The 144,179-nt window shown below is 39.3% G+C and overlaps 1 protein-coding gene and 2 pseudogenes across 1 annotated transcript; all 3 read right to left on the reverse strand.

The window, feature by feature from the left end:
* Positions 1-17,786: 17,786 nt before the first annotated feature.
* Positions 17,787-106,049, reverse strand: C14H1orf87 (chromosome 14 C1orf87 homolog). Its single transcript, XM_059377088.1, is given in 11 exon segments — positions 17,787-17,947; positions 24,418-24,687; positions 37,787-37,839; positions 51,003-51,100; positions 53,339-53,402; positions 58,143-58,306; positions 64,056-64,229; positions 84,301-84,515; positions 84,518-84,537; positions 104,372-104,432; positions 105,917-106,049. Coding segments are annotated over 11 exon segments (1,413 nt in total).
* On the reverse strand, positions 84,933-85,005 carry LOC132002407 (small nucleolar RNA U3; annotated as a pseudogene).
* Positions 100,671-102,114, reverse strand: LOC132001817 (SWI/SNF-related matrix-associated actin-dependent regulator of chromatin subfamily E member 1-like; annotated as a pseudogene).
* Positions 106,050-144,179: the final 38,130 nt, after the last annotated feature.

A 144,179-nucleotide genomic window follows, 5' to 3' on the forward strand; every position in this document is an offset into this window, starting at 1 on the left:
CCTGGCACAGAGGATGAGAAATGATTTGCCCAATGACCCCCCCTGAGAGTTTTTGGTAGAGAAAGGAATGGTTGCTTGATTTACTGGGCAAAACTTCCCATATAACATTTGTGTAAAGCAGGAGAGTGGGACCAGTGGTGGGTATTTCCACAACCCTGAGAGTTAACCTGAGGAGCTCTCCGACCTCAGCTTGCTCTTAATTATTCCCCGTCACTGCCTCAGATATGGCCTTCCTCAATCCATTTCTCTTACTGTGTTGCTGTTGGTTGGAAATGCTCTCAGGAGCTTCCCAGACATAATGCGAAGCCAGGCCCCTCTACGAGGAACACAGGGAGAGATGGAGCCCAGAGGCACACCACTCCAGGTTGGTAGGTGGACATTTTAATAAGCAAAGGGAACCTACCCATGAGGCTTGCCTGGGGCGGGAGCAAGAGGAATGGACCCTTGCCCCCACCCACCCACCAAACCTTAAAAGATTATAAAAAGGTCTTAACTGGGTGAAGTCACGAATGTTGGGCAGGTGTTCTCAGTACCCCGTTACTGTTTCAAGGCTGTATCCTTGCAGCAGCTCCTGAGGGCAGGAAAGGATGCTGAACCTATATTCCAAGGACAGGGGAGGTGGGAAGGAGTCTCCAAATGCCCCCAGACTAACTCACTGCTCAGGCAATGGGCATATTTTTTGGATGACCTTCTCACACAGTTGTCTCCTTGGCCCTACGGGGCAGAGGTGAGAAGGTGTCTCTACTTCAGATACTTGGGACTAGGCATGGCTACATATTCTTGTCCTTACGTCCTTAGCATGGCTGAAGAATGCTAGAGATGGGGGTTTAAATGAGATTTTTACCAAAGGAATGAGGTGGTGGTGGGGGGGTGGGATGGGGCTAGGCTTCCCTTCTCCGGCATAGACTGACGTCATCAGGGGTCAGGTTTGCCTACAGATCCCTGCAGGGTAATCTCCCACCTCCCAACAACCTGGTAGGGCATTCAAGCTAGAAACACAAATTTACAGCAGCTGTGGGGGTGGATTGGGTCAACCGCCTTTTTCTTTCTTATTTCTCTGATTTTTTTCTTTTTCTTTATTTTTTTTTTATTAACATATAATGTATTATTTGCTTCGGGGGTACAGGTCTGTGAATCATCAGGCTTACACAATTCACAGCTCTTAAACAGAGACAACCCCCATTCTTCCTCTTCCCCCTCTGTCCCGTGTTTATTTCCTGCGATGTCTCTCCCTCTACACAAGAGGGCGCTGGAGCCCACGGTACCGCGCGCTTGGCTTGGACGCGAGCATGGGGAAAGGCTGAAACGCGGCTTGGGTGTGTTCCAATTGATGGCACCAGCCCTGCCAGCTCGAGGATGCAGGTACTCAGTGTGTACCCCGATGCAGAGACTCAAAGTGAGCATATCAGCCCCGGCTGGCTTCCAGGAGCGTGGGATCTGGGCCCACCTGGGAGAGAGGCATTGGCCAGCTAGCTTGCAGGGAATCCTGCCCGGGGCTCCAGGCAGGAAGGGGCTCTGTGAGAAGCCACCGAGCCGCGCAGGGCCTGTCCGTCCGGGGAAAAGGAGACTGGGGTGATGAGATCTGGCTCTGAGGTTTTGAAGGGCTTTGTCTGGGAGAGAGCCTAGGCTCCAGCAGCAGAACTGGGACTTAGGAATGATATGGGTCAAGGAGGAGGTTTCCCTTGAACACAGGGAGAACTTTGTAGGGCTGGGAGGCAGCGTGGCTCCGGCTGTAGGTGTGGGCTGTGGAGGAGGCCCTGTGCTCCCCTGGCCTGCCATTGCTAGCTCTGTGACTTGGACGAGTCACTTCACCACTCAGCCTCAGTCCTCTCCTCGGTAGAACGGAGATAATGATGCCTGTCTTGCAGGTTGTGAGAATCAATCATTTGGAGAAAGAATTCAGCATAGCGCCTAGCATTCCTCCCTCCCTCCCTCCCTCCCTCCCTCTTTCTCTCCCTTCCTTCCTTTTTCTTTCTTAGCTCAGTTTTTTTTCACAAAAGATCACAGTAGCTAACCTTGAATGCTTATTCCGGGAAAGGCATTGAGACGTCTCCCACGCATGATCTCCGAGTCCTCCAACGACCCGATGAGGCGAGCGTCTATGCCCTTATTTTACAAAAGAGACAAGTGGGGTTTGGAGACGAGAGGAGATTGGCCCCTGGTCTCAAGCCCGCGAAGTTGCCACTTCAGAGGCTGAACTCCTCAGCCAGCTCTGTCTTCCGAGCTGCGCTCCTGCCAGGACACCACGCTGCCTGCCTGTGTCAATGTGGGGTCTTCACCCAGAGGGCCCCCGGGTCTGGCGAGGTGTTGGCGGGTTTATCTATCACACACAATGACGCAGGGGCACATATGTTGTTCTGGCAAAGGCGAGGCGCATTTTCCAATGTCGGTCGAAGCAGCGGATGAATAATACAGGGAGAGGGATCAACAGAAGGGGCAAGAGGAGGCCAGAGCCGCATCAATTCCCCTGCCCCCAACAGGGGCAGCAGAAGGTGCAGCTGGCGGGGCCCCGGAGTGGAGCCGCCAGCCCAATCATCTTGCCGCTGGGTTTTGCCCAGCTTTCCCTCTCCATTCTTTCTCGTTTTTGACACTTGTGATTATTACCGATCCTGGTGGCGCTGACGCCCGGGAGTGCAATGGTTACCATGGCATGCTTAATAGCGAGAGCAGATGTTTGGCAGGCTGGCTCCGTGCCTTCTAAACACACAAGGCGAAAGTCGGTGGAGGGCGTAATTGATTTGCTGGCTGCAGTGGGAAGCCCGCCCGTGCCCGCGCTGGGCCAGGACACCGTATCCTCCAACATCGCACACAGCCTCATCACGAGCTGACCCTTGCAGGCCTCTCTGGCCTCACATGTTCTCAGCTCCCACCTGCTCTCTCCTTTTTGGCCGTGCTCGACACCTGCAGCCCCCTACACAAGCTCTGGTCCATTTCCTGCCTGGGCCTTCAAAACAAATGGTTGCCTCCATCCAGGACCCCATCCTTCGCCACGTGGGCAATGCCCACCAGCCCCTCCTCACTCTCTGGCATGCCTTCAGGAGGTCCCACTTGGTAGGATCACCCCGTTCCAACCCTCTCCTAGGACTTACTGCTGGGTTGAAATTGCTCATTTGTTTACCTTCTCTTTAGAAGGCAGGTATCTTGAGTGCAGAAACCATATTTACAGGAATGATTTTGACTATAATTCATAAAAAATGCATGGAATGAAGACCTCCATCCTTTATCATTCAGTATCATTCAGTATCACATTTCTTGCAAAATACATGACGGTTGGGTCATGAGAGCAGGTGCCCGTGTCTTCCCCCCAGACAGGATTATTGTTCTCTGCACACAAAGTACACTCTCTACCTCTGAGCCTCTGTCGGCGGCATCGCCTCCATCCAGAATCCTGGTGTCCTTCTCTCACTCATCTGTGCCTTTTCAAATCCTGTTCCTCAATCAAGACAGCTTTCAACTCCTGTTTCTTCTTCTCCAATATGCCCTCCCCCAAGCACATGTGATCGCTTCTCAACCACTTTCCAGGACCCCCACTTCCACTGCACACTAACCCCACAGCAGACTGTGTGCCCCTCTTTCAGTATCCCTGGCTTTCCAGGATTCGGTCAAGGGCCGTGGAGAGCACAGACTCTGGCCTCAGGCTCAAGTTCCCGTCCTGAGCCTGCCATTGACTTGTTACGTCTAACTTTGGACATGTTGAATGACCTCCCAGCTTCATTGTTAAAATGCATATAATCCCGCCTATTTCACAGGGTAGGCGTGTGGGTTAAATGAGATACTGAAGAGAAAGTAAGTAGCTCAGTGTGTGGAACACAGTAAGAACTCATGAAATGGGGGGTGCCTGGGTGTTTCAGTAGGTTAAGCATCCAACTCTTGATTTCAGTTCAGGTCAAGATCTCAGTGTCCTAACATCGAGCCCTGTGTAGGGCTCTGTATTGAGCCTGGAGCCTGCTTACGATTCTCTCGCTCCCTCTGCCCCTCCCCCATGCCACTCTTGTGTTTGACCTCCCTCTCTCTCTTAAAAAACAAACAAACAAACAAACAACCTCACTAAATGGTTGCTATTATTAATTCACTATTTACATATTTGCTGGGTCAGGTGCTCTAATACCTCTGCACCTTGCAGCATGATCCAAGCTCATGGCTGGGGGAGTGGAGGAAACTTCCCCACCCTGCTGGGCTCTACTTTCCTTGTCTGTAAATTGGGGTTATGAGATCAGCAGCAGCATTACATATCTGAATCCCTTTTAAACTGTAAAGCTCAAAAGCAATTTGAGTCTACTTAAAAGAGTTGTCTGAGAGGAAATGTGTGGAGCAAAGGCATACTGAATTTCGACTTCACTTTGAAGATGCTGGGGCTGGGGCTAGTTTGTAGCTGATTATTCCCCTGGTGACACAGGTGTTTTGCGTTCACCTCGCCTAACCAATTCTGAATCCAGTAAGGAAGAGGCAGAGAAAGGAGGTGTGTGTGTGTGTGTGTATTTATGTTTGGGGGAGGGGAAATGGCCGGGAGAGAGAAGGTTTTCTGGGGACAGAACCACTGAGAATTTGCCTGGAGGAAAAAAAGACACTTTTATCTGAACATTATTTTCCAATAAGGTAAAGGAACTACCAGCTTTAGGATAGTGACTCAAATATCAGATTACTAAGGAAGAGTCAAAAAGCTTTTCTGAATGGCTTAGTGTAGGGTATTGACAAAAGTGAACATTGCTGATCCGGCCCCCAGCGCGGTGGTAGAATGGGGAGGTTTGGGTCATTTCTGCTATACCAAAGTGTTTACAGCCTCCTCCGCACCCCACCCTTTTAATAAAAATTCCGTGACTTTTTAAAAACTGCTTTGAGGGGCTCCTGGGTGGCTCAGTGGGTTAAGCCTCTGCCTTCGGCTCAGGTCATGATCTCAGGGTCCTGGGATCGAGCCCCACATTGGGCTCTCTGCTCGGCAGGGAGCCTGCTTCCTCCCCTCTCTGCCTGCTGCTCTACCTACATGTAATCTCTCTCTCTGTTAAACAAATTAAATCTTTAAAAAAAAAAAATAAAAAAATAAAAACTGCCTCGAAAGAAGCCTGGCTCATATTTCTCAAATTACAAAGTAGATTTTTTTATGTCATGGTTTCACCCGTTGGAATTTCGACCTGTTTTGGAAAGTTTACAGGGGGCACATAGTCCTTCCCCACCAACCCAGTGTTCTCTCGGGTCTGTGCCTTTGTGCATGGACCTCAGGTGTTTCTGAGCACAGTGTGGCCTAGAGGGAGCTCATTCCGACTGCCTCACTTCATGTGATAGCTGCTAAGAAGCCTCTGGATTATTGTCTGTCTATACTTTAGAGCCTTCTCTGGCTCCCACCGTGGGATGATCGGTCCACACAACTCTGAGGTCTGGAGAGCTGGATTCTAAATCTGGATTTGTCAGATCTGTCACACCAGATTTGTTACACTGAGAATGTATTTTTTCCACCCTGGGCTTTAGTTTCTCATCTGGAGAACACCGGGTGATCATATGGTTTTTCTTCATTAGTCCGTTGATATGGTGGTTGCTGGACCAGCCTTACATTCCCAGGGTAAATCTTATTTGGCATTAAACTTTTCATGTATTGTTGGACTTCATTTGCTAATATTTTGTTCAGGATTTTTGAGCCTATGGTGGTGAAGGATATTGGTCTATAGATTTCTTTGCTTGTAATGTCTTTGGTTTGGTATCTGGGTAATCTGAAAAATGAATTGGACAGTGTTCTCTCCTCTTCTATATTCTGGAAGAGTTCAGATGGAACTGGTATTCTTTCTTCCTCAAATGTTTGGTGGAATGGCACAGACCCGAGGCAAGACTCCATCACTTGGAAGCTTGTTCATGTTCTAGGAGGCTGCAGGATAAGTGAGGGTGCTTCCTGGGGTAGTTTTGGAGGGGTGGCCCTCCTCAAGCCCTTTAGAAGCTCCTTTGAAAAGAGGAATCCCTTTCCTCTTCTCCAATCACTTCTGGGGCTATCTCACCAACCTGTAGGCCGCCATCTTCCCAGAATGATTTTGAGTCTTTGGGAGACAGCATGGTATGTTAGAAAAAGCTCAAATCCTTGGCCCTGTTATGTGCCAATCATGTGACTGCCTGGACCTCTCAGAGTCTCAGTTCCTGCATTTATAACAGGGCATGGCACATTTTAGCTGACCAAACTTTTGTGAAGATTGAAGGAGATTATACTTAAAAACATTTGACATTGTAGATTTTCAGTGAGTGTTAACCTCCAACTGAGGAAATAAGTGTTTACTTATTTTACCCTGTCCCATTTTACTCAGGCCATGGGACCCATCTGGATAAAAATCCTGTTTACTCATCTCTGAATCTGGGAAAGAGTTTTTTTTGTTTTTTTTTTTTTTTAAGGGTCTCAGAAATGCAAAGATAGACCTTTATTTATTTATTTTTTGCCATCTGTTCAACAAGACGAATGAGTTTACCTTGAAAATAGTCACATTACAAAGTGATTGCTGGATGGGAACAATTTGTTATATGCTCCAATTCCACTGCTTCTTTCCCAGTGGGGAGAATGCCCTCTTCAGTTACTGAGGCTCCGGAGCATTGCTTCCGAATGGGAACTGGAGCTATTCAAATTCTAACTAGAGCCTAGAAGGATGGTTCCTTTTGATTGGAGGAAAAAAAAAAAAAAAGAAAAAAAGTCATGAGTCAGCTGCTTAGGAAAATGCCTCACTGATGATATTAGTACATAGAAGCAATTTCATCAGTCTGGGAAGAGCATTTTCAAGAGGCAAGATTGGCAGGGCAGAAAGGACAGAATATTAATGAAGTTGTCAGAGGGGACCATGGTGCTGTTTCAGTTCTGAGCAGCAGAGGGAGCTGTTGTTTCCTGATCCTGAAATAACGGTCCGCAGGAAGGTGACCATCATGGAGTTTTTGGGAGAATCTTGCCCTGTCCTTGTTGGCTGTCGTAGAGTTCCACAATTTACTTAGGAAGATTGCATTTGGATAGCTCTTAGACCTCACTAGAAAGATCCAGAGGGCAAAGTATGATTAGTTGCAATATTAGCTAACTCTCTGCATAAAATTTGCTACATGTCAGGCACTGTTCTAAGTACGTCATGTATATTAACTCATTAAATTCTCACAACAGCAGTATGAGGAAAGTAATAATATTATGAAGCCCATTTGTGGATGTGGAGGTTGAGGCAGAGGGAGGTTAAGTGACTTCTCCAAGGTTATACAGCTAATAATTGTTTGTACTCTTAGTCATTAATAACAAGTTGCATTTGCACTTTTGATTTTATTCGATCTTACAGGCAGCTGTTTGAGATAAGTACATTTTATTATCATTATTTCATGAGTGGAGAATCTGAGACCAAGAGAGAGATGGAATAAAGGAGGATGAACTTTGCCGACCTTGGGCTTGGAGTGTTCAACAGATACGGTGCAAGTCTTCCAGGCTTCCTATAATTGGTCAGTAACACAGAAGAAGAGTCAGAGAGCAGGACTTGGTTCCAAGACTGACTCCAAGTTCACTGCTTCTTGCTGCTACCCTGTTTCCCACCCACCTCCCTTCTCTGTGCTGAGCTTTATGGATGTGAAGGGTCAAGAAATGCCGAAGCCTCGTTTCTGAGCTGCAAGTGCCCTGGGCTACATTGACCTTTCCCCTGCTTGAGTTTCTTAGCCACTGGATCTGGAAACATGGGGTGTAATTTTAGCTCTCTCAGTTGGTAGCCTGGTGACTTTGACCTTGGGTTTCTCTGATCAATCTGGGCATGTGTGTTTTTATGAGGTAAGACTGAAAGATAGAAGAAACAGAATTACCATTTCCGTTACTACATGAGAGAGGGAGAAGGGAAGTTCTTGCCCCTCTGAGGTTTACTTCCAGTAAAACGGGTATTTGTATGGCACAATGGTGACTCTTAGGGTCGAAAGTCTCTTTTAGGACTGCCATTCTATGAAACCACAAGTTTATGTAAAGCCTGAAGTATATTATTAAATCTTCATATGATGGCAGGAGACCTCAAACCAAAGGAATGAGTCCAATGCAAGATTCTTCACCTTGGCACTATTGATGTTTTGGGCTGGATAATACCTCATTGTGGGGGGTGTCCTGTGTATTACAACATCCCTGGCCCTGTCCACGGGATGCCAATAGCTCCACAACCTCCTTGAGTTGAGTTGGTTGTACCACCACCAAATTCAACCCCTAGTAGTGGGAATTTACACACTGTGGTAGACCAGGAGGACAGATGCTTTAGGTTGGTGATGACGGTGAATAACTCTTTTGCTCTGGCCACTATGTCCCAGGCCCTGTTTTACACAGTCACACTTGTAGTCATGGCCTCTTTTCATCTTTATGACCTCCCAATGAGTTTTGTGTTGTTCTGTTAGAAGAGGAAACTGAGATACAGTAAGATTAAATAATTTGATAAAGATCACATAAAGCTGGTAAGTAGTCTGCTGAGACTGTCTACGCCAGTGCTTATACCATCCACTTTCCTGGAGGTAGTCTAGACGGCAAAACTCAGTGTGTGGGCCACAGGCTGGTGTTGGCCAATAGACTGTTTGCCTAAATCATCTGCATCACTAAGCACCCCATTTAGTTTAACTGATGTCTTTTTGTAACCAGACTTTCTCAGTGAAGGAAGGATTGCCTGGATGTATCCGCCGACACAAACTCCTGATCTTGTTGCGGGCCAACATTTTGTTGCAAGCAGGCACAGAAATGAAAATGCCATCTAATACTTGCACTGAATTTAACCATTGACAAATTGTCCTCCCTTTTGTAAGCTTACATGCTCCTTCTAGGTGTGCCTTTCCACATACTCTGGGGTTCCCTGAAGAGGCAACATAGGGTAGATTCACTTTACCGTTGAGGAGACTGAGGCTGAGGTATTAAGTGATTTGTCTTGGCTATAAAGATAAGTCAGGGATCCAAAATAGGAGTCCAAGTTTTCTAACTCATAGTTCACTGGTGTAAGTTCTAAGATCGAGCTGTATTCTGACTGTATCAATACGTGAATGTCTTCCTCTGTCCGGCTCCATGTTATTGTAAGGGCCTAAAAATGGATTATCTTTCCTTTACTGGATACTCTTCTATTATAATATGACATGGTTATCCAAAGAAACAACATCATAATTTTTTGGTCAATGTACTTTCCATTCAAAAAGCACAGTGCTCCCCTGAATCCCTGGCGTTACGGAAAGAGTCTGAGTTGGGGACTCAGTTCCAGTTCCCTTATTTACATAGTATCTGATTTTAGGCACTTTTTAAAGCCCTGCAGACCCTCAGTTCCCTCATGTGTCAGATGGACGTAATCACATTTACCTGTTGAGCTGTTGCAATGGTCAAATTACGCGGGTGCCCCGCATACAGTGCCTATAAGGTCAAGTGCATGGTGGGAGTGAGGTCAATGTGACTTTTCTCTCCTTCCTTTTATCTAGCATGCTTCTGGTCCACTTCCAGATCTCTAAAACTGTCTCCTAACATAGTAACTAATAACGGGGGAAATGAATCTTCATCATTAATGTACGATCCATCTGGGAGAAAACCATTCCTTCTTAAATCAGGACTAATCAACGGGGCCTCAAGATCCAGCTCCGTCCTACCACGAGCTCGTAGGAACAGATGGAAAATGGGCTGGGCAGATGGAAAAACTCCATTTTCCAACAGGAATTATTTATTTGTGAAGTTGGAACCACTTGGAATGGATATTTTGAATTAGGAGGATGAAATATTGTAAGATTCACAACAGGGCCATGAAATTAACTAATGCACTGTGACTACCAGCGTCACTGTGAGGCAGGGAGTAGGAATAATAATGGGCCTTCAAAAAATGGCTCAAACACATAAATTATTTACTTGTGTGTGTGCGTCCGTGTCAATGACTCCCTTGAAGCGGCTCTGCTGACGGCATTATCCTTCGTGCCTTTCCTAAGAAAGGCTGTTCTTACGGCAAGGTCCTTCGTCTTTGTGATCAGGTTATTCTAGAACATGAATATTATAAAACACGTAGCTACCACTCTATGAGACCTGTTTAGTGTTAGGCACTGTGCGTGTTTTCCACACCTTATATCCAGTCTTTATAATGATTCTGGTAAATCGGTACTTTAAATCCTACTGTTTTACTGATGAAGAATCTCAGATTCAGTGATGTTCAGTGACTTACCCAAGTCACACAAATCGTATGTAAGAGGTTTTCCTGCCTCTCGTCTTGCATCTCAGAGCTTCCCCCCAAATGGCCCCTGAGCGATCAAAACATTCATCTGATCATACCACAGCCCTTTCTGCTTTGCATGGAGTCTTGGCTGGGCATCAAGGGCCTTCAAGACCTGATTCTACCATCTCCAGCTTTGCCTCCTCCACTTTCTCCTGGAGCATCATGCTTGAAGTGTAGGTAACCACAGCTCATGGTTCCCAGAACAGAGGGTAGATTCATGTCTCAAGGGTTTTGTTCATCATCTTTGGCCTACCTGGAGAACTCCACCCTGCCACCCAAGCATGCCAATGCCATCCCCGTTTTGGCCAGTTGCTTCTCCTTTGCCAGAACTTGGCTCAGTCCTAAACACTCTAGGAAGCCTTCCCTGACAACAGCCACGCTGTGGTCACTGGGCTGAGCTGTGTGCCTTTCCGTTGTGGCCGGGTACTCCTGGCTTCTCTCTTGCACAGCTCTTAGACTCTGTTGGACTTGACATCTCTAGTGTCTGCCTTTGCTTCCAGACTGTGAGTCTTGCCTCATTCATCTCCGTATGCCTGGTATCTAAGCACAGTGGGGTGTTTTTTTGCTGCTGTTGTTGAACTGATGAATGAATGGATGGATGGGTGGATAGGAATGACAGATGCTTCCTGCTGAAGGATCTGTGTGGTATATCTGTGGTTTCCATATGGCCTCAGACCAACAAATAACTAAGTTATCCATGTAGGAATAAGTCACTCATGCCTCATCGAGACCCCAGAGAGGGCCCAGGGAAACCATAGTGTTGGCTGAGTGGTGTTCACAGAGTGAGAAGGATTAAGTGAGGAGAGAGATAAATGGGAGTAGGCTTGCATTTTCTGATCCAAAAAGAGCCAGGGAGAGAAGCTACCAACACTCCAATTCCAGACAGAGGTCAGTATTAGAAGGAAGGAAGTCCAAGTCGGTCAGCAGGGTTTGGGCAAAAGCATTTTTTCTGGGAAGTTTAGAACTATTTTGGGAAATGCACACAAACTGTTTACTGAGGCCTGACCATAGTAGGTGCTCAGTAAATACTTGTTAAATAAAAAAGAGAGAACTGTACAGGTCTGAGTTCCTCTTTTCTCTCCCTAGACACAAATGATCCGAGGTTATTAGAAGCCCCAGAAGGAAGCAGCACCAGGTCATTTCTGCCCCCATAGACAACCCAGGGTGGGGGTCATCACAGGATTTGGAGCTGGGAAGGTCTGTGTTAAATCATGTCCCTACCGCTCTTTTGCAGAACCTCTAAGCCTCAGCTCTTCATTTGTGACGTGGGAATAATTCCCATTTCTGAAGGCTGTCATGAGTATTAGGGGAAATTATAGTACTGGGCCCACAGCATGTGTGTAATACTGAGAGCTCCCTTCCCCTTCCCTTGGGTTCAGGGAACCTTGGCATGAGGCAGCAGGACACAGATCCCAAGGCGTCCAGTGTGTGGGAACACAGTTTCTTGCACTCTGCCAATCTGGCTCTTGGAGTGGGCAGACGTACTGCTTGCGGCTAGAAAACAAGCCAGGAGGGAGTGGGACTGGCAGGACTGGCGAGGAATGCCCCTAAGGGCGGTGTGAGGGAAGGAGAGTTCTCATCTGTTTCCAGCTCCTCCCTCACCTTCAGCAAAGCCACAGAATTTCTTGGAGGCTCATTATATTTACCTGCAAAATGCCCACCATTCTTGCATTTCACTCCACTCCCAGCCGGTTCTTGCGCTTTTTGTCTTCCCTCAGGATAGAGGGTTTACCTGGAAACATGCCCTAGATACTGCACAGGACATCACAGCTGACTTGGTCAGAAATCAATTCCTTCAGGAGGTGGGGGAATAATGATCCCCAAATGGGTCTTCCAAAGGCAGGGTGTAGATTCGATCTCAGGCTCTGCAAGCTCCCATTGTGTAGAGTTCTTTGTTTTGGGTCTGCCTGAGAAAGAGCCAGGGCCTGACTAGACTTAATGCAAGAAAATACTGATTTAATTACAAGTGTGATGATGGTTACATAAGAGCAGAGGAGACTAAGCCTGTCTAAGGATAGCGGTACCTTTTCTCTCCTTCTCTGTCATTGGGTGAAGGTGTCCAAGACCTGGCAAGCTATCTGATGCTTCATAACCCAAATATTCCATCATTTGTGTTATCCTGTACTTGGAAGGACCTGCTCATCGTTCCCATCCCTGATGAATTTTTATCCATCTCAAGTGCTTCTGGTGGACAGAAAGCTACTGACCTTAGGGAGTGGCCCGCTTTATTGTTTACCAGTTCTGATTGCTAGCATGTCTTCTCTCTGGTTGAATCAAAATCCATCTACCTATCCAGTCCTTCCTCCACTCATGGACCCAAAGGGGAGTGCCTCTCATACCTGCCTTTCTGCTTCATGCTCTCTGTCACACGCTGGATGCAAGGGCATGTGGTGCCATGGTTGAGTAAGGAGTAAGTAGTGTTGCTAACCAAGGGAAGGGGTGGGGGTATTCTGAGGCTGAGATGACTTATTTGGGATGGGCTTCTTATTCAGAGGTACATACATAGGAAGGTGGAAATGGAGAGTGTAGGTCATGGTATGGATTATGGAAAGTTTTATACAGTAAGGGCCCCTTCCTTAGCACCCTCCCCAACTGGAGTCAGTTCTAGAAGAGAGAAACAAAGTTTTCTTTCTTTTTTCTTTCTTTCTTTTTTTTTTTTTTTTTTTTGGTTGTTGCTTTTGTTGGTGTTGGTGGTGGCGATGTTTTGTTTTTAACTCCCTGATGCCTGGAAGGGCCAGACACAAGGTTAGTACAGTTGCTGTTGCCATGATTTCTTGATGAAACTTTACATACTCTTTGGCCACAATGGAGAGTAGAAAGGAGATTAAGATAGAGACCAATTGCAAAAGAACAAATTGGAGCTGTCTGGAGAAGGACTTGTCTTAGAGATGGCAAGTAATGAGGTCCACATCCCTGGAGGTGTTCAAACATAGGGAGTCTGGAGGAAACTCTACTTAGAGACAATATGAGACTGTTGAAAATGGTTCTGCTGGTTGGAATCTCCCAGGGACTGGCTTGTTGAACAGTATTTGGGAATTCCAGTGAGACAGAACCCAGTAGAAGTCCCTTCGTGGAACTGTTGAAGAGTGTATTGGAGAGCTGTGTTTTGAGCAAGGCTTGGTGCAAGGCACCAATTGCTTGCTTTCCACCAGCTAAGTCTTCGTCAGAGCTCAATCTGCTTGCGAATTTGTCTGGAATCCATTCCTAGCAGCACCATCTGTTTGTGATTGCCCTTCCATCTGACCATTTACTCTCTGTCAACTCCCTTCCTCTGGACTCTCCCACTGCCAGCTAGAGTCTACCCATTGTCCAAGCTACATAAACTGAGTCTGAGGAGAGACTGTGCAGCAGAGAGGGGAGGAGAAGGGAGACCTTCCAGTGTGTTGGCACACAGGGCCATGACGTGTCTGGAAAGTCCCCACCAGGACTTCACATAGAACCTGGGGAGAGAGCATGTGGCTGAGCCAGAGCCATATTGTGTCCCAGGCAGTCTGATGGCTCCACAAATAATATTGATGCCTTTTGTTTGGAAACTTTTCTTGGAGGCTTCCCATTTCCCAACAAGCCACGCTAAGTGCGGGGCCTCCCCCAAGCCACTGCCTTTTGCATGGTCCTGAAGCTAACTGTGCAGGCAGATGAAGGGCCCTGAATGCTAATGAGAGGGATGGCTGGCATTCCTGAGGCACCCCAGCTCGGGGACCCCCGCCTTTGTTGCTAGGGAGCATTGGAACTGTAGCTGAAAGGCTCTAACAAGGAGGGGAGAGGAGAGAAAGAGAAGAAAGGCCAGCGTTTGTTTGTAGAGCTTCACAGTTCTCTGGCCTGCTCCGAAGCTGTCCAGTTGCTGATCCCAATTAGAATATCAAACCCTGTATTCTTTCTCTTAATGATCTTGGGAAATTCCTCTGAAGAGTCAGGGAGCACTTAGCAAACTCTTTGGACTGCGTGATCTATACAGTTGTGTTTCTGCTTGTGTGAACACACAATGCCAAGAGTTCTGAAAACACCTTTCCTTCAAGTCCCCACAAGGCAGTGATCTAGCTGGGAGAGCCGGGAGAGGGCAGAAGGCTGTGGGGCTTCCAAAGTTTCATGCGGGGGCTCCATTCAACAGGTGTTTTCCAGGTGCCTACTTGGGGGTGAATCTGTGCTCTGTGTTGGAGACAAAGCTGGGAAAGACACCAGCCCTTACTGGGGAGAGAGACCATGCATCCTAGAGAGAATTTTGCAGGTTCTTTGCTCTGTGACCTGTAAGTCGCTGTTGGACTTGAAGTGGTGCCGTGGGTTCTAATCCTGCTTCAGTCATTCAATAGCTATTAGCCCTTACGCAAGTACCTTGATCACCCTGAGCTTCTGATCTGAGTTTCTGATCTGTACAATGGGCATAGTAGTAATGTCACCTGAGCTGGGTTACTGGGAGGAGTCAGAGCAAGTGAGAGAATGGAGAACAGTAATGTGGGGGGCTGGATCTCTGTCCTCCAGGACCACATGATCATTGAGCCGCCTATTAGCTGGGAAGGGGTCTGTACTTGGAAAAGGCATCAGTGATTTGGTTCACTGAATGGGGTAAATGGAGATACTGTATAAGAATAAAATAGAAAGCCAGTTTCCCTTAATGGAGTATGTCTATGTGAGAGGTATAGTACTGGGCAGTTTGTCCCATTATCTCCTTCAATATGAATGATTCTGTGAGATAGATCATGAATTGCTCATGGTTATATATCTGGGAAGGAGTCTGCCCAGCTGTTGGGATTCACAGCCTCTACCATGTCTTCAGTGATCCATCTTTAGGGGCTGAGGCTTTCAGACAGTTAGGGCAGACACAGTTGACCCTGAGTCTCTCCAGGGCATACTGGAGTTTGAACAGTCCACTGTACACAGATACCTATGTAGAAAGGTTCTGCTAGAGAAACCTGTTCAAGACCACAGACACCAGACTTTCTCTCCCCAGTATTAGAAAATCCCAGTGATACCGTTACAGGGAGTGTACAAAACAACACTGATCTGAGGGAAAAAGAGAGAGAGAGAGAGAAAGGTAACAGATTTTCCATAAGCAAATCATGGAGAAGTCCTGGGATACAGGTCAAACCAGATTCTAAAGCATAATGACCTCATAGCATTTTCCTTTCTCTGTCCAGTGGTTTGTCTCAAGGTAAGACCTCATCCAAAATCTGCTATCACATTGTCACCTTGGTATCCTAGATTTATCAATGACTTAAGTTGAATTTTGGTTCTTTTAATGTTTACTCAGAGAAAAGCTAATGAGCATTTACTTTTGCAAAGTTGAAGTCTTGCAAAGGCCCTCACGTGCACATTTGTGTGCACACACACATGAAGACACTTACACACACATACACGCACACCCCTTGGGGTAAAATAGTGGACAATTCCAGACAGAAGATGATCCAAAAACAATTGTCTCTCGGTTCTAGAAGACAGATGAACCTCAAAATTTGTTTTAGCTATGGGGTAGCCTTATGTCCCTATGTCATTTCAGGGACTATCGTTCAAATGTCCTAATGTTCGGCAGCTGAGGGAAAGGGCCCAAGAAAGGTCCATCTCCAGAAAGTTCTGTACAAGAACTTTCCAAACGGCATGACTCTCAGTGTTTAAAACACTCCTGTGAAACTCTAAGTATTTATATTATTCCTCTTTTACAGTTGAAGGAACTGAAGTTCAGAGAGCTTAAACACTTGCCAAGGCTACCACCTACAAGTGCCAGAGCTGGATTTTGGCTGGTTACAAAGCCTTTTCTTTTTTCTGCTCTCTGTTGAAGGGTAGGTAGTAGTGGTGGGGTGACTGTGGATCCAGATATGGCCATGCACTTGCAGAAGCATTCATTTAGTCAGCCAGCTCTGTAGGAGGTTGTGGTGTGCGTGACCTCTAGTCGCATAGCTCTGGGGCATCTTTCATGTTGTGTTGTATGTCAACAGAGTTTCCTCTAATTGTGTGAGTTGGTGAGTGCTGAGGCTATCTAGATGTTGCACACAAAGAATTGGGTAAGGTAAGGTTATAGCTTCCAGAATCTCATGATTGAGTCTGATAACCCTGGCTTCATGTTGAGGGCCTCCCATCATCCAACCCTCTTTCCAGTCTACTTCCCCACAGAGATGTAGGGTGGACAGGACATTCTTAGGTGTGTGACCAATGATCTCCAGAAGGCTCTATCCCCCTGGCCAGTTATCAATAGGAACAGCCCAACAGTTTTTCTACCCTTTACTTCTTTGAGCCTCTCTTTCCTCAACAGTGTTGAGTACCATTTACTCAATATGGTAAAACACACCACACTGAATTGTCAGAGTTGGATGAAACAAAGTATGTCCAGTTCCCAGCACATGTTAGTTGCCCAATGTATGCTTATTTGTCTGATCTAATGTTCTAATTTTCTAATATTCTAATATTCTAATTTTCCTCATTTGACATTTCGGTAGCATGAGAAAGGCCATATTTGTTTGCTTACTTCTCTGACCTAAAAGGCAGCTATCAGGTGCAAGGGTTCTAGAATGTTAGAGAGATGGTCAGCTGGCCTCAGGAGGCCTTTTTCTGGGTTACTCAGGGATTATTAAAATTGAAGCAGGTCAGACTTGGAGCCCTTGGAGATCTTCAATGTTTGTGGATCAAAATTATTTTGTTCTTAAGGTTTTGTTTATAAGATTTTATGAGACCCCCCCCTCCATAAAAATGGATAAAAAGGGATGCTCAGAGAGCTTTTTAATTTCCCCCTTGACCTAACTCCCTTTGTCCTGTCTCCCACACAAATTTGAAAACCAGAATCCAGGTCACTCAGCATTAATGATGGTTCTGGGAACACATTTTTCTCTGAAGTCCTGGGTCAGTATTCCTTTGGTGAGCTCATACTATCTGTGTGGTGTGATGTGCGTGTGAGTACGAGTTCTGTGGGAGATGCAAAGTTGGATAGAAGAACTATGGGAACCTGTGGAAAGTTTTGCTTGATTTTCCTGCCAGAGAGAGCAAAGCTGTTACCTACTTCCAGAACCCTTTGTCCGATATGTCAATCATTAAAACTTCCAAGTTTTAGATATATTTGGGAAAATATCTTTGGGGACAGTGTAGCGTCATCTAGTTTTGTATTATAGAAAATATCTCACTTATTCAGAGAACTCTCTGGGAATTCTTTATTTTTCTTATGATGTAAATTCTTCCTAGAATAGTAAGTATAGGAAAAGTCTAGTTTACTCATCCAAAAATGGTGTGTCAAGGTCTCTTATGTGACAGGCATTTTGGGGGGTTGACAACAATATCTAGCATATTTTTTACTCTATGGAGTTGCAGGGTTTGCAAAAACAAAGTTTCATCAGGAATATAGAAAAAAATAATGTAATGTTAATAAGGAGCTTTGTTAGAATAGACGGGGACTTAAAGAAATTGGGCTCTTGCTATCTTGGCAGAGGAATCCTGTTTTTTTTTTGGGGGGGGGTTACTCTGAGCTGCTTATGAGGGAGCATTATAGCCAGAATAAAAGTCCAAGTCCAGAGCATCTCCAGATCTCCAGTCACCGTATCAGCCTCACTGAGGCCAGGGAGAAACACGTGTCTGGGTAAAAAGGAAGATAAAAGAAACATCTGTTCTCACAATATGGGCTTGTTATCATAGCTCCTTTAAGTACCGAAGGGCTGGCTCCGAGAGCAGATTTTCTCCCGCACGGAATTACCTCAAGGCTTGGTCAATTTTCTGAGGGCTCAGGGACAGGTTGTAAATGAGATTGTAGTTGTGAATGAGGCATCTGGCCTATTCCTTCTCCAGGACTCCTGCAATTGGTTTGGGTGGGTGGGAAGTTTTGAAAAGCCTGTGGAGAAACCAAAAAAGAGAGAGAGAAAAAAAAATCTATATTAGCTTGAATGACTTCTGAGTAAAAACAAAATGCTAATATTTTTGTCACTTTCAGCTTCCTAAAGCAATTTAAGCTTCTTCTTTGTGGTTATAAAACTTTAAAGGCCAATTTTTAAAACAAGGGGGTGCCTGCTAAAATAAATTTCTAATTTTTCTGGTTTATTATTATTTTTTTCTTACTGAAGTCGCCAAACACGTTCCTAAACATGCAGGATTCAAACAGCTCATTTTATTCATTTCATTTATTCATGCATTTACTGTGACTCCCTCCTGCTTGCTGTGTGATCACAGGTACATCCTCTCGTTTCTCATGGCTCAGAGTCTGAATCTGTGTAATTGGGCTGGTAGTGTGTATCACCACAGGATGTTCTTTTGTACCCGTCCGTTATATGCATCAATGCCAAGGTCCCTTCCAAGTTAAGGGTAGGTGGACTTGGGGAGTTGTGGAGAGGAGCTTTAAGTGGGGAGCATGGCATCAGCAAAGATGAATAACTCATTCTTAAGCCCCTAATTGTGAGCTCATATATGTCAGATACTATGCTTAAGAATATAGAAGATTTAAAGAAGGTACCTTTTACCTCAGGAAGCTCCCCAACCTTTAAGATGGTAAGATATGAAGAAAATTAGCTAGAGTATCACAATAGTGACTGATATTTACACATGTATATAACATTTACTATATTTCAGTTATGCCTCCAAACATTTTACCAGTAGTGATATATTTAATGCTCACAAAAACCCATTTTATAGAGGGAGAAACTGAGGCATAGACATGGTAAGTCATTTGTCCAAGATTGCTTGAATTCATGCATTTAACCACTACACTCCATCACAGAATAAGGGGGAAGAGATTGTTGCAAGTAAGGCTCAGATCGTTTCCTAAAGATGTTCTTTGAATTGTGGAGATCTATACTACAGGTGTCAAGAAAAGCTTTCAGTATCTTTTATAGGAATTGAAGATGCATCCCTTGCAGTTTGTTCTTTTATCATCCTGTACTTGTACAGGCTGTAACAATGATAGTGAATTTCTTTCTCAAAGAGGCCAGATGCGGTCCTCCTGTCATTTCATTTACAAAATGAAACACCACAACCAGTCTATTAGAGTTAGAGTTTGGACACCTATTAACTCTGTTTAAGTGGCCAAATATTGTTCATATTTAAATGAGCAAGGACTGTTGGGCATGGTGCTCCCTTCTGAACCTCTTTGTGATGGGTGTTCCTAACAGTGGGCTGCAGATAGCTGGGGCCCTAATGTGATGTATTCTATCCAGTTCTAATTCATTTCTATCCTGTCCCATTCCATCCCACCCCATCCCATCTCTGCTTATCTTCTGTTCTGTGTAGGGTTGTTTATGTCTCTCTTCTATTAGAATGTTGATCCTTTCCTCTGCAGAGATCTTTCTGTGAGTTGGTCAATAACATCTTTGCAATTTTCTCCACTGGATGTCTACTGTTGGTCTGGTCTAGGTTGGATCCCTCAAGATATTTCCTCATATTCTGCCTCTGGAAATATAAGGTATGGGCTTTGGAGTAAGGGTCTGACTGAGGAAGACACTTGAACTTTCTAAGCCTCAGTTTCCTCAACTTTAAAATAGGAATAATTAAACAATATGAAAATCAATAAAATAACAAATCTTAACACAGTGTTCAGAACTATTAAGCACCCATAATACAAGCATTCTTATAGGACGATTATAATAGTTGTAGCAACAATATTAGTCAAAATAAATAAGAATGTGTCTTAATAGGAAGAAATTTTAAAAATGTATAAAATTGAGTTTATATTTAATTAAAAATTAAAAGTAGTGTTAAAAAATACATGTAGGAATCACCACTGGTGTGGGTAGGGGCATTTTCTACTATTTTCTAAGTTTTACTATTGGTAGAGGAATCCTAGTGTCAAACAAAAGTCCATTGGCTGAAATTTGTATCTAATTTACTGTCATTTGGGGCTGCCCAGGAAAGCTGCATAAAATAACCCTTACAATCTATTTTAGTGCTGAAAAGCCTGTTCTTGTCCCACCAGAGCCAAAATGAAAGGCATAAGAAGAAGAAACTCCGTAACATCCACTTCATTCTATAGTTTGCAAGGAAACTCTCAAATCTCGTGTGATCCTCTCTCCATGTGGGAGGTATGTTTTATTATTATCAGTCTTATTTTATAGATGAGAAAATAGGCTTGGAGAACCTAAATAACTGGTCTTCAGGGCTCAGCAATTAGTCTAGTCTGGACTTGCATCTAAGTCTCCCAGTAAAAACAAAGAAACAACCAACAAAGCAACAAGCAAAACCTCATGTTCTTTCTGTTATGCCATGGGAGTTTAGTGTAGGAGAAGTCCAACAGAACTGGGTTTGAATTATGCCTCCACTTCCCACTGGCTAGTCTTTTGCCACTTTGAGCTTGGCTTTTTCCTCCTTAAATAAGGCCATTAATCCCTTCAGCATGTGGTTTATGTGAGGAGTTAGTGATTCGCTGTGTGCAAAGGCCAGACTCATGCAAAGAATGTCCTTGAGGGTTCTCATTGCATTCGGCCTCCTTGAACTGGAAAACGTTTTCTATCTAGCCTTCAGTTCATTGGGAAAATTCCAAATCTACCATTCACCCAAGCATTTATCCCAACCCCCTTCTTTCTTTAGAAAACATGACCAGTTACTAACAGTCATTTCTTATTCTTTCTCCTCAAGGATATTTTCTTGACAACCCCTGTTAGAACATAAGCACAGAGTAGGTTCCCAGAAACACTAATTTGATGATGGATGGTCTGTCTTCACCCTGAATGAAGAACACTCTGGCCTACATATTTCCTTGCACATAATAGAGAACACTGATTCATCAATAGGCAAAGAAGGTATCATCTGCTCAGTGTCTCGAATGAAGCTGTGGTGGTCAGCTAAATACTGTGGTTAATAAACCAACTAAATGACCTCAGTTAATCCTCTTTCCTCATTAAAGATAGTTATAGATCAGGCTGACACATTCCCTGGCTGACAAGGAGCTAATGAATTTCATAGAAACAGAGAAAACAAGCATAAATAGTGAAGAGGCCATGAGAGAGGCATTTCAAATCTGCCGGAATCTGCCTCCAAAGTCAACAAAACTCTGTTTTTCCTTAGAACAGTTCAGAAGTATGAGAAAGGTCCCAGTCTTTGGGGAGTCTCTTAGCAACTAAGTTTATGATCCATCATCCTTCACTGCCACTCAGCACTTCTTTCTTTAGGAATGTCTTCCCTTTCCACCTGAATTTTTTTTGTATTTGTTTGTAACCCCGTCACCACTCTAATGGTATAAATACCTAGACTCATGATTTATTTTTTAATTTAAATTCCATTAGCCAATATATAGAACATCACTCATTTCAGAGGTGGAGTTCAGTAGTCCATCAGGTGATGTAACACCCAGTGCTCATCACATCAGGTGCCTTCCCTAATGCCTGTCACTCCATCCTCGTGATTATTTCGGTAACCTTTTGATGATTTCCTTTTCTCCAGTATCTTCCCTAAATTATCCGTCTCTTCTTTTATGGTGCTCTCCTCTGATCGAAACTTTGGTGAACATTGGGTAGAGGATTAAGCCTCAGCCTAGCACTTGAGAGTTACAGTAGGGTCTCAACTTTACTATCTAATCTAGCACAAACCTTCTAAGCTTTGCAGGAGATGGTTTCATTCAACTCAGAATGCCTTCTCCAGCTATCCAAAGTCAACCTCAGCCTTTCCTGCAGTCTCACTCAAGCTCTCTTTCCATGGAACCTTTTCGGAAAACTCAATTCATATTTGTTTCTTCAGTTATAATACTTTGCTATATGTTGCCCTTGAGAATGTTTGTTTTTTAGCATTTAACTATTATCTATCTTGGCGTCTTACCTAAAAGGTCCTTGACGTTTTTTTTTTTTTTTTAAAGATTTTTTATTTATTTGACAGAGTTAGAGCACAAGCATGGGGAGTGGCAGGTAGAGCGAGAATGAAAAGCAGGCTCCCCACAGAATAGAGAGCCTGATGTGGGGCTCAATCCCAGGACCCTGAGATCATGACCTGAGCTGAAGGCGGACACATAACCGACCCCTTTGGTGTCTTACCAAATGTCCCTGAGGCCAGAGATCATGTCTCATTCTTTTGTTTTTCCTTCTGGTCCAGCCTCTAGCACAGTGCTGGGCTCTGTGTTTAACAAGTTTAAACACTTAAAAGTTCATGTTTAAGAAGTTTAATAAACTAGATGAATTTTTTATTTAAAATTTTCATCTCCTCCTCTCTTTGGTAAAGTGATTATTAGAAGTCCTGAGGTATTGTATGGTAGTTATACTTTATGTGGTCTAGAGTACAAAACAAAATGAAACAGAAAATGCATTGCTACTGTTATGTGATTACTTCTAGAGAGTGCTAATGTATCCCCTATTTTTTTGCTGAGATATAATTGACACATACCATATTATAAGTTCAAGGTGTACAATGTGATGATTTGATACATGTATATATTGGGAAATGTTTAACACAATAAAGTTGGTTAAAATATCCTTTATCAGATGTAATTACCACTTTATTGTGGTTGTGTTATGGTGGTGAGTACATTAAAGCTCTACTGTCATAGCAACTTTCAAGTATACAATATAGCATCGTTAACTAGAATCATCATGCTGTATGTTAAATTCTTGGAACTTGTTCATTTTCTAACTGAAAGTTTGTGCCTTTTGAACAACAGCTCCCATTTTTTCCAGCAACCACCATTCTAGTCGCCACTTTTGTGGGTTCCATGTTTTTAGGCTCCACATGTAACACACTAAGTCACCATAACTACAGAATGTAATTAAGTACCACCATTTCAGGGCGCCTGGGTGGCTCAGTGGGTTAAGCCTCAGCCTTCGGCTCAAGTCATGATCTCAGGGTCCTGGGATTGAGGCCCAAATCAGGCTCTCGGCTCAGCAGGGAGCCTGCTTCCCACCCACCCTCTGCCTGCCTCTCTGCCTACTTGTGATTTTTCTCTCTTTGTCAAATAAATAAATAAAATCTAAAAAAAAAAAAAAAAAGTACCACCATTTTAGTCCATGTCCTTTTGTATCTGCTCCCTCTTCTCCAGGTTTCTGACCTTGTTCTGGACTTCATTTTCACTTGGACATTGCAAATCCTTACCCCTTTCCCTACTTTCTCTTTCTCCTTCCATCTGCACATAGCCATCAAGGATCTTTCTGAAATACAACTTCATCATAACCCTTCCTTTCTTAGAAATGCTCAATGCTACTTACTCTTTTGCAACTAAACTTGAATTCCTTGATCTGGCATCTAAGATCTTTCTATATCTGGAGTCTTACATTTCTACCCTTATCATTTAACATTCTTCTTAATAACCCTTATATTATTTCCAATCAAAACTTCTTGCACTGAGCTTCACACATAACAATTTTCTTGGCTAATGCACACCTTTGCCAGAAAGATCTATTTCATTTCTTTATATATAAACTGCACTTTATCCTTAATGGTTAATTTTACACTGAGATAACCTTCCCTGACCGCCTCACTAGGAAGGAATACTCCTTTCTCTGAATGTCCACATTGCACACTGTAATGGTATCTATTACCTTTCTTCTTGGATTTATTTATGTGTTTACATTCATTCCTTTCTTCTTTCCCTCAAAAAAAAAAAAAAAAGTTGAACAGAACTGTGCAAGGTGCAAGCGTGGGAAAAGGAATATAGCCTACTGGTGAGATTGTAGTAAGTCTCCAAATGAAAAAGATATTTATCAAATATGGTAATAGTTGTTACAGAACTCTAGGAGGACAGATAAAGGTTAGCCTAGATCTGTCTGGGGAAATTTGGGGAGTTTCAGAGGAGTAGAGCCTGAGTTCTAACCTGAAACATGTTTAGGCATGAGCTAGCCAAGTGGACAAGATAGGGAGTTGGTGGGGGTGGGGTAGGAAGAAGAAAAGCAGACAACTCAAATGGAGAGCATAGGGTGAGAAAAGGAGCAGCCACAGGTATGTTTGAGGAAGGCAGGTTATCCATTATGATAGGGTAGGAGATACTGGGAGAATACCCACTGAAGAAAAAGAGACTGGTTAGGTGGACAGAGCTAGCTTTTGCCTTGCTAGGGAGTTTGGAGTTCAGCCTATCAGTGGGCACACTGAAGATTTCAGTTGGGAGTTACAAGACTGGATTGTAGGTTAGACTCCAGGAGTTGAATGGAGGAGGATCAAAGACACAAAGAGACTGTGAGTAACTTGGTGGGGGATTCAGGTCTTCCTCTGATTCGTCTCTGTATTTCCCAATTGTGCTCCCAGTGCCAGTGCACATGGTTTATGGACAAACTGTGTTTGTTAAGAAGTGAAAGAAAAGGAGGTGTCCACTTCCAGACTAGAACACACATGGAAAGTCCTAACAGCTCTAAGCTTCTCACTTTACCTGTATTACTCCAATCACACTGCTAGAGGGCATTTTCCAGCTTCTTGAACCTGTCAATCCATGTCTCGTATTCTTCAGACGGGTTCTTCATGGTTGGACTTAAAAAAGGCTGTGAGACTGGCCTGAACTTCAGAGCATTCAGGGGATCTTAGGTGGCTGAAATCTCAGCAGGAAGGTTTTTTGGTTGTGGTTCTTCTTCTGGAGTTTTCCACCAAAATAACACAAGCATCTTACTGGCAATACATATACTGCACAGAGCTCCTCCGGTCTCTTGGCCAAAGATGAGGCCACACAGCCAGCAATATTTATTGTAAGGTCTGGTTTTGTAAAGTTAGAGGATGTGTTTCAAATCCTCAGTGCCATAGGACCATATCTGCCAATTCTTGCTGTATATAAATAGTATTTTTTTTTTAAGGGAAGGGTGGAATCATGACTTTATTCAGTTTAAACTTATGATTTACACAAAACAAAGGTTTTTGTAACAGACTTTTCATGATATTCTACTTTTTTTTATACTAGTGGGATACACAAGGGATAGGCTTCAGGCAATGCTTATAATTTCTTGATGGGAAAATGCATCATGAGTGTGAGATTCTTGACAAAAGGTGATTGAAACAGTATTGATATTATCTTAGGCTCATGGGTTCATTCTAACAAACCATAAAGCCCCTCTGTGGTCTGGCAATCCTACTCCTTTAACAGAGGATGCTGCAGCCCAGGGAGTGGAAGTGATTTACTAAGATCACAAGTCAATGGTAGACCCAAAACTAGAAGGAGGGTATAGAGGTTACATCCAGCTCATTTTGATATTCTAACTAAGTGTCCAGCACAAAATGAGATGCTTTTAGCACAAATAGATGAGTTCCCACTGCACCATGTAAGACATCCTATCATCCACTGTGAAGAGAGACAGTGGCATCACCTGTTCGATCTGCCGAACCCTGCTGCTCCAGGAATTTCCCATCCTCCCTATCACCATGGCTATGGAAAGAATTGGTATGTACATGGTGCAGGCCTGGGCATCAAATGCAAAATGGGCCAATGAACAGTATGTTTGTTGTCCAGTGGTTTTGGAACTATTTGTGAGTGATAATGACAGAAAGATAGAAAAACAGGCCATTCTCTGTGAGATGTAGGAACTCTAGCCGGTTTTCCTCTTTGTATTGGAAATGAGAAAAAGATGGTCTACTGAGGCAGACAGACAGACAGATGGAAAAATAGGTAGATAGAGGTTATGAAGCCGACAGAAGAGAGAAGAGGAAAAGATACAGGAATTCATGATGTTGGCCAAGATCCTGATCTTAGTTCATTGTTACGGGTCTGTCCTTAGGTTGTATTAAATTGGTAGAGTTGGTTCTGTTCACCTTGATGCAAATAATCTTAACTAATTTGCCATAGAATTATGTCTCTAACTTCTGTAAATCTGTGCTTTCCCCAATTTTCAAATATCCGAATTTCTCATTTTGTACCTTTGTCTCAAACTTCTCACATACAAGCTGTGAAAATCCCACAGGCCTGAAGAATGGAAACTGCAATAAGACCCCAAGTTTTGAGTTTGTTAACAAACACTCATTAGGCTGCTGTGGGGAATGGGAAGCACTGTTTTATCTGAAAGAGTAGAATGCTATATGAAATTATAACTATATGGATGACCAACAGCCAGAAAATTGTCAAGAGATTAATATAAAAGAATTCTACTTTGATAAAATCAATTTTGAGAAAGAGCTGAAGGTTTTCACAAAGTAAATAAATAGGATTATTATACTTTTTAGAGCTTTGGACCACTTTAGAAATCTGAAGAATACTTGGATAATCTACTTAGCTAAATGCACATTGGCATAGATTTTGGTGGATGATTTTAGAGAATTCAGAGAGGTCCTTGGATCTGAGAAACTGTTTTTAAATAAATTTTTGTATTCTTTCAGATAGTTCAACATTCTCTTTGACCACTAAAGGCAGTGGGGGGTGGTTGTATGGACCTCAATTAGGCTTAACTAAATGAGTAAGTAGTAAGGAAATAAGTAACATGCCCTATACTCTTTTGGTTCCACTGTATCAGGATAAAGTCCAAATTCCTTACTTGGCACATAAGACCATTCAAGTTATCATTATTGCTTCTCTTCTTTTAGTTGTATGTATGTATCTTTTTCTCTCATCTTTTTCCAGGAAAAAAAATGAAGCTGTATGATGTCTTTATGCTTTATACATGCCATTCCCTCTGTCATGAGACCCCTTCTTACCACTCCTGTCTTCATTGGTTGGGCTTCTATTCATCCTTCAAGACTCAACTCATATTTCACCTCTTGTGGGGGACCCTTCCCCAAAGCTCCAGGTGGTGTGAGGGGTGATTCCTTATAGACCCCTTTGTCCATCACAGCATGTATTAGAGGATATTGTGACCTGAAGTTAGAGTATCTGTCTCCTCTACCAGAGATCTAGAGACAGGGCCTCTGAGGTAGGCATCCATGGACCTTCAAGGTCTGGTTAGTGGCCAGCACATAGTTGGTTCTAAAGACATGTTTACTGAATGAATAAGGGAATGAATAAATGATTTTCTCTGGGAAAAGAGGAAATGTGCTTTACCAAACTTCTGCTTCAATTTCACTCTCTAAAAGTGGGGCAATGAATGCTACTCATAGAGGAATGTGAGAAGAATCAATTACTGCAGAGATGCAGTAAAATCCTCAAACAAGAGGCAAAATAAAAGAGCAAAGTATATTTTTTATAATCTTATTCACAACAGACTTAACACTCAAGGAGAAAAGCATTTGCTGTTGTTTCTTGCGTGGCAAGAGGCTTGCCAAAATGGATACTATTTTCTAAAATATTTCAAAGTGTGAAGTGCGTGAAGAGGCCTCCCGTCATTTTAAGATGAATTATGTTCTAATCCGGGCATTTAAAAAACAACAACAACAGAAAAACTCAGGCTGTTTTTCAATTCCGTCTGCATCTTCTTTTGGCTAAGTGCTGGGAATATTAATACGGATTTTAACTGCTTGCCAGATTTTTTTTTTTTTTTTAAATCAAAGAGCCCATTACATTTTAAAATGTGATGTCTGGGGAAAAGGTCACCCTCAGTTTCTGGAAGCTGGGCTTTCGATGTTAAAATAGGTCTCATAACCATCTTTTATTTTGATGGCAGTTGGTGGATTGGTCACGGGCTTTGGAAGGACACCTGTATACAAGCTACAAGTCCAGTTTCTTGGGGCAGACAGTAGGCCCATCACTGTGTGATTTCTGCATGCATATCAGCAAGGACAGGAACCAATCCACAGACTCTCAGAGTTCTGCCTCCCTTCTCTGTTGCAGCAGAGTCTCAAGGTCAAAGGGAGCCTGACATCAAGGTGCTGGGTGGAAACCAAAAACCCAGAAGGGAGGGCCCATCCCAGCCCCAGAGAATACAAGGCAAAAAATGGGCCAAGCCCCTCCTCCAGCTCTGTAGAGCCAGGTGCACACCACATGTTTTGTTTTGCCTGGAGACATCTCCGGGACTTTAGCCTGTGTTGCCAGAGGTTTTCTTTAAGTTCTTCCCTAGACAAGCAAGAAAAAATTGGAAGGGTTTAGTTTGTTCTCCTTATGTTAACATCTACATGTATGCACCCAGGCCAAGAGAATGTGGAGGCTCTGTTAGGTGGCGGACATTGTGTTAGGTGATAGGGATACATTGGTAGATTGGGGCTTTAGTACCTGTCTTGTTGGAGCTCACAGAGGGCAAGTTGATGCTAAATTACTACTCAAAATTTTTATTGGGTTATAAACTACTATAAACACAACCAAGGAAAAGGTGAAAATATTTACACTTATTTTGAGATGGGGCAGGAGTTGGGGAGGATCGGAGAAGGCTTGCTGGAGGAGTGACACTTAAACTGGGGGCCCCTGAGGGATGAATAGGAGTTTCCAGGTCAGAGTGATGCTGGCAATGCCTCCTGTGTGAAAGATTGTTCCAGATAAGCAGAGACAATAGCCTATAGCATCGCCTTGAATCAGGAGGACTTCTAGAGTTTGGCAAGCAGCAGCAAGGGGCCTCTTTCCATAGTTCAGCTTCTTTCCCCAAAGCACGAACTTCTGCCTCTCACTCCATGCAGGAGTGTGCCTCAAGGATCAGGTAAAAACTTTGTCTTCCCCCTTCCTTACTCCTGTCAGTGTTCAGAAGTTTGAACATTATTCCTAACCTGGAGGATTCTACCGTCCAGGTACTACTTGCTCAGGCTGTTGCCTTATGAATAGAAATTTCCTTAGGATCCAGGAAAAGACATGCAGATCTTCTGCTCAGGTGTTTTCAGTCTTATGGTGGGTATCATTCATTCATCACTAGCACCTTTGTTGACTTACTCATTTATTTTACAAATCCAAGCAACTACCACACCGTAACGATTTCTGGGAGCTTTGATTTCTGTATTTGGTGCATAATTCAAGTATGCCATTAACAAATGTATATGGTTTCTCACCGCTTTCGATAAAGATGGTTCAATTACTAAGTTTTTTTCTTTTTTTCAAAAGGTGGAGAGTGGCAGTGTAACATTGTGGTAGAGAGTGGAGGCTCTGAAGCCAGATGCCCTAGGATTGAGTCCGTCCTGGCTCCTTTCTCTATGACCTGTGTGACCTTGGGCAAGTTACTTGTCTTCTTTGTGTCTCATTCTCCATTTCTGCAAAAGGAGGCTAATACCACCCATAGTTTATTACGGATAAATGGGCTAGAAGCTGTAAAGCAAACACCTGGAAATAGCAAGTGTTCAGTAAATGTGAACTAATAGTGTCATCTGTGTAAGGACGTTCATGTAAATTAACGTACGTATCAGATTAAAAAAGCTTTTGCTGCCCCTTTAATATTGCACCTGTTATTCATTATCAATCCCCTACCCTCAGTCTCCTGATAATGTGAATGTCCACAACCCGGGCACTGAGCAGTAGAATAAGTACTCAGTCCATGTTTGTAGATGAAATGAATGACCATGTGCCCTGATAGGAAGTTGAGAAATTAAAGCTGCTGAGTAGATAGTTGTATTTCTCCCAGTTCCTTTTCAGACCGGATGGGAGGAGGATTTTTTCTCTGCATTTCTTTATCTGCCCATCCCTAACCCAGATGCTAGATAGAGGACAACTTAATAGATGCTTCATGAGAATCCTGATAGCCAGCTAAGGCAGATCTGTTTTAATTGCTGCAAATTTGTCATAGGAACCCATCATCATCAGGCAGCCCGGGGCCCTGCTCTTCTCACCCTGTATATGAGAGAAAAGCCTTCTGGTTGCTGCCAGTGAAGAAAAGTTCTAATTACTCTGAATTACCAAGGCTGAGAGTTAAGAGGATTCTAGAAGCAGTATAGAGCATATAAGATAAACTCGGTGTCAAACCTGAATGCTAAACCTGATTCTCGCTTTTACTAGCTGCAGCTTTTCAGATCTTAATTTTGTCTGTTGTGAAAAGTGGACCAGCAGTTTGCAGGAAGATTGTGGAGATTAAAAAAAAAAAAAAAAAAGTTACCAACTAAAAATACTTAACACAGGAAGATGCTCAGTGGTCTTAAACAAACCTGGCTTCCCCAGAAGAGAGGACTTAACATTAATTATCATGTGCCAGGCAGTTTTCTGGGCACTGTTCCTGTATAGTATCCCTTTTAGCCTAAGATCTAGAACCTAGTCTTTGTCCCAGGCCAGTTTCTTTCTGCGGTCTGCACTTCTTGAAGTTACATTAGCAGAAAATAAATGCTGGTCTTCCTGATCTCACTTAAGCTTCCCTTTCTCCCTTCTAATATCTAGGAGCATATAAAAAGGTAATGGTTTGCACATGTAAAAATGGTTTGAGAAACCCGAGGCAGAGCTAATTTTTTTTTTCTTTCTAACACAGCAGGAAGGATAAATAATAACCATCTGTCTAGTCTGCCAGTTGATGATTTGTACTGGAGGAAATAAGCCAAGCTGGCTTCTAGAGATTTCCAGGTGTTGGAAGGGCCAGGTTTTACAGGGCTTCCAGTGGATTCTGACAGTCACACAGCCGGCCCTCCCCTCCCCCGCTCCCCACTAATGACTTTGAATCAGTGGTCTTCAGCACTGGCTGCTAATGTGCTCCCACCTGGGGAGCTTTAAAAATTACCAGTGCCTGGGCGGCACACCAGACCAATTAAATCAGAATTTCGAAGGGTGAGAACCCAGCTCAGGACTTCTAAAGAACTCCCTAGGTAATTCTAAAGTGAAGCCACGGGAGAAAACAGATTTGAATAAAGGCTTCTGGCCTCATTGGACCTAGTGAATGAAACTTTTATGAGAAGGAAGCATAAATATATGTTAAATATCTATATATGCCAGACATTTCTCACAGGTTTTTTTACTCAACCTAAAGAATAACCCTGTGAGGTAGAAATTACCTCCATTTTACAAATGAGGGGACTGAGGCAACACCAGGTTTGGTTTCTTGCTTAAGACAACAGAGGTAGGGACGCTTGGGTGGCTCAGTGGGTTAAAGCTTCTGCCTTTGGCTTAGGTCATGATCTCAGGGTCTTGGGATCAAGTCCTGCATTGGGCTCTTTGCTCGGCAGGGAGCCTGCTTCCTTCTCTCTCTCTGCCTGCTTGTGATCTCTGTCTGTCAAATAAATAAATAAAATCTAAAAAAAAAAAAAAAGACAACAGAGGTAGGGTTAGGTCTAGATTCTAATTCATTCACTCATTCAACAAACATTCGTTAAATGCTAACAGTGATACAACAATGAACAAGACAGAATCTTCCCATGGAGTGTGTGCATTACAGTGGTGAGGGCAAAAGCTATGTAAAGTAATGGCAAGTAGTGATAAGGGCTAGACACATAGCTAAAGCCATTTATGGGGGTAGAATGCCTTGACAGTTGTTATTTTATTTTATTTTATATAATTTTAGTTTATTTATTTGTCAGAGAGTGAGAAAGAACATAAGCAGGCAGTGTGGCAGGGAAAGGCAGAGGGAGAAGCAGGCTCCCAGCTGAGCAAGGAGCTGGATGTGGGACTCCATCCCAGGATGCTGGGATCATGACCTGAGCTGAAGGCAGCCACTTAGCCGACTGAGCTACCCAGGTGTCCCAGTGGCAGTTGCTATTTTAGGGAGGGAATTCACCAAAGGCCTCTCCAAGTGACATTCAAATAGAGCCCTGAGAAACATGGGAGAAAGGCATGCAAATGTCTGCAGAAAGAGCATTTCAGGGAAAAGCTATCATAAAGGCAAAGGTCCAAGGGAGGGAGAAGTGTTTGGTACATTCAGGCAATTGCTTAGAGGACAGCTTAGCCGAAGTGGGATGAAAGGGGAAGAGAAGTTTAACTATTCACAGAACTGAATGGCTCATGGGCCATGCATGTGACTGGAATTGATTTTCTTTTTCTTCCATCATTCATTTCTTCTCTGGCAATTGTCCTCTTCATTACCCCCTTCTGGTGATAGCAACTATATTTTACTTTGTGCCCCCCCCCCCCCCCCCCCCGCCCAGTGCTGTGGTTTGGTAAGAACGACACCAAGTTCCAGCTCTGAGGTTGGTCTCTGATTAGTTGAAGACCATCATGGTGTTCTAATCACAGTCTTGGTTCTAGGGTGGATATAAAACTCAGTCTAAGCCTCTGAGATGAGAGGAGACACCTGCTACAGTTTCTCAACTCATAAAAATTCTCTTCTTCTGGGCAGGGCTGGCCAAAAGAGAGTGCTGTCAAGATATGATGACCTTGGCTACCATAGCTATTTTGTTATTCAAGTGTCTGGAGAAGTTGAGGCACTACCATGTAGAGCCTAAAGTTGATGCCAGCACCATATACAGCAGAGCAGAGAGCCAGAAAGAAACCAGATCCCAGATTTTGACTTTTTTTTTTTTTTAAAGATTTCATCTATTTGACAGAGATCACAAGTAGGCAGAGAGGGGGAGGAAGGGAAGCAGGCTCCCCGCTGAGCAGAGAGCCCAATGCGGGGCTCGATCCTCGGACCCCGAGATCACGACCTGAGCCGAAGGCAGAGGCTTTAACCCACTGAGCCACCCAGGTGCCCCCCAGATTTTGACATTTTTAATGACTACATCAAACCAGCCTATGGCTCTTACTGCCACCAGACTTTTTATTTACATAAACCAAAACTCTTTATTGTCTAAACCAACTGAGTTAGCTTTTCTGTCCTGTCAAGAGAAACCGTTCTAAGTAGGAATTACTTTTTCTCCTTAATAAAAGGGAGTTTAAACTCTTAGTCATTTTTTTTTAGTGGTTATTCTTCCTTGTTTTATTTTCTTTTTTTTTTTTTAATTTTTTCAGTTTATTTATTTTCAGAAAAACAGTATTCATTATTTTTTCACCACACCCAGTGCTCCATGCAATCCGTGCCCTCTATAATACCCACCACCTGGTACCCCAACCTCCCACACCCCCGCCACTTCAAACCCCTCAGATTGTTTTTCAGAGTCCATAGTCTCTCATGGTTCACCTCCCCTTCCAATTTACCCCAACTCCCTTCACCTCTCTAACTCCCCATGTCTTCCATGCTATTTGTTATGCTTCACAAATAAGTGAAACCATATGATAATTGACTCTCTCTGCTTGACTTATTTCACTCAGCATAATCTCTTCCAGTCCCATCCATGTTGCTACAAAAGTTGGGTATTCATCCTTTCTGATGAAGGCATAATACTCCATAGTGTATATGGACTACATCTTCCTTATCCATTCATCCGTTGAAGGGCATCTTGGTTCTTTCCATAGTTTGGCGACCGTGGCCATTGCTGCTATAAACATTGGGGTACAGATGCCCCTTCTTTTCACGTCTTAGTCATTTTCCTGTGTTGTCTTGAGTGATAGGTCTTCAAGAGATGTTTGAGGGATCAATGAGACTCTGAAATTATGATTATTCCTTCCAATTTCCCTCCATTAGCAGCCTTGCTATAACCCTGCTCTGTGCTTCCTGCTTTTTCTTCCTCTTCCTCACTCACAGGCTCTACAACAAAGAGATTTAAAGTTGGAGCCATACTTCATTTTCGTGAAATACTATTTTAGACCTCAGACAATAGCATATCTGGAGGGGTCTAAGCTCTTTTTTATTTGTCTCCATGGGAGTTCATAACACTTCTTGGATCTGTGGCTTGAGGTCTTTTATCACTTTTGGAAATTTCTTCATCATAATTGCTTCAAATACTGCTTTAGCTCTATTTTCTTCCTCCTATCTTTCTTTAGATGTATACTGAATATTCTTGCCATTTCCTTTATGTCTCATATACTTTTTTTGGTATGTTCTATCCTCATTGTTCCTTCATGCTTCAATCTGGATATTTCCTAATGAACTATATTTCAGTTCACAAATCCTCTCTTCAGCTACACTCAACCTACTGTTCAACTCATCTAGTGAGTTTTTAAAAACTAATTTTTATGTTTTTCTGTTCTAGATATTCTTTATAAATTCAAATGACTTACTTAAATTCTCCATCTTATCCATTCTCTTAAACATATTAATTACAGTTATTTGAAAATCCATGTCCTGTCTTGTATCGTTCCTGATTATTTGAAATTGAATGCTGGACATTTTGTATAAATAAGTCTCAAGGTTTTATATGATGTTAACTTCTTCCAGAGGGTTTTTTCCTCTTTTTTTTTTTTCCTGGTATTCAGTTTGAATTCCAAATAATAGCTTTAAAAAAGATGTTGTTTTATATTTTATCTAGTCTTCTAGTTGGTCTTGCCAACTGTAAACTAGTGCATTCTAGACCTTAGCCCAAGTCACAGATATTAAGTATTTATATGATTATCATGTATGCATTAAAAAAGAATTTAATAGGATTCTTGGGAGTCCCAGTGAGATAAATTTGTTATATAAGGCAGTACCTATAAAAAGGAGTCATTTTAATAGGTCATTATAGAATTTTTGAGTGAAATGAGGCTCCAGGAATGAAAAAAAAAATCACAATTCTTCACACCCAAAAGGAGTAGCTGCCTTTAGTTTCTTATAATGTATTTTCTTTCAAGAAAACAGGCAAGTAAGATGTACCTCCCTCAGTGCCTAGAAGCACTTAACCATCACAGCTCCAGCAACACAGAAATGGGAAGAGATTAAGGCATTAAATTTCTCAATAAGCTATGGGCTATCACAACAACAGTGCAATAGAAGTTTCACCAAAGTCAAAGTCCTATGCTCTGTGGAGTGCAATATTGCCTAAAAAACTTTTTCATAGCAATAGAGCAGGTATTTTTTTTCCTACTTTGGGTTCATTTTAAAGATGAGAAAAATGAGTCCAAGAGAAGTAAAATAAGTGTTCCAATAGAAGATGGTTATTTAGTTGCAAAGGTGAGACTTTGGCTCATCTTTTTGTACACTTTTCTATGTCATCCATTATGGGTTGAATTCTGCGCCCCCCTCAAATACATGGTGAGGTCCTCACCCTTAGTACCTCAGAATGTGACTGTATTTGGAGACAGGCTGTTTAAAGAGGTGATTCAGTTCAACTGAACTCATTAAAATGAAGACACTTGTCTGACCGGTATTCTTATAAGACCAAAAATTTGGATACACAAAGAGACACCAGGGATGTGCCTGCACTGAGAAAAGACCATGTAAGGACAGTGAGAAAGAGGCCATCTGCAAGGCAAGGGGAGAAAGGCTTCTTTCTTTCTCTTTTTAAAAAATTTTATTTTATTTTTGCAGTGTTCCAAGATTCATTGTTTATGCACCACACTCAGTGCTCCATGCAATACGTGCCCTCCTTAATACCCACCACCAGACTTACCTAACCCCCTACTTTCCTCCCCTCCAAAGCCCTCAGTTTATTTCTCAGAATCAACTGTCTCTCATGGTTTGTCTCTCTCTCTGATTTCTCCCAATTCACTTTTCCTCTCCTTCTCCAAATATTCTCCATGTTATTCCTTATGCTCCACAAGTAAGTGAAACCGTATGATAATTGACTCTCTCTGCTTGACTTTTTTCACTCAGCATCATCTCCTCTAGTCCTGTTCATATTGATATACAAGTTGGGTATTCATTCTTTCTGATGGAGGCATAATACTCCATTGTATATATGGACCATATCTTCTTTATCCATTCATCTGTTGAAGGGCATGTTGGCTCTTTCCACAGTTTGGTGACTGTGGCCATTGCTGCTATGAACACTTGAGTACAGATGGCCCTTCTTTTCACTACACTTTCAAACGTGCTGACACTGGGACTTTAAACTTTTAGTCTCCAGAACTCTGAGAAAGTAAACATCTATTGTGTAAGCGACTCTAGCAAACAAATGCATCAAGTGACCTGGATTTATATTAGAGCGAGAAAGAGAAAGCATTTGGTTTAAACGTTTGTTGTGATCACCTTTGAATGTCTTTGTTTTGTTTTTTCAACAAAACTGAGTTCTCTGAAGTTATAGATGACATCGTGAAAAATGAACCCTCACTTGCTATTACCTTATTGTCTTCTAGCACATCCCTTCTATCTTTTTTCTATAATGCTGGGATGGGGATCTACAAGTATATTTCCCTGGCCTACTGGCTTCAGGCTAAATTCCAGAAAGGGGAGATGCTTGGAGGGAGATTAAACTGTGGGGAGAGTAGAGTAGAAGTATTTTCTTCTTGTTTTTGGAGTTTGTTAGTATCTGTCCATCATCAGGGGAGAGCCACTGCTGTTGCTAAGATTGAGCTGTCAGAGAAGCCTCCTGAACCTCATTCTTGCGTCTGAAGGAGACTTCTGAAGTGTTTTTCAACATTTTGAGCAAAAGTCATATGTGAAAATTCAAAATCTAGATGAATAGCGACAGGACATCCCATTCAGTAGGTCCAGCATTCACCACATTGTGTTCTGTCAGAAATCCAAGCACCAGCCCTATTTGTGAAACACTGAGTTTCAAACTACATGGTGTAACCAGCTGTGTGGCACCTCCTTCAAAATTCTTTCTCTAGCTGCTTGGCCTATTCTTGGAGATCCTAGAATCAGCGATGTAGTAGCACTTGCCAAGATTCTGCTAACAGTACACCTTTCACTATGTTCCTTCAGCACTAAAGATGAGAGCTGGTTTCCACAACTCCTAAGCTCTGGGTTACCTCAACTGTCATGGGTTGAATTGTGTACTACCGCTAGTACCTGTTAATGTGACCTTATTTGGAAGCAGGCTCATTTTATATGTAATCAAGTTAAGATGATGTCATTTTGGGTTTGGGAGAGCTCTAAATCCAATGAACAGTGGTGGCTTTATATGAAAAAGGAGATACAGAGACACCAAAGAGAGAGAGGGAAGAAGGTCATGTGAAGGTGCAGGCAGACAGTGGAATTAAGCAACCATAAGCCAAGCCAAGAAATGCCTGGAGCCACCAGAGGCTAGAAGAGGTAAGGAAGAATGTTTTCCTAGAGACTTCAGAATGAGCATGGCCTGCTGACATCTTGCTTTCAGGACAGGCCTCTGGTCTCCAGAGCTGTGAGACAATAGATTTCTGTTATTTTAAGCCACCCAGTTTGTCGAACTTTGTTATGGTGGCCCTAAGGAAATGAATACACACACTATCCTCTTTTTGCTTGTTTAAAGCTTGTGCAACCTGTCCCCTAATCCTCTGTTTTAAGTTCCCTGTTTGAAATACCCAGGAAGGTTATTGTTCTGCTGGAATGTAAACTGAGACACCACCACTCCCCTCAAACTTTTGGTACCTTGTGTTTTGATCCAAAAGGTAATCACTAAATGGTTGATGAATGTAGTAAACAGAAATTGCAACAGCAGATTAATATCAATGCATATTTTTTCACCTGTCACATTTAAAACTTGCTAATTGCTAAATATTTTGCCCAAATTAATCTTTATAATTTCACTTAATAATATGTCTTGGAAATCTTCCTGTATCAAGGCCAGCTATGTTATTTTACAGCTGCATAACTTTATCAGTTGGATATACCGTAATTTAATTAAATTGTCCCTGAAGGATTTCTTATTGTTTCCATTCTTATTTTTAACTTAAAATATTTTTTACTTCTGTTTTTACAGGCATTTACCAAAAAATGATACACTGAACATTTATTTTATTTTATTTTACTCTAATTTTATTTTTTTGAGATGCCAGTAGGGTAATTACCTAGCTGTGGCATTCCTAGATCTAAGGGACTGTGCAACTGAAGTTCTAATAAATCATGTCCACTTCTTCTCTAAGAGCTGCATTCATCTGAAAGGGCGCTCACTAGAGAATGTTTCATGATATAATACAACTTGGAGAATTATGCCTTTTATGATCCCCCTGGTCTAAAAGAATAGCCAGTGAGGCAATCCTGAGTCTTATTTTTCCTGCACTGCTGTGCCATTTACATTTCTGAGAGCAATAAGATGAAACCCAACTAGAAAACTACTGGAGCAAAGCAGCAGAGTCAACAGTGGCTCTGAGAACTGGGATGTCTCTCAAGGAACTAAACCGCCAAACTCACCTGTGGGCAAATCAGAGGAAGCTTTGTTCAACAATTCAACAAAATTCTGCCATCTGTACAAGAGAAGTAAACATGACATTGGTACTCAATGTAGAAATCTCTGAAAGAATGTGCAATAAGGTCAATGTTTATATTGATAGTGATATTGAAGGAGCTTTTTGATACCTGTATCATTCAAGGTATAATTCAGGAAACAAACTATTTTAGGGGTCTCTACTAGAACAGGGCTTTGATATAGGAAATTTGGTGCCTACAGAATTATTTCAGGGGTTAGTAGAATGGAGGTTGGCATCTGCTGCTAGGCTCAGAATTAGGCCTCACAGTTCTAGAGACCAGTGAACTGCAGAAATTTTTGACAAATGTCTCAGTTGTCCCTGACTGCGAGGTTGGTGACTAGGCAGTACAAAATGCATTTTGGCCAAGGCAAAAACTGTTGCCTGCCAGGGTCTGGAGTTGCTACTACTTTGGGAAAATAAGTAAATACTTAAAATGTCTCTGGCCCCACCCCCGCCACTTCTGCCTTTCAAATCTCACCCAGTTGCATTTCACTGATGGAACTTAAATCAATTCCAGAACCTTGGTGTCAAGGGAGTTAGAAATGTTATTTGTAGTCTTCCCAAGAATGGGAACTATTGTGATACAGGAAAAAACACAAGAGCGGATAGAAAGGAGTTCTGAGTTCAAATAGATAACATTTAGTGAAATCTCCAAGCAGGAAGAGCATTAAGCATATATTTACGTGTGACGGTCATTGAAGGTTTATAAGTACTTTAGGAAAATGTTGGTCATGAAAATTACCTGTTTTTGCTTGCCTGGCATCCATCCTCCATTTATATACAAATATGGTCTTCTCTGGGATGATGGACTATAATCAATATCCCTACCCGGGCCAGTGTTGTGACTCACCTTGTCTAATTAATCACTATCTATTTATCACTTTCTCCACATACCCTTCCCTACCTTCCTCCTTCTCTCCCATTCCCTGTCTCTGTATCTCTCATTAACTTTTGGCTCTGGTTCCTCCCAAAGTTTTATTTTCCCCCAGTTTTGTGTATAACTCCATATCTTTTCAAAATATTTCTTTTTATTTAGCTTAACAAAAGGCAGTTTCTGTTGCTAGCCACCAAACTGCGACTGGTAAGAATTGTTATCTCCTCCTTGCCCATCAGTAGTTAAGGAAATATAAAGCCCAAGTTGTGAGATATAGAAGCCCTGGATTTTCTAGAAGAGTTTTAATATCATGTGATTTTACTCTTTAAATAAAAACGATTCATTGTTTTGCTTATACCTCATAGGACTTTTCCCATACATGACATTTCAAGTCAGAGTAGTTCTTTTTTTTGGTATGGAAATCTGGCCTCTGGAGATTCATTTCAGTTTGGGCACAAGAATAGATAAGGTGGAGGTATGCAGAAATCATAAGCCTGATAAGATGATGACTCTATCAGCTGCTGAAGGGATACACAGGGAAAGAATGTTGGAAAAGCAGCACTGTTGGGAAATATCAATGATCATACAAAGGTCTGATATTAGCACAGATCTGAAGTGAGCTACAAGGGAAGCAACTCCTGACTTCGATGCTTGCTGCAATTCTGTCCTCCTAGGAGGGCCAGGTTTAGGCCTACAGCATCTTCTGACCCTTAGAAAAACAGCCACAACAATGTGACAATAAAAATCTAGATCATCGATGTTTCCATATTGCATAACCTTTGTTTTTTTCAGAGCTGTTAGGAGTTATCAAATATGGGACAAGTCATCTGGACCAACAGCACCAGAAACTCTTCTGCCCCTTCTTGAATAGTGCTGATAGTAGGGGGAGGAGACTGTGAGAAAAGTTTATTAAGTATTGAGACTGGACACTGCCTGATTCAAGTGTATAGGATTTATGTGATCAACGAAATCCTTGAGACCCTTCTAATTAAATTTTCCTTGCTTCTGTATTCTTTACATTACCCTAGGAACTTCAAAGAGCCATTGACAATTTAAATGGGAGAATGGTGGGTATTATAGAGGGCACGGATTGCATGGAGCACTGGGTGTGGTGAAAAAATAATGAATACTGTTTTTCTGAAAATAAATAAATTGAAAAAATTTAAACAAAACAAAACAAAAAGAATAATAAGAATGAGAAGGAAATAAACAAATACACAGATTAATGAGCAAAATAAATAAATAAATAAATAAATAAATAAATGGGATAATGGGTTCCAGTTACCATAACAGGCACTATAAATCTAATCACAGAAGCAGGTGCCAAACTTCCAATGCAGAGTCACAGAGTTCAGGACTGGAGGACAAGGTCTATGAGCCTGATTTTATATTCAGGCAAATCTGAGCTCAAATTCTAAATTCCACTAGGTTATTAAGTTAAAATGGCCTTTAGTAAGTATTCTGAGTACTTTGTGTGCATTATCTCATTTAATTGAGATAGCCATCCTATGAAACGTGTAAAAGAGTTGCCCAAGGACCCACGTTTTCAATGAGGTAGCCAGAATTTAAACTCTGGCCGTTTGACTCCAAATCTTGCATGCTCAACCATTGAATTATATAGCCTTCCACGTGAATGTAATATAATTTTATTTCAGTTACATTTTTTTTCTCCTGAACACAGCTCCAGTGTCTTCTGGTATTCTTTATTGCAGAAGTTTGAGGTCAATCTGATTTGGGTTCATTTAAAATTAATGTTTTCCTTCCTTTGCTTTGGTTTAGTTTTATTTTGGTTTTGGTCTGCCTCCTTAAGTAATTTTCTTGTCTCTGTAAACACAAAACTTTTGTTAGGATAGACATGGATGTATTTTTCCCTTCATTTATCTTAGTCATACTGAGTCCTTTTGATCTGTACACAGAGGTTTTTTTCTTTTTTCCCATCTCTGCAAAGTTTTTTTTCAGTTGTAGGTTTTGTTGCTAGTTCTTGTTCCATTTTTCTAGTTTCTTCTTCCACAATGCCAAGGCCTCTTAGGTTCAATTTCTATTTTTTCTCTTCTATGTCTACTATCTTCTCTCATTTTCTTCTCTGTTTTTTGTTTCTAAATTTTGTGGAAAACTTTCAAGTTTGATATTCTTAATAGATTTTACCTAGTATCACTTTTACTTTTTTTTTGATCCCTGGTTACCTCTTTTATTTTAGTAAATAGTATTTTATTGGAGGGTGACTGGGTTGCTCAGTTGGATGAGCATCCAACTCTAAGTTTTTGCTCAGGTCAATATCTCAGGGTTGTGAGATTGAGGTCCACGTTGGGTTCCACACTCATCATGGAGTCTGCTTAAGATTCTCTCTCTTCCTCCTCCTTTGCACTCCCTTGGCCAATCATGCTTGCTTTCTCTTTCTCAAGAAAATCAATTAATTAATATTTTATTGGAAAATAACCACAGCCATTTGTTATACATTGTTTGTGGCTGCTTTCAAGCTACACTGACACAGTTGAGTAGTGGAAATAGACTGTAGACTCACAAAACCCAAAGAGTTACTATCAGGTCCTTTATAGAAAAAGTTTGTTGACCTAAAAATGTAATGCAAATAACTTAATATCATCAACTATCTAGCAATGATCAGATTTCCTTGATTGTCTCATAATTTTTTATTGAGATCTAATTTATATGTAACATTATATTAGTTTCTGGTGTACAACATAATGATGCAGTATAGACAAGGGATCCCATTTAGTCTAGTGGACATATATCAGCACATATAGTTACACTCCTGATTATCACTTAATTTGGATTATAAAAGCTTCCGCTCCTTGAAACTGTCCATGTTTACCAAGTTCCTTCAGTTTCTTCTGTTCACTTTAGTGCTTTCTAAATTTCATTTTAGTAGTTTATTATGCTTATTACTTTCCAGTTGGTTTCAATAGAGGACATGGCTCCATACAGCCTATAGAGAACATTAATGGTTTTCTAAACATTTCCTAGTTTTTAGAGTAATCATTTTCAAGAATTTGCTGCTATTTGGAATCTGCAGGATTCTCATTTCTTCTCTGTATTCTGCATTATTTTTAAAATTAGATCTCATATTTGGAATTCTCTATATTCACTGTCAAATGAGGAACTCTTCACATTCTGCACAACTCAACAGATCAGTTGCATAGATTTTCCTTGGTCCTATTCGCTGCTTATTTAGTCCTACAGTCACAGAGTGAGTGCCAACCCTCACTGACACCTGGTGGCCCTTGGTTGGGACCAGCTCAGGTGGGTTGAGTATTAGACATGAAATTAGCATGTATGTCATTATCAATATACTTTGCATATATGACTACCAGGGATCTGCCTCTCTCTGCTCCAACCCACATGACTTTATTGGCAGGAATTATGCCTCATCAAATGCAGACATCACAGCCAGGTTTGCCCCTGCCCTCCTTCCCCACCCCAAACTTTTGCATTGTCATTCTCTGAAGTTGTGCTTTCTGCATTGGTACAGAAAAGCAGTATGTGGCTAAGCGTATGCGTATGTACCCTTGGGTGGGTACGGACACAGGCTAACAATACTCTTGCAGCTACAGAAAGTGGTGCTTGTGTTATTTTTTAGTGGGTCAAGACTTGGGGCCTCCTCTCTGGAAAACAGCATGGAGGTTCCTCAAAATGTTGAAAATAGAACTGCCCTATGACCCAGCAATTGCACTATTGGGTATTTACCCTAAAGATACAAACGTAGTGATCCAAAGGGGCACGTGTACTCGAATGTTTATAGCAGCAATGTCCACAATAGCCAAACTATGGAAAGAACCTAGATGTCCATCAACAGATGAATGGATCAAGAAGATGTGGTATATATACACAATGGAATACTATGCAGCCATCAAAAGAAATGAAATCTTGCCATTTGCGACAACATGGATGGAACTAGAGCGTATCATGCTTAGCGAAATAAGTCAAGTGGAGAAAGACAACTATCATATGATCTCCCTGATATGAGGAAGTGGTGATGCAACATGGGGGCTTAAGTGGGTACGAGAAGAATAAATGAAAGAAGATGGGATTGGGAGGGAGACAAACCATAAGTGACTCTTAATCTCACAAAACAAACTGAGGGTTGCTGGGGGGGAGGGGGTTTGGGAGAAGGGGGTGGTATTATGGACATTGGGGAGGGTATGTGTTTTGGTGAGTGCTGTGAAGTGTGTAAACCTGGTGATTCACAGACCTGTACCCCTGGGGATATAAAAAAAAAAAAAAAAAAAAAAAAGACTTGGGGCCTCCAAATCAAGGGGAAGTCTGGTGAAAGAATGAGAGATCTTCTGTCAGTTGTACTTCTCACAGGTAGACAGGGCCAAGGATGAATGCCAACTCACTGATTTTCCCAGATTCCATTTATTTATAGTTAGTGAGATTCCTTCTAGATTTTGGCACTAGAGTGCTTATTAGTTTTGGCTACTGGTGAAGTTTTTGCCTCTTTATTTATTCATTGAAATTTTAATTATGGATTATTAAATGGCTAATATTTTATACAGTATGTGGATGACATTTTATACAATAAGTAATTTTATATAGTAAGTCTTATATATCAAAATAACATGGAACAAAAGCCTAAACATACCAAACATACAAAAGGTGGCCCATTTCATAGAAACATCCTGGTAATCTTGATTAAGTTAATTACAGGTGACCTGTTTCTTTATGAGTTTCATAAAGGCTTAAACCAAAAGTATGTCAGTGCTTACTTCCTAAGCCCATTACATTTCTCCAGCTTATGAAATGAATGCTGCTGCCATAATAATAGTCCCAGTTCTCCAAATCCACAATACTTTTGCTTGCTTCTTTTTCCCTCTGAGACACTCTTCTCCTTCTCTTACCTGGTTAGTCCCTACAGGTCTCCCCAAGCTCAGTTGAAATGTAGTGTAAAATAGCACTGATGTGCCAGCTTGTTCAGACTGCTAGAATCATAGTTTAAATACCATGGTTTGAAGCATTTAATTATCATGCCATTCCCTTAAGGATCTTGTAATATTCTCCTCCAGCTGAGAGAGTACAGAATATTCTAGAAGGAGGAGGCAGGTAGGCTATTGTACCAGAATACCATAGACTGGAAGTTAAACAATAGAAATTTATTTTCTATGGCTTGGAAAGCTGGAAGTCCAAGATCAAGGTATCAGGAAGTTCGACTTATTCTGAGGCTCTGTCATTGGCTTGTAGATGGCCATTTTCTCACTGTGTCCTCACATGGTCTTTTCTCTGTGTTAACCCATATTTGGGGTTTCTATTTCCAAATTTCCTCTTCTTGTAAGGATACCCGTCAGACTGGATTAAGGCTCACCCTCATAGCTTCATTTTATTTAACTCAATAGCCTCTTTAAAGACTTTATCTCCAAACAGGGTCATAGGGTAAGTTACTGGAGGTTAGGGTTTCAGTTTATGAATTTGGGGAGATGCAATTCAGCCCATAACAGAAATAAAGATTCAATGAAGCCCAGCTTTTGGGACAATTTACTTAAGGTCTCTGAATCTCAGTTTGATCATCTGTGAAGTGGATATAAAAACATAACTCATGGGGCTATTAGGAGTAAAATGAGATAAGCCATGTAAAGCATTTAGTCCCATGCCTGGCGCATATAAGGTGCCACGTGAATCAGTCCCTTACAGCGTCAAGTCAGGAGGTTATTTTTGTTATGTCATTTAACTCAGCCACTGGGACGCTCATTCCTCTCCACCATCTTCCTTTGTGTTCACCTTCTTGATGGAGGGCCCTGCATTGTATTCTTTTTGCCTTCCAGTTAACTGTGAGAAGCACAACACTTCCTTGATTCATAAGGGAATAAACTCTTAAATCCATCAAAATAATTTTTGTTTCCATTTGACAGATGAGAAAATTAAGGTTAAGAGAAATTAGTTACCTGCCCAACTTTCCCAAACTAGAGCATTTCAGAGCAAGGTTTTCTATCTAGATCCATATGATTCCAGGACTAAAGCTGCTTTTCCCCAACGTAAGTGGCTGAAGGGCTAGGGGAGGTGCTCCACCAGTGAGGGGAAGTTGCCTCCTGGGCTGGGCCCTGGGCTTCTTTGGATCATGACTCACCCTGGAACTTAAGAGCCTCCTTGCTTTTGTATCTGTATCTCACACCTCTCCTGGGTCTTAGGGGAGAGGATTGAAGATACTGAGCTCCTCAAATCCAGACTGCTCAGTACCAAGCCCAAGAATGGAGCCAGCCACGGAACTCAGTGGGTTTGCCTAAAGCCCTTATGCTTAGTCAGTGTCCTAGAAGCGTCTGAGTTTCCTAGGACTTGCAGGAGAGTCTATATGGTGTATTGAGAGTGAAGACTCTGAAGCTAGAGAACCTGCTTTTGACTCAGACTGATTGATGAATTCATTAATCAGTTACCTATTGGTTTTACCCTCTCTGTGCCCTAGTTTCCTCTTTTGAAAAATAGTAGTACCTACCTCATGGAGCATTTACAAGGATTAAAAGAGGTAATATTTATAAAACACTTAGAATATTGCCTATAATATAGTTACCAGTATATAAATGTTGACTCAATAATAATAATAATAATAATAATAATATCATTATTATTATTATTCAGACCCCATATGGATATGGACTTCTGCAAAAGAAGACGAAATTAGTGAACTCTTAAGAGCCAGGTCCAGTTCCCAAGACCCAGCTGATGGGCAGATCCATAACATTTCTCTAATTGCTCACTATCTACCAATTTTCCTATTCCCATTTACAAGTAATTGCTGAATCGGACACCTCATGTTTGCTTTATCTCCTAAAATCCTCTGGTTGTTCCTGGGATTATCAAACCGGTCCTTTTCAACCTAATTGCACTCTTCATAATGGACCAGATGTGTATGATAAGTCCTACTTGTGGCTGTGTCAATTGCTGCATTCTATTTATGCAGCTTCCAGAGCAGCTTCATTATTTATCCCCTCCCCCAACACAATTTGGCTTGTGTGCCTGTGTTTTAAACTGGGTTTGAAGCATTTAATTTTGCCAATACAATTTTAGGGTATTAGTTTGCCTCCTGTTCTCTCTCTGCCCTCCTTAATTACCATTTATTGCAAAGTCACACAGAAACATTAAATGCTAATTCTGACTTACGTGTTCCTGGCCAAGAATGAGGATAATAATTTCCATCCAACACAACCTGAACTCATTTTACATAAGGGTGATTCAGAGTAGAGATTTGAAATCGTAATCAAGTCTTTCTCAAAATCGCCTTACCCTAGCAGACATTCACTAATGTCTCTGCTAATTGGTAGGCAAATGGCAAAAAACAAAATCTCAGTTTAAAAAACAACAACAACAACACAAAAAACAACAACTTTGTAACATCGTTCGTGAAATTGCTCCTCTCATCAGCTCTTGCAACGTGACAGTTTAAGAAGGGAACACAACTCATTTTATTTGGTTAGATGGGGCTAATCCCACATCACCATAATCCCTCCTGATGTTTTATTGATTCTAAAGGACATTTAATCAGGAAGCAGCTCAGCACTAGAATCCTGCTAATTAGCAAGCAGCCACATTCCAAATGGGTTCCCAATTGAACAGCAGATTAATGGACAATATGTACTAAAATAATGATTCGTGCATTCAGCTCCTAAAATGTGTGTCTAAATTGCATCTTTAATCTCTTAAGGATATAGGTTTGCATACAAAACCCTTAACAGAATGGATTTAATTCAACAGAAGAAGCTTTAGCCAAGGACTGTTTAAGGATGAAACAGGTTTATCACTTATAAATGCAATTCTTTACTAGTTCTCATGGTTTGATGTCCTTGAACATTCAAAGGTCAAAGACAGGTGAATAAGGAAACCAGTGTGCTTCTCTGATATGCACATAAAATAGCGGGAAACTGACAATATTGATATATGTAGCCTAACCTCATTTGCTCCCCAATCCCTTTATTCTCATATATTTGTTTCCTGGAATCTTGGTTCTGGACCCTATCTTTTAATCAAGTATACTATGTAGCAGGTATAATGTGAGTGCTGATACTTGCTTTTCTCCATTTTTGGGGGGTATTTTGGGACTCCCAATTTTAGATGATTGGTTTTTACTTGGCTCTTAGCCCACTTTTCTGCTTTTTTTGCTTAACCACCTTCCTCCCTGCTACTCAGCCACCTCCAAGGTTTTAGATGAGGGAAACCCCCATGTCCTGAAGCTGGCCTGGTGGAAATTCATTGGCTAGGTTCAGTCTCCTTCCATCATTTATTTATCAGTTGATATTTGCTGTAACCTTTACCCTTCTTTGCTTTTCTGTATTGCTCTAATCATCATGTAATATATGTCACATATTCCAGCTTCTTTACTGTTTCTCTTCCCCATTAGAATACAAGATTCACAAGAGAGGAGACTATTGCATTCATATCTGTGTCCCCAGTGATTAGAGTAGTGCTTGGTATACAGTAGCAGCTCAATAAGTATTTGTTAAATAAATTAATAAATGAATTAATCAAATATTTACTGTGTGACTATCATGTGCCAAGTATTGGCCTACAAGATGCTGAGGATATAATGTGAAGGAAACAGTCATGTTCCCTGCCAGCATGGGGATACCTACCTAGACGTTAAAGTATCAAATCGCATAAATAAATATGTAATTACAAATAAAGATAAGTTTTAAGAAAGAAAATAGCTGAGTGCTAAGAAGATAGCACAAGGAACCTGATTTTGATGAGGTCTTTAGGAACGGCCTTCTTCAATTTGGCCACGAGAGGGACTAGTCAGAATTTGTGTCTGACTAGGCATCCCTGAGAGTATCTTGACATTCTACCCCTTCCCTTGTTCAGTTCACTTTCACAGATATTTATTGAATTCTAATATGTGCGAATTGAATTCTAAGAGGCCATGCTCTAGACGCTTAGGATACATCAGTGAGCAAAACAAATAATCTTCCTGACCCCTGGCAGTATAGCTTATAGTCTATCAGAGATCAACAGATAACAATAAACATCATATATCAGCAAATCACCGAATACATTAGAAGTGTGTTGAAGAAAGCAGAAGGAAAGCAGGGTAAGAGGAAGAGGGGCTGAGAGACTACAACTTTAACTAGGGTGGTTAGTGTAGGCTATGGACTAGGTGGACAAGGTGATATTTGAGTAAAAAATAAAGAAGATGATCGAGTTAACATGTAGATATCTGGGTAAACAAGTGTTTTAAGTAGAGGAAGTATTCGGAGGTTAGTTGCTAAGGTGGTTATATGCATGGTACGTGTCAGAAGGACAAGGATTACAGGGTAACTGGAACAGAATGGGCAAAGATAGTTGTAGAAGGAGCTAGAGAAGTAATCGGGGAGCAAATCAGGTAGCACTCTTTATAAGGACTTGGGTTTTTTTTTCTTTTTTCTTTTTTCCTCCTCTTAGTGAAATAAGATTCTCTTACAGTTCCATGCAAAACAATGACATAAACTGTTTTAGGTTTTAACAAATCACTGTAGCTACTGTACTGAGGATAAACTAGGAACAAGGGAGAAATCTAGTTCAGTTAGGAGGCTATTATACTAATCCAGGAGACATACAATGGTAGCTTGAATGAAATGTAGTTAATTAACAATAGAGGTGGTGAGAAGTGACCAGATTCTGGGGGTATTATGAAGATCGAGTTGCTTCCCTAATTAATTTTTGATGGATTGAATAGGAAATGTGAGAAAAAGAGAACAGCTAAAAATTACAGGTATGTTGTGTTTTCATTTTAATTCAGTTCAAAATGTTTTCTAATTTCCTTTTTCTTTCTTACCATAGGTTATTTAGAAGTGTGTTGTTTAGTTTCATAATGTTTGGAGATTTCCAGGATTTTTGTTTGTTGCTTTTAATTTCTACTTTACTTCTGTTGTGATCAGAGAACATATTTTATCTGATTTCATCATTTTAAACTTACTGAGACTTGTTTTATGGCTCAGAATATGATTTAATTTTTTAAATATTTCATGTATGATGAAAAAGAATCTGTATTCTGCTATTATATGGAGTATTCTGTAATTGCTACTTGATTGATCAAGTTATTTGATCATTTGTCCATTTTTTAATTTTATTACTGCTTATTATCAATTACTGACAAAGAGATATTATATTCTCCAATTGTAATTGTAAATTTGTCTGTTTCTCCTTTAAGTTTTATGTTTTCTCTTTATGTAAATTAAAGCTATATTATTAAGGACATGAACATTTAGGTTTGTTATGTTCTCTTGATGAATCGACTTTTTGGTATCCCTTGCTTTGGAATGCATTTTATTTGACGTTAATGTAACCAAGGTGACTTTCATTTCATTAGAGTTAACATGGTGTATCATTTCCATATTTTTACTTTTAGTATGTCTTTTATTTTAAATGTGTTGGTTGTAGACAGCATTTAGTTAAATCTTGCTTTTTATATGAAATCTGAACATCACAGACTTTTTATTGGTACATTTGGATCATTAATACTTAATATAATTCTTGATATGGTTGGGTTTAAATCTAATACCTTGATATTTATTTCCTATTTATCTTATTTGTTTCTTGTTTCATTTTCCTCTTTTTAATATTTTATTATTTAAGTATGCATGTGTATCCTTTTTATCTTTTTTTTTTTTTTTTTTTTTTATCTCAGACCATTTAATTAAGCTACTTTGCTTGGGACATTTTTACAGAGCCATTTTGACACCAAGGCCATTTTGACAGGGCTTAAAGAAAACAAACCACTGAAATTTCAATTTTTAAAACATTATCAATTTCAATTTTAAAACATTGCACTTATATTCTGAATCCCATAGTTCATTGTTAATATTTTTGCTTTAAATAGTAAATTTTCTTTTAAAGAGTTTTTTTTAATGAGAAATATACTTTTTATTCATCCATATATTACTATTTCTAGTACTTTTCAGTGTTTTGGTGTAGATCTAAAATTATCTTTTTCCTCTGCCTGAGGTCTTTTAATATTTGTAGTATAGCTCTGATGGTTATGAACACTCTCATCTCCATTTTATCTTTGTTTTAAAGTCTATTTTGTCTGATGTAATTATAGCTCCCCTGGCGTTCTTTTGGTTTCCATTTGCATAGAATATCTTTTTCTATTCCTTCACTTTCAGTCTGTGTGTTATCCTTATGTCTGATTTGAGTCTTTTATAGGCAGCATATAGATGCATCTTGTTTCTTTCTTATCCATTCAGTCACTCTGTATCTTTTGATTGTAGAATTTAGTCCATTTACATTTAAAGTAATTATAGATGGGTATGTACTTACTGCCATTTTGTTCATTGCTTTCTGGTTGTTTTGTAGTTCCTCTGTTCCTTTATCTCTTGGTCTCCTCCTTTGTGATTTGATGATTCTTTAGTGATATGTTTAGATTTCTTTCTCATTATCTTTTGTGTATCTTCTATAGCTTTTTGCTTTGTGGTCACCATGAGGCTTATATATAACAGCTTATATTTATAACAGTCTATTTTAAGTTGACCTGAACTATTCTCAACCCTTGTGCAAGACCTAAAATTTTTTCTGTCTCTTTCTTTTGTTCTTTTTCCTCCTCACCCCAGGGCCATGGGTAGTTTCCTCAAATGGATACATTAGCCAGTACACAAGAGCAACTCTTTAGAAATCTCCAGAGAGAACTCTCTGGGAGATCTCTCTTCTCCACTTCTCTGTACTGTGCATTCTAGCCTTCTTGGCCTTCCATAACTCCAAATGCCATCTCTTTAGTGGAAGAAGAATTCTGGGGTCTGGATTTCCTCTTCTTGTTCCATAAGCTTAGCTTGCCTCATTTATTTTTCTTTCTTTAGGGAATCACGGTTTTGTGCTGCCTGGTATAAACATCTGAAAAACCATTGCTTCATATATTTTGTCCTATTTTTAAGTTATTTCAGATGAAATGGTAAATCTGACTCTTGATAGTCTATAATGGTTGGAATTCAAAGTTTTCTGCTTTGTATTTTGATGACCAAGAAAGCTGTCTTAATTTAAGCAAACATTTCTTAAGTATTTTCAATTAATGAAATTACTTCAGGGTCATCTGGGTGGCTCTGTTCGTTGATCATCCAATTCTTGATTTCAGCTGAGGTCATGATCTCAGGGTCATGAGATCAAGCCCTGCATCAGGCTCCATGCTTAGTGGGAAGTCTGCTTGAGATTCTCTCTTCCTCTCCCTTTGCCCCTTCCCCACGCACATGTGCTCTCTCTCTCAAATAAATAAATAAATATTTTTAAAAATAGAAATTGATTGCTTCACACATGAAGCTTCTAAAAACAGATCTCAGTGTTTGGTATCCTAATAGAGGACTATGAGAATAAAAAATCAACTTACTTTATTTCACCATGGTAACCCAGAGCTTGATGATTTAGCAGTGTCTCCAGGAGCCTCAAAGTTAGATATAATCCATGTTTTCCATATATAGTCCTGACCTTCAAAGTAAGAAAGGATTTGGAGTTTCATTATAATGAAATTAAGATTTAAATTTTATCTAATACAGCACTGTATGTTAACTATGCTGGAATTAAAATGTAAAAAATTAAAATAAAATTAGCAAATTTTTATTTGATTGATGCAGAGGTGCAGTTCATTACTCAGAAGCCATTGAATTTTGAAATGCTGATCTTAAATTTTTGCCAGCCACATTTTTGCTATTCTCTTTGATATGTCTTAATAAAAGATAACTATATTCTCAAAATATTTTTTTTTTTTTGCCAGCAATGAAATGGGTGGTCAAGGCCTAGAAATTATATGTACTTAATATACAGGTAAAGTGTAAAATATTTTTGTGTATCTCCTTTGGTTTATAAAACAAGCTTGATATATTAGCACAGCTAGTATTGTTATCTGCATTTCATACATGGCAAAACCAATACTTAAAAAGATTAAGTCACTTCCCTGATGTTACACAGTTCATAAATGATGGAACTTAGTCTAGAAACCAGATGCCCAGTAAATTTTTGTTGGATAAGTCACTGTAGTTTCCCAGGTACTTAATATTTTCTGAGTCTAGCTGACAAATCATTTCTCAGTTTGGTGGATGGGTGACATGTCAGACTTTAGGGGTATGGTAGCATATATTGTGTGCTTAGCATGTGTGTGTGTGTGTGTGTGTGTGTGTGTGTGTGTATGGAGAGAGAGAGAGAGAGAGAGAGAGAGAGACAAAGAGAAAGAGTGCATGGGCATGTGGGGGTTGGAGAGGCAGAGGAAGTAGAGAAGTGGGGAGGGAAAGGGAGAGAGGGAATCTTAAGCAGGCTCCACATTCAGTGTGGTTCCCCATGTGGGGCTTGATCTCATAGCTCTGAGATCATGATCTGAGCCAAAATCAAGAGGTGGACACTTAACTGACTGAGCTACCTAGGCACCCCTAGCATAATGTTTAAACATAGACTTTGGAATGAAACAGGAGTTATTTTGGACACAAGATCTGCTGCCTGTGATTTGTGTGACCTTTCTGTGCCCAGTGTTTCATCTACAGAACAAGACTAGTATTTTCTAATTCCTATGGTTCTGTGAGGGTTACATGAGAAAATAAACAGTTAGAATAATGCCTTGCTTTTAGTATGCATTTGATTAATATTTGTTGAAATGAAGAGATGAAGAAAGGCAAGAGAGGAAAGAGGGAGGAGAGGAGAGGAGAGGAGAGAAGGGAGAGAGAGAAAACAAGAAAAGGAGAAAGAAGGGAAGAAGGGATAGAAAGAAGGAAAGAAGAAAGGAAGGGAAGGAGGAAGGAAAGGGTGGGAGGAGGAAGGAAGGAAAGGGCAAAGAAAGAGATGTCTAATTTGTGCTTGATCTCAACTGTAGCTACTGTTATTACTCTGAGAGGAGGTTCAGTACAGTGACTGTATTATGCATGTTTTTTTACTCTAATGATTTGACATCAGGGCTGTGCTGACCCTGGAGTGATTGCCCCTCTCAAGGCTAACCAGTTCCTAGCAAGGGTAAAGGACAGGCTTGAAAGTGTGTTTTTCTTTCATATGCAAAGCAACCTCTTCTTTTATGGGGGGTGGGGGGCTCTCACACTGGGGCCACTATTTCCCTACCCTTATCACCCCAGGGTCAAGTACTAGGCAAATAGGGACAACCCCTATGCCTCAGGGATCACTGAAATTATTCAAACTAGCCAATCTTTTTTTTTTTTTTTAATTTTTTATTTATTTTTTATAAACATATATTTTTATCCCCAGGGGTACAGGTCTGTGAATCACCAGGTTTACACACTTCACAGCACTCACCAAAGCACATACCCTCCCCAATGTCCATAACCCCACCCCCTTTTCCCAACCCCCCTCCCCCAAGCAACCCTCAGTTTGTTTTGTGAGATTAAGAGTCACTTATGGTTTGTCTCCCTCCCAATCCCATCTTGTTTCATTGATTCTTCTCGTACCCACTTAAGCCCCCATGTTGCATCACCACTTCCTCATATCAGGGAGATCATATGACAGTTGTCTTTCTCCGCTTGACTTATTTCACTAAGCATGGTACGCTCTAGTTCCATCCATGTTGTCGCTCAAACTAGCCAATCCTAAACTGGCTCACCCTGCCTCTCCTATTCCACGATAAGGGCTCCTGTCCACATTTTCCCTTCATCCCCTCTGCCTGCCGCCTGACCAACCCTGCTGGTGTGGGTGTGCCATGCTCCCTTGCCTTGGAAGCTGTGTATAACAAACTGTCTCTTCAGTGGCACTCATCTCCTGATCTGTTGGTTGGAACACAGCAGAATAATAATAGAACCTAAACCGTAAAACAGTGACATAAAAACTAATCTTTGTTTATCTTTATGGAAGGAAACAAACAATACATCTAGGTTCAATACTTGTACATGTTACTTCCTAGGTATGGAGAAGTCCTGTCAGGGATGCTTAACAGAGGAAAGAAGATCAGTTTGGAACAGAAAAACAAAACAAAACAAAGCAAAACAACGAGTTAGAGTTTACAGAAGAGTAAGGGGTCAGGGAAAATTCCAGGCAGAAGAAAACCATGTGTGATTAATGGATGAGATAGAGTATGGTACTTTTAAGAAACCGCATATATTTTGACATTATCCATTCTACTATAATTTTATACCCTTTTATAAAGGGTATAAATTAAAAGACACTGGCTTAGTGAGGCCTGCAGTTGTGTTTTATTCATTTTTCAAAGGCCATTTGTTTAGCACCACATTGAAAAATAAAATGCCAATAATTATTGAACAAACAAATACATAGATGAACAAGGAAGTGAATGAATGAGTTGAAGACAGTAAAGACTAGAGTGTGTATGGGCAGAGGGTGGCAAAAATAAATTTAGAGAGGTAGAAATTAGTCACATTATGCCATTTTACTCCTTAAATAAAAATTGAATTATCCTCATGGTTATAGCCTATTAATGTATTTTTAAACATCAGTGTAAGAGGTTATTCTAAAAACAGTTCATTTACTTCTGGCAACATTGAGTTTTGCTCTAGGCTAAAATGAACAGCAGATTAGAAATAGTACATCAGGGTTCCTAGAAGCAGATTGATTGATGGCTGCTAAGAGCTGACAGTTATAAAGGAGCAAAAAAACATCTACCAGAATCCTGGCAACTTAGTGTTATTCAGGATTATTACTAAAATTGCTTAAAGCTTGAATATTCATAATGATGACCCTTGTTCAAAAAGAAAACATTTCATTATGTGTAGTTTCTTCTGTTTAGTAAGGAAATGTTTTTTAATCAAATGTAAATAAAATGTCTATGTTATTTAGAAAATGACATGTGAAATAAATATTCATTTCCCCAAAATGCTCCTTGAAAGAGTGGTGCACAGATGCTCTCTCAACTTCCTCTCTTCCCACTTAAAGCTCCATTTGCATTTTACCCCATCACTGTACTTTAACTGTATTTGCCAAGTCACTGGTAACTTCCATGGTTTGAAATTGCATGAGTACCCTTCAGTCCTAATTATAGATTGTCTCTTCACATCATATAACATGACTAATCATCCCATCCTTCTATAAATCTCTTTTTTGGCTTTCTTGACCACTCCCATGCCAGTTGTGATTATTTTTAGTCTCCTTTGTTGGCTTCTCTTCTACCTACTCCTTAACAATAAGTGTCCTCCTCTACTTTCCATTATGTCCTTGGGTAACCCTAACTACTCCCATGGCTTCATTATATTAAAGACCTTTATATTATATATACAGATAGATAGATATAAGATATATCTCTATCTATCTATCTATCTATCTATCTGTCTATATCTATCTATAAAAGACCTGTATATTAAAGACCTTTAAATCATTATTTAGCTTTACTGTCTCAACCAAGAACAAAGTGTTTAAAACTGAGCCCCTCATCCTATCCCCCATCCCTTCAAATCTACTCCTTGTTGGTTTCCTATCACAGAGAATGGTACCACCACTCACCAAGTTGCCAAGGCCAGAACCCTGGGAATCATTTTGATCTTCCTAATTCAGGGCCCATATCTAGTTAGTCACCAAGATATACTTTCCTACCTCCTTAATATCTCTATTTCTCCTGTTAACGTCCTGATTTAAAACCTCCTAATTTCTTGCTTGAATTATTGGAATAGCCTTCTACATTTAAAGTACAGAGGGTCTCTTTGCCTCTGATTCTTCATATTCCATTAGAGTGCTTTTTACAAATTTCAAATTTGATCATATCATTCACTGTTTAATATCCTGTGATGATCCTTTTGGGCCTCAGGACAAAGTTCAGCTCCTTAGAAAGAGCCATCATAAATTGGCTCCAACTTTCCTTTCTAACATCAACTTGGGCAGCATCTCCCACTATCCCCAGCCACCACACACCCACGATATTCTGTCTGTATGAATGACTTCCAGTTTCCTGAATTAGTTGTGCTCTCTCTTATTTCAGTCCCATTTCACACTGTTCTTTTTACCTAGGATACTTTTCCCATCATTGTCTCTGCCTTCCTCCTAATTCTTTACCAAATTCACTTGTCCCGTAAGATTTAGTATTTGCATCATCTCCTCTGGATGGGTTTTGAGCCAGGCTATGTTGTTGTTCTTTTTCTGTGTTCCAAGTTACTGCCGTCACTGCATTTGCCATACAGAACTATGTCATGTTTAAAATGGCACCTTTCCCCTGAGCTCCTGGAGAACTCAGGAACTGAGTTCATAATAGTCTCTTGTCCTTAGTGGCTTTTAAGAGTACCCAGAACACTGGATGAGGATCTATGTTGCCTCAGCAGTCCTGCCAGAAGCCATCATTGCATCAAAGTTGAACTAGAGGAACAGGAGGTGTGAGTCCACGAATGGGGATGGTAGATATTTGACATGTTTTTAGACTATTCTTTGAGAATGGCAAAATTTCATTCATTTGAGTGGCAAGATGCAAGATTATCCTTCAAGACTACATTTATTTATCTGAGAAGCTACAGGTGATCTGTGAGCCCTCTGAAATGACTGCAAGGGTGGTATCCCTGCCACACACACACTGCAAGGGCACAGGGAATGTAGATTTCATGAGAAATTTAAGAATCCTGTGATTCTTTTCCCTACACTCCAAGGAGATTAAAAATTGCTGTTCAAAAAGAGAAGCCCTTCCAACTCGTAGCCTTTCCAAGTCTAGCCTGAAGTCCTATGTCTAGGAACATGAATGCGAGGGTACAGCTGCTGCTGCTTTTTGTATCCAATGTCCCTTGGGCCTCAATTTGTCTCATGTTCTGGGGAAACAGAATTCTATTTTACATGCCTCCCAGACTGCAATATACTCTGAGTGAGTTCCAGATGTCTTAAGAGATGCCAGATGGCTCAAAAGAGACAGACCAGCTTCAAGGAAAATGTGCCCCATTTCTTTGGACATGAACCACAAATTTAAGCTTTCAGGGCCAGCTCTCATAGCCAGTGCTCAATGTGGCCATCACTTGATCCTGGAAATATCCTTCTTCCTTGGGCTGTTTTGAGTAATAATTTAACCAAATACTGATTTTTTTTTTTTATTAGAAGAGAAAGAAACTAGTGTTTACTGAGTGCCTCTTATATTAGTGTGGGAAGTGCCTTCACACACTTATCTTGTTTAATCCTCACAACAGATACAGGAAATAGATATTTGAACCCAGTTTTTTTTTTCCAGCTGAAAAATCTGAAGACTCAAAAGAGTTTAAACAAATTTATTTTGCTTTACAAGTTATTTATGTGTTATTCTACCAATATCACCTGAGAACATACAGGCTTCATTGATGGTGTCACGTAATTTCCAATCTAACAAATATTTGCTGCTTCTTATTCTATTTCCACTGATATTATGAACATAATAAAAGCCATTTATGTTGTGTGGAAACTTCTGCAGTGCGCTCCCCAGTGAAACATGCTTGCATGTGTAATCTTCACATACATAACAGACACATGTACACACTATCATGACCTTTGTTTTTGTATGAAAGCATAGAGAAAGCTGCTTCTGTCCTGGAATAAGAATCTACTTCCAGCATCCTGTGTCCTTGCTTCCTTAATAAATGTCATGTATTCCTCTTAATTCCCCTCCATTCTAACTCCTGTTTAACTAGATGAAAGGTATTTTCCAATCTTTTCTCTAGCACATTCTTTGTTATCCGCCCCCCCCCCCCCAATTGTAAATCCCTTCTACTCCTCTGGAATTCTAAGTCTTACATTCTTAACTCAATGGATAGTTCCAGATATCTTTTGGTGAATAGAGTTCAAATTCTGACTTTCAATATCCAGTACTCTTCTGTACTTTGAAACCTGGCTCTGCTACTTGCTAGCTGTGGCCCTTGGATGATTCCGTTGGCTGCCCTGAGACTCAGTATTTTTCATTAAATTGGTATTATAATATCCATCTGGATTTTATAGTTATCTGTAAATGTTAAATGAGAGAGAGTAAATAAAGCATTTAGTGCAGGGTTTGGCACTTACTTAGTAAGAATTCAATAAAGTGGAGGTGATAAGTTGTTATTGATGGAATTGTAGTAATAATTGTAATTATTATTTTGCCTGTATTCAAGGTAGCCTTATGACTAGGGTTTCTTTGGCTCAAGACAACACTTGAGTTTATGTGGTTCTGTATCCTCTTCCATAAAACACATCTGCGCTGTTAATTCTCCAAAACAGCACATTAATCTCTATCAGCGATAAATCACATTAGTTCCTAAAAACTCAGTGTTCCTAAGGAATGGGATACCACATGCTGATGTCACTGGAAGCTGGTAGAGCGTGTGAGAAATGAACATTTGGCCTTGGAAAAATTGTTTGTTTTCCATTGTGAAATAGTATTTGAGTGTTGTCATATTCTCTATTATTAACATAGAACATATCTCAGCCCAAGTAATTCCTGGACCAATTATGCACATTCTACAATTCCTTTCTCCTTTTGTTTTTCTCATTTCAAGCACAGAAAACAAACAATTGTATAATGTGATCCACGGGCAGAACACAGATTATAGCTGTGCTTTCTGCTAGATCCTGAGGTGGGCTCTGGAGATGAACACACTGGAACTCTAATTTTGGTTACCTTGGTGGGGGCAGGGAGCCAGAGAAAGAGTAGTCTTCCTTCTGGAAATTCAGACTGAGGCCCTCTATGTTGAGTTTGCCATGGATTGTCCTTAGTGCCATCAGGATCTCCAGTAGGTTCTCGCCCACTTCTGACTGTGGGCTGGCCTCTGCAGGAGCAGTACTCTGTGGAGGGGCAGGGGAAAGTCTGTGACACATGAACCTCCCAAAGCTGTTGTGTTTCCATACCACATTTATCAGTTCTGACATACACCATGAACCCAGAGAACCCACTCAATAAGAGCTTCTAGATTTCAGAAACCTTATCATGGGGTCTTTGCATGGAGATTTCACAGATTATCTCCAATCTGTTCTATTTTACTGACCACTGAAGGAGGCACCAATGAATTTGGCTAGAGCATAAACCAAAACTTTTTTCCAAGTTGAGAAGAAAAATTACAAGTGACCACAGTAGTTTACTTTAGCTGCTTGATCTTACTTCTCTTAAGCCCATATAATTATTGATGGCAATTCAAATTTCCAAACTGTCCCTTGCCACAGGCAAAGCAAAGTGGATCCTGCCAGATCCCTGTAACCATGGATTTCCTTCTATAGAAGGAAATCTTGAATCAAGTGAACTTCCCATGTTATCTTTGACTCTGCAATTAGTATCTGGAAAACTCAGAAAAGTTTTGGCAGTAATGATTTTGCATATGTTTCTAATAATTATGATTGTTTATCTCACTGACTATTGTAACTTTAAATGAAAGGTGAAAACCCATGATAGGTGATAAAGCATTATAGTCATTTATTTTATGAAACTAGTTTGAGATGTTTACTCATTTAACATTCAAGTGATGTCTCCTTCTGGATCCAGCTATCTTCTTGGCAGAGAAGCTTTTCCTAATTTCCACTGTCTCAACATAACGTGCCACTTCCCTACAAGGACAGTCTGTGACTTCTCCAAGCCTCCACTCCTGTAAATCATCTTCTTTTCAGTGATGTGTCAATAAACCTTAATAACCTGCTTTCAAAGATAATGCCCTAATTTATTGCATTACTAATTTTCATGGTGTAAGTACTCCCACCATGGATGACTTCAAGGTGCCAATAGAATATCATTGAATGATGATGAATATTTTTTCATGTGTCTGCTAGCTATTTGAATGTCTTCATTGAAGAAGTGTCTATTCATGTCTTCTGCCTATTTTTTGAAATGTTTATCTGTTTTTTTGGTGTTGAATTTGTGAAGTTCTTTATAGATCTTGTATATCAGCCCTTTGTCTATAATGTCATTTGCAAATATCTTCTCCAATTCTGTGGATTGCCTCTTGTTTTGTTGACTGTTTCCTTTGCTGTGAAGAAGCTTTTGATCTTGATGAAACCTCAAAATTCATTTTTGCTTTTGTTTCCTTTGTCTTTGGAGACATGTCTTGAAAGAATTTGCTGTGGCTGATGTCAAAGAGGTTACTGCCTATGTTCTCCTCTAGGATTTTGATGGATCCTGTCTCACATTTAGGTCCTTCATCCATTTTGAGTTTATCTTTATGTATGGTGTGAAAGAATTTTCAAGTTTCATTCTTCTGTATATAACTGCCCACTTTTCCCAGCACCATTTGTTGAAGAGACTGTCTTTTTTCCATTGGATATTTTTTTCTGCTTTGTTGAAGATCAGTTGACCATTGAGTTGTGAGTCCATATCTGGGCTCTCTATTCTGTTCCATTGACTTATGTGTCTGTTTTTGTGCCAGTACCATGCTATCTTGGAGATCACAGCTTTATAATATAGCTTGAAATCAAGCGTGATGCCCCCAGCTTTGTTTTTCTTTTTCAACATTTCCTTGGTGATTTGGGGTCTTTTCTTGTTCCATACAAATTTTAGGATTGTTTGTTCCAGCACTTTGAAAAATGTATTTTGACTGAGATGGCATTGAAATTATACATTGCTCTGGGCAGCATAGACATTTTAACAATGTTTATTTTTCTGATCCATGAGCATGGAATGTTTTTACATCTTTTTATGTCTTCTTCAACTTCTTTCATGAGTGTTTTGTAGTTCCTAGAATATAGATCCTTCACTTCTTTGCTTAGGTTTATTCCAAGATATCTTATGTTTTTTTTTGTGCTATTGTAAATGGAATTGATTCTCCAATTTCTCTTTCTACAGTTACATTGATTTCTGTGCCTTGATTTTGTATCCTGCCACATTACTGAATTGCTATATTAGTTCTAGTAATTTGGGGGTGGAGCCTTAGCTATCAGGGAAATTCAAATCAAAACCACATTGAGATACCACCTTATACTAGTTAGAATGGCAAAGATTGACAAGGTAAAAAACAAAAAGTGTTGGTGATGTGGTGGAGAAGGAGGATCCCTCTTACACTGTTGGTGGGAATGCAAGTTGTGAAGTCACTTTTGCAAACAGTGTGGCGATTCCTCAAAAAATTAAATATAGAGTTATCCTATGACCCAACAGTTGCACTACTGGGTATTTGCCCCAATGATACAGATGTAGTGAAAATGAGGGCCATATGTACTTCAATGTTCATAGCAGCAATGGACACAATAGCTAAACTGTGGAAAGAGCTGAGATGCCCTTCAGCAGAAGAATGGATAAAGAAGATGTGGTCTGTATGTACAATGGAATATTACTCAGCCATCAGAAAGGATGAATACCCAATTTTTGCATCAACATGGGTGGGGCTGGAGAAGATTATGCTCAGTGAAATAAGTCAAACAGAGAAAGACAATTATCATATGGTTTCACTTACTTGAGGAACATAAGGAATAACATGTAGGACATTAGGAAAAGTGAATTGGGGGAAATTGGAGGGGGAGATGAACCATGAGAGACTGTGGATTCTGAGAAACAAACTGAGGATTTTAGAGAGGAGGAGAGTAGGGGGATGGGTGAACCTGGTGGTGGGTATTAAGGAGGGCATGTATTGCATGGAGCACTGGGTGTTGTACATAAACAATGAATCTTGGAACACTGCACCAAAAACTAATGATGTATTTTATGGGGACTAACATAACACAATTAAAAAAAAGAAGAGGCTGTCACTGAATAAGGATCTTGGAAGTGGTGCTCCTAATTGGCCCTCAGTGGTTCTCTAGCACCCTGTGCTTGATCAGCTCTTTCATAATTCCTTCTTCTTTTCCTTAATAAGTCTTCCTCAGGTTGCAATCACATTTTTATTTCTTTAGCTATTGTTTCATGTCTGACTTCCCTGCTAGACTGTTCCATCAGATGTGGTTCAAGTCTGTTTTGTTTCTTACTATTTCCTGAGGATCTTATACAGTACATGGAATTGATTATTTTTATATGTATTTAACCTTTACTAGGGGTCATATTGTATTTTCTTAAATGATTTTTTTTGAGAGAGAGAGAGAGAGGGAGGGTGTACATGTGAGTGGGATGAGGGGCAGAGGGAGAGATGGAGGGAGGGGAAGAGAATCTCAAGCAGACTCCCTGCTGAGTGCAATACCTGATGTGGGGCTCAATCTTATGACCCTGAGATCATGACCTGAGCTGAAATCAAGATGTGGCTGCTTAACCAACTGAGTCACCCAGGTGCCCCTCTATCTTCTTTTTGCTCTGTGACTTTTACTTGAGTTTTGCCTAATAGCTCATATTTTCTGAAAGCTTATTACAGGAAAGAAGGAGTGGCTGTTTAACTTTGTTTAGGTCATAAAGTTTCTACACCCTCCTTCCCCATTCAGAATGTTCTCCAGCTCAGGATTCTCTCAGTCTAGTGGAGGAAAATGCCAACTATGTGGTTTATAAGGCTCTCTTTGCTGAGAGAGCACATGACCAAGACCTTGGTCATCAGATGTATCTGTCCCAGATCTGAATCGCCAGTTTTCTTTCCTCTTTCCTTTTCTTGCAATGCCAGTTCCTGGGGGTAGGAATACATGAACCTTTGGCCCCTGTCTCTGAACAGCAAGTACAAAATGAGCAGGAGTTGTATGAACCCATTTGCTTCAGCTGGTGGGGTTTCTTAGGAAACCTGCTGTGGAACATTGTTTCATCTGGTCCAACTTAGGTAAAGAGAGCTGTTGCCACGCTTGTTGCCACAGGTGATGCTGGAGGCTTTTTAAACATCACAGAGCTGTCCTCCTAAAGGCTATTCCTGACAGAACACGGGAGGGCCTTTTTCTGCAGCATGGTAATTAACAAAGAACCTGGGTTCATGATAGGCCATCAGTTCTGCACTTCCACAGATATGCCGTCTGGTATGTATCAAGCAGCACCTTCTCCCATGAGTTCAAAGTGATCCCTCTGTGTACACCATTTTTATAGAGTAGGTATCCAGATGTCTCTGCAAGTGGATCATTGGAGGTGCCAATTACATTAAACAATATTCAGTGAGCGTCTACCTTGTGCTGGGCATGATACTAAATACTGAGTTATCCAGGATAGACACTATTACTAACCTCAGATGTCAAGGGAGTAGTTACAGGTACAATGGCTGTCAGAAAGAGAAAGGATGGTGGGGCCAAATACCACAGAGTGTCAGAGAGATCTAACCTAGTCTAGGGCTCAGGAGTGCCATCCTGTCCTGCACTCCTAAGACCCATATCTGCCAGTGGGTAGCCATGTCTAGTCTGCCACCTCACAGGGCCCAGATCTCATGGCTTGTGTTTTATGAAGTGTGGTTGCTGACTATTATTTATTTCTGGGACTTCATGGCCCTCGTAGGACAGCTGCTTCCAGATATTTGACTGGTATACCTACCTGACAGTGTCTTTCTTTGCACTTTTAGCCTTGAGGGAAGGATTGGACCTTGCCAACCTCTGCATTCACTGTGCTCGGCAAGGTTCACCTGGCCAGCAGCTGGTATTCAATGAATATAAAAAGGCATTAAAAGGGCACACTGTAGAAAGGAAGCAAGTCCAACACTTGATCCAGGGCCATTTTTACAGGAAACTACTATCCTAGAGTGAAGGGATCAATTCCAATAAGGCAACTCTTAACTACTATGTCACATTATTTGTAACCGAAAAGAGTGTCTTCTGGTAGGATAGTTTAAAAATAATTTAAAAAATTCCTATATAGCAGGGGCACCTGGGTGGCTCAGTGGGTTAGGCCGCTGCCTTCGGCTCAGGTCATGATCTCAGGGTCCTGGGATCGAGTCCCGCATCGGGCTCTCTGCTCAGCAGGGAGCCTGCTTCCTCCTCTCTCTCTCTCTGCCTGCCTCTCTGCCTACTTGTGATCTCTCTCTGTCAAATATATAAATAAAATCTTAAAAAAAATTCCTATATAGCATTTCTTTTGTATCAGTTACTGTTTTTAAGAACTTTGCATTGGTTAAGTTATTCTCAAGATCTATGAAGTGAAGGGGTATCTCTTATGACTCCCATTTCACAATGGACACACAGAGAGGGTAAGTGACTAGCCCAAGGTTACAGTGCCATTAAATGGCAGAAACAGGGGTTGAGCTTGGGCTTCTGGTAATGGAGGCTATGCTCCCAACCACTGTAGTTTGTCAATTTCCTTGGAGAACACAGAGACTAGCACGCTCTACTGTGCCTCCTCTCTGAAGATACCCCTCACATCCTATTTTACTTTATGTCATTTCTTACCCTTTAGATTACATTATTGATTCTGGTACCTGAAACCCTTCTTTGCTGGTGCCTGTAAGCCAGGAGTTCATTGACTGAACATAGTTTTGTAATCACATTTTATAGACAGGAGTTCTGCACCAGTGTATGATCATTTCTTATTCCATGAGGGTTTTCATTGTCACATGGCAACCTCATTAAAATAAGACACATGCTTGATCTCAAGAAACCTATGCAATTGTTGCAAACACATTTCTGTGCTGGCCTGTGTATGAGAGAGGGGAAATGACAAGCATAAGATGGCTGTTGGTGAAGGGCACAGTGATTCTACATTGGGTGAACTTTTATGGTAAATGACCTGAAAAATTACCACCTGTTCTAGAAGCCTAGGAGCACTATGCCCAAGGAAAGAAAGAAAGACCCTTTGGCCATGATGACGACAACCCTGAGATTTTCTCTGGTTGCTGCCTGCAGCTTCTTTGCTTTGTGGTGGATCATTGGAAGCTGCAGCTTTTAAAAACCAGAGGAGCTTTCCATAATTCACCTGAAAATCCAATAGGAAACAGAACATCCTCATTTAGTGGATATGTAAAAGAAAGAAATGCCCATAAGGGAAATGCCAGGTGAGATAGAGCATTTGGGAATGTTTTAATAAAAGAATTTATGAAGGGGCAGCTGGGTGGCTCAGTTGGTTAAGTTTCCAACTTTTGGTTTAAGCTCAGGTCATGATCTCGGGGCCGTGAGATTGAGGCCTGCATTGGGCTCCAAGCTCAGCACAGAGTCTGAGTCTGCTTCAGATTCTTTCTCCTTCTGCTCCCTCTTACCTGTGTTCTCTCTCTCAAATAAATAAATAAATAAAATCTTCAAAAAAACCCTTTCAATAAAAGTTTTTAAACTGGCTTTAAAAATAGAATATAATAATTATTATTGCTTTTAACCAACTATTCCTATTATTCTCCCTTCCTGATTGCCTTGTGATTGGAAAGGGCCATGGGAACATTTATGGCCAATGAGTCATGAGCAGAAGTGACGTGTGCTCCTTCTGGCTGAGGATTAAACTGCTCACATGAGATGCTCTAGAGCCTTCTTTTTTTCCCTCTGCCAGCACATCCCAAAATATACCAGAGTCACTGCTTCATCAGCCTGGGTTTTGGAGCTAAGATGACAATATGGTTGCTGACTAATTATAGAAATGTAAGTGAGGAATAAACTTTTGTTGTTTTGGGCCACTGACACTATTTGTTACTATAGCCTAACCTAGCCTTTAGCTTCTGTCTCTCTCACATCTCTTATAAATTTATTATATATAGCATAGGCTTATAGTTAGATATATCCAACAGATATATTCAGATTATTTGAGAAAAAGGCCTTATTAAACTAAGTGAAAAATCTTAATAACCTCCCCTTCCCCGACTCTTTGCCCCCAGGAAAGGACTGAAGGAATGTTGTCTATTTCCATTTCTGGTCTAGATGACATCCTAGGGACCTCTGGTGGGCAGACAACTCCACAGTGCTGGAGGAGGTAATGGTTGGGGAGGGAAGCTGTATAAGGTTCTGATATAAACTTGGTCTCACACCAGAGAATTTGATGAAGCTGAAGATTCATAGTGGTTGTACTAAGTGACATTGTATTACTACATACTTATCATCAGTATACAACAAATTATAGTTGGTTAGAGATGGGCATGAGGGACAACCAATATTTATTTGAGTGTCTACTGGATGCTAAGCACATGACCAGATAATTTATATTTATTATATTACTAAATTCTCATACTACCCCTATGAGGTTGGTTTTGGCCTGGTTTTCTATCAGCACATGCTCACTCATGATTTACCCACTGCTCTTACTTTTCCTATTGTAGAATATATTCCTCTAGAATTTGGTTGCACTTGGACTGTGCTTTGTATCCACCCACAAGTATAAGCTTGGAAAGTGCAGTGCTCAGAGCAAGAGCCCTGGACTTATCACTGGGGAGCCTTTATCTCTACCCTGGGTCTGCCATTAATTCTCTGGGTGTGATGCACGATTTCCTTCCCAATTACGGGTCTTGGTTTCCTAATTAGAAAAATGGTGGTTATATTATATTTTAAAGATACCCCGCACCTGTAGCTCTCTAGGAACTGTCCTGATATATCCTAGTCAAATTCACCATTCTTATCTCATAACTTACAGACTGACCAACTTGTCAATGAGACTCAAGTGAGTCCATTATCCTAAATCTGTAACCACCTCAATATTGCTAAGAGCAGACAATGAAAGTCAGGACAGAGTAGTCTTTGAAAAAGAAATCAAATAGAGCTGAGACAATCTATTTTCTATTCTTGTCTATTCTGACTAGAGAATTTCACATATGAATAAAAATAAGCTTTGTATCTTATAGCTTAATAGTAAAGGTTATTTTTTAAAAAGAAACCAACCTTTTAATTCTATTACTCTGATGGATATAAGTAAAATAAACAAAAGGAAACCACACTTTTTTTTTTTTTTTTTTTGACAGAAAGAGATCACAAATAGAGAGGCAGACAGAGGGAGAGGAGGAAGCAGGCTCCCTGCTGAGCAGAGAGCCCAGTGCAGGGCTCCCTCCCAGGACCCTGGGATCATGACCTGAGCCGAAGGCAGAGGCTTTAACCACTGAGCCACCCAGGCACCTCAGAACAAATCTTTAAAACACATTCCCAGTTCCAAATAACTTCAGCCCATATAGTCATTGAATCATTCAGTCCCCCCAAAAGAAAGCTTGCCTCTACATCAATCTCAGCATTACACAATTAACATGTCTGACAAATATATTAACAATAAAACAATGCTGTTTCTTTTGTGTAAGAAAGGAGGTGTCTGTGTTAGACAAAGGAAAAGTAGATCTAACATAAGGTATTCATAGGCAAAAGTAAAGTTCTTATTAGAGATAAAGGTATCCTAGGCTGTTTTATTTTTATTTATTTATTTCTTTTAAGTAGGCTCCAAGCCCAAAGTGGTGCTTGACCTTATAACCCTGAGATTAAGAGTCAGATGGTCTACTGACTGAGCCCACCAGGCACCTCCCTAGGCTGTTTTAATTAGCAGATTGAGGAAGGGCAGCAAAGGCAACTAGAAGTTTTGTCAAGAATGGGATAGAAGAGATTAAAAAGCTCAGCATGTTTTATCCTAAGAGCAATGTTATTAAAGGTTACAATGGAATAAATGATGGAACAAAGGTCAAGGATAAAGTGTCATTCCCTCTTGCAATGGAATATGGTATATTAATTATGCTTAAAAATTTTCTAGATTTTATGATGTTTTGACATCTTGGGTAGCCTTGCTGGCTGGAAGAGATTGCCCTTCCCAGGGTTAATTAATTTCTCTTCAAGCAAATATTTCCCCTGCCCCAAATCAACCCAGTCCAGATACTAAACAGCTAGGGACAGTCCTTAGGCTTGAAGCCTGCTGGAATTATTCAGACTAGCCAGTTCTAAGCTGTTTACCTTACCTTGCCTTGCCTTTGTTGTGGAAACCTCAGTAAAAGCTAGAGCCTGGGCTTTTGCCTCACTTGTGCGTCCTGAGAGTGGCGCTCCCCCATGTGATCCTGTGATGTCTCATGTCCCCTTTTTGTGGGAAATGTTACTAAACTATTCGTTCAAAAGCGGTTGTCACTCTATCTGTTATCTTATCATACCAGATAAAAATAACATCTTGGGTACAAATTGACACACATGGTTATTTTTAGTATCAGACAATTGAAAGGAGACAGATCCCAGAATGATTCACTGGAAACTCAATGTCTGTACTCAATTGATTGGCATGTTAAAAAACCTGTCAGTATGGATAAAAAACTAAAGGAGCTTTATAGTCATGAAGCATTTTAAAGAAAAATCAAGAGGCTCTCTAGAGTGGGAGGAGTGAGCAGGAGTGGCAGAGAGTTCTAGAATAGACATAAAAATAACAAGACATTTATTGGACACATAATCTGTACAAGGCACAATACAGATGCTTTGTTTATGCCATTCCATTTAATCTTTACAACAAGCTCTCATCCATTTTGGGTTTACTTTGTGTATGGTGTGAGAGAATGGCCAAGTTTCGTTCTCCTGTATATAGCTGTCCATTTTCCCCAGCACTATTTGTTGAAGAGACTGTCTTTTTTCTACTGGATATTTTTTCCTGCTTTGTTGAAGATTAGTTGACCATAGAGTTGAGGGTTCATATCTGGGCTCTCTATTCTGTTCCATTGACCTATGAGTATGTTTTTGTTCCAGTACCTTGCTGTCTTGGTGATCATAGCATTGTAATATAGCTTGAAATCAGGCAATGCGATGCCCCAACTTTGTTTTTCTTTTTCAACTTTTCCTTGGCAGGTTGGGATCTTTTCTGGTTCCATACAAATTTTAGGATTGTTTGTTCCAGCACTTTTTTGATCGAGATGGTGTTGAAATTATAAATTGCTCTGGGCAGCATAGACATTTTAACAATGTTTATTCTTCTGATCCATGCGCATAGAATGTTTTTCCACCTTTTCGTGTCTTTTTAAATTTCTTTCATGAGTGTTCTGTAGTTCCTAGAATATAGATCCTTCACCTCTTTGATTAGGTTTATTCCAGGATATCTTATGGTTTTTGGTGCTATTGTAAATGGAACTGATTCTCTAATTTCTCTTTCTATAGTTACATTGTTCATGTATAAGAAAGCAACTGATTTCTGTGCATTGATTTTGTATCCTGCTACATTACTGAATTGCCGTATGAGTTTAGTAATTTGGGGATAGAGTCTTTTGGGTTTTCACATAGAGTATCATGTCCTCTGTGAAGAGAGAGAGAGTTTGAATTCTTCTTTGCCAATTTAAATGTCTTTTATTTCTTTTTGTTGTCTTACTTGGTGTTGCTAAGACTTCTAGTACTATGTTGAACAATAGTGGAGAGAATGAGCATGCTGTCATGTTCCTGATCTCAAGGGAAAGGCTCTCAGCTTTTCCCTAAATGAGAATGGTAGTCACTGTGGGTTTTTCATGAAGTTGAGTATTCCCTCTATCCTTTATACTCTGAAGTGTGACAGGAATCCATCAAAATCCTAGAGGAGAACATAGGCAGTAAACTCTTTAACATCGGCCACAGCAACTTCTTTGAAGATATGCCTCCAAAGGCAAAGGAAACAAAAGTGAAATGAACTTTTGGGACTTCATCAAGATGAAAAGCTTCTGCACAACAAAGGAAACAGTCAACAAAACAAAAGGGCAACCCATGGAATGGGAGAAGATATTTGCAAATGACATTACAGAAAAAGGGCTGATATCCAGGATCTATAAAGAACTTATCAAACTCAACACACACAAAACAGATAACCATGTCAAAAAATGGACAGAAGGCATGAACAGACACTTCTCCAAAGAAGACATACAAGTGGCTAACAGACACATGAAAAAATGTTCATCATCACTAGCCATTAGGGAGATTCAAATCAAAACCACATTGAGATACCACCTTATACCAGTCAGAATGGCAAAGGTTGACAAGGTAAGAAACAAGTGTTGGAGAGGAAATGGAGAAGGAGGAACCCTCTTACACTGTTGGTGGGAATGCAAGTTGGTGTAGTTACTTTTGAAAACAGTATGGAAATTCCTCAAAAAGTTAAAAATAGAGTTACCCTGTGACCCAGCAATTGCATTACTGGGTATTTGCCCCAAACATACAGATGTAGTGAAAAGAAGGGCCACATGCACCCCAATGTTCATATCAGCAATGTCCACAATAGCCAAACTGTGGGAAGAGCTGATATGCCCTTTAGCAGATGAATGGATAAAGAAGATGTAATTCATATATACAATGGAATATTACTCAGCCATTAGAAAGGATGAATACCCAACTTTTGGATCAACATGAATGGGACTAGAGGAAATTATGCTAAGTGAAATAAGTCCATCAGAGAAAGTAAATTATCATATGGTTTCACTTATTTGTGGAGCATAAGGAATAGCATAGAGGACATTAGGAGAAGGAAAGGGAAAAGCTAAGGGGGGGGGGAATTGGAGTGGGAGATGAAGCATGAGCGACTATGGACTCTGGGAAACAAACAGAGTTTTAGAAGGAACAGGGGTGGGGGAATGGGCTAGCCCAGTGATGCACTGGGTATTATACACAAACAATGAATCATGGAACACTACATCAAAAACTAATGATGTACTACTGTATGGTGACTAACATAATAAAAAAATAAAGATGGGCTATGAAGTGGATATGAGAACTTAGATAAAAGAATAAAATATTTTGTTTAAAAAAAATCTTTACAACAAGCCTATAAGGCAGGTAGTCTTAGCACCCTTTTATATTTCAGAAGTTAAGTAAGTTTATTAAATATAATTTAAGAAATATTTATGGCTTGCTAACCTGGGCCAAGCCTGGTGATAGGCCCTACAGTGAACAAAACAGATTTGGCTCCTGCTCTCACAGAGCTTGTAGATGTGAGGGGACAGCAAGCACTCATGACTGCACCACATGGAGCAGTGAGGGTCACTGTCAGAACTGTCCGGAGAACCACCTAATGTGGGCTTGGTGGCCCAGGTCTGGAGGCAATGACGTTTAAGTCTAGGCTTGAAAGATGAATTAGATTTGGATTTGAATAGGCTAACGAGTAGAGAGGAAGAAGAGAAGAAGGAAGGGCCCAGGAAAAGGAAACTGGATATTGAAAACCTTAACGGTACACACAGGCTCCTAAGAGAGAGAGGAATACTTCCAGAGCATAGTTTAAGTTTTGAAAAGGCAAAAGATAAGGCTGCAGAGGGAGACAGGAGAATGAGGGTGAATTGCCTCAAGTCTGATTAGCCTCTGCTTTCTTCTGAGGGCAGTGGGAGCCATGGGTATGTTTTCAGCGGAGCTATTACTAGGTCAGAGTTTTCCAAAACTTACCTCCTAGTAAATTTGCAGATGAGACTTGATCCCTGCTTTGTACCACTACCCCAGCAGGAGAAAAGATTCAGCATTCTGTCCACAAGGCAGATCCATCTTTTAAATATCTGGCTAGCTATTTCAGGTGTTTCTTTCTCCTCCCTTCCTTTCTTCCTTTCTTTTTTCCTTCCTTCCTTCCTTTCTCTCTTTCTTTCTTTCTTCTTTTTTAAAAGATTTTATTTATTTATTTGGCAGAGAGATCACAAGTAGGCAGAGAGGCAGGCAGAGAAAGAGAGGGGGGAAGCAGGCTCCCTCCTGAGCAGAGAGCCCGATGCAGGGCTGGATCCCAGGACCCTGAGATCATGACCTGAGCAGAAGGCAGAGGCTTACCCCACTGAGCCACCCAGGTGTCCCATCAGGTGTTTCTTAGAACAACATGTTTCACTGGAAATTTTTTTTGGTAATAGAAAACATTTCCATTTTCAGCCACATATAGATATTTTTCTGTCTCTGAGAATTGATACACTTCTACACTGCAATATTCTGAAGGACTACGTATCAATACTTCATCAAGCCCATGGAGTCAAGGTGTCCCTTTTTTCATTTAAACACCAAAGCTTACTGAGGACCTTTGTTTTCAGCACTATGAGTACAAGTGAGCAAGGCAGGTAGGATTTCGGCCCTCATTCATCTTTCAGCCCAACTATCACGGAATAAATTTTATGGCCTCTCCTATGGAAAGAGGAATATACCTTCTACTCCCAGGACTGCTGCAAGCAATGAGTATTATAATGTATTTTAAACACTTTGTGAATTCCAGAACTTTGGTATTTGCTGTTTCCCTCCAATAGAGTGTGAGCTATGGGTGGGCCAGAACTGTCTTGTGTCCTGCTGACTCCCAGCATTTAAGAACACTACCAGATTGGGAGAACAAATAGAGAAACATGGTGTCAGAGTGGCGATGATGGCTTGTTCAGGCCCCAGATATGTGGGAGTTTACATTTCTCTCTTCACTGACATCAATCATGCCAGACTGCTGTTTCTCAAAACAATGTATCCACAAAGTGTCAAAATAGATAAAATGGAAAATGTTGACTAAGAATCACCATGTTTCTGACTTTAGGAATTAGCAGAATATCTATAAAATCTCCAGTACTATAAGTTTCTGTCATTTGCTTTGCTTTGAATCACAAAACAGTGTTTGTGGATGACACGATAGCCTGAAATGAGTTTGGGGCATAATACTAGTTTTGTGATAGTTACCTAGAGGAATTGTTACAAAAGGAGCACAGAAATCTAACACAGATTTAGTAAATCTTCTTGGGGTGTTGGAAACTTGCAAGTTTTTTTTTTTTCAGATCACTAATAAATTATTTTAAGGTAGTTGTATTGTGCAGTCCGTGAACACTTTCCTCCAAGACAAGCGACACAACAAATTATCTTAATATTGCGCAATGCATAGCTGGGGCTTGTGAGAAAATCTGCAGAGACAGCATCAAATGCAGATTTGAAAATTCCTGTTTTTTCAACATTTTAGACCAAGGTGTTGACGTGTTCTAGAAAGCTGTTAAATGGCTCAAAAAGGGATGCTAGTGATAATAAATACAACCACAAGAAAGATGCATATAAAAAGCTTGATAAGATTTCTCAAGAAATGTAGAATTGAAAAAAAAAAGCAGTATTTCCAAATTAATAGATTTAACATAGGATGTTAATATATACCATAAACCAACACGATATTAGAATTAATCATTTGATTGTTTTGTTTATGTTTGTTAAAAAAATTTATATTTTCTTTAGATTTTAACTTATGATTATGGAAAACTTCAAACATAGACACATGTGTCCAGGATAGGATAAGGGAATTCCATATACTCATCTCCAAGCTGTAATTATCAACTGACATTCTTGTTTTTTTTATACCCACATCACCCGCGACCAGAAATGAAGGAAATCACAGATGGTGTTATTACTTCATCCGAATCTTTTTCAGGATGCCTCTATAAAGAAGTGGTCTTCAAAGTGATGTCCTTGGGCTAGAAGCCTCAGCACCCTCTAGAAATGTGTTAGGAATGTGAATTCTTGAGACCCAGCCCAAAGCCACCAAATGAGAATTTCTGGGCTTGGGGTCCCCAAATCTGTGTTTTAGTAAGCCCTCCAGTACTTGTAATGCATGCTAAAGTTTGAGAACCATTGCCTTAAGGATAACTACTCTTTGAAAATATAACCATGATAACATTATATACCTTAAAAAATAGTAATCCCTTGGGGCACCAGGGATTTAGGCGACTTAGTCCTTAGGTGACTGCTTTGGGCTCAGGTCATAATCCCAGGTTCCTGGGATGGAGCCCTGCATTGGGGTCCCTGCTTAGCAGGAAGCCTGCTTCTCCCTCTCCCACTCCCCCTGCTTGTGCTCCCTCTCTCACTGTATCCCTCTCTGTCAAATAAATAAATAAAATCTTAAAAAAAAATGGTAATCCCTTAACATCATCTAATATCCAGGCAATTATTCAAAAGCTCCCAATTATCTGATAGATCTTATTTTTACAGTTTGTTTATTCAAAACAGGAACCAATAAGAACCATATATTGCCATTGACTTAAATCTTCTACACCTTTTAAAAATTCTACTTCTTCCTTTACCCCCTGCCCCTTTGTGCGCCGTTTTTCCCCTTGAAATTTATTTGTTGAAGAAGCTGTGTTGTCTGCCCTATAAAATTTTCCATGGTCTGGATTTTGTTGCTTGTATTTCTATGTTTTTCAACAGACTTTCACATTATTTATTGTAAAATAATAGCCAGAACTAGGGTCTTGATCTTCTTCAAGTTCAATTGTCTTAAGTAAGATCTTTACATAGCTGGTACATTGCCTCATGTGAACAAATGCTGTCAGGTTGTCTTTCTTTTCATAGGTGCTGATTACTCATTGCTTTAGTCCATTTTTTTTTAAATTTTTATTTTTTTCATTAGAATTTTGGAAATGATGATATTTTTATCCCATTATAAATCTTCCTTTATTAATAGATTAATTGGAATACTATTCTCCAGAGAAACTGCCCTCATTAACTATTATCTAAAATACAGTTTATATAGAAAAGGAAAACAATAAATGCTCCTTTGATTGAACAGTTTTAAAAGTAGTTTGTTCCCTAGTATTCTTCAGAGGTGACAAATAAGCTTTTGTTATTTTCTTTTCTTAAGAATCACTATAAAGGTAGAGATTTAAATATATATAATGTGTTTAAATCACTATAATTGTATATATTGTTTTATTGATAGCCAAATATAAGTGGTTTGAGTTTTTTGATTGTTTGTTTGTAGTGAGAGCCATTTTAAATTAGATTCCAAATCTTTTTTTTTTTTTTTTTTGACAAAAAGTGGTGTTGGTTTTCTTCACTGCTTTTGGTATAAATAGATTTTCCAGCTCAAAGCTGGGATCAGCCTTCAGAATTTACCAAACACGATGCAGGTACTCAAGTACTCCTTGTTATAGGGTTGGTCCTTGTTTCTGTGTTTTTTCCAGTGAACAAAGTTAGGAAATCTATTTTCTTAAAAGGAGTTCATACTGATATTCCCATTTCAAATGTTAGGACTTTGGGGTTTTATAAAAGCTCATCAATACTATATCTATATTTCATTTCTCCTACACTAGAAATCCCAGATCTAAAACCACCAATATAATGACTCATTTGCTTTATTCTACAATACATACACACAATAACAATGTCAACATAACAGTTACTGAAAACACTTGGAGACAGTTTTTCAAAAAATATTTTCCTCAGGGTATACATCCCATTAGAGACACACAGTGAAGTCATTGTGTTTTAAAATCATTTTGGGGTGCCTGGGTGGTTCAGTTCCTTAAGGCTCTGACTCTTCATTTTGGCTCTGGTCATGATCTCAGGGCTGTAAGATCAGAGTTGTGAGATAGAGCCCTGAATCAGGCTCTACGCTCAGCGGGGAGTCCCTCTCTCTCTCTCTCTGACCCTCCTCTGGCTCACGTGCACACTCTCTCTCAAGTAAATAAATACCTCTTTAAAAAAATCATTTATAATAGTTTCATTCTCTTTGATTTTATTTTCAGTGAGTACATAGGTCCATGTGGTACCCAGCCTCCAGGGTGGCTCTAAGTAGTCCCTGCCTCCTAGGGCTCATGTTCTTGTGTGGTCCTCCCCCCACCACATCTCATGAGGATTATCTCTGTAACCAGTATAATATTGGAGTATCACGTGTCACTTCTGAGATTAGGTTATTACAGAGATTGGGCTTACTGCTATGGTTGGGTGCACACATCTCTCTATCTTCCTTTCCAGCATAACTCATCTATGGGATGCCAGATACCATGTCTTGAATAGCCCTATGGAGAGGCCCCAGTACAAAAAAGACTGTTATCTCTGGCAACAGTTAGCAAGTAGCTGAGGCCTCTATCAATAGCCACTCAAATAAGCAGAGAAGTGCATCTTCGTGCTGTGGTCAAGCTTTCAGGTGAATGTATTCCTGGCCAACATTTGGAGTGATATTTCAGGGGAGACCTTGAGCTAGAAGCACTCATTTAAGCTCCTCCTGGATTCTTGTCCCTCAGATATAGTACAAGATGATACATGGTTATTATATTGATTTATGTAGCTATGTTTTGGGACAATTTGTTATTCAGCAATAGATAACTAACAGAGACTTATTTTGTTTTTGATTTTTAGGAATTGGTTTTTTGATTTTTAAATTTGTTTTAGATTTATGTGAAATATTTATGCGATTCCAAAGCCAAATCTAAAAAACGAATAATTCAGAGATGAGTTATTTCTGTTTTTGATCCTTCCAACATTTTCCCTTTATCTCCAAGAGATAATCACTTTAAAAAATTCTTTTTATTAATTCCTTCATTTTGAAAAACATAAATAATAGATAGAGGATAGATAGACAATAGACAGACAGACAGACAGATAGATAATAGATAGATACCTCGAAGCATAGTCTATGTATTTTTTTTCACCTTGCTTTCATTTAGTTAATGCTGTATCTAGCTAGATTACTCCATACAATGATACACAGTGATATTCATATACTGTCAAACTATTTCCTTGTGATATTCTTCATTCCTTCTTAAAGTTTTAAAATACTCTGTGTGGATGTACTGTAATTTATTCAACCAATCCCTTATGGATGAGAATTTAGGTCTTTATGTATATATTTTTTGTAACAAATAATGTTACAATGAATACTTTCTACATAAATCTTTTCACATTTTTTCCAGTGTATCCTTAGGATAGATTACTGAAAGTGAGATTTTTCATGTCAACAAATAAATGCATATGTAGTTTTGCTAATTATTGCCAAATTTTCTGCCAAAGCAGTTTTCTACTTTAAATTTCTTCTGCCTCCTAACAAAGTATGTTGTCAATTTTCTGGATTTTTGCCAATGTAATTGTGAGAAATTATATCTCAGGGTGGTGTTAATTTATGTTCCTTTTATTAAGAGCAACGCTATATTTTTTGATATGCTTAAGGACCATGTACATTTATCTTGCTGTGAACTGTCTATATGTTTTGCCCATTTTTCTAATAGTTTACTGTCTTTTTTTCTTTTTTCTTTTTGATAGAAGATGCTATATGTTAGGGATATATTTATGATATAAATTGCAGATTTTTTTCTTCAGTTTGTCAGGTATGTATGTATACTTTGTACACAGTGGTTCTGGCCACATATGGCTAGTCAAAATTATCACATTTTTTCTTATTGTATCTGCATTTTGAGTCACAGTTGAGAAATTTCCCCTTATCTTGGATTACAGAGGAAATCATCCATTTTCTTGTACTATTGTGTAAATTTATTTTTTAATATTTCAGCCTCTGGTCCATTTGGAATATATCCCAGTGTATATCATATATATGTACAATATATGAGAGGCCCAATTTAAAATTTTCTCTGTGGCTATCCAATAATCCCAGTATTATTTATTAAAAAGTCCATCTTTTCTCTACAAATTTGCAATATCCTCTTTATTATATGCAAAACTGTAATATGCCATTGAGTCTGTTTGTTGATATTTCTTTTCAATTCTGTAGTCTCCTATCTATCCCTGGGCCCAGATCATTTTCTTTTAGATACAGAGATTTTGTGTTTTGTATTTGTTAAGGCTAGCCTTACACCCATTTCTCTTCTATTCCTGACTCTTCTTTCCTGACTGTTATTTCAAATTAACATTTAATCAATTTGACTAGTTCCAAAAGAAAATGAAACAAAAATATAGTACCATTTTTATTGGAATCACATTAAATTTATAAATTACCTTAAGGAGGATTGATTATGTTAACTTTTTTCAAGATTTTTTTTTATTGTGGTAAAATATACATAACATAAAAACATAAAAATATGTATGTGTAAAAATATACATATCTGAGAGTGCAGTTCATTGGGATTAAGTACATTCCTATTGTCCAGCCACCCCCCCCACCATACATCCCCATGGCTCTTTTCATCACACAAAACTGAATATCTATACCCATTCAACAATAACTACCTATTCCCTCCTTACCCAAGTCCCTGGCAGCCACTCTTCTACTTTCTGTTTCTAGGATTTGACTACTCTTAGTATCTTTTGTAAGTGGAATTACATAGAGTTTGCCTCTTTGGAACAGGCCTACTGTCCTCAAGGTTCATCCATTTTATAACATGTGTCAGAGTTTCCTTCCTTTGTAAGGCTGGATAACATTCCATCATGTGCCTATACCCCAGATTTTGCTTACCTACTTACCTTTGATGAATACTTGGGTGGCTTCCCCATTTTAGCTACTGTGAATAATGCTACTAAGCCCATGGATATGTAACCCTCCTTTCAATTCTTTTGAGTGGATGAAATGGATGATATGGTAATTAAGTTTTTAATTTTTAAAAAATTTTTGAGAAGCCACCATACTGTTTTCCACAACAGTTATACCACTTTACATTTCCAGCAAGAATGCACAAAGTTTCCAATGAATCCGTATCCCAGCTAACATTTGTTGTTTTCTGTTTTTTTTTTTTTTTTTGTCTTCTATGTTTGTAGCTATCCTAATGGGTGTTAAGTGGTATCTCATTGTACTTTTGATTTGCATTCCCTAATTAGTGATGTTGAATATCTTTCCATGTGCTTACTGTCCATTTTTAAATCTTTAAAGAAATGTCTATTCAGGTCCTTGCTGATTTTTGAATCAGATTGCTTCTTTTTTGGTGGTTTAGCTTTGGAGTTCTCTATGTATTCTGAATAGTAATCTCACATCAGATATGGTATTTGCCAGTACTTTCTCCCAACATGTGGATTGCCTTTTTACAATCAACTGGGTATTGTGGTACACAACTTTTTTTTTTAAATTAATTTGCATAAAACCCAATTTGTCAATTTTTTATTTTGGTGCCTATGCTTTTGGGGTCATATCCAAAAAATCACTGTCAGGTCCAATCTGAAGATTTTGTCTTCAATCTGAAGATATTTCTTCTAAGAGTTTTATCATTTTACATCTTATATTTTAAGTCGTGGATCCATTTTCAGTTAATTTTTGTATTTGGTATTAGATAACGGTCCAACTGCAAACTTTGTATATGGACATCCAGTTTTTCCAATGCCATTTCTTGAAAAGACCATCTTTTCCCCATTGAATCATCTTGGTACCCTTGTTAAAAAAAATCATTTGACCATGTATATGAGGATTTATTATGGACCCTATCTAATCTGTTGGTCTCTATATCTGTCTTTATGACAGTACCGTAATGGTTTTATTATTGTACCTTTGTAGTACCTTCTTTTTCAGGTTTACTTTGGATCTTCAGGGTCCCTTGAGATTCCATATGAATTTTAGGATGGGTTTATATTTCTTCAAAAAGAAGCCATTGGAATTATGATAGAGATTGATGATGTAAACTTTTTTCAGTATAAGAACATACTATACCTTTCTGTTGTTCAAATCTACTCTTGTGTCTTTTAGGAGAGTTTTATTTTTTTTCCTCATAAAGTTTTGGACATTTCTTGTTATGTTTGGCTATTCATTTGACTTATTTATTTTTTTAGTTAATTTAATTATGCTTTGTTATTGTAAATGCTGTCTTCTATCTTTTGTCCTAACTAGTTTTTGTTTATATATGTGAGGGACACTGATTTGTATATGTTGATGATAAAATCATGTTTTTGCCAAATTCTCTTAGTGTTTTAGTAGTTTCTTCATAATCTGTTTTGAAATTTTATATGTATAATCTTACCATCTGAAAATAGTTTTTCCTCTTCCCTTCTAATTATTATGCCTATAATTGTTTTCTTTTGTTTAATTACTTTGGCCAATACTTCCAACATAAAATTAAAGAACAATGGAAATAACAGATATCCTTGACTTCTTCCGGACTCCAATGTGAAAGCCTCTAGCATTTGTCAATTAATAGAATATTGGCTTTGGGTTAATATATAGAGAGAACCATTTTGGAAACAAAAGTGAAGAAGAAATTCTTATTTTCAGGAGATTTACAGACTTGTGGAAGGAGACAAGGAAGCCTTTTTTTTTTTAAATTTATAAAAGACCTATTCACTTATTTGCAAGTATTTTCAAGAAGTTTTACCATAAATTATGTGTTTATGAGAAGCATTATAGTGTAATGCATACATTTTTTTTAAAAGATTCATTTATTTACTTGAGAGAGAGAGAATGTGATCAGGGGAGGGGTATTGGGAGAGGGAGAGAGAGGGCATCCTTATGCAGCCTTCCCAGCTGAGCACAGAGCCCGATGCGGGGGCTTGATCCTAGGACCCTGAGATCATGACCTGATTTGAAGCCAAGAATCTGTTGCTTAACTGACTGAGCCACCCAGGTGTCCCAATGCACACATTTTTCTAAATATTGCCCTTAAGTGTGGTAAAGACTGTTTCTTTGGGGCAAATATTTCTAAAATATTACAGTGGTTTCTAGTGCTTCAAAGTTCAACTCTACTCAACAAAACAGTGTTTCTTGTTATTTAATTGCTCTCTCTTTAGGGAGAGTTTTCCTTTTCTCCTAAGTGGTGAGGTCCAATAATGAGAAAGAGATTGGGAAACATGGGGGTGGTGGATCCAGACAACTTAGGTTCACATCCTAGACCCACCAATATTCGACTGGTTGTATGAGCATTGGCAAGTTTCTTAATGTCACTGTATCTCAGTTTTCTCACCTATAAAATGGAGATATTAGCCCCTACTTCACACCACTGCTTTTGAATTTTTTAATTCATTTTTGAGCACAATTGACACACAATGTTATATTAGAAGAAACGACCCATTTTAATAGTATAGCAACAACTGCTATAAGGGAATGTACAGACTGATTTATGATTACCTTATGAAAAACACTTATTTTGGCAATCGGTCAATGATGCTTCTTGGTAGAGCTGATATCTAAATTGAACCCCTGGTATAATTAGGAGTTAAATGAAGATGAAGGGAAATTTTCATACTAAAGGAATAGCATTGGCAAAGCCTAGAAGTTAAAATGGAACAGAACTCTATTGGGGAAATGGAGGTTGTTTAGGGAAGGGTGGATAAGGGGAGAAGTAGAGAGTGGATAGAAGTGAGTTGGAATGGCGGTCAAGGAATTTTCATTTTATACTAGGGCAAAGAGTATTAAATAATGGTTTTAAGTGTTTTAAGTAGTGGCCACACTTGAGTAATCTTGATGTTCCTCCTAAAAGAGGCAGAATATATATATCCTTACCTGAGTGGTATTGTGCTTTGCCATGTGGCTTGCCTTGGCCAATGGGATGGATATTAGTGGACATGACATAAGCAAAGACTTAAAATGTACTTGTGGTTGAGTCTGTCCTCTTGAAATGTTTCCATTACCATAAGAAGAACTTGCTTTGAGGAGTCCCCTGGATTCAGAACAATAAGAAAAACACAGAGCAGACTTGAACCAAATCTACCATTTGGAACCAAGCTGAGAAAAATCTAATATATATAAAAAAAGCAAAAGCTATCTTAGCTCATATTTGGAGCTGGGAGCACAAATGCTTATTGTTATAAGCCACTGAGTGCTAGGGTGATTTGTTGCACTGTAATAGTAATAGCTGACCAGTACAGAGAGGGAAGCAGAGAAAAGCAGAGTCAGTTTGAAGATAATTAAAATCATCTTGTTGAAGTAGTATGGTGGTTTGACTAGATTGATAGCAGATGAAGCAGAAGTAAGAAGGTATTTTGAGAGGTATAGGGGGCAGAATTTAAAGGGCAAATATCAATGGATATTTGACTCAGAGAGGGAAGAAGAAAGCATGCTCAGGGTTCTCGCTGGAATAATTGGGAGAGTACTGAAACTGTTCTGAGAGCCACAGACCACAGAAAAAGAACAAGAAAAAAGGTTCTGTTTTGAACCTAGTGAATCTACCAATGCACAGCCAAGTGACAATGTCCTTGACATCTGTCTATTCACTTACGAAATGAGGATGACATCATGTGCCTCTACCTATCTCAGAGGGCTACTGTGCAGAACAAACAAGATAAAACACACAAGTGCTTTGAAAAGAACACATAACCCATCAACTACGATAATTATTAAAATTCAAGCACTAACACTTTCATTTTCATGCTGCCAGATGCAAAAAACACACTCTAATTTTATTTTTGAAACCGTGCTACAGAGTTTGTAGCTAGTCACACATTCTTTTTTATTTTCTGAGAGCAGGCTGAGCTGATTCTTCTGAGAAATAATACAAATGATATTTGTGTTTTCAAAGACACATAAGGTACAGAATTTGGAGTAAAAATATTGTAGGGCTACTGTTGAGACGAGTAGGTGCTTGACTCGTGAGACCTCAAACTGATCATTTAAGCTCTCTGGGCTCCCCCTTCTTCACTTCTGAAGTGAAGGTTTGTACTTGTTGATTTCTAAAATATCTTGCTGTTCTCAGATACGTGAAATCATGGGTTCTCATAGCATTTTCAGCTTTACTTACCTCCTACTAACTAATGATGATCTTCAAATTTGATCTGTAATTTAGAAAAGAGTTTCACACTTGCCTGTCCTCACCCACGTTAGCTCAGTCTTTATCAGCAACTTTTCTTTTGGAACAAATTCAGGCAGTCCAGATTGCCTGTTACATCCCAGGCAGGAAGGCTTATTTTCATCTATGTGTGAGGGAGAAGGATCTAGAAGGAGTTCTGATTGGTTTGCTTCTTTCACTGCAGCAGAATTCCATTTACCACTTAGTCAAGGTGGTAATGAGGGTCTCCATACCAGGCAACTGTGGCTGCCATCTGGCAGGCCAGCACCACACACTCGGCAGACAGAACCAATTAGTCAGGCCCCACACCTCCCAGGAGGTCTTGCTGTATTTGGTGGCTGGGTGTCAGCTCTGCTGAGTCTTCCACAAGAAACCTCATCAAGTTGTAGAAGGGGAGGGGCAAATCATCTCCCTCTGGCAGGACAGAGTTAGCAAAGAATCCAGATCTTGAAGGTCCAAGGACAGCTTCCTCAAAGAACATTCTGCCCATGATAATGGCGAATGCAGAATGTACCAGAAATGGGCAGCTTGATGTGGTAGAGGGAGTATCAAGAAAGAAATTTCTGTTTGTAAGAGAAAAACTATAAATGACTTCAATGCCCACCATTAAGGGATTAGTCAAATGAGCCATGTTATAGCCATACAATGGAATGAATACAGTTGGTGATTAAGGATTTAGGATTTGGTCTTTGGTTATGGCTCTGCCACTTCTTAGCCTTTTGACCTGGGCAAGGTGCTTGACCTTGCTTTTTATTTGTGTCATCTATGAACTGAAGACAATAAGAGTTCTTACTTCTTTGGGTGCTTGGGAATAGTAAGTTAGTCAACACATGTAAAGAACTTAGAATGGTGCCCGGCACATAGTAAATGCTATTTAATGTTCACTCTGAGAGTATGATTCTCATAGCCTTTCCAGATGATGCTTTGTATGAATTTTTTGAAGCCAGGATGAAATTTCTTAATATGAAATGAATCAAGCAGGATAATGAAGGCTATATACAAAATTATTCTATATCTATGCATAGAGAAAAGGAGAGAAAGAAATATTATTATTATTTTTTCTTTCATTGAGTTTTCTTTTCTTCTTATTTATATTCTCCATCTGCCAAAATTGTACATGAGTATGCAATACTTAATAATAAAAAAGATGATTTTTTAAAAAAGGAAGAAAGGACTAGAGAAGAAAACCTGGATAAACATCTTATCTCTACACTTAAGAGTGACTTCAACTTTTCTAAGCCTTGGTTTTATCATCTATACTATAGTGATACCAAAAACACTGGTTTCTACTGCAAAGGATTAATTCCAAGGAATAAATATTAAATTTACCTGGAAGTAATCATAAATTACTTAGGCAGTAATAAAATGTTTTATAACTATAATATTATTACCAAGGTCATCCTTAGGGAGTAACAACAAATACATTAAAGCTAGAGTCAAAATTATGTAAAAACTCAGATGTCTTTAGAAGTTCAGAATGGATCATTTTACCTCTGCTGATGTACTATGTCCTATTCCAACCAGGCTTTAAATTCAAGAACTACTTGTAAGACAGGCAAAAAAGGAGCACCTCGGTGGCTCAGTTAGTTAATCCTCTGCCTGTAACCCAGGTCATGATCCCAGGACCCTGGGATGGAGCCCAGAGTTGGACCCTGGGATGGAGCCCAGAGTTGCAATTTCAGCTTCTCCCTCTTCCTCTGCCCACCCTCCTTCCCTTACTCATGCTCTCTCTCTCTCTCCTCCAAATAAATAAGCAAAATCTTAAAAAAAAAAAAAGTCAAAAGAATGCATTAACTGGGGGTTTCGAAGGTTCAGCTTGCAGTGTGGGCTGTGCCACTGACATTTTGGGCAAGATACTTTCATTTCTGGACCCACATTCAACTAGACCTTGCAGAGTATGGTCTGAGGTCCTCTGGGGGGCCATTAACCACTTTAAATTATAAGCTTTGCAGAATTCTTAATGAGCAAAAGACCACAAATCCATAGACTTTTATTTTCTCAGATGACTAAAGACTAGCTAGTATCTGAGTGATTTAGCAAGGGCTATTAAAATTATAAACTAAAAATAGTTATGTTAGAGTTTACTGCAGACTCTAATTCAGTATTCTACTAAAATATTTGGCTGTCACTTAATGCTTGGCAGCACTGCAAAACTCCTACTCTATGTATCTGTCTAATTGCAATTTCAGCAATTTTTGGAAATGGTACTTTGTTATCAATGAATCATTAGTTTTGTTTTGATTTGGATCCAGTTTTCAATTGCTGCTATTCTTTCCTTTTAATTACAAATTACTAATCATATAGATTTATCATTATCATGTTAGTTTGTTGTGGATTGTTTGGTTGATTTTTAACAGAGTACAGAGATGTATATTTCTGTCAAGATTTTTGGCTGATAATTTTTTGATATGTAGAATGGTTGCATTGCATTTTGAAAATAAATGATCTCTTCCTGTAAAGTTAAAGCAGACAAACCTTCCCCACCCAACACACCCTGAATTTGCATGTACATTTACTCAGATTGCTGTATGAGTATCACTGAGATAGCCACCGATAGAGTAGGTTGGCCAACATGGTTGGTGGTCAACCAGGATGGAATATACAAAATGACCTAAAAATTTAGTTTTGTACTTAAAAGAAACAAATTCCAAGTCTATCTTAAGAATAATATAGTAATTACCAATAGAACAAGAGCCTGTGGTGTGAATCTGTTTCCAACCTAATCCTGAATTTTCCTAGTCAACTACCAAGGAAAGTTTGGGTATTCGTCACTCCTTTGTTATCCAGAAATCCGCTACTGAGTGCTCCTTTTAGGACTTTCTGGTTGTTCTCTGTTTTCTGATTGTTCTCTGGGTCCTTGCTTTCTTCCTTATCCTCTGGGTCATGATTGAATTGTTGATCAGTAGGATGAGTAGGAACTGGGGCGTCTGTGCTCATCTGCCTTGTACCACCATTCATGGATTTCTGGAGTACTGTTTGAGTTCTGCCTTCAAGTTCTCATTTTCCTTGCTGTGAAGAAACAGTTTTATTCTTTGTTAATCACAGGGCAGTCTTGCATACACCAGGCTGGCGTAAGAAACAGAAGGTATGAGTCTCGTGGTGTGAACAGTGGTAACTCAGCATGGTGGAACGAAGAGAATCCAAATCCTCTCAGATCCTTAAGGTAAGTAATGGCGGTGTAAAAAATGAACCTTGCAGGTTATCACATATCTTACTGACAAATCTAATGGGTATTTTTAGGGTTGGCCAGTCAAGGGGGTTTGCTAGCTGCAGTCTTGCTCCGTGTCTCTCATTCTGTGGCTTCTTTTTCTCTCAGTAGTCCTCCATTTAAGTTTAATATTAAATAGAGAAAAGAAAAGGAAAAAAGAAACTGTAGGAATGATTCAAATAGATACAAATAAACAGCACAATTTTTACACATTCAGAGAAACTTCTCTAGTAACGAACTATAGAAATGATCCCTGAAAGTATAGTCTTAAACAGCACAATTTTTAAATTTTTTAAAAGATTCAACCTTGTTTAATAACTAAAGACTCACAAATCAAAACAAGTATATAAGACATCATTTTAAATTTAGGAAATGTCTTTGGAAGTAAGAAAGTCAAATGCTAATGGCCATATAAATAAACATAATTAATATAGTGGGTGACCTGACAAAACATTTGAAGAGTCAGTCAGGAAGTTGTAATGGTTTAACCTACTAAATCAATATTTAAGATTGTTTTTTATGGGTAAAAATATAGAAGAAGAAAAATTTCAAACTCTAAGTATTTAGTAATAGGTGAATATGTTGAGCATTTCATTTGTGTTCATATGATAGAATTTATAAAGCTACGAAAATAGTAATAATTTTAATGACACAAAAACATGTCCAGTTATACAAATAAGTGAAAAATATAATTATCTCAACTATGTAAGATGCATGTGCATAATATATATATATATGTTTATGTGAGAAAAATGTGTAAAAAAAATGCCAGAAGTAAATAGTAAGTTTCTCTGGGTAGTAGAACTCAGAATATTACTATACTATCTTTAACATTATTATTCTAAATTTTTTACATAAAATATTATTTTGAAATCAGGAAAGTCAATTTCAATATAACTATAGAAGGTATTCTATAAACTTTAGCCGTTAGTACTGATGCAATGGAAAAGATCCATTTAAAAAAAGTATTATCTGAGCATAAAACAGTCGCTCTGGTATTTACTGATTTGAAAAAGCCAAACCACAGACAATGATTTGAATGTATGTATACTTTTTATAATAATCTTCTTGGTCATGGCAGCATAGATAGAAAAAAAGTCTTAAAAAAAAAAAAAAGAACTCTGAGAACACCTATGTTTACATAGAGAAGAAGAGTCCTAACGGAGATTTAGAAGAAATTCTCAGTAAAGTACAGGGGAATCAGGAGTATGGGGTCTTGGACGCAAAGTACGATAGGATGTTTCCAGAGAGAGGGCATTGTCAGCAGTGTCAGAGGGTCTAAAGAAATGTGGGTTCTGAAAAATGTCCATTGAATTAAGCCTTAAGGACACTGACAAGCGTCTTGACAAAGGTGCTTCTGTGAGGTAATGGAGGTGGACCCCAGACTGAAGCGGGTTGGGGAAAGAGGGAGTCAAGAAACCAAATACCAGGATTATAATCTCTGTGAAGAAGTTTAGCTGCAAGAGAGGAGAGAGAGGGGTTGGTGAGATAACCACTGAGATATCTCAGATGGCCTGAGATAACCACTATGACGAGTGGAGAAGAGCTGATCAGAACAAGTATCCATGAAGGTTAGAGACCACAATTTTGTGGCTTCAGTGTGAGAGGATGCATGTTCTTCTCTAGGATTGCCTGGACGTCCTTGTGGAGATGCGGAGAAGGCGAGAGTCAGACTCATTCCAGGCTGGGATTTGCCAGACAGGTGCAGTCAAATGATAACAGAGCAAGGTGGGAATGTGAGAACAAATAGTGTATATTTAACAAATAATTCTTGCAATGAGAGAAGACATAGAACATATGATCTCTGACCTCAAGAAATTTAATTTCATTTGGCTGTCCCAAAACAACACAAATAATAAAGTTAACAACTGGTATAAACTTTTTAAAAAATATTTTATTTACTTATTCAACAGACAGAAATCACAGGTAGGCAGAGAGTCAGGCAGAGAGGGAGGGAGAAGTAGGCTCCCTGCTGAGCAGAGAACTGGATGCGGGATTTGATCCCAGGACCCTGAGCTCATGACCTGGGCTGAAGGCAGAGGCTTAACCCACTGAGCCACCCAGGTGCCCCACCAACTGGTATAAACTTGCTTCTAGAAGTCAGATTGATAGCTTCTATGTAGTGGTTACCTTTTTAGGGAAATAGACAGCCCAGAAGGGAGCCCTAGGGCCTTCCATGGTATCTGTACTATTCTGGTTTTTTGTTTTTTTGTTTTTTTGATCTTGGTGTTTGTCACAAGGGTGTATCACTTTTGTGAAAATTCATTGAGACTATATATATAATATGTGTGGTTTTATGTGTGTGTATATATGATAGATAGATATTATATTGTTATAACATGCTTTAAGAAATTCATATAAAATTTGCATAAATATGAAACATACCTAATTAGTGTATAAATCAATGTCAAATGAATATTACAAAGAATCAGTGCTGTTTGAAGTTCATAGGAAAGAGAAATAACAGTGTAGAGGTTCCTCAAAAAATTGAAAATATAGCTACCCCACTACCCGGGAATTGCACTACTGGTTATTTACCCCAAAGATACAGATATAGTGAAAAGAAGGGCCATATTTGCCCCAATCTCCATAGCAGCAATGTTCACAATAGCCAAACTGTGGAAAGAGCCGAGATGCCCTTTAACAGACGAATAGATAAAGAAGATGTGGTCAATATACACAATGGAATATTACTGAGCCATCAGAAAGGAGGAATACCCAACTTTTTTGCATCAGCATGGATGGGGCTGGAGGAGATTATGCTGAGTGAAATAAGTCAAGCAGAGAAAGTCAATTATCATATGGTTTCACTTATTTGCGGAACATAAGGAATAACATGGAAGACATTAGAAGGAAATGGAAAAATGAAGGAGGTGAAATCAGAGGAGGAGAGAGACTGTGGACTCTGAGAAACAAACTGAGGGTTTCAGAGGGGAGAGGGTGGGGGGATGGGTGAGCCTGATGATGGGCATTAAGGAGGGCATGTATTGCATGGAGCACTGGGTGTTATACACAAACAATGAATCATGGAACACTATATCAAAAACTAATGATGACTAGTATGGTGACTAACATAATATAATACTGAATTCTAATAAAAAATAAATACATACATAAATATGTAAGTAAATAAATAAAAGAGAAATAACTATGATTTGCAATGGTTGCAAAAATAATATTACTGAGCATTTAAATACATGACAATCCCATTATAGCCACTCAACATACACTACTAGTTCGTTAATCTTCAGATCAAGTGCTTGTATTACTTGTATTAGGTAAGTGCTTGTATTACTTTCATTTTAGGATGAAGAAATGAAGACTCAGAGAGTTTATGTGGTTTGTCCAATGTACATGGCTTTTCAGAATTTGAACCAGAATTTAAACCTAAGTTGGCCTGACTGCACCGAGATGTCCACATAGTGGTAGTAGGGTCCAGAGAGAATCCATGGATGTTTATATTATATGAGGAGCAGAAGGGAGAGGAGGAGGAAGTGCAAATTTAAAAGCAAAGATGGGTTTGGGGCTGAGAGTTAACTCCTCAGGCTGAAGGCGATCAACTTTGCTTTAATCACCGTGGAATCCTTTTGTGCACAGTCTCAGGATAGAATTGCCCAAGAAACGTGAAATGTATCTGCCTGCCTTTTAAAACAGTCACAGGAGATGTAAAACCAAAAATAACCTGTTAAATATGTTCAAAGTAAAAGCTGGTTTAAAAAAACAAAAATCAAAAAACAAAATACAACATACATAGCACTTTAAAATTATCATGAAATGCCTCCCCAACTGAGAAATGGCATGTGCCTGTTAGCACAAACAATGTGTCAATATGCGTTGGTTGTTATGCTTTTCACACACTCCTAGCTCTTTCTTCTAGACTTGTGTACTATCTACCTGAGGTACTGGAAATAGGAGTTTGCCATTTCAGAAGAAAGAAAAAAAAATGCCACCAACACTCTCTTGGAAGCAAGGCAGAACTAGCTTCTTCATAGGGACTTCTGACCTCAGCTGCTGCACTTCTGGATGCTGTGAAGAGTTTAGTGTCATCCCAGAACTACAGCAATTAGAGAGGATTACTGTACTGCTGGATGATAAATAAATGAGGCGAAAACTGTTCCGTTGTCTCCTGTCACACTGGGCTCTTCCTGCAAACCAGCCCTACAGTGCCACCCTCTACCACAGCTCAGAGGCTCACGGTTAGAAAGAAACATTGCAAGGGCGTCTGGTAGCATCATCTGCCTGAAGGCCCACCTCCCCTGTGACTCCAACTCACCAGATCTCACATTTGATTTGGATTACACCCCTGCCGAGAACATCAAATCTCAAATGGAGGACCCGGGGGGCTCAGCAAAAAGGTCACCAGATGCCATCTTAAAGGTCTGCCAGCCTTGGCAGCGACTCAGTGCCACCGATTTCCAACTGTGCGCCATCTAACAGGCCTCCAACCCTCTGGAGAAGACAGTCCTGAGCGTGCCAACACAGTGAATGGGGATCTAATTTCAGTAAATGAAAGCATGTTCTTATTTGGAAGTAATAGCAGATAATCAACACAGCCAGACTTTCCTTTTTGAAAAAGACAACAACCAAATAAAAATATAAAATGGGACTGGGGAGGGGAGCGCAGCTGAAACTCTCACCAAACTCCATGGGGAAGCTGAAATGTGAAGTCTGTGTTAATGTAGCAAATGTTATTGTGATGAAGTGTGAGGCTTTTATTTTCCCCTTCTTCTCCTTCTTCTTCTTTTTCTTCTTCTTCTTTTTTTAATTCCAGAGAGCCATACCATATATTATTATCATAGAAATTTAGTCTTCAGAAAGATTTTTAAAGTACTTTAACTCCCAAACCTATACCAGAATCATCTCTTCATCAATGAACTATATGAGCTAACATTTTAAGTGCTTTTCTGTGTCAGATACCACATATAAATTTACATAAATTCTTTCATGTTATCCTAATAATACTGAAAAGTAGATATTACTATATTCTGCCGATGATAAAATGGACGGTCAGAGAGGTTAAGTACATTACTCAAGGCCACCTTGCAAGTAGAGATCTTGGATTCACAGCTAGATCTGTGTGGATCTAAAGCATATGCCCCTTCCTCCGCATTACTCCTCAATTTTATACCCATAATATACAGACTGTCTGTTTTAAACAATAGGATTTTTATCCTCTTTTAGTGTTAATAAAGAAAACATATATAAAGCCATCTAGTCTATCTTCCCAGCTAGACTTAAAGTCCCCTTCTGGAACACGTAAGTGGCTGACATTCAACTTTGGTTTGTAAACTTCCCAGGCGCAAGGAATTCATTATGTTCCCAAAGATATTTACAGTGTATCTCATTTCTTTCCTTAAAACACTGAGCCAAATTCTGAAATCAATGAAAATAACCAAAGTATACTTTTTCAGGGAAGAATAAAATAAAAGGGTTATTTTATACACAGAATTAGCAACCCATCCAATCAACAATTGTTCTTTGGTAGGAAGTACTTTTAGCTCATAGAAAGTGATACCCCAGCACACCTACTCCCTTGCGTCCTTCTTTCTTCACTTAATCACGCAGTTCTACAGCATTAGACATATATTTACACCATGGATATTTCCTTCTATCTGACTTGTCCTTCAGCGGTGCATTACTACTTTATTGGTCAATGTTGTATTGGCATCCAATGGACTATTTTGTCTTCAAGTTTATGAAAAAATAGTGTGATACCTGAAAAAAAAATAGAGGATGTAAAAAGATCATAGAGGAATTTCAAACCAAATCTGCTTAAAGAGGATGGAAATGTTTCTATGAAGGTGTTGGCCAAGGGGAAAAGTCTAGAAAGCAGGCAAAAACATTGGTGTGGGGTCTTGAGGGACTGCAATCTCAGAGACACAGGGTTGACCAAAATTGAAAGTGTGCTTCAAATTGCAAGTGGGAAGTGCAAGCTTAAAAAGGCAAAAGCCTCGAGATTATATAGCTTGTTTTGAAGGAATTATGATCGGTGCTGACAGAGTTAAACTAATAGACAGTGGCTATTTAGTTGATAGATATTACATTGTATGGTTTTAGTCCAAAGGTGAAAGATGTGTCTCAAGAGGTGGTGGAGATGCAATTGTCAAGTTGCAAATGACAAAAGTCAAAAGTCCAAAAATTGAAACAGGAGACAGTGCACAGGCCTTGCTTCCTCAATATTCTCCCCTCCGTGAATGATTCTCTTAGAAATGCTTACTTCACTTTGGAATCTTCTTTCACCAAGGAACTGACATATAAAATGTAGTTGAAAGAGGAAATGAGAGGTAGAAAAATACTCCAGATTGGATGAAGAGCTTGGACTTGGAGAAAGTGACAGTGATTTCTAACCTTTGAACCTCAGACCACCCAAGGGGGTCATAATCATGCAGGGTGCTGGATAATAAAACACAAACTTGGATAACACCAAACTCACTGAGTTAGAATTTCTGAAAACAGGACAAATAAATGTGTATTCTTAGCAAACATGTCAAATGATTCCTGTGTACACTAAAGTTTGAGAAAGAACAGCATAGAGAAAGAAAAAGAAATCTTTTCCATAATTGTGCAAAATTTGCCCATAATTATAATCACTATTAGTATAGAAGTTGAAGACATGGACTATCTGTCTCATGGACCTGATTCTGAATCCTAGCTCCAAATGTCATTTCACTTTGGCAATTTATTTCACATCTCTAATTTTTAATTTCTCCTCTGTGATGTTAGAAAAATAATTCTTATCAAAATATGATATATAAAATATTTAGCACAGAGCCTCTCTCAGCCTTTGACAAATGATAATTTTATGTTAGTCATAAAGTAGAGTGCTGTCTCCTTTTAAACACCTCTCGCATCACCTGAGTTCAAAAGGAGTGCTCTTTCATTTGGAATATTGGAACTTTCACTACATCTGTATCTTTGGGGTAAATACCCAGTATTGCAATTGCAGGGTCATAAGGAAGTTCTATTTTTAATTTCTTGAGGAATCTCCACACTATTCTCCAAAGAGGCTGCACCAACTTGCATTCCCACCAACAGTGTAAGAGGGTTCCCCTTTCTCCACATCCTCTCCAACACATGTTGTTTCCTGTCTTGTTAATTTTGGCCATTCTAACTGGTGTAAGGTGATATCTCAATGTAGTTTTAATTTGAATCTCCCTGATGGCTAGTGATGATGAAAATTTTTTTCATGTGTCTGATAGCCATTTGTATGTCTTCATTGGAAAAGTGTCTGTTCATATCTTCTGCCCATTTTTTGATATGCTTGTCTGTTTTGTGTGTGTTGAGTTTGAGGAGTTCATTATAGATGCTGGATATCAACCTTTTGTCTGTACAGTCATTTGCAAATATCTTCTCCCATTCCATGGGTTGCCTCTTTGTTTTGTTGACTGTTTCCTTTGCTGTGCAGAAGCTTTTGATTTTGATGAAGTCCCAAAAGTTTATTTTCGCTTTTGTTTCCTTTGCTTTTGGAGACATATCTTGAAAGAAGTTGCTGTGGCTGATATCGAAGAGATTACTGCCTATGTTCTCCTCTAGGATTCTGATGGATTCCTGTCTCACATTGAGGTCTTTTATCCATTTTGAGTTTATCTTTGTGTGCGATGTAAGAGAATGGTCGAGTTTCATTCTTCTACATATAGCTGCCCAGTTTTCCCAGCACCATTTATTGAAGAGACTGTCTTTTTTCCACTGTATATTTTTTCCTGCTTTGTTGAAGATTATCTGACCATAGAGTTGAGGGTCCATATCTGGGCTCTCTACTCTGTTCCACTGGTCTATGTGTCTGTTTTTATGCCAGTACCATGCTGTCTTGGTGATTACAGCTTTGTAGTAAAGCTTGAAATCAAGTAGCGTGATGCCCTCAGTTTTATTTTTGTTTTTCAACATTTCCTTAGTGATTCAGGGTCCCTTCTGATTCCATACAAATTTTTGGGTTATTTTCTCCAGCTCTTTGAAGAATACTGGTGGAATTTTGATCGGAATGGCATTAAAAGTATAGATTGCTCTAGGCAGTATAGACATTTTAACAATGTTTATTCTTTCGATCCAAGAGCATGGAAGGGTATTCCATCTTTTGGGGTCTTCTTCAATTTCTTTCATGAGTGTTCTGTAGTTCCTCGAATATAGATCCTTTCCCTCTTTGGTTAGGTTTATTCCCAGGTATCTTATGGTTCTTGGTGCTATAGTAAATGGAATCCATTCTCTAATTTCCCTTTCTGTATTTTCATTGTAAGTGTATAAGAAAGCCACTGGAATTTTGGAACTTTCTTTATTGATAGGCAAAACTAAAGTTTAAAAGATCAAAATTTTGTAGTACATAAGAACTGAGGAAAATTTATTTAAATAGATAAAAAGAGATGATGTAACCTAACTGACCACCTTGTATTTTACGAGTAACCGTGAATAGGAGTTCTAGAAGTCACTCTCTTTAAAAACCAACGCAGGTTAATCAGTATCAAAACCTGCTCTGATTAAGCACAATTCTTCAGAATCTGTTTCCTTCATTTTACAGGAAAAAAACAAAAACAAAAAAACCAAACATCATCTCATCATGATGTCCTCAGGTAGCCTATACCCAAGAGTTTTGCAGACAGTGCTGCCTTTAAATCTTTGAGCCAGTCTTTATCAGCTTGAAATTTAATGTCCTTTGCACAGCAGTCTAGCCTGTTCTGCTTTTGCTACTCTAAGCAAAGTGATTGTGCAACTGGCTTACCTTTCCCCCAATTATCTCAGTGCTTTAAGGCACAATTTCTGAGCCAGGACTTCTGTCCATATTGTGAGAGGATGTAGCACAAAGAGTTCTTTCCATAAACTACCCTCTGGATACATCCACATGGTCTATGGGAATGGGAGTAATAATTATTGCTATTTTACTTTGTTTAATTAGGTTGGACTAGGGGTATCGGGATATTATTGAATTAAAAAGCATGCTATAGGGAAGGAGGAAAGAGATGAATAGATGAAGCACAGAATTTTTAGGGCAGGGAAAATACTTTGTATGCTACTATGTTGATGGATACTTACTACTATACATTTGCCCCAAACCTTAGCATGAAGGACCCCAGGAATGAACCCTAATGTAAACTATAGACTTCAGGGGATCATGCTGTGTCAATGTGAGTTCTTCAAAGGTAACAAATGTATCACTTCAGTGGGGGCTGCAGATAATCGAGGAGATGATGCAAAAATCCAGACAAAGCGTGTATGTGGTATCTCTGTACCTTCCTCTCAAGTTTGCTGTGGATCTAAAACTGCTCTAAAAAAATTAAGTTCTAAAAAAAGTGTACTATGTAAATATAAATCTGTGATTTCCCAAAATTATAAGTGGTTAAATTAAATGTGGCAAGGTGTTACATTATTTCATTATAGAAAATTTCTACCTAGACACACAAGAACTTGTTTTGTTTTGCTTTTAAACCAAACTAGAATTATACCATTTTATAATCTTTTAAAAGAATTTCCAGTCCACCATAAAATGCCGATATCCTTACACATCGATACTTAGTCTCTGTGAGAACATTCTATATGTGTAACTAGTGTTTCATTGCATGCAGATACAAGAGTTAATTTAACTAGTCCTATTTTGTTGAACATTTACTGTTGCCCCAATGTTACTCATTTAAATATTGCTTCCCTGTTGGACATGTTCCTTGTGTTAGCTCCCTGCAGTCTTCCTTACCCCAGAAAGCTGATCTGTGTAGACTAAAGATCTCCTCTCATGCCTTCTGATTCTGGCTGGTTTTGGCCAATGTGTAGCCCTGGCAGAAGATGGCTCTGTTGTGCAACATTGCCTTAAACTTCTTGTGTTTCTTGCTCAAAGGTCACTACATTTCTCTAAGCAGCCTGAGCTACAGAGGGTCCCTCTACAGAGTGTCCCTCTTCGACAACATTGCAGGGGGCTGTCCAACTTTGCCTCTGCTGGTCCACAGTTCCTGCTATATTCGTGCATTTCTCTTACTCTTATAAACAAACTCTTTCTGAATCATCCTCCTCTGAATTAGGTCATCTATTTCCTACTAGCGGATTTGTACATTATTATGTAAATTTTTGAAACCAAACTATATATCCATCTATAATTGTTTCTACAGAAGTGGTTCATGGATAGAGCTGTTTTATGCCATAGTACATACACTTATTTAAGGATTTTATTTAAATTCTAGTTAGTTAACATATAGTGTGATATCGGTTTCAGTAGGATTTAGCGATTCATCACTTTAGGTACAACTCCCAGTGTTCATCACAAACTACATGTACTTTTAAGGCTTTTAATAAATATACTTAAAAGCTGATAGCGGTATGCATGGGTGGCTCAGTGGGTTAAGCCTCTGCCTTCGACTCAGGTCATGATCTTGGGGTCCTGGGATTGAGCCCCACATTGGGCTCTGCTCAGTGGGGAGCCAACTTCCCCTCTCTCTCTTCCTGCTCTCTCTTCCTCTCTCTCTCTGCCCGTCTCCCTGCCTACTTGTGATCCCTCTCTCTCTCTGTCAAATAAATAAATAAAAATCTTTAAAAAAAAAAAAAGCCAATGGCATACGAGTACTTTTTTCCTAAATTCTCGTCAACCCTGGATATCTCCACTACAAAAATATTTCTGATTTTATTGGTAAAAATAATGACTAGTTGCTGTTTAATTTTTTTTTTTTTAGTCTCAGATTGAATCTCCCCCACCCCATCACACACACGTATCTAGTGTTCATTTTTATTTCTTCTTTTGTGAATTGCCCACATAGATCTGTCACTTTGTGAAATTGGGCTGCTCTTCCTTTTCCTACTGATTTGCAGGAGTACCTCACGCATTTAAGAGGATTAATTTTTCCCTGTCATAATCTTGTAAATAGTGTTTTGTTTTTTCTGTTTACTTTTTATTCTATTTTTTAAAATATAGGATTTCAAATGGTAAAATTACAACTTTTATTTCATAGTCTCAATAGTTAGGATTAATGGGGACCTATTTTTTTTTTTTTTTTACAACACTGATTTGGCATTCATTTACGTACTGCCATATACTCTTATTGTAGGTTTCATGCCTATGTCTTGCAACCCTTTGTAGGAGATTATAAAGAAACAGCTTTCTGCAGTAAAAAGGCATGAGACGTATGATTTTAACATAATACTCCATCACTGTGGACTTGTGAAAATGGATATAATAGTATGTGCCCTGATGTTGCTCTGTTTTAAGGAAAGATTGAGTCCATGGATATTAAAGTATGTAGATTATATAGCAAGAAAAGCAATAAAAAAGATAAGGCATTATGATCAGTTATTTCTTTTCAAAAAAGAATAAATCACAAATGTTTATCCAGGTTTTACATAGAGGTTATAATTGGTCATTGCTACAATCTCCTGCATAGATTACCATCATGACTCCCTAAATGATCTCTCTCTCTTTACTCATGTCTCTTCCAACTTGTCCTCCACACAGCAGCCAGAACTATTCTTTATGGTGCTCCCAATTTCCCAATGGCTTCCCACTCTACATAGAACAAATTCTAAGTTCCTACCATGGTCCACATAGCCCGTGACCTGAGTCCTGCTGGCCTCTCTGACCTCATTCTCTACCCGCTCCCGCTTTGTGCACTCGGCTGTACCAACACTAGCTTCCTTGCTCCTTCTTAAATGTCACAAAGGCTTTCTATTCACTGTTCCCTTTGCCCACAATGCTCTTTCTCCAGAGATCTTCATGGTTCACTTTCTACCAGGATCATGGTGAACACCTGTGGTGTCACTTGGGACAGGGTGAACCTCCAGGGCAGGATAGTGGTGGCTACATGGGTGCCCTGATCTCTGAGTACTGTGCTTCTGGAAAACCACACAGTCTCACTTTTTATGAAGTGAGCATAAGGCAGCCTTGTACAAAAAAATCTGTTTGGGCTCTAGGTGGTCAATTTAGGTGCTGTTTGTAGCAGGTGCTGTGTACAGCAGTTGCTAGGAAAGCCAGATGTCTAGTATTTAAAGAACTTGGGGCTGTGGGAAGTTGCAGCCTCTTCTTATGAGACAGGAGCAGGAAGAAGAAACTAGAACTGCTAGTTATATGGGAAGTTGGAATCTGGTGAACCATGCCCACCTGGATAAATTAGGGCCAATCTTAGCCAGCTCACTGCTAACTAATAACTTGCTCAGAGGCCTTCTGGGAGCACCTTTTGTGACTCAACATCCCTTTATGATCCTCCTCTATTTTTCTTCATGGCACTATGCTCAGTTAAACAGTCATTATTCATATGTCTGCTATGTTGTCTCCCATCATTAGAAGTTTAGGTTTTAGAAGTTTAGATATATCATTTAGAAGTTTAGGTATACTGCTGTATTCCTAAGGCTTGGCACTCAGTAGGTGCTCAATTAATGCTTTTGGAAGGAATGATGATGGAATTCCATATATGCATTAATTTATAAAACTGTTAACATTAGTGCTTTTAAAAAGTTCAAGAAAGGGAAACAATAATGTATTAATATGAAGGGCTTTGAGGGACCAAAAAATGACAGGCTCCAGGATAGTCATGTGGGAAAATACCAAAATTTTATATTTCTAGGCTATCAATATCAACACATATTATTACAAGTATTTGCTACCCTTTCCTATAAAAATTTGCAACCCACTTCTTCTGTACATGACAATACTATACCAACAGCAGTGTAACTAGAATGAAGTGCTTTGGGTCATTGAGTCTTGGCACTGGAAGGAACTAGAGAAGCCAGCTTTATTCACTGGAAGCATCTCTACTCACAGGAATTTCTTGAAATGGATCCAATTCCTTTTTTATTTAGCAACTCAATCCCCAGATTCTGTAAATGTTCCCCTATGCCACAATTTATACCCTGGATCTTCTATCATGCTATACCTTTAGCATCCACACTTCTAGTGTGGCAGGATCCCTTCTAAATTATGGCATGCATGCAAATGGAGATGCAGTATTGCACAGGGGATGTACCCAATTCTGAATAATTGGGCCACCCGCATCCTTCTCTGTGGATGCTCTCGGCTCATGCTGAGCACAAACAGAAATGTAAAGGAAAAAACACTCCATTTTATCCTCTACTCTCTACGACTACCACATACAGCCAGTCACCAAATGTGTGTGGGTTTCCCCATACCAAACAATTCTTCAACACTGGCTGGGTATCCTTACAATTCAATTAAATTCTGTAGCTATCTACCTAATTTAGCACAGACCCCACAGGTTCAGGGCTCCATCCTACAAGTCTGTCCCACCCCTTTCAGACATCAGTCACAAGTCTAGATTGTTACCTGTAGTTCTGATAGACCCACTATAAAATAGGATTCTCACAACCCCACCCTGGGTTTGATGAATCTGCTAGAGCAGCTCCCAGAACTCAGAACAGTTTACTTACCAGATTACTGAATATTATAAAGGAATATAATTTAGGAATAGCCAAATGGAAGAGATGCATAGGGCAAGGTATGTGGGAAGGGGTGTGGAGCATCTATGGCCCCTCCAGGCACACCACCCTCTCAGCCCCTCCAGGCACACCACCCTCCAGATTGTGTTCAGCAATCTGGAAACTCTCTGAACCTCATACAGTTGAGATTTTTAGGGAGGCTTCATCATGTAGTTATGCTTAATCATTAACTCAATCTCCAGCCCCTCTCCCCTTTCCAGAGGGTAGAGGGTAGAGCTGAAAGTTCTAAGTTGGTAATCGTGGCTTGGTCTTTCTGGTGACCAGCCTCCATCCTTAACTCTCCAGAGCTCTCCATCCTCAGGGGAGTAGAGACAGGAAATTCCAAGGTATTTAGGGGCTTTGTGTCAGGAACCAGGGTTAAAGACCAAATATTAGGACAAAAGATGCACCTGGTGCTCTTATCTCTTGGGAAACTGCAAGGGTTCTAAGAGCTCCATGCCAGGAATTGGAAACAGAGACCGACAGATAGATTTTCTAGTCTTTTGCAGCAAGTGAAACCCAAACTTTTATTCCATATGATCATTTACATGCACTCTTACCTGAGGACAGACTTTGCATATATCTCCGTTGATTTCATTTTTTTTTTTTGGTTTTAGCTCATTTTCCTGCCAAGGCTTTTCAGCATTCCTCTAAGTAAACCTACATGTTTACTGAAGTGGTTTCAGTTATGGATTAAAAATGACTAAAAACAGGGCCCCACACCAATCCTCTCAGCCTCTCCGCCTCTAACACAGAATGTTGACATCAATTGTTCAGTCACCACCGTGTTAGCATAATCTGGTTTTAGTCAACGTGTTGCCAACCTTAGTGTCCATCACTTTTGTTTTTGTTTTCACAATGAATATATTTAATTCTTTGGCCTGCAGTTTTGCCAGGGATTGCCCACAAGCTTCTAGTTTTGTGGTTTTATTACCTACTTTTATCTCCTTTTAGAAAATGGGAATATTTGTCTCCTTTCAGTTGGTATTATCTTGCTTTCCATGAGCTATCATCAAAGATGACTCCTCAGGGTCCCCTGGTAACATCTGCATGCAACTTTAGCAACCTGGGCCTTTAGACTTGGATTGAAAGCAACTATGTATTGTCTTTCTAGATCTTTATTTTTCTTGGCATCCATCATGCTCTAGTTCATTTATTAGGCTCTCAATATGTATCAGATTTTGTACTCAGTGCTGGGGTGCAGTTGTGCACACGGGATTTACAGTCCAATGGAGGAGCCAGAAATGCATAGGAAATTGTCACAGAGTATAACAGTCCCTTAACAGTGCTGTGGAAACCTATGAGGGAGAGGGAGGGGTAAATCTGTGCCTAGAGGTGGTGGCATCTCATTAGATCTGTGTTTTAGGAAGACGATGCTGGCCATAGTTGAGAAGTGGGCGTCTCAAATTGGAATGTTACACAGGAGTCACTTGGGAATTAACAAAAATGCAGATTGTGAATCTGCATCTAGCCAACTCCCAGGTGAGGCTGATGCTGGTGGTCCATAGGTTACCCTCTAGGGAGCACGCCTTTATAAAGTGGATTAGAGAAAGAGAGAAAGAGCAGGTTGGAAGTCTGGTGGAGTTATCTGAGAGGCAAATGATGGTCATGAATCTCAGGTACACTTGTTTCACTCTTTATAACCTGGAGATTGATCTCCTTTGTAAAGAACTTGACTACTAAATGGGTATTGAGTATTTTCCTTTCATCTGTCAATAACTGTACAGGCTAAATTAAGAAAAGAGGAAAGGAGCTTGACTCCAGTCTTAGTTCTTAGTAACTGGCCTCCCTTTAGGCCCAATAGAGTTCACAGTTGTTCCATCTGTAAAATGGGAGATTAGTTGTTATGGGCTAAATTGAACCCTAAAATTCATATTTTGAAGTCCTAACCCCATGGGCCTCAGAATATGACCTTATTTGGAAATAAGGTGATTGCAGATATAATTAGTTAAATTGAGGTCATACTAGAATAGGATGGACCCCCGAACCAACTGACTGGTGTTCTTATAGAAAGGGAAATTTGCTCATAGGCACAGATACAGAGAGACTGCCATATGAATTTTAGAGTTATGCTGCCACGAGGCACAAAACTATCAGAAGGAGGGAGAGAGACCTATAACCTCTCCTTCCTGGGCAGCTGCAGAGGGAGCACAGCTCTACCAACTCCTTGACTTCAGACTTTTCACCTGCAGAACTGTGAAGCAATACATTTCTGTGTGGTCTAAGTCACCCCATGTGTGGAGCTTTGATACAGCAGCCCTAGCAAATTAATACCCTCACTGACACCATGAAGGTCACATTCAGGTCTGCCATCCTATTCCATCCTCTCCAAATATCCTATGGGAAGTATGAACTAAATGTGGTTAGATGGGAAGATTTCTGTTTTTCATCCATTATTCATTTGTGATTTTTCTTTTTAGAGACTTTTTCCTTTTTTTTTTTTTTTTTTTGCTTTCACTTATGTTTCCTTTTTTTAAAAACTCAAAAACCATTTTTTTTTTCATTTAAACAAGTACTTAGAACACATCAAACAAGGCAACATTTATTCTTTCTTCTCATCTTCTGGGGTGGGGTCTGTTGGGTTCCTCCGCTGTTCCACTGTTGTTCTCTAAGCCAGTGCTACTCTCACAGGTCCCTTCCTCAGCCATACTGTTCACCCCCTCCTGCCTGCTCTCCTTGTCATCAGGAGTAGATGTGTCTTCTTCTTCACCATTCTGTTGTCTTTCTGGTGCTTCTTCAAGGTGTGTCTTCTCTGTCTCCACTGGGATGCTCTTGTTGGTTTTTTGGTTTTTTTTTTTTTAAGATTTTTATTTATTTATTTGACAGAGAAAGAGAGAGATCACAAGTTGGCAGAGAGGCAGGCAGAGAGAGAGGGGGAAGCAGGCTCCCTGCTGGGCAGAGAGCCTGAGGTGCGGCTCGATCCCAGGACCCAGAAATCATGACCTGAGTGGAAGGCAGAGGCTTAACTCACTGAGCCACCCAGGCTTCCTCTTGTTGGTCTTTCTCCTCCTAGGTCTTACTCACAGCTTGCTCTCCCTCAGGAACCATGCTGACTGCATTCAGTTTGCTCTGTGGCCTCTTTCTCCCTTTCCTCCTTTATTTCACCAGCCCGTTCCTCTTCCTATGCAATTTCAGTGACAATTTTTTTCCATATCCATTCCACTTCAAACCATACAACCATTTAAGTTCATCGTTAAATGAATCTGTGCTTTCCAGAAATTTCCTCTTTTTCTGGTGGTCGCTCGTCCATTTAAAGAAGTTCAGCTTCTAGTTTTCACTGATGAACCATTAAATACTGAACCCATTGTTTAAGGACCTGCCTACTAGCTGTTGTGACAACTGACAGAACGTCTGGCTCTACCCTCTCACTACAGATTTCACTGATGAGGTGGTGGTTTCTCTGGAAACGGGTGGTAGCCGTATGCTTCAGTGAAAAGTCATCATCATAGCCATCTGGATCTTCGGCAGGCTGGATGCTCATGTAAGCTTCTCTTTTCCTCATGCAAGAGTCTCTGTTGACTTTCTTCCTCTAAAGCAGCTTCTGTATGACTTTTTGCATTTATGTAAGCAACGTATGCAGGGAGATTATGATAGCCCTTCATAGATTCATTGTACTCTCTCTTTTCTGCTTCATCTTCACTTAAATATTCTTTTTCTTCATCAGTGAGATCTTGTCACATGCCACCAATAATCTTGCCAATTTCCCACAACTTTAGATCAGGGTTGGAAGATTTTACTTGATCCCAGACCTTTCTGCTGTACCTCATGTAGGCCATCAGTGGCTCATCTGGTAGTTTGTGGGGGTTTGGAATCATAATACCAGAAGATGCCATGACCTGACTGTTGATGTCCAGGTTCCCTCCCAGCCTCTAGTTGTTGCAGACAAGATGACCATATGGATTATATCCCACAAACTCTGGTGTGCTGGGCATTTGTGTTGTAGGAGCTGGGGTGGGAGGTGAGGCATAAAATGGTCTTATTGACATTTTGAAAGATTATGTTCTCAGTTCCTTAAGAATGAATTTGAGCCACCTCGGGCAGAAAAAGCCTCACTAATGTTTCATACATAGATATTTTACTAATGGACTCAACAGATTCAACCCATAGAAAAAGCCTTTTTGAGGCTCAGGCTGAAAACTACAGAGAAAGCCCAACTAAAATGGTTCCGAGACAGATTTTGGGACACACATGACATGATAGTGGTGGGTCTGTTCTTACCTCGGCAATAAGAACCCTTTTGAGAATCATTTGTTTTTGAACCCTACAGAACTATTTATCAAAGCATGTCAGGGGTCCTATGTCGTTCCAGCAATAGCAACATCAAGCCCAGAGAAAACAGAAGCAAAGCAACCTATCTTGATATTTTTTTAAACTTTTTTTTTTTACCATTATCACAGAAGAAATAGAACTATGCCTTTTATTTCACAATTTATGTATCTAATCTAATGTACTCTTTTATTTCTTAGATTGTAAAATTTAAAGAATATAAAAAATAAAAGGCACTTTTTTTTATAAGACAGAGGGAATTTTTCCTTCCATATTTAAAAGGACAAGGATCCTCCCCCAGCAAACTCTTTAGGAACATTAGATTCTGATACTCTTAGGAAAAAAAGGGGGGAGGGATTTGGAACAAATAGGCTAAACAAAGAACCCTGGATGGGAATGGAATTAGTCTAGTAGCAATGTCAGCTTCTGGATGGGAGGAGAGCTGAGCAGAGCATCCACACAGATCCTAGTACGTTCCTCACGAACCATGGGCCTTTGGTGGAAGATCTTATTATTATAATTATGATTATTATAAGGTTATATCACAGCATCTTCGTTTTCTCATCTACAACACAGAGGTAGACTGCATCCCAGACAGAGTATAAAAGGGATGGCAAGCATTCCATAGAATGAGATTTGATTTTTTTATTAAATATCTTACATCCCTGGAAAGATATGCTTCAATCATAATAATAGAATCATGGATTGAGCATGTTGCATATACTACTAGGCACTGAAAAGGGGTTTTGCATACTTTTTCTCATTTGGTCTTCACAACAACCCTACTGGGTATATGAGTTTTAGCCTTACTTAAGAGATGGTAGGATCTGAGGCCAGAGAGATTAATTGTCTCAATGTCAAAAGGCCAGGAAGGCACAGAACCAGAATTCAAGTCCATATCTGTCAGCTCTATAGATATCTCAGATGCAGGACTCATGGGCTGCAAAACTCACTTCCTGTGTCAGGACAGACATTACTAATTCATTACAGCACTCACTTTTGAATTTCTCTAGTCTGACAACAGTGTTGGTGGAGAGTTAAACCAACTTCCCCTGCTAAGCTTGTGCTCCCCAGCAGTGTTCTGGATGGCCTTATCTTCAGAGATTCTGATTTAGTAGGTCTTGGGTTGGACCCCAACTCCTTATTCTTAAAGGATTTTCTGGATATTTCTGATGACAGCCAGGTTTGATATCCACTACTCTCTGCACCTATGTTCTGTGAGGCCAGATCTTTTCTGCTTGTCTATTTGTTTGGTCTGTGGGTTTCTGAAATAAAGGCAGAAGCTATGGAAATAATCTCAGGTGGAAAAAGCTATTGACTGCTGCTACTAATGGAATGGCTACTACATGAAAGATAGGTCTGGTGCCTTCCTTTTCTTTTGTGAACCACCAAAATGCTGGAAGAGAGACCTAGTCATACTCTTCTGTGCCAAGTATCTGGAGAATTTTAGAGATACCTGAGTGTGCTCCCTCAAATATGACTGTGATGAGCCTGAAGAGAAGAAAGACCTTTTAGCTATGCTCTGAGAAGCCCTCACTTGGAGGAGTATAGAATCTTAAGTGAAAAATCTTATAATTTATGATTCATTATTAATCCCACTCCTTTAATCCATAAAAATTGACTAACACTATTTCCCCCTCTCCCCTCCAAATTCCTACTATAGGAGATTACAAACGTGATGAGAAGCTGCAGCAATACCTCATTAATAGTTATAAATGTCTCAATGTTCATATTCCTCATCAATTTGAGAAAACTGCCTAAGTAATTAAAGAGTAAGGGGAATTAAAAAGATGAAAAATATCAGGAAAACAAGGCTCATGGAAGTTATCAACACTATTTTATTTCTACTGTTACTTCTTAATGACTTAATTTCCCATGGACAACATTTTAAAAATGTAAATTTCTAGATTAAGAAAAAAAGACCCAGACTTCATTATCTTCCCAGTGAAGCAGATATTTGTCAAACAGTAAACTTACATCTTTGGCTTCTCCAGAAGGCACCGAAAGTGTTTACTTCCAATGATTTTCACCACATTTTTTTATCCTTAAAAATAAATAGTTGGGGTCTCATGCATTGCTTCTGATCCAGGGGGAGTCTCCCAAATGGAAGGCATGCTTCTTCTCAAAGCCCTTTCAAATACTTGGGTTGGAAAATAAGTAAATCTTTCTTCCTCTTGATTTCCCATTAGTTGGTTTAGCATCCTTGTCCATATTAACAAAAACAATAGCAGGACCAAATGCTTTACCTATGTTATCTCACTTGACATTCTTAATAAAGGCATAATAAGATATTCTTAACTACTATTATCATTCTTGATTTACAGTTGAGGGAACAGGCATAATGTAGTTATGTCTCTTACTCAATAGCATAGAATCAGCAATGAGCAGAATTGGGAATCTCACTCAAGAGATCTGCAAAACAGGTCTACTGAGTCATTTGGAGATGCTACCTTCCTGACGCCACATAGGATTCCCATGAAGTCAGAGAGGAAACCAGGGCTTTATTGGGTTATATGAAGATCTTATATTCAGCTCTCACTGCTCAGTCTCCCTGCTTACAAAACTGGGATAATTCCAGTTCTCCTTTCTGGGATTTAGGGTGAATCCAATAAGATTGCATCTGAAGGAGTGCTGTGCATAGGAAAGAGGGATTTTTGTTGTTATTGTTGCTGTGTGTTTCTGCAATAATCTGGTGAATCTGAAGTTGAGATCCTGTACTAGATAAATACTATGTGCTTATACAGGTCTAAGGCCAAGGACAACTTAGAAGTTCTATAAACCTGGCCCCAGGCTGATCACTCTCTTTCAGAGACTTTCCCAGACTGAAAGCTCTTCAGAGACCATTCTAATCCAAATGCTTTACAGATTGGTAAGCAAAGACCAAGAGAGGTGTATCATTTGACCAAACTCACACAGCAAGTATGACTAGACCCATTTCTAGTGCCCAGGTCTGAGGTAGACCAGCGCTTTTCCCTGGACTCCAGCTTCACTTAGTATGTGGTCTACAGGAAAGAAAGACGTGCTCTGAGTGGGTAGCCCTCTCCAGCGGGACCTGCAGCCTCTTTGAAGTTGTCTGGAAATATTAGGAACCACAATTTCTGACAGTGGGGTACCCTCTCTGCCCAGCAGTTGTGCATCAGTCCTGAGCCCTTTCCTGAGATAGAACAGGGGACTTGGCATTACTGCTGAGGCAAGCGTTTCCCCACCCAGGCAGCTCAGGGGTACTCTTGGGGATCGAGAACTGCGGTGGCCTGCGGGGAACAGGACAGGCGATAGGAGCTCCGGAGTCAGGCGAATCACTGCACTGGCTCCTTCAGCAGCTTCCTCCCAGGTTGCTAAGGATGCAGAGGCTGTTGCTAGGCGGGGACTAAGTTTCCATCCAGCTGTGCCTGGCTCAGGCCTCTCTGCCGCTGGCGCTTGAGTGCTCCAGCAGAGAGGCAAAGAGTATCCGCGTTATCAAATCTGTGCTTTGGAGCTTCTCCAAGACCTCTGAGCATCTTTCTTGAAGCTCATCCCGCTCACCTGTGTAGTCACACTCGTCTTGCTCTTTCCCTGAAGCTTGATTTTCCCTTGGTGAGATTGGCGGATAATTGGAATCTTGCACTTGTCCTTTCAAATCCAGACCCTTCCACCGTATGGCTTTGGATAAATCCATTCTTTTCTCTGAGGTTCAATTTCCTTATCTGTAAAATGAGGAAAAGTAGATCCCACAGTGGAGCCAGACAACTATTCTTACCTTATACATTAACAATTACTAGTAACATAATTTGATTTATATTTTATTTATTTTTTAAAAGATATTTATTTATTTATTTATAGAGAGAATGAAAGAGAGGCAGAGGCTGAGGAAGCAGCAGGCTCCCTGTCAGCAGAGAACCCAATGCGGAACTCCATCCCAGGACCCTAGGATCATGATCTGAGCGGAAGGCAGACACTTAACCAACTGATCCACTCAGGGTCCCCTGTATTTTAAAGATTTAAAAAAAAATAGAGCTTGGGGTGTTGACTAATTACCCAAGACCCCACCAAGGCAAAGGAGAACCTCGATTTGAATATATATATATTCCTGTATCTCCCGAATTTCTAGAAAATTTTTGTTATGTTTAAAGACTTCAACAAACATGGGTAAAGACACTTTAAATTGACTCTAAAATGTTCCTACTATTTCCAGCAGCAGCCCAGCATCCGTACTACCTGCCTCTTGCCCTCTGGCTCTGTTGTGTTTTGCGGTTCTGTATCATCTGTTGGCACATGCAGCATGGTGATACATTCAACTTCCCTCTAGGGGTCGCTCTCAGGGAGCAAGACACACAGGCACATTCTGTGATATACAAAGTACCTCAGAGTAGAGGAAGGGGGGCAGGTTCCTATTTCTTCTTCCAGCCCAGGTTTACCTTGATCTCAGATTAGTCCTCCAAGGCACAATTCTGAGAAGCCGCCTCAAGCTCAATGTCTCAAAGGACTCCCACCAGTCACAGAGGTTGTCTATGGTTTCAAAGTCTTCTTTGCCTTATCCTCAGGCTAGATTTCTAGTTTGATCTCCCAATACTTCTCCCAGGCTTGCTATGCTCTGTCCCACCCAGTCTACCAACTGGTTTGAATCCGCTTCTTATTTTTCTGTTTTTGTGCCTTTTTCATTCTGTTCTCTCTCTGTAGGACCCTTCTGTTTACTCATTATGACAGCCTGCCATCCATTCTGTAAGTTACCTCTCAAATGGTCAAGAGTATGTACCTGGGAGTCAGATACCTTGGGTTCAAATCCTAGCTGTCCTAGTTCAAAGTGATCTTAGGCAAAACTTTGTGCCTTAGGTTCCTCTTCTATAAAATGAGTATGACTTTTTATGAAGATTAGCTGAGTTATATAAGTAAGCCACTTAGAACAATGGCTGACACATAGTGGGCAATACAAATGTTTGCTATCATCATTATTACAATTATCTGTCCAGAAGCCAAGTCAGACCCCAGAAGCTGCAAATGGTTTCTCCATTCTCTGTATAATCTGGTTTCTCTCTTTATAAAACCTGTCTTTCTTTGCCTGATGGTATGACTATTTGTTTGCATTGGTTGCCATAAATTCCTGGACTATGCTTCTGGTACTTTGAATAATGATCCCTCAGACATCCATGTCCTAATCCTTAAAACCTGTTAATATTATCTTCTGTGGCAAAAGGGACTTTGCAGATGTGACTAAGTTAAGAATCTTGAGATGAGATTTTCCTGGATTATCCAGGTGGGTCTTAAATATGATTGCAGGTGTCCTTAGAAGAGGGAGGCAGAGGGATATTTGACTACAGAAGAGGAAGTAGGACATGTGACTATGGAAGCAAGAGGTTAGAATGATTTAAAGAAGGGGTTTGGGCCAAGGAATGCAGGTGGCCTTCAGAAGCTAGACAAGGAAAAAAAAAATTCTCCTCTGGGGCTCCAGAAGGAGCCAGACCCTGCTAATTCCTTGACTTCAGTCCAGTGAGACTAATTTTGGGCATCCAGCGTCCAAAACTCTGAGAGAATAAAGTTGTATTATCACAAACCGCCAAGTTTGTGATAACTGATTATAGCACCCATAGGAAACAACTGCAATGTTATTGAAGGACCCACTTCTTCAAAGAACTGACCACAAGTCTGTGACTTAAGTAGGCCAAACAGAGTTCTTATTGATGACCAATGTACAGTTGTTGGATGAAAAAGAGGCCTATCTGTTGGGGTCACTAAAGTGTGAGGATAAGGTATTGAGGCTGTGGGAAGATATTTATATCAATACATCGATTTCTTTTCAGCAGATAAGGAGGAAGCTAGATCAGAGCTGAAAAATGGAGCCAGTGTGGGAAAGGGATGAGAGCAAAGAGCCTGGATCCAGCTATGCCTGAAGCTAGAAAGATTCTAGAATTCCCAAACACAGAAGTGAAAAATTTCCCTCTAAGATATTTTGAGGTGAGATTTGTTAATCTTTACCTGAAGAGCCCTTGTGAATGCAGAGATTTTCAGATTTCAGGTTGCTAAGGTTCATATGTGGGGTGCAGTGAGTCAATGCCATTCTAAGTTTCATTGTTAATTCTGTGATGAAGCTTGAAGAAGTAAGTGGCTTTTGATCAGATCAGATATTCTACTAAAGTCTCTCCTTTAACCTTATCTTGACTTACAGATTTTATAAATGCCAACTCGAAACACAGTGACCTAGAGGGAGATTTTCATTGTAGCTCTTCTGTCAGTTTGAAGGTATTCATTTGAAATGTGATATATTTTTTCAGACCCAAGGGAACCTCTGCTTTGCTGCTTCCTAGCCAAATGACCTTGAATAAGCAATTTCACTCTTATCTTTGAGGTGGAGACAAACAATAATTACCCTGAAGATTGCTATCAGGATTGGAGATAATATTCTTAGAGCCCCTGACATGTAATAAGCTTTCATAAATTGCATTCTTGTTCATAACAATAGCAGCTAACATTTAGTGAATATTTATTATGTGCTAGACATTGTGCTAAAACCTTTTCATTTGATATCTTCTTTGATCTTCACAACAATCTTATGAAATAAGGATTTAATATCCCCATTTTAGAGATGAGGAATTTGAGGATTAGAGAAGATAACTTGCTCAGAGAGAATGTAGCTAGGAAGACTAAGAGCTGCAAAAAAACTCAGGTGTGTCTGATTCTAGAAGTATCTTTATCGTCACTACTCTATACCTCCTCTGTGGAAGTTTGCCATTGTTATTGTTGTTACTACTATTATTATTATTAATGTTAATGTTTTCATTAGCGCTGTTTTAAGGTTCTAGTTCCCTTTGAGAATGCAGATTTTCTGACAGAATTCAGAAGGAGGAGTGGCCTCTTCTTATCTGGGATTTTCTACTTCACACTCTGGTTTATGAAATGACACAACCAGGAAACATCTCTCTAGTGGTTTATATTAAACAAGGCAAAACAAAAAGCTATGTAATAAATGTCTCTAGAAGATTAAATACTGTGGTTAAAACTTTCCTTGAATTCAACAGCTTTAGATTACAAGTCACCAGAGAAATATTCCAGAGAAATGTCTTCCAAAAGAGTCGGCTCCCTCTTTCCCCAAAGAAAGATGAATAGCTGTAATAAGGAAACCAAAGAATGCTCCCTCTTAAAACTTCATGATTTTACATTTACCATCAAATAGAGTAAGGAAAAGGAGAAAAAATACTTGTCTCCAATGTTTTGTTTTTGCCCATGTAAGTCAAAGTAGGTGGATTTATAAGCAGGAAGCAATAAAACTCTGCTTTTGCGGGGCACCTGGGTGGCTCAGTTGGTTATGGGGTCGATTCTTGATTTCGGCTCCGTCATAATCTCCGGATCCTGAGATTGAGGCCCCAGGACGGGCTTCGTGCTCAGCACAGTAGGCTTGAGATTCTTTCTCCCTCTGCTCTGCACATCCCCCAACTCTAAAATAAATACAATCCTTCAAAAAGTTTAAAAAATAAAACACTGCTTTTTTGAACAGTTTAATCATAGATCTATAAAAATGAAGGATTTTGCATTGAGGTCCCTGTTCAAAAATAGAGGGGACAGATACTGACATTAACTTGAGCTGTAGTGCAAAGAATTTGGGGCATCATACTTTTTCCTCCTAAGAAACATACAGGACCCAAGCCAATGATCGTCATGACTAATGGAGGACTTCGGGTAAAAAGAGTAACAGCAGGCCGATTTCATAACGGAGTGCAAACATGGCCAAGTTTCTTTTCCTTTTTAAAACCCCTCCCATAGTTCTGGAGAAACTATCATGTGATCATATCACATACTGATTAGATAGGTCAGTTTTGGGCCCTACATTAATTTGCTAGGTTCGCCATAATGAAATACGATAAACTGGGGGATGAAACAACAGAAATTTATTATTTTACAATTCTGGGGGCTGGAAGTCCAAAAAGGTGTCAGTGCGGTTGGTGCCTTCTGACGGAGGTGTGGGAGAATCTGTTCCATGCTTGTGTCTTCTTGCTTTTGGTGGTTTATGGACAATATTTCGCATTCCTTGGCTGGTAAACTTAAGCCTCTATGTTTGCCCACGTAGTGCTCTCCCCATGTGCACACCTGAACCCACTCTACTCCAGGATAATGTCACTAATTGCCTGTGCAATCATCCTGGTTCCATATAAGTTCCCATTTTTTTTAAAGATTTTATTTATTTATTTGACATAGATCACAAATAGGCAAACAAGCAGGCAGGTGGTGGGGAGCAGGACCCTGGGACCCTGGGACCATGACGAGCCGAAGGCAGAGGCTTTAACCCACTGAGCCACCCAGGCTCCCCATAAGCTCCCATTTTAATATACTGGGGGTTAGGATTTTAATTTGAAGGGGATAGAGTTTGCTATCAACTGAATGTGGCCCCCCCCCCAAATATTCATATGTATTCCTAATCCCCAATGTGATAGCATCTGAGATGGGGCCTTTAGAAGATAATTAGGTTTAAGTGAGGTCATAAGGGGCAGGCCCTCATGATGGAAGTAGTTCCCTTGAAAGGATAAGGAAGCGAAGGTATGCGTACTCCCTTTCTCTGGGCCCTGCGAAGGTACTCTTGGAACTGAATTGGCTGGCTCCTTGATGTTGGACTTTCCAGACTTCAGAACTGTGAGAAACGAGTGGTGGTTATTTGCGTAATTTGGTCTGTAGTATTTTTGTTACAGCACTAAGATGCAATTCAACCCAGTGCAAACCCTAATTGCTTGGGCTCCAAACCTAGCTCTGCCCTTAGTATGGTGTTACTTCCAGCATTCTGTACCTTTATTTCTTTGTGGATAATACCAAGACCTACTATAATGGAAGATCAAAAGGAATTAACAAACGTTTAGAACAGTGTTTGGTATCTGGTAAGAATTTGTTGTTGTTAGCCTTACTTCCTTAATATAATATGCACACCCTTTCTTCTGGCCCCCTTGATTTAGTTCTTGCCCATTTCTCCACCCTTGTCTCTGCCCTCTCTCTCTGTCTCCCATCACCTAACCGAAGCGTCCCCACATTACCTGCAATTCCTTAAAACTTCCATAAATTTTATCCCTTACGTCTTTGCAGAGGTGGTTGTGTTTGCTTGAAATATCTTCCACCTGGCCCGTTTCTAACTTTGAAGGTAAAGTCAAATGTTACCAGCTCTGTGAAGCTATCTATTCTCAATATCCCCAGGCAGGTAAGTGTGCTCTCTTCAGTAAACCAGCAGTCTTACCGCCCACTACTCTTCACTATAATTACTGGTTCGAGATCTTTCTCCCCTGCTGAGTTGCCTTTTGATGGTGAGTTCTGTCTTATTCGTTACGTAGCCAGTTCTAAGCACATTACTGATACCTAGTACGTGATCATAAATACATGTTGGATAATTTGTAATAGTATAATAATGACAATGTTAAGTAACCACAATTTAACAAAGGATGGCATCTTCTGTTTATTTAAGGTGCCAGTCACTGAGAGAGGCACTCATTTAATTTCAATAATGATCCTATAAGGGGTATATTATTTTATTTGTCCTGCTGATGTGGAATCTGGTCTCAAGTGCTGGATTATACAGGAGTATTGGTGGCCAGTGGCAGAAGGTCCACTAAAGCAAATTTTAGCAAAAGGTGTTTTTGTCATGAAACCCAAGTGCAGAAATGAATAGCCCTCTGACACAATTAGGGACATGGAGGAAAATTCTCCTTTTCTAACTGTTTCTTTTTCTACTTCTCTCTGTACATCAGCATTGTTTATTCTTTTTTCCACTATACACTGATGTTTTCTGATCCCAAGGCCACTGGAAGAAAAGTCACCCATAACAATTCATGAGTTTACATCATTTCCATTCAAGAGACCAGTACACCCAGTATCCAGAAGGTTACAAAACATAGGAATCTGGTAGAGATTAAACAGAAAGGAGGTTGAATAACTTGCCTAAGACTTAAAGCAAATAAATGGCAGAGCAGTGGTGAAAATTCATATCTGTGTGACTCTAAAGCATTACATCTTCTCTTGGAACATGGGTTTTTAATCTTTATAGTATAATACAAGAGGCCTGGAAAAATGTGGTTGGATTAAAAGTTCTAAAGAATGACCACAGAGAAATTTGAGACCACAGAAAGACCCTTCTGGCCACTTCTGCCCCAGATTGTTAGGAACCTTACTTGCTTTTAGTTTTGAACATCTCTAAATCATAGAATCTCAAGGTTGAAAGGATCCTCACAAAGCACCTTGTCTAATCATTCCTCCCCCCAGCCAGATGGAGCATGGATACTCTTTGTAAAATGCTTGCCTAGTGATTCTGAAGCCCTCAGAGAAGCTGTGGTAGAAGAATTCAGAACATTGACTCTGAAGCAGAAGGCTTGGGTTCAAATCTCAACCTTGTCATAGACTACTGTGTGTCTTTGGAGTGTGGGTTTAGCATTCATGCCTAGCATCTTAATCTGTGAAAGGATGATAGCAATTACATCATTCTGTTTTTCAAAGCAGTATTTATTGTACACTTATTATATGCAGGCCTTCTTTTTTTTTTAATTTTTTGTTTCTTTTCAGCGTAACAGTATTCATTGTTTTTGCACCACACCCAGTACTCCATGCAAACTATGCCCTCTCTAATACCTACCACCTGGTTTCCCCAACCGCCCACCCCCCACCCCTTCAAAACCCTCAGATTGTTTTTCAGAGTCCATAGTCTCTCATGGTTCACCACCCCTTCCAATTTCCCTCAACTCCCTTCTCCTCTCCATCTCCCCATGTCCTCCATGTTATTTGTTATACTCCACAAATAAGTGAAACCATATGATAATTGACTCTCTCTGCTTGACTTATTTCACTCAGCATAATCTCTTTCAGTCCCGTCCATGTTGCTACAAAAGTTGGGTATTCATCCTTTCTGATGGAGGCATAATACTCCATAGTGTATATGGACCACATCTTCCTTATCCATTCATCTGTTGAAGGGCATCTTGGTTCTTTCCACAGTTTGGCAACCATGGCCATTGCTGCTATAAACATTGGGGTACAGATGGCCCTTCTTTTCACTACATCTGTATCTTTGGGGTAAATACCCAGTAGTTGCAGGCCCTCTTTTTATTGTTTTATTTTTACCAGCACATTTATCATCACAATAATTCTACGAGGCTGGGAGTATTGTTTTCAATTAAGGAAACTGAGGTAGAGGAGACTTAATTACCTTGACCCAGGTCAATTAGTGGCAAGGTTGGGATTTAAGCCCATGCAGTCTGCCTACAAAGCTTATGCACCATCCACCATTCTATAATACCTGCCTGATGTGTGGAGAAGAACAAGTGATAAAATAAACCTAAAACTGGCCCTGGCACACTTTATATTCTCAATATCAGTGCTGTTGCTACCCTCTTCCAAGTTCCAATCTACTTAATGCCAACCACCAAGCCCGATGCCATAAACTCCTCCATTCTGAAATTCTTGGGAAACCCCATTTCCTAATATGGCTTCATGCCCTGGAAGAAGAATTTGTGTAGATGTAGGACTTTTCAATGCCCAGTACCCCCACCAGCTACTAAGCATGGCTTGATTAAGAATATGCTGCATTTTTGTAGGGGAGGTAAGAAAGTAGTTGAGAAAAGAAATGCTTCTTGATAGTGCCCTAAAAAGGCCTCTATTGATTTTATGGTAAAATTTACTATATTAGAGCATGGATATATCCATATCTATTAAATATTTACTGGGCTTAATTTTAAGGCCCCAGGTCAAGTTGCTGAGGATACAATGATGAATCAGATTTGAATGATCCTCTCAAAATTACCAATAGGAGAGTTAGAGTTTATTCATTAATAATCATAATCCATGACTAGGTAGATTAATATGTCAAAATGTCTATACTGCCCAAAGCAATCTACAGATTTAATAACAATCTCTATCAAAATTCCATGTAATATTTCACAAAATGGAACAAACAATACTAAAATTTGTAATTTGTAAAATTTGTAAGGAACCACAAAAGCCTCCAAATAGATAAAGCAGTCTTGAGAAAGAAAAACAAGGCTGGAAGCATTGTGCTTCCTAATTTCAAACTATATTACAAAACTATAGTAGTAAAAACTGTGTGATATTGGCATAAAAACTGACCCATAGATTAATGGAACAGAACAGAAAGTCAGAAATAAACCCATGGTAAATTAATTTGTTACAAAGGAGCCAAGAATGTACAGTGGGGAAAAGACCAGTCTCTTCGATAAGTAATGTTGAAAAACCTGGACAGCCACATGCAAAAGAATGAAACAAGACCACTGTCTTATGCCATGCACAAAAATCAACTCAAAGTGTTTAAAGATTTGAATATGAGAACTGAGACCATAAAAATCCTAGAAGAAAAAAATTGGCAGTAATCTCCTTCTTATTGGTCTTGGCAATATTTTTTTTTTGGATCTGACCTCAAAAGCAAGAACAACAAAGCAAAAATGAACAAGTGGGACCATATCAAACCAGAAAGTTCTGCATGGCAAAAGAAACCATGAACAAAATGAAAAGGCAACCTACTGAATGGAAATATTTGCAAATCATATATTTGATATGAGAGTCACATCCAAAATACACAAATAACTCATAAAAACTCAATAGCAACCCCACCCCAATAATCCAATTAAAAAGAAGTGGTGGGGGGGTGGGAGGTTGGGGTACCAGGTGGTGGGTATTATAGAGGGCACGGATTGCATGGAGCACTGGGTATGGTGAAAAAAATAATGAATACTGTTTTTCTGAAAATAAATAAATCAATTTAATTAAAAAAAATGGGCAGGGTTTCTTAAAAGACTCCCCCCCCCCAAAAAAAAGATACACAGATGACTACGTATGTGAATAGGTATTTCACCACACTCATCATCAAGGGCATGCAAATCAAAACCACAGTGTGGTATCTCCTCATACCTGTCAGAATGGCTAGCATCAAAAAAGAGAAGAAATACCAAGTGTTGGCAGGGATGTAGAGAAAAGAGAATCCTCATGCACTGTTAGTGGGAATGCAAATTGGTGCAGCCACTATGCATGTATGTATGTTCCTCAAAACATTTAAATAAAAAAAATTAAAAAAAAAAAACCATTAAAATAGAGCTACCATATGATCCAGCAGTTCCACTACTGGATATTTATCCAAAGAAATGAAAATGCTAACTCAAAAGATAATACACTCTCATGTTCATTATAGCATTATTTACAGTAGCCAAGACATGGAAACAACTTAAGTGTCCACTGATGGATAAATGGATAAAGAAACTATTATATATTTAGAAAATGAAATATTATTCAACCATAAAAAGGGATTTTTTTTTTTTTAAGATTTGATTTACTTATTTGACAGACAGAGAGAGAGAACACAAGTAGGCAGAGAGGCAGGCAGAGAGAGAAGGGGAAGCAGGCTCCTTGCTGAGCAGAGAGCCCGACGTGGGGCTCGATCCCAGGACCCTGAGATGATGACCTGAGCTGAAGGCAGAGGCCTAACCCAATGAGCCACCCAGGTGCCCACAACTACTTTTAAAAAGGGAAATCTTGCCATTCGCAATGACATGACTGGATCTGAGGGCATTATCTAAGTGAAATAAGTCAGAGGGAAAGACAAATATGGTATGATTTCACTTACCTGTGGAATCTGATAAACAAAAGACAAAACTCATAGGTACAGAAAATTAGTGGTTGCCAGAGGTAGGGGATGGGGGATGGGTAAAAATGGGTGGAGGGGTTCAAAAGGTACAAGTTTTCAGTTATAAAATAAGTGAGTCATGGGGATGTAAAGTACAGCATAGTGACTATAGTTAATAATAATGGATTATGTATTTGAAAGTTACTAAGAGACTAGATCTTTTTTAAAAGATCTTATTTATTTGAGAGTGAGATAGAGAGATCATGAGCATGAGGGGAGGAGGAGAGAGAGAAGCAAGCTCTTCACTGAGCAGGGAGCTCTGTGTGGGACTCGATCCCGAGACCCTGGGATCATGACCTGAGCTGAAGACACATGCTTAACTGACTGAGCTACCCAGGAGCCCACTAGCCCTTAAGAGTTCTCATCACAAAAAGGAAATTTTTTAGCTGTGTGTTGATGGATATTAACACACGGGGGAAAAGGGGAGAGATAATATTCTAAGCGGGGGGAGTGGTAATAAAAAAAAAGAAAAAAAAATTGTACGATGTGGTCAAGGGATTGTGTTTAGTTCCATTCAGGCAATGGTGGAAAATAAAATTTGGATAGTAGGTTGGGCCCAGATTGTTGAAGACACTGAGTATTAGATTAAAATGCATATATTATTTTTGATTTGGACAGAGAGATATGGATTCTACTTTAGAATATGAATGAAGTGACCTCACCCATAGTGTTGCTCATGAGAGTCCAAGTTATGCTGTGGTTAGAGACCATGCCTAAAGCTCTGTGGCTTAAGAAAAGAAAAGTTTATTTTTATTCATGCACATTCTGCTCTAGATTTAGGCAGTTCTCAAGGACAATTACCTCTATGTGTTGGTTCAGCAATCTGGTCTCTGTGGACCCCACGGCGCCTCATTTCAACACATACTTGTGTGATGACTGTGGCAAAAAGGAAGAAAGTTGTGGAAGGTTACCCACCTGGAACTAAGTGCTTTGTTCTAGAAATCACATATGCACTGCTTCTGCTTAAGCCCATTGGGCAGATGAGTACCATGGCCTACATCATAAAAAAGGGGACAGGGAAGTATGGTCTCTGTATGCCTGAGAAGAGAGAAGTGGCTACTGATGAGCCCTAGTAATGTCTACCACATCCACACTTACAGAAAAAAATTACTATGATTCAGAACAAGATTGTATTTACAAACAAAATTAAGATATGTAAGATTTCTAATATACTATTAACAGAAAATTTTCCATCTGTTGCATTTACCACTTTCAAATGCAGGAAATGTTGTTTACGGTTTATCCACCCACAGCACATAATGAAAGAAAGATATCTACTTATTTCCGTCATCTGCCTGTTATTATCTCTAGAGTAGCATGAATTGGTATACATTGCATGCGATGTAGGCTCTGCCAAGACACAGCTGATACCTCCTTTGGCTTCAGCTGCAAGCTGCAGTCTAACCAGTATAGACCAGAGCTTCCAGAGGAACACCCCCTCACCAGAGCGTGATGAGAGAGAAACCCATGTTTAAAGAACTAAGGGCACCAACTTGATGAGTAGCCACACAGTGGCCTACATGTGATATTAACATGTTACATGGTCTCAAAGATATTATTTTTACACAGTGTGGAATATAGAACTGGTAGGATTTGATTAAAAGTGTCTGAGCTTTGGAGTCAGAGATAAGTTAGAAGCCTAACTCTGTTTCTTCTTCTGTGTCAGTTTCTTCATTTTAAAAATGGCATTGCTGGGGCACCCAGGTGGCTCAGTAGGTTAAGCATCCACTTCTCGATCTCAGTGTGGTGAGTTCAAGCCCTATGTCGAAATAGCATTGCTAACATTAGAGCTGTCAAAGATGTATTAATTATCATAGCTAAAATGGTGAACCAGGTATATGTCAGGTGTTTTACATGTGATACTCTAGTGTACCTGTCCATCCATCTATCAGTCAACCATCTATCATTAACATGTATAAGGACATTGATTCACTTCCTGGGTAGCCAGAGGGAGTGTTTCACATTGAGATTTAGAAGTATCCAATGAACTGAACCTGAGGTGTTGGGTTTGTATGAAGGAGAAAAATGACTTGGTTTTATGTGACTATGTAGGACTGAGCCTGAAATAGGAGAGACCTTATGGTGTTTATCTGAAATTTAGGTATCCCACCCATGTAGCCCACATCTGCACATAACTAGAAGCAAATGATCAAAGAGAAAGTGTAGTGAGACTCCAAGGGACAGAGACACAAGCAGCATCTGTTTGGTAAGCAGATGACAAAGTGTGACACAAAAGAAAAAAGAGAGGATGTTTCTCTCCACTTTGGTATGAACACTAACAATTAGAAGGCAGGTCTGCTAGAGTCTCTTGGGGGTGTGATGCTTTCAGTGCACTGGACCATAGCATCTTTGGCCAGTAATTAACCTTCTCCTGGAGGACACCCTCATCTCTGACAGGGGCGAGATGCTATGCTCAACTGGCTTTCTTACCAGATACCAAATTCTGAAGGGAAAAAAAAAACCAACAGTAAAGTGTGAGTGTGTTGGTGAGAAGACTTGTATTACCCACTAGGATCTTCTGAAATTTATGGGAAGCTGTGTCTTTATGATCAGATCTATAGATGCTAATCTGAGGTCTGACATGAAGGGGCTCAGAAAATCCTTTATCAAAGAAAGAAAGAAGGAATTAAGAGTTTTCTCAATCCTGGTGGGATGGTATTGGCATTCTTGTGCAAGACAGTCTGGAATATTGCAGAACATTTAGCCACTTTAACCCCTGAACCCTTGATTCTTCAAGTGTACTTCATTCCGTATAACAATCAAAACATAGTCATTCATCCATTTATCTCTTTTTTAAAAAAGATTTATTAATTTACTTGAGAGAGAGAGCACAAGTGGGAGGGGAGGAGCAGAGGGAGAGGGAGAAGCTGATCAGGGAGCCCGACTTGGGGCTTGAGACTCAAGATCATGACCTGAGCCGAAGTCAGATAGTTAGCCAACTGAGCCACCCAGGCTCCCTACGGCCTTCATCCATTTCAAATTCTCATTGTGGGGATGCTGTTCTTGGATTAAAAATAATTGATCTACTGGGACTCAACATTTCTGCGCAGCCTTAGAATCAATATTCCTGTGGGAACTCATTGAGTCTCCGTAGAACAGGACCTTTCTTCTTTCTGTATGCTCAGTACATTGGGACTGAGATTTTTCTCTTGCTTCCTTTGCTTTGTACTTCTGGAATCTCCTAGGAAAGAACTCTACTTGCTATCCCAGTGTGCTGGTCCAGGGCAATGAGTCTGCCAAGTTAAGCCTAGTAATCTGAGGAACTGATCCTGGCTGCTAACTTCTCAGACCAGAAGCTTCTTGTGCTGCATTCGAACTGGTAGAGATTTTGAAAAGAGAAGTCAGATAGGAGTCAGAATATCAGCTTTGTTAATGGTCCAGTAGATATTAAAGATCATGGCTTTTTGGCAAAAGTAGATTTGGGATATTTTCTCTATCCTAGGCCATTATCCATCCTAGAACCTTATAGATTTTGGCTGGAATAGTGTATGTGTGCATGGGAAAAGCAAGGTGGAACAGGAGAGAAAGATGCCTGTCGGAATCATTTCTTTCTCCTATACTTGGAAACATCTGCCTCCTGAAACTCCAACGGCAGAAGTGCTAGTTCTAATATACAACATTAGGTGGCAGTAAAACAGAAATGTCTGCAAAGAAAGCAGAAATCCCTTCAGAATTATAATAAGTTTTATAGACCAAGACAACTGCAGTTGTAAAACATTATGGTGTATCAATTGGCATATTTGCTGATCAAATCTTTACAAGGTTCGAATAGGCTTATAAATCCTGGGTTTTCTAGTTTGGCCTATTCATGCTTCATGCTTCTGTTTAAGACATTTAGGGAGGCGGGAAATCCAACAAATGGTTGAAATACCAAAGCAATATGCCACTGACAATTTGTTTTCCTGTGATTGAGGGAAAATATATATGCCTCGATTAGAAGCACTACCCAAACAAGCAGAATCTGCTACATTCAAAGATGAGCTCATTTCTCATGCAAAGCACAGCCCGGGCTGGAGAGAACCAACAGCTAAATCGTTTTGCTACTTGATTTTTATAAGTGAGTTCCAATTCCTTTACTATTCCCACAAGAGTCTTTTTATACAAGGATGTTTCCATTTTTTTTAAGTGGTTATTGGCTGATGATAAAATCAGGTTTTATGTTAAATGCATAAAATCACAGGGCAGGAGGTGATATCAAAACACCCCTTTCATTAAAGTTGTTGGTCTTATGTGAATGGTCGAGAAGAGGAGTGGACTGGTTTATGACTGTCAACATTTAAGAATGGGGAAACTGAGGTCTAGGTGTTAAGCAACTTGCCCAAAGGCATATGACCCATGGGTGATTTAGCCAGACTGCGAAACCGGATTTCCCATTAGACATTGGATGAGCAGTGACACTGATTACTTTTAGAGACCTGTTCAAGGTTTTTGGCTACCCAAGCATGCCAAACAGCTAAGCTTTTCTCTGCTTTGTGTTTATAGATGTGCCTACTGACCTTTTTTTTTTTTTTTCTTTTAAGAGAAATTGAAATTCCTTGCAAGGATCACCTTTGTCATATGGTAGCTGCTTATCGTGCATGTGTAGATAAAGATTTTGTCTCTGACCAGTTAGTTCCTACAGATTCTGCCTTAGGAAACATCTCTCAGATTCTTCCTTAAAGCTAATACCTGTATGCCCTTCATTCTGTCTAGAGTCCTCTGCCTCTATGCTCATCTGGCTAAATTCTGTTAAGAATGAGTTTAGGGGCCCTTTGACATGTTCCCCAGATTCCCTCCCTAGGTACTTTTGCTCATGGAGGAGCAACATTTTGTTATCACTGCCTGAACATCCATTAGATACATGGCAGAGACCACATCTGTTTTACTAGTAGTTTTATGCATGAAAGTGCTTGGCACAGAGGAGGTATTCAATAATTATTGTGCGACAGAATAGACTGAGCCTATCCTACTTTTACACAGTGATGCTTTTTTTGAAGAGGAAATATTTATTCAAGAATTCAAAAATCTTGGAGTATAAAAATGTACTATATATTACACATTATATATTACATGTACTTATGATCATTTTAAATGACTGTATTTTAATTTATCTGCATAATACTATATATGTATGTGTGTATATGTGTATATAAATATATATATGTACCTAAGTATGTAGGTATGTACCTATGTATGTATCTGTGTATTTATTAAGTTTGTGTAGACTTAATTGTTTTGCTCTAGTGAAAGAGAAATTAATGATTATTGACCTTGGTTATGTGCTGGGTACATTGTTAGGTCTTCATGTATATTGATACTATTTAATTGTCAAATATAAGCAGTTCAAGTGATGAAATTAGGGCTGAGAAAATTGGATAACTTGTCATGCCTTCATAATGTAGGAAAGCTGGATTTACACTCAGATCTACCTTCCTCAGAATTTAATGGTATCTCTATTCTCCAGAAGGGACTGGGGCTTCAGGGGGCAGGGATCACTTTGCTATGGTAAGCCAGCTAGTCAGTGGCAAAGCCGAGTGGTAGAATCTGGAACTTTAGGCCTTTTCCTCCCCCTTCTGCATCAGACTTTCTATTCTGAATAATGAGAAAAGGTAAGAATTCATTTTCATTCAGCTGGAGTAATTTGGCAGATTTCAAGATTTCATGAAGCCCAGATTTTCCATTGGTTCTGTTTACATTGAGAAATGTATTCATTTGGCAACTGCCTGGGCCCCATGTGAACATCTGCTAACTTGTGGAATTAGCTAGTTCACAGATTCCTTGGTCTTCCTGATTTGAGCTCCTGCAGAAGTTCAGGATTGGGAAACACATATTTTGTAATCCATTTGTTTGCATGTAAAAATGCATGTTCAGCTCTCCCACTCCTTAGCGATTCTCTTCTAAGCCATCTTGCTGTGCATTTGTCAAGGAAATTTGCCATTTTCAACTTGGAGACAACAATTCAAGTTAGAGAAAGCTAAGCACCAGAATTCATTGAAAAAAAAAATTGTAACAGCTTAAAAAATGAGAATGGCTATATTTGCTCTGTAACAAACAGGGCATTAAAAAATCAATAATAAGAACAACTAATGGTGAGGGACGCCTGGGTGGCTCAGTGGGTTAAGCCGCTGCCTTCGGCTCAGGTCATGATCTCAGGGTCCTGGGATCGAGTCCCACATCGGGCTCTCTGCTCAGCAGGGGGCCTGCTTCCCTTCCTCTCTCTCTGCCTGCCTCTCTGCCTGCCTACTTGTGATTTCTCTCTGTCAAATAAATAAATAAAATCTTTAAAAAAAAAAAAAAGAACAACTAATGGTGATAATGTCTTCCCTGACTCATAGGGATATTTAAGAGTAAAATGATGTAATTGATGGGAAACACTTTGAAAAATAAAAGCACCATGCAGTACAAGACATTATGATTATTATACGAGTATCCCGAAGCACAGCTATAAGCACAGCTATAAGTGAGCCTTATCTCCCTCAGGACCAGATGTCATCACTGATAAATCATTGGTGTAATCCCCAGCATGCAAAGAATGTCTGCAGAGCTCCGGGCTCTTGTACTTTCTGTTATGATCTCTCTATCATGGTGTTCGGGGATGTGGCCAAGGGCAAGTCACAACCTCTCTGAGCCTTTGTTCCCATATCTTTGAGCTGGGAATTCATATTATCATGAATGGCTACCATCTACTGAGCAATTCTATGTCCAAGATACAAAGCATCTTAGGTTTATGATTTCATGTAATGTTTATGGCCCTATGAAGTGCCTTATTTTATAGCTGAGGAAAATGAAGCACAGAGCAGAGAAAGGTCCAAGCCTAGATCACAGAGCTAGAATAACATGAGGTATCTGTAGACACCCACAGACCTTAAGTTTAGGTATGCTGGGTAGTGGATTTTATAGATTTGACTCTCCAGCTTGCTTACCTCTATCCCTTCTTCTTTGGAGAATTGCCCCTCCAGCAGAACATATTCCACAGTGCTCTGATAGGTCTGCTGATCATTCCACATACCTCTTCCTGTCGCCATAGGGTAAAAGTATGACCATTCCTAGCCAGTCACAATAATTCACTCTAGTCTCATTAATTGACTCAAGGAGTAGGGAAAGAATGAAAGTTGGGTAATCAGAATCCCTAGGATTTATATATACAAGAGTGGAAAGAGAGACACCTTCTTTTCTGTAGCCTTGCCAACCAGGATGAGGTATGAAGACTCAAGAAGACTATTTATGGTGGGAAAGAATCCAGTCAACAGAGTACCAAAGGCAAGAGATGGAGAGCATTCCAGTGGTTTCACTTCTGCCCCCAGGTCCAACGGTGGATGGGGTGAGAACCACCCCACCCTTCTCAGTCACTGGCGTCAGTAAATACCATTTTTGTTTTCAAAATATCTATTTTTAGAGCAAATTTAAGTTCACCAAATAGTTGAAAGTACTGCAATTTCCCCTATCCTCCAGACCCCACAATACAGAGCCTCCCCTATTATCCTGACTACAGTACATTTGGTTACAACTGGTGAACCTACCCTGATACATAGTCACCCAAGTCCATAGTTTACCTTATGGTTCACTCTTGCTGTTATACATTTTATGGGTTTGAACAAATGTATGATGATATGTATCCATTATTATAGTGACATACAGAGTATTTTCATTTCCATAGAAGTCCTCTGGGCTCTACCTCCTCCCTGTGCCCCACTGCCATCCCCAGCAACCACTGACCTACTGTCTCCATGGCCTTGCCTCTTCTAGAGTGTCATGAAGTCAAAATCATATTGTAAGGAGCCTTTTCAGACTGGCTTCTTTCACTTAAGAGTGTGCATTTAAGGTTCCTTTATGTCTTTTCATGGCTTGATAGCTCATTTCTATTTAGAGTTGAATCATATTCTACTGCATGGATGTACCACCGTTTATCAATTCATTTACCAACTAAAGGACCTCTTGGATGCCTCCAGGTGTTGGCAACGATGTGTAAAGCAGCTTTACGTCCATGTGTGGTTTCTGTGTGGACATGATTTTCAATAAATACCATTATTTTAATATTGGGAGATTTTTAATAAAAATATTTCTTAAAAAAACAAAACATTAATTTCTAGAGATTTTCCATAGGCATTTTCTGTATGTGACTTCCATCCCTGGTGCCTTCGGATGTCCTGCCACTCCGTGCTGACTGCCTTTAGAGTCTGACTTCTGTAGGTGTGCCCGGCAGGTCCAGATGCGTGTCAGTCCCACCTTCTCCACCAAAGTATTGCCTGGAAAACCAGGACTATTTTGTGATAATTTCTAGTGACTCCTTCAAGCAGGAGGCACTTAGCTTGCAAAATTTGTTTAGAGGAGGTTTTTTTTTTTAAATTTATTTTTTATTTTCAGCATAACAGTATTCATTATTTTTGCACCACACCCAGTGCTCCATGCAATCCGTGCCCTCTATAATACACACCACCTGGTACCCCAACCTCCCACCCCCCCGCCCCTTCAAAACCCTCAGATTGTTTTTCAGAGTCCATAGTCGCTCATGGTTCACCTCCCCTTCCAATTTCCCCCAACTCCCTTCTCCTCTCTATCTCCCCATGTCCTCCATGCTACTTGTTATGCTCCCCAAATAAGTGAAACCATATGATAATTGACTCCCTCTGCTTGACTTATTTCACTCAACATAATCTCTTCCAGTCCCGTCCATGTTGCTACAAAAGTTGGGTATTCGTCCTTTCTGATGAAGGCATAATACTCCATAGTGTATATGGACCACATCTTCCTTATCCATTCATCCGTTGAAGGGCATCTTGGTCCTTTCCACAGTTTGGCGACCATGGCCATTGCTGCTATAAACATTGGGGTATAGATGGCCCTTCTTTTCACTACATCTGTATCTTTGGGGTAAATACACAGTAGTGCAATGGCAGGGTCATAGGGAAGTTCTATTTTTAATTTCTTGAGGAATCTCCACACTGTTCTCCAAAGAGGCCTGTTATAGACAGATACTTCTCCAATGAAGACATACAAATGGCTATCAGACACATGAAAAAATGTTCATCATCACTAGCCATCAGGGAGATTCAAATGAAAACTACATTGAGATATCACCTTACACCAGTTAGAATGGCCATAATTAGCAAGACAGGAAACAACATGTGTTGGAGGGGATGTGGAGAAAGGGGAACCCTCTTACACTGTTGGTGGGAATAAATACCATTTTTAAAGCTAATTTAAGTTAGATTTTTAGCACTTAGAACCAAAAGGTTCTGATTGATAGAACACGTAACAAAGTATATTTACATACATTGTTTTCCTCAGTTCTCACAGCAAGTCTCTGCCAGTATTCTCTTGAATGTTTTTTTTCTAACAGAAATAAAATAAAAAACTAGAAAAACTAGAGACACACTTGAAATTTACACTCAGTGTCTGTGTTTCCAGAGACCATGCTCTTTCTACAATATTCTGTTAGATAGAGAAGGTAGAACCATACATGTTAATGGGCTTTGGTTTTACTGTAAAACAAAGGCAGATAATCAATCATATTGGAATAATCTCTCATTTATTCTGAATCATCCAAAAAATTAAGATTTTTCTAGCTATTAAAGTACATACATATAAAAGGCCCAAAGTTTATTTTGATAATGCCTTGATTTAAACCTAAAATATATTTTACTCTATCATAGCTCTTGGCAACAGAATTCTGATTATGACTGTATATTGACTTGATAATCTAGGTCATAGTTGTCCCTATCATAATAGATAGCACACTTGATCATGTTGCTAATTAAATTGCATATTTTTCCAATTAGATAGTAAGGTCTGTGAGGATGGGTAACATGCTGTCATAATTTTAACAATAATCTCGTGAATTTCTAGTTTTTAGCCCAGTACCTGGCATCCAGTGTCAACTAAAGGCCTGACATGAATGCATGTATAAGTTGGCCCAAATAATTATAAAATGAACCTTAATAATTGTAATGCAATTCAATTACTAATATTTTAGAAGCTACTGAAATATGTCCGATCAGCCTTTTGCAGAGCCCCAGGTAACGAAGGTATTTGTCTGTGTTTCTACCTCTGGCTGTGGGCTTTATTTAGGTAGTATGTAGAAAGGCAAGAGAGATCTCGAGTATCCTATAGATCCTGACTGTGTCCCTTAATATTTGTGTGACCTTGAGTGTACCTCTTCATACCTCTGACCTTCCCTCTCTTCCTCTCCAAAATGGAAATCTGAGAAGTTACCCTAATAATGTGTGATGAGGATTAATTGAGATAAGACCATAAAAATCACTACTAGGTGAACAACAAGCACTTTTGTCTGTTTTTTTTTTTTTTTTTTTTAAGAGAGAGAGAATGTGTGCACACGTACATGAGCACAGGGAGGGGGTGCAGAGGAAGATGGAAAGAATCTCAAGCAGTTTCCCTGCTGAGTGCAGAACCCCACCTCATGACCCTGAGATCATGACCTGAGCCGTAATTGAGAGTTGGATGCTTAAGTGACTGAGTCAGCCTGGAGTCCACAACAAACACATTTTTAATGAGATTTTAGAGGAATAGGAAACTGAGTGCTGAAGTGTGCAGAGTAAGTACGTGAACGTTTGAGCTGGCTTCAGTGAAAGACGTGTACGGGGAAAGGAAGATGTCCCACAGAAGGGTTTTCAGTGTGGTCTTCTCTCTGCCGTTAAATGAGCAGCCTGAGGCCAAGACCAGGTTGAGAATAAGGAGAAGTTTCTTCTACAGTGTGGAAGGACCAGAGCTTTCTTGGAGAGTGAAGGATGTTTCTTCTTCAGTGACTTAATGAAATGAGTGCTCATGCACAAACACTTTTAGAGCCCTTCTGGCTTCAGCATGTGCAAACCCTGAAAACACTTCTAGGGACCCAAATCCAGACAACTTTGTAAGAAATCAAGCTGTTGCTATGTCCTAACATGTTTCCTTTTCCAACTCACATCGACACTGTTCATCAAAGATCAAGAAAGATAGGTGCTAGGAAAATCATTTGGGAAGTGGGAGATCCTTAGTTCTGGTTATTTACCTAAATAGGTAACTACTAGCAATGTGTTCACAGTAGAGGGTGGCAGTTAGGAATAAGGCCTGGAAATCCCACAGACAGAGATCAGATCTTTCGGTCTTTACTATAGTTTTGTGAGTTTGCACCATTGTTCAACCTCCCTAAGCCTCATTACACTCCTCTATATATTGGGTGTAAAAATACCTACTTGGCTTTATTGATGAAAAACCCAGAGACTGCTACCTAGGACTTAATTGACTGCTGCTCTTGTAAAGTATTTTTGTACAAGGACAGGTTATGTCTGTGTTTCCAGTAGCTAGCATGACCATCTGTGTGTGAATCTTTAGCTTTATTGGATACTTCCAGGGGTTTTCTAGAGTAGTGCAACCTACTGACTCAGCAGTGAAGAATGAGAGTTCTGGTAGCTCCACATACTCGCTAACAATTGGCGTGGTCAGAGTTTTAATTTCAGGGCACCTGGGTGGCTCAGTGGGTTAAAGCCTCTGTCTTCAACTCAGGTCATGATCCCAGGGTCCTAGGATCAAGTCCCGCATCAGGCTCTCTGCTCAGCATGGAGCCTGCTTCTCTCTCTCTCTGCCTACCTCTCTGCCTACTTGTGATCTCTGTCTTTGTCACATAAGTAAATAAATATTTTTAAAAAATTTTAATTTCTGCCTGTTCTGTTGGATATGTAGTGCTATTATAATTTCAATTTGCATTTCTCTAATGCCTAACGAAGTTGAATACCTTTTCATATGCTTATTGGCATGTCTCCTTTTATGAAATGAAACCTTTTCAAGTTTCTTAAAAAATTATTTTTTTAAATTATTTTTAAAATTCTGGATATGGATTCTTTGCTGTATATATATTGGAAAATATATTCTACTCTGTGTTTGGACATTTTACTCCTTAAATGCTGTTTTTGGCATATAAAATACTTAAGTTTTATATGGTGTTATTTATAACATTTTCTCTTATGTTGTTGATTTTGTGTCCTGTTTAATCTTTGTTTACCTTCAGGTCATAAAGATATTATCTCTTTTCCTAGAAGTTTTAATGTTCTACTTTTTATGTTTAGATCTACATTTCATGGGCAATAGTTTTTGTAGTTAGGAAGGGTCCAAGACTTACTTTTTCCATAATAATTTCCAGTTGACCTGGTACCATTTATTGCAAAGTGCATTATTTCCTTACTGCACTGTGGAGAATTATCTGTCCAGATCAAGGGACCACCTAAGTATAGGTTTAATTTTGAATACTCTCTAGTCTTCTATTGTTGAATTTGTCTAGCTACATGTCAGTACTACCAATACTACAATGTGTTAATTAGTGTAGATTTAAATGAGTCTTTGTATTTGGTAGGTGAATCTTCTAGTATTTTCTTTCTCAAGACACTACTTTTAGTCTTTTGTACATGACTACATGACTTTTTCAATCAGCTAATCAATTTTCACAAAAACAAATAGCTAATTCAGCCGGAGATGTTGAATGGGGTAGTATTGATTCCAGTGAACCACTTTGAAGGGAATTAACATTTTTACAGTAGGAATTTTCTAATACTTAAACATGGCATATCCCTCCTTTCATTTTGGTTTTCTTTAATTTCTCTAATGAATGTCTCATAATTGTGAGTACAGAAGTCTTGCATGGCACATTTTTCATTATTTTTCCTAAGTATTTCATATCTTTGATGAAATGTAAATGGCATTTTAAAAATACTGTTTTGTTTTTACCAATTGAAAGGGATACATGCACCCCAGTGTTTATAGCAGCATTATCAAATAGCCAAATTATGGAAACAGCCCAAGTGTCCGTGGATAAAGATGTGATGTGTGTGTGTGTGTGTGTATGTGTGTATACACAATGGACTATTACTCAGCCATAAAAAATGAATGAAATCTTGCCATTTACAATTGGAGCTAGAGAGTATTATGCTGGGCAAAATAAGTCAGAATGACAAATACCATATGATTTCACACATATGTGGAACTTAAAAAACAATACAGATGAACACAGATGGGAAAGAGTGAGAGAGGGAAAGAAAGAGAGAGGTGAACCAGAAAGCAGACTTTTAACTGTAAAGAACAAACTGAGGGCTACTGGAGGGGAGGCGGGTGGGGGCATGGGCTAAATGGGTGATGGATATTAAGGAAGGCACTTGCTGTGATAATACTCAGTGTTCTAAGTGATAAGTCATTGAAAACTATACCTGGAACTAATATTATACCGTATGTTAACTAAGTGGAATTTAGATAAAAACTTACAAAATGAAAAAAATGCTATTTTATACTTGTTATTGCTATACAAAAACATTTTCTATTAACCTTGCTAATTTCATTGGTTACTTTTAATTGTATATTCTTTTAGATTGTCTATTGCATACAATCATGTCATCTGTGAATAAGAACATTTTAATTTCTTCCATACCCATTCTTAATTTTTCTTCTTCCCTTATTTTACCAGTCAAGTCCTCACTACACTTTTGAATAGAAACATTAGTATCAAGCATGGTTTTAAAAAAGATTTTATATATTTATTTGACAAAGAGAGACATAGCGAGAGAGGGAACACACGCAGGAGGAGTCGGAGAGGGAGAAGCAGGCTTCCCGCCAAGTAGAGAGCCTGATTCAGGTCTCGATACCAGGCCCCTGGGATCATGACCTGAGCCGAAGGCAGACAATGACTGAGCAACTCAGGCTCCCCTTAAGCATGTGTTTTATTCCAGTTTCATGGAGAAAATTTTTAAGATTTCACAATTTAGTGTGATAATTGATATGTTTTTAAAGGATAATACATATCCAATTAAGAAAGTTCACTCTATTCCAAGTTTGCTAGGAAATTTTAGAATGAAATGTGTTAGGTTTTATCAAATGTTTTCATCTATTGAGATTGTCGTGATTCTATTCTTCATTCTGTTAATATACTGAGTTACATGGATTGAACTTTGAGTGCTAACCCAACCAGGGATTTTTATTTCTGGAATAAACCCTAACTGGCCTTGGGAACAATCATGTTTGCATATGCTAGATTGGACTGGTTAATTTTTAATTGTTCTTACTGTTTAGGATTTTTACATGTTCTTGAGAGCAATTTTCTCACATTTTCGTTTTTTGTACTATTCTTGCTAGATTGTTGAATCAAAGTCATGCTGGTCTCATAAAGTTAAATTCTCTTTACTATTATTTGGAAAAATGTCTAAGATTGGTAGTTCTTCCTTAAATATATGAAAGAACTAACCACTTAGGCTTTCTGAGCCTCGAGACTTCTACATTTGCTAGATTTTTTTTAAGGATTTTATTTATTTGTTTGAGAGAGAGAGAGATCACGAGCAGAGGGGAGGGGAAAAGGGAGAAGCAGAATCTATGCTGAGTGGGGACCATGATACAGGACTTGATTGCAGTACCATGATATCATGACCTGAGCCAAATGCAGAAGCTTAACCAACGGAGCCACCCAGGCACCCTTGGTAGATTGTTTTAATTGGAGGTTTAACTTTTTAAGTAGATATAGCTCATTCAAATTTTCTATTTATTCTTGTATCAATTTAAGCAAGTTTTGTTTTTTTAAGGAATTTGGTGATTTTATTTAAATTTTAAAAATTTAAAATTTTGTCATAAAGTTATTCAGAATATTCTCTTATCCTTCTTTCTTTTTTTAAAGATATATTTGTAAAATATATTATGAAATGATCGTTTACATAACTGATTATCATCTCTATCTCTTTATCTCTCTCTTCATGCTAAGCCTTGCTAGGAATTTATTCACTTTGTTATTCTAATAATCAATTTGCTTTGTTCACTTTCTCTATTGTATTTTTTCCATTTCATTATTTGTTGCTTTTTAAAAACTTTTCCATCCTTCTACTGTTTGAATTAATTACTTAAAATGTTGGATTTGGGATATTTAAAATTTCCTTACTAATAATGTGCATTTAAGGCTACACATTTTCCTCTAATCTTATACTTCAGCAGTATCCTTCAAGTTTTTATATGTTTTATTGTAATTTAATGCAAAGTATTTCCTAATTTCCATTTTTATTCTGTCTCAATAATCATTTAGAAATATTTTACATAATTTTTGGTTTTAGGGATTTTTTTTAAAGATTTTATTTATTTATTTGAGAGACAGCACAGGAGTGAGAGAGAGAGAGAAAGAGAGACAGAGAGCATGAGCAGTGGGAGGGAGGGACAGAGGCAGAGAGAGAAGCAGGCTCTCTGCTGAGCTGGGAGCCCTTTGTTGGGCTCGATCCCAAGACCCCGAGATCATGACCTGAGCCAAAAGCAGATGTTTAACTGACTGAACCACCCAGGTGTCCTAATTTTAGGGATCTTCTATTTAGATTTTTGTTACAGAATTCTAGCTGTAAACCACTGTTTTGAGAAGGCATATTCTCTATGATTTCAAATATTTGCCAGTAGTTGAGGCTTTACTTTATGGTCTAGCCTATGGTCAATTTTGAAAAATGTTCTATACACTTGAAAATAATGTGTGTTATGTTACTGCTTGCTTTCATTTGCAGTGTTCTGTCAGTTAGTTCCAGAGTATTATTTGTGTTATTCAGATCCTTTTTTTTTTAAGGTTTTATTTATTTATTTGACAGACAGAGATCACAAGTAAGCAGAGAGGCAGGCAGAGAGAGAGGGGCAGGGGAAGCAGACTCCTGAGTGAGCAGAGAGCCCAATGTGGGGCTTGATCCCAGGATCCTGGGATCATGACCTGAGCTGAAGGCAAAGGCTTTAACCCACTGAGCCATCCAGGCACCCCTCAGATCCTTGTTTTATTTTTATTTATTTTTTATTTTTTTAAGATTTTATTTGTTTATTTGACAGAGAGAGCACAAGCAAGAAGAGCAGCAGGCAGAGCGAGAGAGAGAGAAGCAGGCTCTCCGCTGAGTGGGGATCCAGATGCGGGGCTTGATCCCAGGACCCTGGAACCATGACCTGAGCCGCAGGCAGCTGCTTAACCAACTAAGCCACCCAGGTGACCCAGGTCCTTTTTTTAAAAAAAAAGATTTTATTTTATTTTGAGGGAAGAGAGTGTAGGAGGGAGGGGCATAGGAGGAGGGAGAAGGACAAGTAGACACCATGCTGAGAATGGAGCCAGAAGCAGGGCTCAATCCCACAATCCCAGGACCCCATGACCCCGACCTGAGCCAGAACCAAGTCAGATGATCAAATGGCTAAGCCATTTTTTATTAACTGATATTTTTTGTCAGCATACATATCATTTTTGAGAGAGACATGCTGATATTTCTATGATTGTTGATTGATTTTTCCTTTTACTTATATCAATTTATATTATATATATTGTGAAGCTATGCAACTGAATTTATATTAATTAGTAAATGCTAAATCTTTAATGAAATTTTTTAAAAGACTTATTTATTTGAAAGAGAGAATGGGTGGGGGGGGCAGAGGCAGAGGGGGAGAGAGAGAACTTTAAGCAGACTCCTGCTAAGCACAGAGCCCAACACAAGTCGATCTCAAGACCCTGAGATCATGACTTGAGCTGAAATCAAGAGCTGGACGCCTAACTGACTGAGCCACCCAGGCGTTCCTTTGAAATACTCATTTCTGCTAGCATGTCTTGCCTGAAAGTCTATATTGTCTGATATTAGGGTGGCCACACTCGTTTTTTGTTTTTGTTTTTGTTTTGTTTAGTTAGTGTTTGCATGATAGACATTTTCCATTTGTGGCTGAAGCTACTGATGCCCTGTCCATATTTCCTCAGTGTTCCCTCTTCCAGGACCTGTCAAAGGATCTTCTGGAGTCCTTGTGAAGTCAGCCATGACTCTCCCTGACAGTTTTACCTTTAAAAATGTTTTTCTTTTTTCTTTCTTTCTTTCTTTTTTTTTTTTTATTGAAGTGTTGTTGGTATGACTCATGGGGCAGGCAGGATGTAGGTGGTGAGTGGTCTCCCAGATAGACTTCTACCAATAAGGTAGGGAGTTTAGGGGTAAATACGTCAGTTTCCTTATCCCTCTGGTGAGACAACTGCAGTACATATTTTATACCATCTTTCAGTTGTCCATGCCAGGATTCAGTTATGGCTGCCTCAAGAATTAAACTGTTCATTAATAGATCCCATATTCCTTTCTTCTCCATCTTATTTTTCTTACTACCCTATGCACAATCCTGGCATCCCCTAAGCTAAACTCAAAGTCTTGTGCCAAGGTCTGTTTCTGTGGAAACCTGGCGGAAGAAGCTATCTTTCTACTTACAGTTTGTCTATGTTTTTATGTTTAAAGAGTGTCCCTTATAAGGAGCATGTTGTTGTGTTGTGTTTCATTCAACCTGACAACTTTTGTCTTTAGTTGAAATATTTAGTCCACTTAATGTGTATACTGGTATGTTGGCTCAATTTTCTCTACCGTGTATGTCTTTATGATCTGTTCTCCATTAACTAGTTATACATTCTTTTACCATAGTGGGTAACCAAGAAGTTATAACAAGCATCCTTAACTAATTACAGTATAATATTAATTAGATCTTTTATAACTTCCCAGACATTGCTAGGATCTAGAACCCTTACACTTCATTTATTCTCTCCCTGATTTTTGGTGATTAATGCCAAGTCAAGTAATACATGCATTTTAACATTTACAAGATATTATTATTATTGTTGTTGTTTTATACAGAGAGTAGTCATTTAACTTTATATTCTTATGTATCTTTACCAATTGCCCTTAATGCTTTCCTGAATTTTTATTTTATGGTCTGGGATCATTTTCCTGCTGTCTAGAGAATGCTTTTCATATTTCTTTTAGTGTAATTCTGTTGACAACACGTTTTCTGAGAGTTTTCTGTTTGTTTGCTTATATGGAAATATCTTTATTTACCCTTTGCTTTCTTTCTCTTGATATAAATAACATAGTTTTTATTGAGAAACAACTTGCATATATTAAAAAGCACAAATCTTATGTGTTTGGCTTGATGAATTTTTGCATGTGCCACCCAAGTCAAGGTTTTGAATGCCTCGAATGCTCTCTCATTCCCTCTCCCAGACAAGACCCTTGCTACAGATTTAACTACAATGCCATGTTCTCATCCATGAGTTAGTTTGGTCTGTTCTTAAACTTCATATAAATGGAATCCTATAATATCTATTTTTCTTTCTGGCTCTTAGACTCAACATTAGGTCTGTGAAGTAATTCATCTTGTATGAGTACTATACGCTCATTTTTTTTATTGCCAGTATATGAATATACCACAATTTGTTTATCCATTCGAGGGCTGATGGATGCTAGAGTTTTTCATTTTTGGCCATTAAGAGTAACTCTGTGATGAACATGACTGTGCATGTCTTCTTTTTGTAGATGTAAGCCCTTATTTCTATTGAGTATATACCAGTTTTCGTTGGTTTTAGTTTTGAGGTAGAGAGTTACTTCCTTGAAGCGCTTTTAAAAGCATTTTTATAGTTCTACAGCTTCTAAAGTTTCTACTGAGAAGTCAGCCATTAAGTCTTGTTATTGCTCCTTTGAAAGTAAATGTGGTTTTTCCTCTGGCAGCTTTTAAAATGATTTTTGTTTTTGGTTTTTAGTAGTTTTAGTATGATAGGCTTAGGTGTGGTTTTCTTTGTTTATATCCTGCTTTAATCTATAACTTTATGTCTTTTGTCTACTTAGGATAATTTTTAGTTATTTCAAATATTGCCTGTGACCCTTTCTCTTCTCTTTTTATGTGATTCCATTTATATACATGATAAACCTTTTAATCATCTCTCATATATTCTAATGGTATTTTCTGAATTTTCCATGCTTTTTGCTCTCCTTGTGTTAGCTTGAATAGTTTCTGTTGACTTCAGTTTCATTGTGATGCTCATATTGGATTTTTAGTTTAGGTTATTATATTTTTTTAGTTCCAGAGTCTTTGTTTGTTTGTTTGTTTGTTGTTAAGGAAGAGAATCTACTTCTGTATGTATTTTTAAATTTCAGTATAATTAACATAGAGTGCTATATTAGTTTCAGGTGCACAATATAGTGACTCAACAGTTCAAAGGAGGGTACTTACAGTGAGCACTGGGTGTTGTATGTAAGTGGTGAATCACTAAATTCTACTACTGAAACTAATATTATACTATATACTAACTATATGAATCTAAATAAAGACTTGGAAAAAAATCCATATATCAGTCCATGCTCATCTGGATTAGTATACTCTTAATCTCCTTTTCCTATTTTACCCATTCCACCCCACCCCCCATCTTCCCTCTAATAACCATAAGTTTGTTCTTTGTATTTAAGAGTCTGTGTTTTGAGTTGTCTCTCTCTCTCTCTCTCTTTTTTTTTTTTTTTTGTTTCTTAAATTCCACTTATGAGTGAAATCATATGGCATTTGTCTTTCTCTGCCTGGCTTATTTCACTTAGCCTTATACCCTCTAGAACCATCCATGTTGTTGTATGTGACAAGGTTTCATTCTCTTTTGTGGCTGAGTAATATTCCATTGTATATACATACCACCTCTTCTTTATCCATTCATTTATTGATTGACGCTTGGGTTGCTTCCGTATCTTGGCTATTGTAAATAATGCTGCAGTAAACATAGGTTGCATGTATATTTTTGAATTAGTGTTTCAATTTTCTTTAGATAATACTCAGTAGGGGAATTACTAGATCATATGGCAATCCTATTTTTAATTTTTTGAGAAGCCTCCATACTATTTCCATAGTATCTGTATCAGTTTGCATTCCCACCAGCAATGCACGGAGATTTCTTTTTCTCCATGTTCTTTCCAACACTTGGTACTTTAGATTGGAGCCATTCTGATGGGTGTGAGGTGATATCTCATTGTGGTTTTTATCTGCACTTCCCCGACAAGAAGTGATAGTGAGGGTTGCTTAAAGTATCAGTAGGCCATCTATATGTCGTCTTTGGAGAAATGTCTGTCTTCCATCTATTTTTAAATTACATTGTTTGGTTTTTGGTGTTGAATTGCATAAGTTCTTTATATATTTTGGATACTAAACCTTAATCGGAATATCGTTGGTAAATACCTTCTCCCATTCAGTAGGTTGTCTTTTTCTGTTGTTGTTGATTTTTTCCTTTATTATGTAGAAGCTTTTTATTTTGATGTAGTCCCAATCATTTATTTTTGGTTCTGTTTCCTTTGCCTCAGGAAACATATCTAGAAAAATTTGGCTGTGGCTGATAACAGAGAAACGATTGCCTATGCTCTTTTCTAGGATTTTTATTGTTTTAGGCCTCATGTTTAGGTCTTGAATCCACTTGAGTTTATTTTTGTGCATGGTATAAGAGAATGGTCCAGTTCCATGCTTTTGCATGTTGCTGTCCAGTTTTCCCCACACCATTTGTTGAAGAAACTAGACTGTCTTTTCCCTTTGCTTATTTTTGTCTCCTTTGTCATAAATTGATTGGGTTTATTTCCTGGGTCTCTGTTCTGTTCTATTGATCTACGTGTCTGTTTTCCAAGCTGTTCTGATTACTATAGCTTTGTAGTATATCCTGACATCTGGGATTGTGATACTACTCAGTTTTTTTCTTCTTTTTCACAAGTGCTTTGTCTATTTGGAGTCTTTTGTGATTGCATGCAAATTTTAGGACTATTTGTTCTAGTTCTATGAAAAATGCTGTTGGTATTTTGTTAGGAATTGCATTAAATCTATAGACTGTTTTGGGTAGTATGGGCATTTTTAACAATTTTCTACTAATGTATGAGCTTGGAATCTCTTTCTATTTGTTTTTTTCAATTTCTTTCATCATTGTTTTATAGTGTTCAGAGTAAAAGTCTTTCACCTCTTTTGTTAAGATTAATCCTAGGTATTTCATTAGTTTTATTATTATTATTTTTTCTTTTTCTAATTTCTTTTCATCAGAACAAAATTCATTGTTTATGCATGCAAGAAGGGAAATAATCAAGATTTAGAGCAGAGATCAATAAGATAGAAACTAGAGATACAGTAGAATGTATCAATGAAACTAGAATCTGGTTTTTTGAAAGAATCAATAAGATCGATAAACCACTGGCCACACTAATCCAAAAGAAAAGAGAGAAACTCAAATTAATAAAATTATGAATGAAAAGGGAGAAGGCACAACTAACACCAAGGAAGTAGAAACAACCATCAGAAATTATTATCAACAGTAATATGCCAATAAGTTAAGCAAACTAGATGAAATGGATGTATTTCTGGAAAGCTGTAAACTCCCAAAATTGAACCAGGAAGAAATCAACAACCTGAATAGACTGATATCTAGTAATGAGATTGAAGCAGTGATCAAAAACCTCCCCCAAAACAAGAGCCCAGGACCCGATGGATTCCCTGGGGAATTCTACCAAACTTACAAAGAAGAAATAACACCTATTCTCCTGAAGCTGTTTCAAAAAATTGAAGCAAAAGGGACACTTCCAGACTCTTTTTATGAAGCCAGCATTACCCTGATCCTCAAACCAGGCAAAGGCCACACCAAAAAGGAGAATTTCAGACCAATATCACTGATGAATATGGATGCTAAGATTCTCAACAAGATTCTAACAAATAGGATCCAACAACACATTAAAAATATTATCCACTATGACCAGGTGGGATTCATCCCTGGGTTACAAGGATGGTTCAACATTCGCAAATCAATCAATGTGATAGAACAAATCAATAAGAGAAGACAAAAGAACCACTTGGTCCTCTCAATTGATGCAGAAAAAGCATTTGACCAGCTACAGCATCGCTCCTGATTAAAATGCTTCAAAGTATAGGGATAGAGGGAACAGTCCTGAACTTCATAAAATCTATCTACGAAAAACCCACAGCAAATATCATCCTCAATGGGAAAAAGCTCACAGCTTCCCATTGAAATCAGGAACACGACAAGGATGCCCACTTTCACCACTCTTGTTCAACATAGTATTAGAAGTCTTAGCAACAACAGACAACAAAGAGAAATAAAAGGTATCCAAATTGGCAGTGAAGAAGTCAAACTATCTCTCTTCACAGATGACATGATATTTTATATGGAAAACCTAAAAGACTCCACCCCCAAACTACTAGAACTCACACAGCAATTCAGTAATGTGGCAGGATACAAAGTCAATGTACAGAAATCAGTTGCTTTCTTATACACTAACAATTAAAATACAGAAAGGGAAATTAGAGAAATGATTCCATTTACTATAGCACCAAGAACTATAAGATACCTGGGAATCAAGCTAACCAAAGAGGTAAAGGATCTGTACTCAAGGAACTACAGAACACTCATGAAAGAAATTGAAGAAGACACAAAAAGATGGAAGGCCATTCCATGATCTTGGATCAGAAGAATAAACATTGTTAAAATGTCTATACTGCCTAGAGCAATCTACACTTTCAATGCCATTCTGATCAGAATTCCACTGTTATTTCACTAGTTTTGGTGTAATTCTAAATGAGATTGTTTTCTTAATTTCTCTTTCTTCTACCTCATTACTAGTGTACAGAAATCCAGCAGATTTCTCTACACTGATTTTATATCTTGCAACTTTACTGAGTTCATTTTCGATTCTAGCAGGTTTTTTTTTTTTTTTTGAATCTTTAGAGTTTCCTATATAAAGTACCATACCATCTGCAAATAGTGAAAATGTGACTGCTTCCTTAACAATTTAGAGCCTTTTATTTCTTTTTGTTGTCTGATTGCTGTGACTAGGACTTCCAGTACTATGTTAAATACTAGTGGTGAGAGTAGACATCCATATCTTGTTCCTGACCTTAGGGGAAAAAGCTCTGTTTTTCACCTTTGGGTATGCTGTTAACCATGGGGTTTTCTATATATTGCCTGTATTATGTTGAGGCATGTTCCCTCTAAACCTATTTTGTTGAAGATTTTTTTTTTTACCATGAATGATTGCTATACTTTATCAAATGCTTTTTTGCATCTAGTGAAATGATCATATGGTTCTTATGCTTTTTTTGTTGATGTAATGTATGATGTTGATTTGTGAATATTGAACTACCCTTGTATCCCAGGAATTAATCCCACATGATTTTTGTGGTGAATGATTTTTTTAAATGTTTAGTCAGATTTAGTTTGCTAATATTTTGTTAAGGCTATTGAATTTATGGGCATCAGAGACATTGGCTGTAGATCTCGGTTTTATTTTTTTTCTTTCTTTCTTTTTTTTTTTTCTGTAGTGTCTTTATCTGGTTTTTGTATCAGGGTGATGCTGGCTTCATAGAATGAATTTGGAAGCTTTACTTCCTCTTCAACTTTTTGCAATAATTTCAGAAGAATAAGCATTAACTCTTCTTTAAATATTTGGTAGAATTCGCCTGGGAAGTCGTCTGGTCCTGGACTTTGGTTTGATAGATTTTTCATTTATTTTTTTAAAAACATGTTAGTTATTTTAAAGTTCATGTCTGAAGCTTCCACAAACCAGGTCATTTCTGGTTCCTTTTCTATTATTTGTGTATTTCTCTTAGTTCTGCTTGTCAATATGTCTAGCATGTTTATTTGAATCCCAGATTCTATGTATGGGAATTTATAGAAGTTCTTGGTAATGACATTTTCCTCCAAAGTGAGTTTATCATATGCTCATGATAATAAGTGGAGGACAGCTATTATTAGTATAGTCCTAATCTGACATGACTGAAAGCTGGGTTACTTTGTTTCCATTTGTCTCTGGTTTACCCCATACCTAAGACAGTAGTCCTCTCAGGCATTATTTATTTTGTCTTTATATTGTTAGCAGGTAGAATTACCTTGGCTGCTACAAGTTAAAAAAAGGAAAAAAAAAAAGTAGCTCAAGCAAAATAAGTTTATTATCTTATACAATGAGAAGTCCAGAGATAGGATGAGGCTCTTTGGCTTTTAATCCATGAACACATCCTATCACTGATCGAGCTCAGCTTCTCTAAAGTTCTCTTAGCTCTGTTCTCATGGTCCTTACATGGCTGATGAAGTTACAGGGGCCATGTGTAGCTGAAACTGTCTTGAGGTGGAAAGTGAAGTTTGTCTTTATGGGGCTCTATGTAAGAGTGAATAATCCATTTTACAGAGAACTCCTTCCCCCAAAGTCTTCTCAGATGTTTCTTTGGCCAGAATTTTGTCACATGCTTACTCCTAAACCAGATATTTTCTATGACAATGGCATGATTATGTTTCACTTAGACTGGTCAAAATTAACCACTTAGGCCTAGGGAGAGGTCCTTCCTCTGAATATAGGCAGGGAAACTATGAACCCCTATACCAAACAGAGACCTGATACACAGGGAAGAGGGATTCATAGGTATCTGTCCCAGGGAGAGATACCCAACTCTCACACAGCAGTCCTATGAGAAACATATTATTGTTATCCATCTATCATAACAATAGTTATGAGAATTCTGAAATCAAGAATTATGAGATCAAGTTTACCCAGCATAAGGTGCAGCATTTAGTGACAGAGTCTCTATTCAAACAAGCCATCTGATTCCAATTTTGTGCTTGTTTTAATAATCTGTAGTCTTCCAATAGGGATATAAGTTTTCTTTTTTATGAACATTCCTACAGGGTGTTCGCCTATACAAATTGAGGTAAAAAACAACATTTCCCCCCCTACCTTCCCAGACTCTAGCAGAAGCATCACAGTCAGGGTAAGAATGCTACATAGAAAGTATTAATCATCTATAGATCTAAGATGGCCTAAAACTTTAATACTTATATTTATGTGGCCATTTCCCAGTATGTAATGGACACAAGCCACCTAGGTCCTAAGTATTATAAGGTGTTGCTAGTCAGGCTGAAACCACAAGGGACCAATTAGCTTTTTCACTTCCATTAGCATATATGATTTGTGTCCACTCCCTACTGCCATTCATAATTTGGAATTCCACTCTACTTAAGCTTCAGCTGAATGATTTTCACAAGAATCTGCCTCTTTGAGAAGTACCCTCAGAGTGATGGATTACCAGCCCTGACAGCATTTGCTAAGTTGGGAGCACATTAGCCATTTCCATTTCTCTCCTCCAGAGTGGAGGTGGGAGCCAAGTAGCTCTGCCTTCAGAAGAGTTGGGGAGTAGACGGCTTCATGACAAAGCAGCTGGAACAACCACAATTGCAGCCCTTGAGAACAGCTCAGGCCACGGGGTCAGAGGAGCAGCATTTTATGTTCCTTTGTAGAATAAACTGAATATTTTTATAAGAAACAAATCTTCCATCTATGATCCTGTTCCCATTAGTGGGTCAAGGCAAGAGCAAACCAGAGAGGCTTAATTTACTTAGGAGACATTCAGTATAAATACTGTATTCCCTTGTGTGATGTTCTTGTTCTGTTGGCCTTAATACATGCAAACAAAGATGACTTACCCAAAGTTTTGATATGCCCAAAGACCATCCTTCTTATAACACGGTGTTCCTTTTTGTTTGGGTGTCAAGAAGATCCAGAAAGTGTACATCAGCACAGCATGTATTTTCCCTCCAGTAAACTAGTATACAATCTGTAATTGCTAACCTCACAAGTTTGAAAGTTTACCTTAACATTTGTGGGAAGCAGATGGTTTCCATATACTGCCAACCTGTTGTTACCAAAGCATTTTCCAGGAATTGTTTCCCAACCACAGTCACTAGCATAATTAACCTTTCTGTGGATTGTATAAACAAGAGAATGATCACCAATCTGCATGAAAGCCAAATGTACCATTCAAGATTTTGCCTCAGAGCAAGCTCTGGGACATACATAAACTACACACAGCATGATGAATGACCTACTTATGGTAACTTTTCTGATGGCCACTCTTCTTTCCCTGTCTCCTTTTTTGTTATGTCGCACACCGTCTCTTTCTAGTCATGTGTTCCCTTTACCTATTTCTATCTGTAGCTGTTAGTCTGGCTGGGTCCTGAGATACTTTTCTTAGTAGAATAGTAACCATGCAAGAAACTTCTAGGCTGTGAGAGAAAATGGCCTCAGATTTGAGACCTTAGGCCTCACACTCCACAGCTGTTCATTTCCCTGGAGGCTTCATGTAGCCTTTTCCAATATTTGTGGATTTCCTGTACTTTCTTCTGCCTCCCTCCACCCTTTCCTGTTCTCTGCCTCATTTTCTGCTGTTAGTGTCTTGCTGATTTTTTTTTCTCTCTCTCTTTCTTTCTTTTTTTCTCTCTCTCTCTGGTTTATATTTTGTTTCCCCTTATTTTTTTTTAATTTTAATTTTTTTAAAATTTCTTTTCAGAGTTCCAGAATTCATTGTTTGTGCCTTAATTTTAAATTTTTTAAAGATTAGTAAACAATTGCAGATTAATAAAAAGTTGCAAAAAATGTATGGAGAGGTCTTTTGTATACTTTCAACTAGTTTTTCTCAGTGGTTACATCTCCCATAACTAAGTACAACATTATTTGAACCAGGAAATTGACACTGGTACAATTCCCAGAGCTTATTCAGGTTTGACTAGTTTTAGATGCACTGTGTGTGTGTGTGTGTGCTCTGAGTTTTAAAGAGGAAACATCTTTAGTCTTCTGCCTGACTTCATAATAGGTTAGAGTCAAATTCAATAGACACTCATTGAATGTATGTGCAAGACATTGTCATAGAATTCACACGAGCTTGTTCAGTTAATCTCCACAGCCCAGTGCACATCATATTGCTTGCCTGGTCCTTAGTCTCTGTGTGGACCATGACCTCTGTTTTCATGCTTTCTGTTTTTCATGTTTTTTCTCTGATTCACAGCCTGAAATGGTCCTCAGCTTTGCAAGCTCCTCCTTCCTCTTAGCTTCTCTGTTTGCTGATCCACAGCCAAGAGTCAATCCTGTGTTTTTTGTTTTTTTCTGATTCTGACATCTGATTGAAGGGTCAGAATGTCCAGTGACCCATGGTGGTATTTATATTTATGCCTTAGATACTGGGAACAATTTATGAGGTTCTTCCCCAAGGATAATTTGTGGTTCTCTTAGCATACTGGGGTAGGTAGGGCTGATGTTACTATTCTGATTTTGTACAAGAGGTCACCAAGACTCTGAAGTGATAAAACCAAAAACTGAAGTCAAAAAACCAGAGGTAGGGAGGTATCTGGGCAGCTTAATCTGTTAAGCATCTGCCTTAGGCTCAGGTCATGATCCCAGAGTCCTGACATCAAGCTCTGCTTCAGGCTCCCTGCTCAGTGGGGAGTCTAGTTCTCCCCCTCTCTCTGCCCTTCCCTCTCCCCCTGTGCTCTCTCTCTCTCAAATAAATAAATAAAATCTTTAAAAAAAAAAAAAAAAGCTAGAGGTAGAACCCCTAATAAAACTCAGGTCTTTTGACTGTTGGTGAAAATTCTCCACACTGGTTCATGCCAAAATGTGGAAGGATGTTTTTCCCTACATGATGATGGGTTTGATTGACAGAACTGACTGTGTGTCATTAGCTATGCTGGACTTCCTACATACACTGCATCATTTTTTCACGGAGCAGTCCTATGAGATGCTGTTAGCATCACCCCCATTTTACAAATGAGGATGTAGGCTCAGAGAGCATAAGTGACTTAACTTCAGGCCCAGAATTAGCAAGTGGTAAAATTGGGACTGAACCATAAGGCCGACTTTTAACCTGAACTTGCAACCTATGTTCTTCTTGCTTTGAAGGAAACAAATAATTACCTCCAGACACCAAAACTAAACAGAATATTTCAAACCATATGGTAAACAGTTAAACATTGCATACTGTGCATTAAAATTTATAGTTACTATAATTCAAATTGATCTACTAATAAATATCTACTAATTTATTTACTAACAGTTTTCAATTGGGAGATTTCACATAAAAAGCTGGACTTCTAGCTTCTGGTGATAGATCAACACACCTAACAATGGATTCTCGGTCTAATCCTAAATTGGTGCTTTCCAGTTTGCAGTAGTTCCCTGCAAGCTTGTGACTTGGTGGATCCTCAGACAGTGCAAAGAAATGGGGTTTGGAGTGAAAGCCATGGGTTTAAATCACAATTCCAATATTTCCTGTGTGCCTGTGGTGGTCTTGAAACATAATCATAACTCCTTTGACATTTCCTCCCGTCTAGAGATGGAGTTTATGCTCTCTCATCTTGAATTTGTGTGAATTTATGATTACTTTGGCCAATATAATATGGGAGAAGTGACCCTGTGGCTTTTGTGCTTAAGTCATAAATGTCATGCAGCTTCCATCTTGCTCACCAGGACACTCTCTTTTGGAACTAACCAGAGACCATCATGGTGGAGAGGCCATGTGTAGACACTCTGGTCAAAAGTCCCCTTGATCTTGATAATCCTTCCACAGTATAAATGTATATCA

Source organism: Mustela nigripes, chromosome 14 (genome assembly GCF_022355385.1).
Source record: "Mustela nigripes isolate SB6536 chromosome 14, MUSNIG.SB6536, whole genome shotgun sequence".
Classification (NCBI taxonomy): Eukaryota; Metazoa; Chordata; class Mammalia; order Carnivora; family Mustelidae; genus Mustela; species Mustela nigripes.